This window comes from Ciconia boyciana, chromosome 10 (genome assembly GCF_034638445.1).
Source record: "Ciconia boyciana chromosome 10, ASM3463844v1, whole genome shotgun sequence".
Classification (NCBI taxonomy): Eukaryota; Metazoa; Chordata; class Aves; order Ciconiiformes; family Ciconiidae; genus Ciconia; species Ciconia boyciana.
Window position 1 is genome coordinate 7,894,247 of NC_132943.1, and position 144,179 is coordinate 8,038,425.

Sequence of the window (144,179 nt, forward strand, 5' to 3'; positions counted from 1 at the left end):
TATGACCTTTGGAAGAAGGGGCCCACAACTCAGGAGGACTACAAAGATGTCGTGAGGTTATGCAGGGAGAAATAGAAGGGCCAAAGCCCAACTAGAACTTAATCTGCCTACTGCCATAAAAGACAACACAAAATGTTTCTATAAATACATTAGCAACAAAAGGAGGGCTAAGGAGAATCTCCATCCTCTATTGGACGCGGGGGCAAACATAGTGACAAAGGATGAGGAAAAGGCTGAGGTACTTGATGCCTTCTTTGCCTCAGTCTTTAATAGTAAGACCAGTTGTTCTCTGCATACCCAGCCCCCTGAGCTGGAAGACAGGGATGGGGAGCAGAATGAAGCCCCATAATGCAAAAGGAAATGGTTAGCGACCTGCTACACCACTTAGACACGCACAGGCCTATGGGGTCGGATGGGATCCACCCGAGGGTATTGAGGGACCTGGTGGATGTGCTCACCAAGCCACTTTCAAGATTTTATCAGCAGTCCTGGCTAACTGGGGAGGTTCCAGTTGACTGGAGGTTAGCAAATGTGACACCCATCTACAAGAAGGGCCAGAAGGAGGATCCGGGGAACTACAGGGCCTGTCAGCCTGACCTCGGTACCAGGGAAGGTTATGGAGCAGATCATCTGAGTGCCATCACGCAGCACGTACAGGACAACCAGGCGATGAAGCCCAGTCAGCATGGGTTTATGAAAGGCAGGACCTGCTCGTCTAACCTGATCTCCTTCTATGACAAGGTGACCTGCGTAGTGGATGAGGGAGAGGCTGTGGATGTTGTTTACCTAGACTTTAGTAAAGCCTTTGACACCATTTCCTACAGCATTCTCCTGGAGAAGCTGGCTGCTCATGGCTTGGATGGGCGTACGCTTCACTGGGTAAAAAACTGGCTGGATGTCTGGGCCCAAAGAGTTGTAGTGAACGGAGTTAAATCCAGTTGGCAGCCGGTCACAAGTGGTGTTCCACAGGGCTCTGTGTTGGGGCCTGTTCTGTTTAATATCTTTATCAATGATCGGAGGATCGAGTGCACCCTCAGTAAGTTTGGAGATGACACCAAACTGGGCGGGAGTGTTGATCTGCTTGAGGGTGGGAAGGGTCTGCAGAGGGATCTGGACAGGCTGGATTGATGGGCTGAGGCCAACTGTATGAGGTTCAACAAGGCTAAGAGCCAGGTCCTGCAGTTGGGTCACAACAACCCCATGCAACGCTACAGGCTTGGGGAAGAGTGGCTGGAAAGCTGCCTGGCAGAGAAGGACCTGGGGATGTTGGCCAACAGCTGGCTGAATATGAGCCAGCAGTGGCCAAGGCAGTCAATGGCATCCTGGCTTGTATCAGGAATATTGTGGCCAGCAGGACTAGGGAAGTGATGGTCCCCCCGTACTCGGCACTGATGAGGCCGCACCTCGAATACTGTGTTCAGTTTTGGGCCCCTCACTACAAGAAAGACATTGAGGTGCTGGAGCGTGTCCAGAGAAAGGCAACGAAGCTGGTGAACGGTCTGGAGCACAAGTCTTATGAGGAGCGGCTGAGGGAACTGGGGTTGTTTAACCTGGAGAAAAGGAGGCTGAGGGGAGACCTTATCGCTCTCTACAACTGCCTGAAAGGAGGTTGTAGAGAGGTGGGTGTCGATCTCTTCTCCCAAGGAACAAGCGATAGGACAAGAGGAAATGGCCTCAAGTTGTGCCAGGGAAGGTTTAGATTGGATATTAGGAAAAATTTCTTCATGGAAAGGGTTGTCAAGCATTGGAAGTGGTTGAGTCCCCATCCCCGGAGGTATTTAAAAGATGTGTAGATGTGGTGCTTAGGGACATGGTTTAGCGGTGGACTTGGAAGTGCTAGGTTAACAGCTGGACTTGATGATCTTAAAGGTCGTTTCCAACCTAAATGATTCTATGATTCTAAATTTCTGCCAGCATAGCTACGTCAACACAAACTGTGAAAAACATATAACCTCCAGCTTACAACTGCCGTACCAGTAAATGCCTGGTTCAGCTTTATTTATGGCATCAGGGCAGCACATTTGTCAGCTTAGTTTGTGCCTTCAGAAATGTGCTGTAATTAGACAGGCAAAAACCATAGTGGCATGGAAAAACATGGAAATCGCAGATGCCATGTAACAGATAAGACCAGGGCCAGTATCTGTGGACACATTACAAGAAAGACTCTGTGAGACACAGAGATCCAATAGCTCTGTAAAAGAAAGGTCCCAGCCCAAATGTTCCCATTCTTCCCAACAGCACAGTACTTACGACATTGCAGCCACTTTTCGTTCCAGTATACTTTATTTGTATAGCGCTGTGGATAAGACTCTGCCTATCTTTTTCTTATCTTTTATCTCCTACACAGAGGATCAGAACTGTTCAGCTGTGTGTGGTAGCCATAGTTCTGCAATACTAAATGCAAATGGAGTGGTGAAGTCTCATCCTTTTGGAGCAAAAGGATATTTCAGTCCCTGAGAGTTTCACATGCTAGGCAATCACCACATTATTTACAAAATGTTTTGAGACCTTCTGGAAAGAAAGCTGCTATATGCAGGCAGAACAATACTTACTACTTGCATGAGTCAGACATACACAACTTTCAGCATTATACAACTCCTCAAACATCCTTCCTCCCCAAACACACTCTGTGTAAGATGAAACATGTGGGACTTTTCCCCCGCAAAAACACAACTTAATAGCACTAAAGAAACAACAAAATGTCTTAACATTACCTTAAAAATTCACACTCCCATTTGAAGTCAATCTAAAAGGGAAAATAAGGCCCCAGAACCGCTTATGGCCATGGCAAAGCTAATGAAAAAAAATAATTAGGTGATCCCTTGCCAAACAGGTAAAGAACTGAAGCATAACAACACAAGCCAATTTGCCATACGGATACCAATTTCTTACTCACTGTCCAGAGGCAGTCTATGTGTTTCTCTATGTATTTTCAGACCTCGCATCAGTTCAAGATGATACTACAGTTTGGCCCACAGCCAGAAAGTGGCAAGTGAAATAATTTTACAGTACTTCCACTGTGAACACACAGCTGGCTTCAAAGGGAAATGGACTAATCCTACTTCATTTCCCTTCTTCAGTATGTGTTTAAAGAAAGAGCTTTGGTGCGCTGAAGGAAATCGACCAGAATTCATTAGTTCCCTTCTGATTCAGCTCATTGATGTTGGAAAGGGAAACAGGTCGGGATTGCAGGATCCTACTCAATTTCCTTTTGAAGCAGACTTTAAGCCAATTCTGCTCTCAGTTGTACACGCTCAGATCTTCACTAATGACGCATATATGTAAATGCAATACCTCTCCAAGCTGGCTAAAACATATAAAGACTATGAAGGGAAGAAGAAATATTAAATAATAACTTTTTTAAAAAGATAATCTATTTGACTTTGTACCATTGAGAACTTTTGCCTGAGAGCATTCCTGAGAAACAAACTCAGAAAATCAAGACAGAAACTTCTAGAAAGAGACACAGGAGAAAAGAGAGAGGGAAAAACCTAACTGAGACTAGGAAAAGATCACAATGAAGGACAAATAGGAATAATTTTATAAATATATCATATACATTTTTTGCTATTCGATGGAAAATTACAGCAAACTAAAACACTGATTGTAATAGCTAAAGCAAATCCTAGGGATCATTTTGATCTTGTTTGGAGGTGGTTTGGGAAATGGAGACATGAAGCTTAATCACTTGCTCTGGACAGAAAGTTTTTCTTCCCGTTCTTAATCAGATCTCTCCATTTCTCTCTTCAGAGCTCATATCATATTTTTATGAGCCTTCTCAAGGTGACTGGGAGCAATAGGATTTCAAATGATTCCAGGCTATATCCTGTTCAGTTTAAGGCCAATGCTTTTCAGACAATAAGCCAGAACCAACACTCTTCCAAAGCAAACCTACAATTAACCACAATTAAGCAGAAAGTGGCTGGTGACAAACAAAGCAGAACAGAAGAAAGCTACAGGGTTCATGATGGGACCATGGCTTCACCTGAATCAAATAAGCACAACATGTAAAAATCACTTTTTGTAACTGTAGTGAAGACGAAGTATTATTGCTGCAATGAACTGTCCCTTAAGCTTGAACTGTGACACTTTAAATAGTGAACAGCCTTATGAATTTGTTTTCCCTACTAATTACAAATGCATGAGCTTGAAGCAGTATATTGCACAGAAAACATGTCCTGGAGTTGGAATCAACCAAAAAGCCTTTAAAATAGCAACACTGTATCTGAGAAGAGATGGGTGATTCCAAAAACGTTAAGTTTTAGAAGGTTTTGTTGTCTGAAGTTGTAGAGGTGTCTGAGGAGCTCTATGCAACAATTTAAAAATTTGATTCCTTACCAGTTAGCTGCAGAAATATAGCCCAGACACAATTTATATCCTGCACTAATAGCTTCTCAGCACAGGAAAATGAAGGACAATTAGAGAGCAAGTAATGGCTCAGTGATTTTGTAGAACACTGTACCACCTACAGAGTGAGATAAAACAAGATTATTTTCCTTTGCTATTCTACATCAACCTCCGTTTACAGCTTTAACTTTTATCTCTAGACCATAATTGAAAATGTTATTCAACCTACTAGAAAAAGTTACATGACATTTATAACATAAAGGCTGAGAGCTTCATATAGAAGTGCTGGGGTAGACACAGCAATAACATAGATAATCTGTTCTCTTTGCATGTACAACTTATTTTCTCACTCCCAAGACAAAGGTTGAATGTCCCATCCCTCTTTAGTTGTAGTGAATGGATATTGTACAGGAAGAAATCAGTCGCCACTTGTAGATAACATCACAAACAAATAAATACATGAAACAAAGGCATTTCACAGCTCAAACACTCAAAGTCAAAAGTAGTTTATGAGGCATTTTTCTCATTTTTGTTGTTTAAAGTGCTTCAGTTTCAAAGTACAAGACAGTAGATGATACAAAGGCAATCTAGCTCAATCAGCTCAGTGAGTATAACTAACTACATTTTTTTAATCCTTTCTTGTTTGCTGCATTTATGCCTCTGTTATTATTATTCTTGTTTGCTACACTGATTACACAAAAGGGTTTTTTTTGTATTCACTTTGCAAAATCTGCATTCTCCTTCTTCCTACCTGCTCAGTTTTGCTGTCTCTCATAAAGAACCATTTCCTTTTGTTCATGCTGTGCATACATATGACTTAAACTTCATTTGATGTCACCTCAGAATTCAAATTCCCCTCCAACTTGAGATAAATTATTCTGGATAAAACTATATTCTAAATGTATCCAAGCCCTTAACAGAGATGAGAATTTTGTTTTTACTGTCAGAAACATTTCAGCTTGCAAAACATATTCCAGCAAAACCTTCCCTTGATTCCTAATGTAAAGAGCCATAGGTTGCTTTTCTGAAAATAAAAATGAAGTGCAGAATGAGAAATGTAGTTCAATAACCTAACCAACCATGGAGATAGAGTTACTATTCACAAATAGGAGTTAGTGTATGCAAGAAGAACTGGGGTCTTGAAGACATAACAGGAAAAGAAAACATCATTTGATTTACATCAGAGATGTCTCTCAGACTTCAAATGGGAGGCAGTGAAATACTGAGAGAGAGAGATTAAATACTGTGGCAAGAGGCAGAACATAGTGACAGAGGAACACCTGCCCCTACTGCTGTTCTTTGACAGGTACCAAATGACCATGTTTGTCTGCAAGCAAGATTTAATACTCTGTGGAGACTGACAGCCTGCTCAGCAGAGGAACAAAAGGGAAAGGAAAGTGATCAGGGAGCCAGGAAATACCAAGTCCTCCCACTATACACTGCACGTAGTGCAAACACTTGTGCAGACCACCCTGGACAACAAAGGCACTGCATGTTGTTTGAGCAACTCATCATTCTACTTATGCACAATTAGGAAAGGAGGGACAGGGATTGTGGATGCCACATAACCTTACAGTGACTTTGGTAATAGGAACTCTTAAAATACATTATGGTTACTTCAAATTACAGACACAGATATACCACCTGCATTCATCAACCGTACCTCCTAGTCCCAACACCTTTTTTAGACATCACAAACTAGGAAGAGTTAGATTTGATATCTACAAACTTACTCTCACTAAGAGGTTTAACCTATGACCTGTCAATATTATCCCATCTCCTTGATTCTTCAAATATAAAATATCACAAACCACTAGCAATTCAACATTCCCTCTAAACAGTACAGCCTCCTAAGCATGAGGTTCAGAATTTTGACATTATGTAAAAAACCCATGTATTTCTCAATTAATTGACAAATGTGCTTGCTCTAGTAATTGTGCCCAAACCAAGAAAAATTAGAGGGTCTCTTCTAGCAGAAAGCCCAGTAGCTAAACTCTAAGTGAAAAAAGGATGTATTAAAACCTTCCTCTTCTGTTCAACCTTGGATTAAGCAGCTGTCTATTTACCAGGGATTTAGGAAGACTACAAATAGAACCCAACCTATTATTATGCATTAAAAAGTGAGCTTTCTGTATGAGAATGCCCTCACTTGCTTCACTGTACTGGTTCAAAATATGTGATGTGCAGCTACTGAGAAAAGTGGAGAAAATCCACTAGAACTATTAGAAAATGTTGTGTTTAACACTAACCGCTCCAGCTGGCTTCTTTGCTTTCTCAACAGCCTTCGTACCTTCCTTGAGTTGTTTTCTAAGGTCTTCCTTTGGGTAGTCATGTTTACAGCACTATGAGAGGAAGAAACAAAGCAATTGTAAAGCCTGTTAAGAACTAGTTCATGAGCTATTAAAGGTGACCTTCCCACTTCCAGTTCTGTTTGTTCTTCTTCCTCCCCAAAGTGGGTCAAATCTTTCAATTTAATATCTGAGCACTCTTCAACAGTCAGGTCTCTGAGAAAAGCATTCAAAGCTAAGTCCTGAGATGTCCTGTCCTTCTGAAAAGCTTAGAGCCACATTCTAAGAAAGTGACAAAGGATCACTCCATAGCAGGTTGAAATCTACCGATATATTAGAATATAACACAACTCTAAGCAGCCTTCATACTTCATAAAGAAACTTAGTCATAGCAGTGCAGTAAGCACGGTGGTAGCCTCCAAATGCAGAAAACCCAAGACGCACTTCTTCTCAGAATGATTCACACTATAAACAAACATGCCTTTGCAAACAGCTGTACCGTACAAGCCCACTGGCTCTTTCTCAGTTGTTCATCACACTACACTTCAGTGGAAATCGCTAACCCTTATCTATGCTGTCTGTTCATGAGAGCATTTCCCATTGTTTTTCAAGCAAGGTCAGCCAGGCTAGATTAAACAAACGGCAGAGCTTCACTAACCTGGACGACTTTGTCTGAAATGAACAGGGGTGCGTTTATAGGAGCAGTTCAGTCTGAGGGTGTGGCTTCACATTGAGCTTAATTTGGTGTAAATGCAGGTTGCCATAGAAGCTAACCTTTAAGAGAGTACTGTGGACAGCCAGCCTCTACTAGCTTACTGGTAGAAAAGACTGTTGTCCCTGGCTTGCTGTTAAGATATTCATTAGGGAAAATTTGCAGATCCTCAGATTCTTCATCCACATGGTCTTCTCTAATTTTTTTTTCTGTAGCTTGATCCTTCAAGTGATAAAACCTTGCACCCAGTTCTTGAACCTAATGCTCAGCTTTGCTAGCTCTTCCTCCTCAAGGAAGGCAGCTGAGGTTTTGGGTTTGTGCTACTGTCTGTCTTAAGTTGACAACCAAAAAAAAGGGCACCCCAATCTTTACTAGCTGAATAACTGCAACAAAGACAAAACCACTCCAAACCTAGATAACTGATACAGAGAATTGAAAGATGTGCACTTTAACTATGTTTCACCAGGTATAACTTAGTATCTTTCATATCTTATTTTCCAGTCAGACCAGTTCAAGTCTGCAGATCACAGAATCTGGAATGTAACTACAAAAATGGGAAAAACTAACAGACAGACCTTGACAGTCACATGGTTAAATCATATATAGCAGCCAAGCAAAATTAACAGGAATGTCCCCAACAATCAAAAAAAGGAGTAATCTATCAAGGTCTGAGAAGCAGAATCTTCAGCAAAAAACCCCCAACCCTGCTGTCAGGTAATGTATTTAGTCATTCTGAATGAAGGACAGTTAAAACAAAAACCTGTTATCACGTAGATTTGCATTTTCATTTGTAAAAAGGAGATGGGATATGCCAGGTTAATCATCCTGTTTATCTGTTTCTCTGGTACCACCTGTGAACCATATACTCATCATTTTATGTCTTAAAAAAACGGCAAAATGTAGAGGGGAAACCCCCACAGTAGGATAAAGAACTAAACTACCAGTTCTGTATGCACTCCCCACAATCTTGAACACCATAAAGTTTATAAATGCCTACAAGTTTTGATCAACAGACAAGAGGAAAGGAAGTAAAGCAGCGAGAAGTAGCTGCAGTTTGCATACTGTGCAGGTCATACTGGTGTCCCCAGAACGGTACTAGGATGTAGGTATGCATCTCATTTAATCACACCAGTTGCTGAGAGCTGAAAATTGGCATCATATTCTTCCTGCTCTCTCTAGAAGAAACTTAACAAAACACATTTCTAGAACTGAGGATTGCATCACATGAGAACATGATGCGTTAGGTTTGCAAAGTGAGGTGTTCAAAGTGAAGGCCCAGATCTTACAGAGATGTGATAAACTTGGCACTGTATCTAATCCCACTACCCGATAATTAGAGGAACTTGAATTTCTAGGTATTTAGACTGTTCCGAAAATCTCATTTCAATTCTGTAGAAACTAAGTAACTTAAACCCAAAATGCTACATTTATCCATCTGTTCTGATCAAATTTAAGATTTATACTATTTCTTACTGACATGTGGGAGCCATTCATAAAGGACCACCAGCACAGACATTTAAATGATAAAAGCATGTTTTCATTGTTTTCCCAACATGAAAATGACCATCCTTCTTTTGTCCAAAACTGAGGAAAAATGCCTATAAACTGAGAACAAATATAAGCAAAGAAGAAAATGTCCCCAAATGAAATGTTAACAATTAAAAGAAATTTAGAAAAAAGAGTACAACCTTTATAACAAAATTTGCTAAATATCTTCATTGAAATCCCCTATCAAAAAAATTTTATTTTTCTTACGATGGTGAAGGCAAAGGCTGAAGTCATACCTAATTCAAATTGCACCACCCTAGTGAGACAGAATTATCTCAGTTTACAGAAGAGAGGTTTGATCCTAACGGTGTTTGCCTGAAGCTCTCCGGTAGAGAAAAGCTTGAGGTATAATGACAGAGTGTGCAGAACGACCCATATTACCTTTTGGCTAAGTACTACTTTTAGCAAGCTTTAGTAGTTTATCATCACTGTATGGTAATGATGACTTTTCTCAGACACAAAGAATTATGGTTTTTATCAATGGTTCATGCCAAATCCAAGTCCTTAAAAGAAATCAGCCCAAAGCAGGTGCACAGAGCTGTCAGACCTTGAAATTTGTTTTGAAACCAACCACCTGTTAGTGTAATTGTGTAGCTGTTTTTCCTGGCTTATGGGATTTTAGTTCAGCTGTTGTTCTCATGCTAACGCTTATTTCCTCTAGGAATCAGTCTGTCCATTTACACTAACCTACAAATTTCTATGTGACTATCTTCACAGTCTGATTCAATGTATACATGCAGAACGTCTGGTGTAGCACCCTTAATCAATAACACACTTTGTTTACAAAATAGCTCATTATTGCTGTAGGAAAATGTCTGAAAAATAGTATTTAACATCATCTGTGTCACATTTAATCATTTAGATGACTCGTCTCTGTTTCTTGTTTGTTTCAGACAGCAACAAAGAACATTTACTTTTAATGGATGATCTCAAAGATCACTTATTGTTGGTGCCTGACTCACATTCTACTGATAACAGAGCACTGTTCCTGCTGCTGAAATAAAGTCTGAGTCAGGATTCCCACTAAAACCTTCTGTTTCTAAAAGTTTATAACTTCATCAGAAGTTGACTCTAGGTTAGAGGGTAGCAAAGATACTCTTAGTTCACTGGAACATTTACTTGAAAAAATCTGAAAGAAAAAATCTGCCTACGTGTGAGATAAAAGTAAAAAAAATTATAATCAGAAGGACAATGGCTTAAGATGCTTTTTGTAAATGAGAAATGGCATGTAAGAAACAGCAATGCGCTTGCACTTAAGGGGCCAGTCAGAACTGCAGTTCCTTTATTCTCCAGATTGCTGTTTTCAGCACTCTTTGGACATAAGCCACCCCAGAAAAAGAACTGGACACTTGGGTGAGAACAATAGTTGCGCTGTTCATGAAATGTCTCCTGCAACAGTCAGTCCCAATCATCCCGGAGCTCCACACTGCCCTCCAGGGAGGGCCGTCAACAAAGTTACGGCGTTTCCCTCAGTTTACCTCTGACAGGAGATAATTCCTTGGGAGTAAACACATAAAGCGAGTAAGAAAAATATAGCTGACATAAACATGAAAATATTCATAAGATATTTCATGACATAAACCCAGTAAAAGATAAATTATAAAGATTAAATATTCCATGTGTTCTTATTCATGCACAGATAACTGCTATCCAAACACCTTTTTCAAGCATCATATAAAGGAAACAATAAACAATTTATGGGTAATAGTTCATAAATATATGCAGTACTGTATGTCCAATGGGCATAGATATTTCATTGTGTAAGACATGATTACTAGGTTTATGCATGATATGAAATGTGAGTTGTTTGCAGCTATTTAAAATCATTTTGGGACACAATAAACTGTTGACAAGATATATCCTATTTAAATGTATTGCCCATCCCTGACTGTAGAGCATGTTGTCTTGTGTTTATCAGAAGGAACACTTTTAAAATGCATTGAGAAACTCAATTGTTATCATTGTCTTAACTTAAAAAGACTACACCTTTGTATAGAGTTCTGTTAAAAGAAATCCTGCTGCTTATCATAAGCACGTACTTCCTCAAAGTTCCTGTTTTTTTAGAAGTTTTATTAATTGCAAATGTTGTTTACTAGAGGAAAACCGTGATTGAAGCTCTAAAACAAAGAGAATAGCTGTAACTTTAATCCTTTCAATAAGCCTTTGTTTCCCATTGACTAAAAACTTCCTAAAGGAAGTAGAGCTGCGAAAATCCAGGAAGGAATTAGATTTGCCAAATTCTGTTCCTACTTGGATTTAGATGCAAAGGCTTTGTTACTCATTGTACAAATGTTTGAGTAAAAAAAGAATGATCAATTACAAAAATGCATTTTTGCCAAGGTTGAAAATTATTAATAGAAGAGCTTTCCCTATCACAGAATGCACACTATGAACTTATATAACTTAAAAATAAATAATATATTTATTTTTTAGCTGCTGCTGCATTTTTTTCAGTGGCCTTTTATTTTCTCTTTCTATTATCTAAGGGGAACTTGTATACCGGCCTGACAATCATAAAATAACTTAGATAAGTAAACAAATATGGAAAGGAAAAATCAAATGCAACCTCTTACTTAAATTAAGTATGCTTTGCAGCATCCAAAATAAGAGAAATCTTCAAAATCCCTTTCCGTGACAACGAGTAATTGCATACTGGAAAGTGTACTATTGTGGCAATAAAGCCGAATTCCCTGAAGACCTTTCAGAGACACTACCAATTTGTTTTGTATTTTTGTCTACATGCTCCTTTTAACTCTGTACCACTTCATGCTCTCCAGGTTTTAACTAGCCAAACATGTAGAGATTAGGTAAATATATTCTCACTTATCCCATAGGCCAGAGGTCCTTTTAATTTTTTATTGTAAAATAACTTAAAGGCAATTCCTATCTCCTTCCCACCAACACAGTGTATATTTCAACTGTTTATTTCTTGATCAATAGTACACTGGAAGATTAAAGAATATTTGAGCCACCATGTTTGTAAAGTGCTACATAAGGATAGATTATGGACGGTGCTGGCTACTTTCAGCTTCTCATGGTTTCAGTGGAAGTGTTGTTTAGCGTATTGCGGCACCGAGCTCTTAAGTAAGAGCAGCACTGTATTTTAACAAAATATGTCAAAGGCTTGGCCAAGCTTAGCTGGACCTCTGAGTCGGAAAGGCTACGCTGTGAGTTCCAGTAGCCAACAGCAGGCAACGAAATGCTGTGGTTAACATCATATCCAGCCTCTGTGTACTGCTGGCTCCAACCATCCAGAAGAGAGCCTGACTGGGCGTGATCTTCAGCCTAAGCAGAAGCAAATGCCTCTGGATTCCTAACGAGACATATTTATGACTCTGCTACGGAAACGCCTATATGACATTTGTAACATGAAGACACATATGACTAAATTTTGGAATAGCTTCAGCTTAGGAGACTGCAGGTGCTAATGCCTAAGTTTCAAGGATATATTGAATATCATTATTCACAGTGACTTAAAACTTGCTCTAAGATTTTCCTGCATGTTAACAGAGATATGTGGAGTACATCCACAAAATCACTAAGAAATGTTTTGATTAGATCAAATTATAACAGGAGAAAGAAGAGAAGAGAAGAGAAGAGAAGAGAAGAGAAGAGAAGAGAAGAGAAGAGAAGAGAAGAGAAGAGAAGAGAAGAGAAGAGAAGAGAAGAGAAGAGAAGAGAAGAGAAGAGGAGAAGAGAAGGAGAAAAGAGAAAAACCCCCAGATTTATGCAGTCCACTTTTGATCACAACAGTTGACAACCCCCTCCTTCCCTTTAAGATGGAAAAGCCAGTTTTAATTTAAACTACAAACTGTTGACCAGGCCTCAGCTTGGCTTTGCAATTCACTATATGCCTGAGGGATAAATTATTTAGCATTAGCACATGGTATGTCATGTCTTGTTACTTAAGTGGAATATGGCTTCCATCCAGCTGTACCCCCGGGGCCCCCCGATTGGCTGTGGGTGATGTCATTTCCATTTGGTAATCCTCGTGAAGGCCCAGGGGACAGCGCTGGCCGCCCGGCAGGTCCCCCAGCCCCTCCGCCTCTCACCCGGGCCCAGCACCGGCTTTGCTCCTACTTATCACTCTAAGGTTCACTGCAGGTACTGCCCCAATTACATGATTTTCAATAATAGTGCAATGAAACAGAAGGTGCAGCAGATGAGCTGCATCATCTGCACATAGTATTTTGTTTTCTTAAGAGAAGATTGGTAATAAATTTAGTGAGGTAGATATGGAAAAACAAATATTTGCTGCAGATCCAAATTAAATGGAGAATTTTGAGGGGTTTATTTAATCAAATATGAAATAATTAGTGTCGGTAATTTTTCCTAAAATAATTTATTTTTCTATTTTCAGTGTATTGTAGAATTTTGTTCAAAAGACCTGTTTCCACACTGCAAGACAAAGGGATTCTGGACAAATGACCTGAGAGCATGAACTCTGGAAAATGCTTGTTCTGAAAGTTTGGCAAAGGAATAATTAGCTACAGTACCCTTTAAATGGCCATATTTCATTTTCAGTTTACACCCTCGTTATATTAAGAGGGTTTTTCCTTCAGAACCACCTTCAGGTTATTTGTCTCAGAGGAAATACTCATTATGCTATTCGCTATTGGAAGGCTCCCAGCATAAAAATAAGGGTTACAGGGTTGGTTTGTTTTGATTGAATTTTGCAGCAAAGTCAGTGAAATGCCAAGAATTACAGAGCACTCTGTCGTACAGATGGTACTGTCTACTCCATGGTGAGGCACAAGATTTGCATCTGGCTGTTAGTCAACGTTCAGCAGTGGCTCTGCTCAGCCTTGTGTTCTAAGTGACAGGTAACAGAAAAGACACAACTAACAGGCTGCAAGAAAACCACGTGTTTTGTTACTGTTATATTAGCGTTTAACTACACTGCACGATACCCTACTATCAGAACTTTGTTTCTTGTGGTGAGGAGGTATGAAAACTGACTGTGATTTACCTTCTCTGTTACTGGATCTTAATGGTTTGCAACACTGTTTTGCATGAGAAGAAAGGATTCTGTGAAAGCTATGTGGTCTTATGAAGCTATTTCATCTTAAGTGCGGAATTCTCTGAGACAGAGGCAGAGGGGAATTTTGCAAGGGGATTCCCACGGTAAGAGATGCTGAACCAATGCAGTACAAAGTGCTGTAAAATAAACAACTGTAGGACGGGAAATGAAGAACTCTAATCGATACCGCAAGAAGGATTAGTTAGTCAAACGTGAAAATTCAGAACTGCAATTTAAATCAGGGCAGCTAACTCCTTCATTTCGTCCTGCACAAAATAAACAATCTACGGCCATAGGATTCAACAGCTGCAACCTTGATTTCTGTCATTTGAAAGTTGGCACCTGCAGAGAGCCCCAGCCTCAATACCGTAGCATTGATTTAAGCACCCAGCTGGAGGGAAACACCTGGATTTGCACTGATGTTCATTCTCCCCAAATTACCAGACCTACTTTTGGTTTTAGCTAACTAATAATAACAGCAGGATTAGCAGGGGGACAGGCGACTAAACTGCTATCAGGGTAAGCACTGGGAAGCCAAGTTTGCCAGCAAGACAGAAAAAAAGTGTGCTTTGGTTCAGGTACCAAGCTGAGCCGAGCACATTAGTTAGCCACCTCACGGTCCAACACATTCCCTCAGGCCATAACATGCCAGACTGCGAAGCAGGGCAAGCGAGGACCAAACCCACCCGCTGCCCAGCCTCAGAGCCGCGGCCCAGACCAGCACACCTCCGCTGCAGCGCGGCAGCTTTCGCCTCAGCATCAGGGCAGGGCCGGAGGCGCTGAGCCTCGTCAGGACGGCGGCAGTTTCGTGAAACTGACCGTTTCGGCTGCTGCTCGCCCTCTGAGGCGAGGAGGGGGCGGCAAGCAAGAGCCCCACCTGTTGCAGGGAGGGAACCGACACCTCCCTCAGCCCTGAGGCGGCTGCGGGGACGGCCCGCCCCGCGCTGAGGGCGGCTCGAGCCCCCCGCCCCGGCCGGCGGCGGCAGCGGCTCCCGCGCGCGCCCCGCCCGCCGTCGGGCGCAGCCCCGAGGCGGCGGCGCAGGTCTCGCGATAGGCTGACCGGCGCGGGGCAGGCGCGGCGCTCTCGCGCTGCCGCCGCCGCTCTCGCGAGAGGCAGGCGCGCGGAAGCGGCGTGGCGCGCGGGGCCGAGCCGAACCGAACCGAGCCGAGCCGAGCCGAGCCGTGCCGGGTCGTGAGGGGCCGCGCCGGCCGCAGCAGGATGCCGAGCGCCGCCGGCTGCGGCCAGGGCCAGGACCGCCGCCCGGAGAGCGAAGAGTCGGCGGCGGCCGATGTGGGTTTCCGCAGGGAGGGGGCGGGCGCGGCGTCGAGGCTGCCTGTCCCGGGAGGGGGAAGGGGCAGGGTCCGGCCTAGCGAGGGGTTGGAGCCTTCCGAGGGGCTGGCGCTGAGGGGGCTGGCGGCAGCGTCCCCTGCGGGGTGGGGAGGCCGGGCATGAGGGGGGGTTCGGCCGGGCCCGAGGGCAGAGCTGCCTTTTGCTTTTGCCCTGCCTGCCCACCTTCCCCTTCGCCGGGCCCGGTCAGTTCGTGCTTCGCTGAAGGGCTCTGCCCCTCTCCGGTCACACAGCGTCTCCTGAGCCCCGCTGGAGTCCTGTCTCCGCGTAGGCGGGTGGAGGAGGCCGCCCTCATGCTTGGGCGATGAGAAACAGCACAGCCCTGCCCTGTCCCCGTGCCCTTTCCCCGTTGCAGTCCCCTGCAGAAACACCTGGGCTGTTGCTCCATAGCAGGCCACTTCTGCAGGGGCACCGGTGGCTCCTGCTGGCCTGGCAGGTGTTTCTGTCTTGTCTGTGAAAATCACAGATCAGTACTGAAAAATTGGTGGCTACTATTTCTTAAAGAAGAAGGAAAAAAGTATTAATAATGAGCATCAGTTCATTTTGCTATAAAATCAATTTTGCTTGCTGTTGAAAAGCCAAAAATGCATCAGCAGTATGGAATTCTGAGTATTGGTGGCTTCCGTAAAATTATACGTGGGCCACGATTCATCAAAAGCAGAGAAACGGGGACCCCCCAAGTAAAGTATTTAGAATGAACTTAGGGTCATATATTGAATAGAATAAAATAAATAAACTAAGGCTTTTTTTATTTGGAAATGAGTGGGCTTAGTTGAGAAACTAGAATTGTGATCTTTTTGATTAAAAGGCCCCATGCCCCTGTGTCTTACCTAACAGACTTGGTAGTAGTCAGTCAAGCTTACTTTGGCTGTCACAATGACATGTGATCTGCTGGATTTCTTAGTGTGCCTGAATACTGGAAGAAATACTTAGCCATGGATTGACTTCTGTAGGACTCATATGTTCTCAGGAGTAGGCTCTTTACAGAGGTATTCATACTAACTTCTGTGTAGCAAATAATGGTCCTAATATGTGTTTGCTGTTGGATTTTTTTTTTTCTTACAGGGCCCTTGTGTATCTTTAAGAGTCTGAAACACAATTTCTTGACTTTAATATTATAGCTAATTGTTTTGTATTACCTCAGTTAAATCTATAATGATTTTGTTCATCTTTTTGTGTATGCTTTGATGTATGTTTCTCACCTCCATTTTAGGATTATGCTAAGGAAAGATATGGAGTGTCATCAATGATACAATCCCAAGAGAAACCAGGTCAGTTAAAAAATGAAAAAAGTTTTTTAAAAAGAGCGGGGAAAAAAAGAAGTTATATACTGCATGTCTACAGTACTTGTTGAGAAATCATTTACCAAACTTCTTCATTCAAATCCTGCTGCCATTCTTTCCCTTTATTTGAATGCATTTGGCACTTGTGAGGCTGCATTTGGAGTGCTGTGTCCAGTTTTGGGCTCCCCAGTGCAAGGAATACACTAACATTTTGGAGCCAGTCTAATGGAGAGCTATCAAATTGCTCAGGGGACTGCAGCACAGGATCTCTGAGGAGAGGCTGAGGGAGCTGGGCTTGTTCAGCCTGGAGAAGAGGAAGCTGTGGGGTGATCTTATTACTGTTTAAAGCTATTTAATGGGAGGGTGTAGAGAAGATAAAGCCAGGGTTTTGAAGGTGTGTGGTAATTGGACAGGAGGTCATGGACGCAAGTTGGAACACAGAAAATTCTGATCAGATAGCAGTAAAAAAAAAAATCACGAGTGTGGTTGGATATTGGAGCTGGGTCCAGAGAGGTTATGGAATCTTAGTCTTTGCCCTTGCCTGGACCACGCCCTACACAGCTTGTCAGTTTTTGTCTCTGTCCATCACTGCAGGCTTTTTTTTTTTTTTTAAATTAAATTATTATTATTTATAATGTACTGAGTCCTGAGATGTCAGTTTTTTTCTTTGTTTGGAGTAAGTTCTGCTATGGCTTGCTGCAGCAGCACTCTCTCTGAGTAGGATATCTATCTGCTTATGCAGCCTTCATTACTCCTGCATACGAGCATCAAATCCATTAATATTATATATTAATATTTATGGGTTATGTCATTATTCACACCACTGTGAATTCAGGAAATGCTCATTTTATACTGTTGGGGAATTGGGATTCAGAAAGACTTGTCAGCTAGAGAACAATCTCCCAGACCAACATCCCAAGAAATACTAATCTTCATATTATTTAGTGCATGAAACAGGAGCGAGGGAAGGTAATAGACTGGCTTCTTGTAACTTCTTTATAGTGAAATGTAAAAGAAGAACATCATCTGTGATTAGGTCATTTTTTTTCTCCTCTGAATGGTTGTTTTGGTTGACCTCCCTTAGGAAGGGAAATGTAGAATGTAGGGAAGAGGAGGAGCCACAAAAGCAATCATAGGTTAAAACCAGCCGAAGGGGAGCAATATGTCAAGAATGTAACAGGACAAGAAAATCACTAGAGACTGTATTAACAGTCATTATTGAATAAAATACATACTAGCTGTCAAATAAAGGGAACTGAAGTTGAAATCACATTGTAAGCCAGCCCAACTGCTGGCTGCTGTGGTCTCCCTCTTCCCGATGCTGGGTCTTCTGCTGATCCATTTCAACGTGGCAATAATAACAACTTGTTTAGCCAGCTTAGCGAAGTGAAAGAAGTTCGCTAGAGGTCTGATGACTGCTGGAAGGGGCAGGAACAGCCATCCATATTTACGTGTAACCATGTAACAATCCATAAATTGGTGTGCAGTCGCAACCCAAAAGGTATAATATTAAGAAAAAGTTAACTTCTCCAAGTTAGCGTCTGACTGGTTAACCTGCAATGCTGACTGTAGGCTGAAAGATTGCCCTGCTGGATCTCCTGTCCCTGCGCTCTTCTGTGATGCCATTTGGCTCACTAGAGTTTCTGCAAGCTGTGTTTCCTCTGCCAGTTTCACACCCCATAGCAAACAACTGTGTGGGAGACCCAAGCTGGCAGATTGAGGTGGTGGATCAAATCTACTCTCATGGAGAAAGTCTACTCTACCAACTGTCTCTCATTCAAAAGAAACACTCAAAAATACTGTGGAGAAAAAAAATACGTTGAGAAGGAACATGGGGTGAAAGCTACAGGAAATTATATGAAAAAGGCTGAGTGCTGTATTTAGATCTGTTGTCCCCTTGATCCTCATTTAAAAAAAAAAAAAAATCTCAGCGAGTGTGTGGACAAGATTGAGTAGGTTTTCCATTGGGCTTAAAATACAACCTACCACACTCCTGCTGTTCTGTTTTTCAGAAGATGGTTATCCAGAACACCAAAATTGGGTAACAATAAAAACCAAAATGCCTATAATAAAGAAGTTCAAGATCAGCCTAGTCCCTTCCTTGAGACTAATGACCTCTTATTTAAAGATCCAGTAGTTCCTGCCAGGGAGAGCTCTTATCAAAGGACTCACAGGAGGGTGAAGTCATCTTTTGGCATCAGTAGTGTATATATGCTTTTCCCCAAAGTATTCTGCTTGCATTGAGTGTCTTGGAGGAACTACTGCTTGGGGCAGGGGCTGGCGGGGCAGCACAAATGCGAGTGTTCCCATCTGTCTGTACTGTATTAATTCTGTTTGTTTCTGAAGTCTGTGTGGGTACATGCCATTTCTAAGTCGGAATAATGAATTGTGGTTATGACATGTGCAGATCCACCTACTGTCTGGTAACTGGAGCCAACAAACAATACAGACAGCACAGACGTGGGTCGGAGCTCAGTGGGACGTGTGCAGCACAGTTGCTTTTAGGCTTGCTGTAGTAGCTGCACTGTCCTGAGGACACTGGCTGTACAAGGGAAGTTAAAAAGCTTAGAGTGATCAGAGCAAATTATTCTCCCTTTCCAAGGGACAAGCTTATTGTTCTTTTGCCATACTCATAAATTCTTGTTCCTCTGCAGGCAAATTAAAACTCTTTTCACATGTTCACAAAGTTGTTGCATAGATGCTCCACCCTGCTCTACTGATCTCACACACACCTGTGCCTTCGTTCTTGGCCCACTTCAGTCTTTCTTCTGCTAATGTTGACTGCCCTGACTATCTGATGTTCTTACTTCCTGTTACATCATGTCTTTAAGTCCTTCCTGCCTGCTTGAGGCTGTGATTGCTAGTAAAACTCCATTTGCCTTTCCCTTTTTCTCCCTTCAGCCCCATTACTTTCATCTCCCCTCCCTTGAAGCTGCTTTCATCTTATACTGCTTTTGGCTTTCAGGTTTTTTTATTAAACTTATCTTCTTTTTTTAAAATTTATGCAACATTGTAAAGATGCTGGCACTTCACAGAGATAGCAGAAATATTGATCATACTGTTCAAAACTCCATGATGCAAGATAAACAAACTTAGTAAACAGGCTGATGTGACAGGCAGGGAATGGGGGTCTGGGGGTGGAAAAGTGATTTTGTCGTGTATAACCCATACAGCTTTTTGGGTTTTTATCCTCTCCTCCCGTGTTTAGAAGAGGTTAGCGTTCTGAGAGAAAGATAAGGATATTTGATATGTTGAAAAGAAGAGATTGTCCTATACATGAAGGAAACAAAAAAATATCGTTTCCCCTTAACCATGATTCAAAATGGCAATGAAGGTGAGATAGCATGAATATTGAATTGGGGCTTGAAGTGTAATTTGAGACTTATGGAGTGTTTTGTTTGAACTTCATTGACAATCTTTGTTCCCTTGTCTTCACTGCAACTGTAGCATGGTTTAAAACATCTTTTATTTTTTCATTGTTTACTTGTAAGTGTTTATGTGGCAAGAAGACAGAAAATGTAAGTACAGCTTGCATTTGTGAAAGAACAAGTAGGTGGTAGTCTGAAGAGTATGGTGGGAGGACCTTAAAGGTGAGAACAAGAAGCTTCATTTTTATCATGGAAGAGAGAAATGAACTGAAAGGAATTCCAGGTGAAATTATATGTGAGAGTACAGAGGGAAGATTTGAGCTACAGTATGTTGGTTGGGCAAGAGAAAATGAGTGACAAAGACAAACCATTGCTTACACTAACAAATGTAAACGTTCTAATGAACTACTGGCATTTTAGAAATGAGAGGAAAAGAAAACTAGATTTGGGAAGTGTTGAAGGAGGGAAACAAAGTGACGTAACAGTTGCTACATCTCACTCTTTTCAGTGGTGCATGCTGACAGGACCAGAGGCAATGGGCACAAACAGAAACACAGGAGGTTCCCTCTGAACATCAGGAAACATTTTTTACTGTGAGGGTGACCAAGCACTGGCACAGGTTGCCCAGAGAGGTTGTGGAGTCTCCCTCCGTGGAGTTATTAAAAAACTGTCAAAACATGATTTTGGACAACTGGCTCAAGGTGGCCCTGCTTGAGCAGGGGGTTGGATCAGATCCCCTCCAGAGGTCCCTTCCAACCTCAACCATGCTGTGATTCTGTGATCTACTGTTGGAAAATATGACTTTATGATGTCTCTTTCTGGATATTGTTTATTACCCTTTTTATGAAAGGTGAAATAGTTTTTAATAATTCATACCATATACAAATTTTTGTGTTGAAGGTGTCTTGTTTAGTCTTGATGAAACATGAACCTTTATGTATCCAAAAGATCTTTTAAAATATTTATCTAATGCAGATGGTTCCTGAAACACTAAGGATCTATAAAAATGGTAACACCTCATTCTGTCTTTATGCTTGTGCCTGGAAAATGTTTTAAGTTTCTAACAATACAGTTTTAAGTTGACTGAGGTAATTTTAACTGTCTGAATATCAAACTCTTAGAAATACTAAAGCTTATGGGTTGTGCTGGTTGCATGTTTCCTATAGTACTATACTGATAAAGTTCAAACATCGGAAGTTGCTGGCAAGTGATAACATCTTTATTCCCCTTTTTCCCTTCCCCAGTGCATGCAGACACACACACACACACACACACACACATATTATTAATATATTTGAGTCAATTTTCTATCACATTCTCTGTGCATTTTCATTCTGTTCTGGTTTTGATCTGTGTCTGTGAAGAAGAAACTAGATTGTCCTGAGCATAAGCTAATAAACATTTTCAACCCCCTAAAATTGCCAGTGCAGAATAATTGGCTTGCAGGGCAAGCTGTGATTGGTATTTGGAGACAGAGGGAAGGAGTCCAGAACAGCAGATGGTAACCTGGGGTAGGCAAACTTTGGAAAAGTTCTGGCGGGAAAAATCTGAAGTGGAAGTGTCTTAGTAAATTTAATGTTATTTTGAAACAAGGGAGAAGTCTGTGGTGGAAGGCAGAGGGAGTGAATTTGCTTGTGTTACATATCATCAAATCATAGAATATCTTGAATTGGAAGAGACCCATAAAGATCAGTATCTCCCTTGAAGATTTTTTTTTTTTCCTAATAAGCAGTGTTTTTAACCACATACAAACTGTAAATGAGTAAGTGTAGCTTTTAGCACTGTTGAGGTTCTATGCAATGCTATGTATATCCTCTAACTGATTTGTAGATACTGTAAGAAACAAAGTGTTTGAGACCATGCAAAAATACATTTGGCCAAAAATCTACAGAAAAATACAATTAAACAAGTACATTTCAATGAATAGTGGCATGCAGCCAGCATATTGGCAGTTCATAATGGTTGTATACAATTTTTAAAGTCCTGATTTATTTAAAAATATTTTCCTTGATAATTTTTTTTTCCTTTATTGTCCAAAATCTGTCCTTTCCAAACCATGCATTCCTATTGTCATTTAGCTTTCTTGGGTACATAGAATTTGAAGGGTTCTTTCTGATGAATTCTGGGTCCTACAATGATAGCAGTGCTTGATCAGGTTGTCAAAGAGATTCTCTCTTAAAATAAATTTTACTGATTTTACACAATAATACTCTTGTTGCTCCAAAATGCTATTGTTGTTATCAAAATAAATCTTCTTTTAATTTCTAATGCACATTTATTTGTGGTTTCTTTCTCTTCTTTATTTTAAATAATAATTATTTTATGGTGATATTCACCCTACGTACATAGATACAGAGAATGGTCATGTCACCTCTGAGCCTTTGTTTTGCTGTGTTCAACATACCAACTTTCACGTCGCACAGTGGAGCAGGGCAGACATCCCTGAGCTAACAGAAATTCAGACTAATAAGTGCAGGTAGTACCATGCAGCACAGTGAAGTCCGATCAAAAATAGTGTAATCATGCTGGGTTCTGCCATCCATGAACTACAGTAAGTCTTGCTTTTGTTTTAGTGCAGTTTAACCCTGCTATCTAAGTCAAACAGTAAGCTTGAACCAATTTAAAAATACTTGATCAAGTACTATTCACTTAGAAAGAAAATGGGATCTTGTTTGTTTTCAGTACATCTATTATGCTGTAGATACAAAAAATAATGTTTTGGATTTATTATAAATTTTAGCAATGATAGAAAATGTCTTTGGAGTTTAAAGTGAAAAATTTTTTGCTTCAAAAAAACCAAAACCATTTTAATGGTGTTTTTTCTGTAATTCAGATAGAGTTTTGATTCGAATAAAAGACTTGACAGTGGAGAAGGCTGATGAAGTGGTTTGGGTTCGTGGCAGAATTCATACAAGCAGAGCTAAAGGTGAGACGCCTCCAGCGTTTTTATTTTTATTTCCTTATATTGTTAGTATAACCTGAATGTTTATTTTGGCTTCCTGACCTGTTAGTTATGTCTTGCATACAAGAAAACTTTGCCATCTGATTACTCAGTGTTCACTCAGTGTTCACTTTGACTGGTTATTTTCTCTTTTTTCCACCTCCCTTTTCCCAAGAGGGGAAGAGGAAATTTTGTCTTCAGCTGCGTGGAAATCAGGTATTACTATTACATTGTAGTAAAAGTGAATTTGGGTTTTGTCATACTACTAAATAATGTGTGGACAATTGTAAATAATAGGAATTTAAAAATATTATAGTCATTCTCCTTTGGATGTTAACAGTTGTGAGATAAAACAGTTACAGGTTTCTACTGTAAAACATACTTTTATTATAAATATATCAGTTGTCAGGCCATATTCATTCTGCTGCGTATGAATATTTTCACTATACCTTTTCTTCAACAGGAAACAAAAATCTGTATTAAAATTTCAGAATTTTTACTTTCAGTTACCAGTATCTGATTATGTCAATTTGAACTTAAAATAGGAAACATTGTCTTTCTTTAACGAGACAAAGGGAAAATCCTTTTATAGGTTCTCAGTAGTGTGGGCTGTCATACTTGGCTGTCTGACAGCCATATTTCTTCCCTGGAATCAGAAGTTCTCTCTGGAGATCAGTTTGCCATATGCAAACTTAAGTAGGCTTTGGCCTTTTCAGTTGTCATCAGATGCTGACAACTGTTGTACTGGTTTCAGTTATGTTTGGCAACTCTGTAGTGAGATATAAATACCTTGTCTTCCCAAGAGTTGAAAGAAAAGAGCGTAAAGAAACTAACTTAACGAATGAAAGTTAACAGTAGTCTTAGAATTGGGAATAATGCAAATTAGGGGTGAGATCCCAGTACGGAATATTGTCGCAGATACCAGATTCATTTCTGGTTTTGAGGCTTCATTTTCTTAAAAAATGTCCCTCTTAATAATGAGTGTCTGTACTGCAGTCAGTTAAAATAAGGAACTGCATGTAAATCTATACATATAATGCACATTTTAATTTGGATTAGAATCTTTAAATTTAGAGAGTCCTCTGCAATTTCCTCAATAGTTCTGTAGTGTAGTCTTACTTGGAAGTCTCTCTTTGCTATGTATAGAAATTGTCAACCCCAAAAGCTGTGAAAGCCTTGGTTGTTACAACTTGAAGTTATTCAGACAGGACACACTATCTAATTTACATGTTACTGTCAGTATACAAATAAGGGTATCCTTATGGCTTTTTCTTTTGCAATTGCAAAAGGAGCAGACTATGAACAGAATTTAGTATATTAAAGACAGGTGTATATGCAGACCTTTAAAACAACCTAAAGTTCAATGGTTGTTTATTATTGTCTCTGTATTGCATTTATGTACGATACCTTACATGATATATGCATTTACTTCAGTCAGAGTAACATACGTAATATGGCAATATTAACTTACAAGAAGCTTTCACCTTTGTCATCCTTCACCTTTGACCTCAGGAAAGACTATTGTTTTTCATTAAATAACAGTGCTTATTTTCAAAACTCTGACACAACCTGAAGAATGAAAGCAAAAGGAGTTCATTATGGGCATGAAGTGTTCTCAATGTATTGATTGTGCTTCTTGTTGCCTCTTGGTCTGATAACACAGAGCAATTCTGACATTCAGGGAATGCTGCTAGGGAATGTCATATGCTTGTTTACTTAAGCTTCGGGGGAAAGAATCTTACAAGAAAAGCAAATGTTTAAGAGTAAAAAGTAATATTAGCCTTTCCCACACACATCGTGGTGCTATTCCTACCATTATGGAAAGGAAAGTCTTGCAGGAAACAGGAAAATCTTACACAAAAATAGCTTTAGTTTTTCTCAGAAGCTCGAATTTGACTCCTAAATAACCAACATATCCTTTATTTAACCCTGTCTAGTTCTGACCAATAAACAAAAAAAAAAAAAAAGTGAACAACTGCAGAATCCAGCTGTCTCATATAGCAAGCCACTCATGAAGTCTGATGGAAATTAACTGAAGGATGTGTGAAGAATGGGGTGTTGGGAATTTCTGTGGGTTGTACTAAAATTAAAGTGCTTGGTGCCCTGCGGTTTTTATCATAGATTGAATAAATGTTATTTCTGGCCTTATTTTAAAGCCAGCCTAAGCTACTGGTCATGTTTATCATTGAAAAGCAGCTGGGAAATCAGTCCAGGTTCTGCCAGGCAGCTGGGACTTGCACAGTATGTTAGACCTGAACTTGCTTTTGGTTTATGAATACAAAGGTTTATAAAACATCAAAATGGTATGTCTGAAAATAAGACTACCACCAAGAGCAATTTAAATACTGGACCAAATTTTATGATAAACCATATAAAGTTTTCTCTTTGCTGGCAAATGTCTGTAACTAGCAATGTATTAATTTATATGACCAAACATTTTTTACTCTTTATACAAATTCCTTCCTTACATCCTTTTCTCAAAGTCTTGTGTCATTTGGTACTTACATCCAAGAAAGGAGATGGATTCCTCTTTGGTTTTATGTGCTTACTTTTGACAAGATTCTCTGTGTGGTGTCTTCTCTTATTTGTTCAGTGACTGAAAGTTCCTTGCATTAGGCTTTGCGTCAGACCTTTTTAACCAAATTTCTTTTGAAACTTTTCGTCTTTTTAGGCATTCTTTTGGGACACAGTATTGGTTTGTTTTATGGAAACTTAGAGTAGTTTACTGTTGAATGTGAGTAAAGTTGGTCTTATACTTTTCACTTAAATACCATGTAAATATTTTGAAACACATGGAGAACATCCCGTAATCCCATTTTTTTTCTCACTCTGATGCTTCCTTTTTTCTGTCTCTTGATCTGGAAAGGCATCTAATAATGAACTAGGTTTGATTATGCCTTGTCTTTCTGATACTTTACTTTGCATGCCTTCAGCTCTTGGGAAAAATTCTGTTTCCTCCTACAATGTTTGTAACTGTGATATTTTAACTATTCCTGTCAGTGAGGTTTGTTTGATCACTTATCTTCTGTGTGATTAGAAATGGTTATATTTTACAAAACATCCTCTTTCCTCATGAAAACAACTACTGTTACTCATGACAAAAAGATTTGAGTCCTTTTATAATGCAGATATTGATCAGACTTCTAGTGTTTGGGATTAAACATAACTGACAAAACTTTTGCTTCTGATTAATATGATAGCAGGTTTATTTCACTATCTTCTCCTTAAATATTTACTAGTTGAGTGACATTGTAGCTGTCTTCAGCTGTGTATTTTTTGTTTGAACATCTAATACATCATTGCTGAAACGTCAGTCATATTTTGCTAAATTATTTGTGACTGAAATCGTGGAGACAAATACTATTTTCTAGGAAATACTGTATCAAACCACATTGTAAGTAAGAAATATTGAGATGTCAAAGATGTGAGATGCACCTAGCTTATCCAGAGAAACTTAGCATATTGTGTCCTATGGAAAAATTGTACTTCGTTTGTTCACTTGCTGGATCTGAAACACAGGCATGTATACCACTAAAGGCTCTATTTAATTTCTGAAGCCTGTACTTTTCAAATTTAAATCTGTGCCTTAATGTTTGCCTGCAAGAAATACGTACATCCATACCATATTAGCTTCTTTACTTAGATATTGCAGCCTTTGGAATACAGAAATAGTTGTACTCTGTTTTCTGAAAATATGGAATTAATTTTGTTGCATTTCTGAAATCACAATCATAGGACAAGGTTAGTTATTTCCAACAATGTTAATTTTTAATAATATTTTTTACTAGTTTTATATGTTTGCCTTTATTTCCATCAGATTGTGTCAAAGGTTCTGCATTTACCTTCTGATACTGTTTAAATTATCTGCAGCTATGTGTCAGGAATGGTAATCTACATAATTACAAATGAAAACTGCAACTGGCTTTTTTGTGTCAGTATTCAAGTTAGATATATGTTGATTTTAATGTTTTATAGTCTAAGGCAACAATAACTGGGAAATAGCTATCTATAACAAAGCTTCTGGCTTCTTCCTATTCTCACCATTTTAATGGAAATGTTATAATGTTATGAGTCAGAACTTGGAATTAAAATGGTATTGATGGATTATATCAGATACTGGTACAACAATGAAGTGTTTGTTGTTAATTTCTCTCTCTGAGGAAGAAGCATTTAAAATCACCATATTTCCTTAAATCTAAGTTAAGGAGTAAATGGTTATTAGAAATGTGAGGAGAAATATGAAATTATTGTAACTGTCAGCTAAACAGATTAGAAGGAGCTTTGTTGACTTGGAAATACCCATTTTAAAAGTCAACAAAGTGCATTATGTTCTTTGTAAATTATTATTAATTCCTATTAACTTCTTTTTCCCTAAGCCGTTCATGAATAAATTGCTCTTACAGGGATTTTTACTTGGGTCTTTTAGGTTCTTGTCATTCACTGGAATCAATACTCCTTTTGTTCCCCTTCATTCTGAATGTGTGGTGTATTATAGAATGAACATTGTTGGTTTAGTCCCTGTGGTGCAAAATCAAGCCTATTTCTCTCAGAGCAGCTTTGTAAAGTGAACTCTACAGCTTTAATTTGAGAAGATGAGGAAAAACTTCTTTTAAAGTAATGTAGACCTGAAGTAGTTGTGAGCAAAGCAACAAGGAAAAGTATGATTTACTTCTTGCAGTTGAAGAACAGTATTTTAGAAGTTATGATTTCTAGTTTTTGTTTTGTCTAGATATTCTTTATCTTGGAAGGCTTATTGTTATTTTTAGAAAATGTTCATTCACATGTTTATAGATGTAAGGCAGAATTATTTGATTTATCTCAGTGTTTGGTGTGTGTGTACACGTGCAGAGCGAACTAGTTTGATGTAGCTGTTGGGGGAGGGGAGGACATGGGATGGTGAGGGAGAGAGACACCCCCACCCTTAAGAGCTTAGCTTAATATTAAAGTAGTAAAATATTTTTTCTCATTCACAAAGACCTCGAGTAACTTGTCCTTAATACACCTGTGTTGTTTTTCTTTGTATTCAGGGAAGCAGTGTTTCTTAGTCCTGCGTCAGCAGCAGTTTAATATCCAGGCTCTTGTGGCTGTGGGACAGCATGCAAGCAAGCAGATGGTAAAGTTTGCTGCCAAGTAAGTAAGCAATTATATCCTGTTGTCAGAGTAAACAATGGTGGGAACCAGGACTCCCAGGGGTTGGGACCATTTTCACACATTAACATCAATGCTTCGTTTGTTTTAAAATGTAGTTATTTAAATTGTCAGCTCACTATTGCGTTGAATACATTACACTGACAAAAGATAAAATAGAGAACAGGCTTGAAATTCATTCTGAACTGCTGAAGCAGCATTCTCTCTCCATAGACAACCTACATTTACTTTCAAGCTGGCTAACAAAAAGTCTGGCAAGCTGAGCTTAGTGGGCCACTTCATTTTGTGTGTGGTATTTGTGTGTGTGTCTGCACATGTTCAGGGTTTTTATTCTACGAGATGTGCAGTGTAGTAATACGTTTTATAGCTAGAACTGATGTGAAGAAGTTCCATGTTACAAGTGGCTTGGTGAGTTGCGGAAATTAAGAGTAGCTTCTGTGCACTGACTTAATCTTATTTACACCTTATTTTTGGCACTAGAATGTTTAATGAGGGATTTAAGTTACTTTTAAAAATATTTCTGGGGGGTAGTAGTTAGACTTGCCAATTAAACAAATGTTTGTTGCAGCAATTTAAATTCAGTTATTTGGTTTGTTTTGTTCTTAAAGATAAAAAATTACCTTCCCCTGCTACTTACTTCAGGATTGTGCTTTCAGGTTGTCCAGTACTAAATATGTTTGCATGACAAAGGTGTTTTTATAGTAGAGCTTTTAATCATGTATATCTACTTGTTCACAAATAAAAATGTGGATCAATTCGGTGCAATAATACGTTTAACATGTGGCACTTGAGTTGCTTCTGTGTAGTTCTTGGCACTACTCTCATGCCTGGGAAGGGAGCCCCCACTAATTAGCTGCAAAAGTGCTACAGCCTTCAACCTTCAATATGTCAGGGAGAGGAGGGATTCATTATAGCATAGGCTTCCAGAAGCCAAGTTAAGAAGGTTAGGATAATGCTTCTGCTGATGAGGTTCAAGGCAACGGGAAAACAGAACCAGCAGTGTTTGTTGTTTGGCGGTGCTTAGTGTTGGCAGTGCCAGTGTGAAGCATGCTGTTTACAGGTGTTTATGAGCCAAAGTGAAGTGTTCTGTTTCTTCATGAAATAGTTTGTTCTCTCCAGCGCTTAGAATCTTTGAAAAGAAGTGTATAATCTACTTGTTCCCCAATTCATCTCCCTCTAACCTACCAACAGTCTGCCTGTACTCTCTTGACGAACTTGCGCTACAGAACAGTGAAACAACTCTTACAGTTGTGATGCTCACTCTCCTATTCTCCAGTTCTCTCCAACCTCTCTGTTTTTCAGTTTACTTCATGGTTCTTTCCTCCACAACTGAATTTCTTATGTTTCATGTGTGGCAGAGCTCAGTGGTTAGGAGGTCATGAGAGGGAAGCTGGTCCTTACTCTTTTCTTCCATGTGCTGACTCTGCCACTTGTAAGCCTTCCATGACTTTTTTTTTTTGATTCACTGGTCTTTTTTAGGTTAGTGATAGACCTAAACTAGGTCATGGAGGTCCAGAGATAACAAGGAGTGGTAAATGGTGGAAAAGGGTATCTGGAAAGAGTAGAGGGCAAAGCTTCTTTCTCTACTGGCAGCAGTGAGCTGATAAATCAAATGGAACCTCATCCTTAGGTTCTCTCCAACTCCCTGTCATCTCCCCACTTTTCTCGATGTGGCAGATCTACTCAGATTTCCTCTGAGTGGCCAGACTCACGATGTTTGTACTGTGTTTTGACTGTTCATTCTGCTCCTTTTTGTGGTAGCATTTGCTAGCTAAATCCTGATACTTCAGTCTCTCAAATCTACAGCATGCATGTTTTACTCATTATTTGTGCTTCTGAAATGCTTACATGCTTGTCATCATGTTCTTTGAATGATAGAACTTTGTCTGCTACAGCCTTCTGGGTTTTTTTTGGGGGGGTTGCTTTTGTTTTTTTAACACCATTAGTGCAATCATCTTCTCATGATCCCTTCCCACCAACAAACCTATTTTCTTAATATCCTGCCATGCTCTCATTTTTTCCAGTGTTTTATCTTCTACAATTTTGTCTGATATTGCCATTGCAGCTGCCTCTTGTCCTTCAGAGGCTGCTGCTGTTCCCTGACTTCTCAGTGCCGTTGTGGTCACTGTGTCAGTAACACCTGAAGCACAGCAACAGTACGTGCCTTGTCTTCAGTCACTTTCCTGCTAGTTTTCACCTGCTGTGGAATGATGCCATTATTACTAGCAGATGAGGCTGGTCTTAAGTGTCTAAAAATAACTATACTGTTTCTCTGCCTTTCTCAGTGTCTTTTTTCATCATCTCCTCTTGTTTCCTCCGCATTAAATGAGGAAATACACATTTATTGAAGAAAACATTTAACTTAAATACCTTACATTTCAATTAAATTTTTAAACTAAACTTTTTCACTGGTAGTACATAAGCTTCATTTTTCATGTGCTACTTTCTCATATTTTGATACTGGGTCCAAAACTTTCTTTAAAATAGTTTGTGAAATTCTGGATCTTGAATTTTTAATAAGAACTGATTAAATCATGAGCATTTTTTTTTACAACTTTTCATAAATAACAGACAAACCAGTTCCTCTTTTAGATATTGGCACATGGAAACCAAGAACTTTCATAACCTTCTGTGGTCTAGCAACATTCATATACTAATTATCTTCATTATCGTAAGAATGTGAGTTCTTTTTAGTGAAAGATACTTAATACTGGTTCAACTCAGTTTTACAAAGAAATTTCTGTGCGTTTAACTGTGAAAAGTTTCTAGTTGAACTTTCAAAACACACATAGCCAACAACATAGAGCCAGTCGAGATACTGGATTGGCAGCTGTGGAGTTCTTATGTCTTTCATCAGAAAAAAAAAATTCAGCGTAATCCTGCAAGGGATGCTGTATAAGAGAAAGACTTAATTGTCTCTTTCAGCCAGCAGAGGTGCCAAGTGGTGTAATTAGTAATTTATCAACCTACTTTTTTTCCATAAAGTATTGGGTGTGGTCAGTTTTGGTTTTCTTTCTCTTTTTTTTATATCAGCATTGAGCCTTCCCCCAGCCCGCTACCATAGCGACGTGATACGATATAGCAGTTGGGAGAGGTGGTTAACAGATTCTAATTTAGCTGCCCAAACAATGTGCCCTCGCTCAGGTAGTAACTTGATGGCTGTTGTAGTTTAACCCCAGTTTGCAACTAAGCACCACCCAGCTGCTCGCTCACCCCCTCCGCCCAGTGGGATGGGGGAGAGAACTAGAAGGGTAAAAGTGAGAAAACTCATGGGTTGAGATAAAGACAGTTTAATAGGGAAAGCAAAAGCTGTGCACACAAGCAAAGCAAAACCAGGAATTCATTCACTCCTTCCCATCGGCAGGCAGATGCTCAGCCATCTCCAGGAAAGCAGGGCTCCATCACACATAATGGTGACATGGGAAGACAAACGCCATCACTCTGAACGTCCCCCCCTTCCTTCTTCTTCCCCCAGCTTTATATACTGAGCATGACTCCATATGGTATGAAATAGCCCTTTGCCCAGTTCGGATCAACTATCTTGGCTGTGTCCCCTCCCAGTTTCTTGTGCACCTGGCAGAGCATGGGAAGCTGAAAAGTCCTTGACTAGTGTAAGCATTACTTAGCAACAACTAAAACATCAGTGTGTCATCAACATTATTCTCATGCTAAATCCAAAACACAGCACTATACCAGCTACTAGGAAGAAAATTAACTCTATCCCAGCCAAAACCAGGACAATGTCTCTTTATAGTAGGCTAGAGAATGAAAATCCAGAAAAGAGATAAAAAGTTAAAAAAACCAAAACCATGGGTAAACCTGTATGAAAATACTTCACAGTGTAGAAAAATAGACATAAGTTCATCAGCTAGATAAATTGGTAATACCAGGAAAACTGATGGATATTGCAAAAACATTTTATTTATCCATTTCTGTTTAATTTTTATATCAGTGATCTGGAAGAAAATGTCAAATCACAGCTGTTAAGTTTGCTGGTGACACAGAAATTGGAGTGGTAAACTAGGGGCTAGGAGTATATAGTAACCAGGATTCATTTAGAATAATCACTTTGATGCTCTTCAGTGTGAATTTGTACCTTTGTGATCATTAGTTCAGATTTTGTGTATGTTCAGGATTAATATGTAGGAAAGGAAGTGATGAGAAATGTGAAATCATGATAGATAACTGACTTAACAGGAGTCCATGTGGTTTTCTTACCTACTATGCTAGGAGATCTCTTGAGTTTTGAAAAAAAGGAATAAAATGCCATTAATGTAATGCATGCCAGTCATTAGACCATTTCTGGAATATTTTGTCCACTTCTGTTGTCTTTGTGTCTGAATATATGTCAAATTGGAAAAGGTTGATGGTGAAGCTGCAAGATGAAATGATATGCAGTCGGGCAAATTTGCCTTCCTGTGAGACTAAAGAAAACTGTTTATTCTACCCAAGAGAAATTAGTAAGTAATTTAAATCCCAGTCTGATGGTACCTATGCAAGAAGATTTTCTGCCAATGGAAGATTCTTTACTTTGCAGATACAAAGGTATGACAAAATGCAATGAACAGATGCTGAAGCTAGGTATATTCGGAAGGGAGACAAAGTGGAATTTTTTTCAGCGATAATGATGAAAAATGTGTAGTGGATTTAAAATCTTTAAAAGAAGATAGGCTTTTTTTTTCCCCAGAAGATATCCAGGTTCATCCAGGTGTTAGAATGTTAATATAGGAAACAGATTATTATATTTTTAGAATGAAGAGAATAAGAATAGATGTTTACCTGGTCTTCAGGTGTACAATGTCAGTTAACTCCCCTTTCAGAGAGCTTAATGGATGCTTACTGTATTTGTGCAGACAGTATTACAGTTGCTCTTATTGAGTTGAGTATAAAATGTTTATACTTTCAACTGTTTACAAAGTGAACTCATTTTTTCAAAGTAAACTCTATTGCCTTCAGCTTTCACTGACATTCAGATAAAGGATCATTGATTATTATGTTTTATGACAATTATTTAATATTTTTAGATTTAATAATGTATTAATGTAATAATTTGTGCAGTCTGCTTACAGCAAACAGCGTTGAAGAAAAAACAAAGAAGTGTCTGAACAAGTATAGATGCTTCCATTAAGTAAAACATTTTCTGTTTAAAGTCTATAAATAACCAAGTTTCTTCCAATCCTTCAGACTTTTGATCAAGAAAATGTTGATTGTAATTCACTTACGGAGGCCCACATGGGGTTCAGCTTGCAACATGAAGCTGTTGATGAAAGATGTTGTCATACAGACTGCAATAATGCAATCCTGTGGTTAAAAGAGAAAGTCTTGGCTAATAGACATGCAGATTATTAAGAGGGACATAAGGCATCTAGTAGACATTTTAGTAATTACAGTCTTGATTTTTTGGAAGGAACATTACATATAAAGAAGCAGCTTGCTATACAGAGGAATTTTTTAGCATTGGACTTTATGAATCTATTACTAAAATAGCTTCTTTGAGTATTAAACAATACAAAGATGTCATCTGTCTTTTCTTAATGCATCATGCATCCTAATTTAGTTTCTAGTCCTTTGTAATATTAATTACAGTTAGAAATATTGTTGTTTTTAATGGAAATGGTGATAGCTTTGGCATGCTTTTCTGATACTTGTTCACTTTTTTTGGTTTGTTTGGGTTTTTTTTATTACCCAGGGGAATTTTACCAAAAAATCACCTAGATGACTTAGTGCTGCTGTGGAGGTAACTTTGGTGTAGTTACCAGCATTTAATTAAAGCATCTTGTTTCTTGTTGTAACTTGAACTGAAATTACCATTTCAGTAACATTCTTGGAATTACCTGTTGGGATCAAAGCAGCACCTTCTAGGTTTCTGTAATTTACATTTGATGCATTATGTTAGGGACTTCAGATTTTTCCAGCAGTAGATCTTGCTGAGCATGGTTCAAACAGAACTCAAAACATGATTTTTTACTTTCATACCAGAGTAGATATGTAGTCTGAATGAACAAATGCATATTTTCTAATTATCAAATTAAATTTTAGAGTAGATGATGAACGTTTGTAAATACAAAGATGGTCATATGCAGTAGAAAACTTGGTAGTACTTTTGTGTGCCCAGGCATTTATATACATATTTGGATACAGGGATCTACATAGGTAGGAACTGAAATCTTAGGAAATAAATCTTAGGAAGTAAATCTTAAAATTATGGCAAATTTAATGGCTAAGGGATGTTACAGTTTTAAAGTGTGTTCCAGACCAAGAAACATGCTGTTTTAATTGAAACTCCAGTTTAGAGAGAGAGAAAAAAAACCCCACATTTAATCACAAGTGCCAAGTTTTAAAGTTCTGTTATGCAAGTTTGCAAAGCAATATTACAGTTACAATTATGTAAAAGTCAGTGTCTTCCTGGATTTTAAACTGATAGCATTTTGCATGTCTTGAATTCCATGCATGTTCTGATCAAAGCTCTGTAATGACTTCACTAACACCAGTTCTCAGCCATGGGATTAGTAATCAGATTATGAATCCGTCATACAACACATTTACATTTAACTATTATTTTCTTTTTCACTGTGCAGAGAATTTGCTTCAATAAGTTTAAAACATTATTTTTATTTGCAATTATTAGTGAGAGGGCTTTTATTCAGCAGATTAGAAACTTATATTTTCGATTAAGACACTGCTGTTGGTGTCATTAGTAGTGTTTTCTGGTCATTAGTAGTGTTTTCTGGTCATTTGCCAGAATGTTGACATGAAAAAGGAAGGGGGGAAAAATAGAGGAGAACTGTTTAGGGGAAAAAAAGTTAGCACAAGACTAAAACTGTTATTCTTTTAAACATTCATTTATTTAAAAAGCAAAGGGAATTCATAGTTACGCCTAATACTATTTTAGCATGATATATTCTCTGTGTGTTTCTAATCATCATGTTCTCTTGCATCCAAAGCATTGTATTGCTGCCTCAGTCTTTTTAGGGAGTTTTAAACAGAATAATTTTGTAATAGGGTGTACTTCTAAGCACTTAGTGTCATTTCTCCTTGTCTGTCTTGAATTTGTTGCCTCTGCTTAAATAATGGAGATGAATGGAGGCTCACCCTTAACTAAATGAATTCTGATTTAAAGCCTACTGTCAACCTCTGCTTTGTACAAATTTAGTCATTTGTTCATTATACTGATTTGAGCAACTGCAGCTCTTTTAAAGTGTAAATGTACCAGAAAAACATACTATTCACAAATTTTATGCAGTATGTGGAATTGCCTAATGGTTAAGCAAATCAAGCATATGAAGCACCATGGTCTGTGTAACTTTTAGAGCAGCTGCCAATGAGTTCTATCACCTGAAAGTATTACCATCAAAGAAATAGTGTAATCCACTAAAATGCTCAAATTTGGCTTTTTTCAGTTACTTGTAATTTACTTACAGTGATGCTGTTAGGTTTTGAGAATTTTGATGCTTGAATTTTCCACTGTTACTTGTAATACCATCAGATTTTTCAAAACTTAGATAATTTTTATTCAAAAATTCTGTTGGATAACTTAAATTTAAACTCAGCTTTGTAACATTAAAAAGTTTGTCCCAGGTTAGACCAAAGATCCATCTAGCTTTTCTTAGGGCTGATATGGATGCTTCAGGAATAGTAGAAAGCAGGGCAAGCAAGCAGTCATAGTTGGCAACACTTGGTAACACTTGGTAACACTTGGCAACGCTTCTATCTCAGCTGCTTCTGGGTCACGCCACTCAGGCTTTATCAGAGAATAGAGCTAAGTTTCCCTCATCAGCTAAAAAGATAAACTTAATTGTTCAGCTGGGTAAATCCTACTTTAAAAATGTGAGAGAATGACTAATTCCAAACATAGATAATTCTAAAGAGAAACTTCTCAATCCTGATAAGTTTCTGTGGTTTTACTGTAGCTGTACAAAAAGACTGTAGGGCTAGAATGCCTAGATTTTGTTCACAGCTCTTAGACTGATTTACTCCGGGCGGTGCTAGGTAAACTGATGCGGATGGAAGTGATTAGGACTATAGTTACCATCAGCAGTAGCTTGTATCTGCTTGTATTCTGTCCTTACCTCCTTTAACTGGGGGTTACTGACCCTCAGTAACGTCTCCTGTGCATATAAATACTTATCTCACCACCTTCCAACTTAGCCATATGGGTTTTGTGGGTTGGGTCTTTTGGGGCATGGAGAGGGGTCTTACTGAAAAAAAAAAAAAGCCAACCTTGTAAACTTGAAGACTGTTAATTGCTCTTTGCTTTACCGAGATCAGTAATGGCCAGCTTGTCTGATGACATCCTTACTCACCTCTTATTATTTGCAGTTAAATTGTGGGCCTGCTATTTTCCTGCTTTCTAAGGGCTTATGTGGTCAAGTGATATACATAAAGTGCTTTCCAGTCTTCTCAAGAAGGCCTGAGAAGTGAAAGATAAAATTAATTGTAACAGTTATTTTTCATAAAAAAGAAAGAAATATTTTCTGATATTTGGCCTTTTGTAAGCAGGCTAGCAAAGAGACAGAGTGAAAATATATTTCCAGTGGGGGTGAGATTATCTGTAGAAAATTACTTGTTTAAAGTCCAGTACCTTAAATACCCAAATAAAAACTGCTCATACAAATTATTTTCTCACCTATGACTCTTGAGGCTTTTGTTATTGTTTGCTTATAGCACACATACTTCATATCATATTTTTGGAAGACTTTCAAGATGTTATATGGTATTTTAATGTACTATTAGTGACTGTTAGTGGAGAGCAATTAAGATGTCCCATCATAGACAAATGATGTACAAGCATCTTGCATCTTTCAGTAACAAGTCATGTAGTTTAAGCAAGCTCAACCAGTTTTCATTTTCCCCTCCAGATCTAGGACTTCCTCTCAGTTTGTTGTTCTGCTGGTTAAGACACATCTTTCAGATAGTTGCATCCGCTGACACATACAAGAGTTTATGTGGCCTAGAAAAAGAACTATGCAACTTGTCAGTTTATGTATACACACTCAAAGAATGAGTGAGCACTAAGCTTAATCATAATTCTTGCCCTCCCAAGTCTTCCATCCCAGTTTGAATTTATTGTGGCTGGGAATATTTTAGCAAAGTCCTTCATTACTCAGTTATTATATATGTAATAAGTAACTTTACCTAAATCCTTAACTCTGTTTTGTTGTTCCAGCAGTTCATACAGTACATGAACGTCCTAGTGCTCAGTACTGAGTCTGGTGCAGTATGCAATGAAATTTAGTAAGCCTCCTATCCTATCTTTATTGACAGCATCAACAAAGAGAGCATTGTGGATGTAGAAGGCGTTGTGAGGAAAGCACATCAGAAAATCGGAGGTTGTACTCAGCAAGATGTTGAGCTTCATGTTCAAAGGGTAAATTTTTGAGCAAATGGAGCACTGGTTAGTTGTTTGAGAGATTATCTGTCTAGGCTGTCTGTTTTTCTACATATATAAACTTTGTCAGTAAGCAGTTCCATACCAGAGATATGAACTGCTTTAAACTACAAATTTCAGTGTATCATATGTAAACATGAAACATTTCTGGTTTTAAGAGATTTGATTTTTAGAATTTCCTATTTTTATCTGCCATTTGAATTACAGTACCAAGTAAAATGAAGTATGTCACTAGAATAATTTGGCTAGGAATACTTGTAATTTTAGTTTTTGATTCTTAACTGCAGCAGATACTGTAATAAAAAGTCTGCTTCTTTTTAAATGCAAGTCAGAAGTTTCTTCTTTATCAGAAAGTTACAATCTTCCCCTAAGTACAATGGAATGGAATAAGTAACTCTCAGCAAAAGTAAAGCACTGGCTTAACAGTATGGAAGCTCTTGAAATCTAAAATTCCTGTAGCTTGTGCTGTAGGGCTGGAGGAAGTGCAACTTTGTAATTTGTTTAAATAGAAAGCGTATTTAAACCTTTATGTAATATCCTTTCCTTTTAAAGGTTTTCAACCAAACTGTGTGCCTACAATACAGCTGAAACACAGTCACCTCAAGAGTAGAGTACAGTATAGTTATAGCAGTAAGGTAAATTTTACCTAACAGCATTGGGGAAAATCTGCAGATTTTGAAGAAACATGTTTTAATATATGTGCAGATTATCATATGCTTGATTTTTGTGAAAGAATATAAAATGCACTCACCTCTGACTAGACTGTAAGGCAAGGCAAGGTGTTTTTCATTCTCTGATTGTATTTTAGGTATCTCATAAATCTTCAATCTGAAATGGCTCTTTCAGATATAATCAGATGATAAGTAAAATAATACATTAACAATGAGAAGAACAGGATGATCTTGCTGGAATCAGAACCTAAAACTCTGTGAAATCTAGTAGTTTCAGACCTGGCATTCATGCCAATAGGCTTGTCCCTCAGGCAGTGTGTACTTCCTCAACTCAATGCTTCCCGGAAGAAAAAAAAGATATATTTAATCTTTCAAAAGGAAAATAAGAACTAAACACTTCCAGTATTGTCATGAGAATGCACCCATATATCTCAAGTATTTGAATAAAATCACAGTCTTACAGCTAACAGCCTATGCAAACACTGTTTCAAGTCTATGCCAGAAATAACCTTTTGTAAATCACACCTCCTTTTGAGCTGAGTCTCATGCTATTTCTGTTCCTGTCTCAATTTCAGATCTATGTGATCAGTTTAGCTGAACCCCGACTGCCCTTACAGCTGGATGATGCTGTTCGGCCAGAAGTGGAAGGAGAAGAGGTGAAAACTTTGCATCCTCAAATACTTATTATTGTCTTTGTAATTGAACAAAAGCATGGAAGCCAGGCAACTTCCTTAATGCAGTGATTTTGGGGGTTTGTTAGGCTTGCATTTTACTTACTTCCTTTATGTTATCCAGAACTGTGTTAGAAATCTCTATAGCTTTGATGTCTGCTGAACAGCAGTAGAAGGTCAAAAACAGAGGGTTTGCAGTTTTGCTTGCATGTCTTCTGGATCCTCATAGTTGAGTTCTGCTTGTGATCTATGGGAGAAGTTACACCTTAAGCTTTGCTATGCTGCCTATTTGCTGTATGTTCTTTCTAGAATGATCTAGAAATTCTACTGAACTTAGAAGTAGCCCTTGGCTCTCATCCAAAGGATGTTTTTGTTGATTTTGTTTTGTCGGGGGGGGGGGGGGGGGTTTGGAGGTATATGTATTCATTATGTATTTTTGCACAACTGTTTAGGATGGAAGAGCTACTGTAAACCAAGATACAAGACTGGACAACAGAGTCATTGATCTGAGGGTAAGGAACGTGCTGTGTTGCATGCTTGCCTGCAAGTGTTTGTTCTTCACATTTCTAATCCATGAAGCAATAAAAGTCATGGATTTGATGGAAGTATATTGTTGGCCAGAAGAAAACTAAGCAACATGTTTTTCTATTCGTGAGTGGCGTTGTGAAAACACAGGATTTTTTCATCCTAAATGTTCACTTTTCCTGACATTAATCAAAAAACATCTATTAGTAGTTTAAAGGTGAACATTTAGGATTTGGCATGTGGCCGTGTACATCTGGGTTTTTTTATTCACAAAGTCAAAGGTGACTGAATAGGGACAATTTAGAGACAACACTTCTTCTCAAATATAGTCTTTGATACCCAAAAACTGTAGTAAGAGCTCAGTTTTGAAGTATAAGATGGAAGTTTTGAATTTAACGTGTAATTGAGGTGCTCTAATGCACATCTCGTAAGTGAAGTTGTACCAGGCCATGATACCAATCTCATTCTCTTTGTTTCTTCCACAGCATTAATATCTTTTTATCTTTTCCTTCCCCCCCCCAACACCTTTCTTCATCCAGGTCATAGAGACACAGCCTTCTATGAATTCATATACCTCCCAAATATTTATTCTTTCTGATCAGCAGCAAAAAACTATCCACTAAATCACTTACAGCACTTTTCTTCTTTTTTTAATGAAACAGCAGCTAATGCTAAGCGTGTAAGTAACTAACTTCATATTGACATGAGGCTTTCGGGCCTTTTCCCATATTGGGCTCTCCACAATAAAATTTTAATTAACTTTTCATTGAATGAAGAGCGTGCTTAGCTCATTTTTAGGGTGTATCTAGTACTGCCTTCAAAGTTCTGATAATGGCAGTTTCTCAGTAAATCAATCTATGGACCTGGGAAATAAAACAAAAAAGTCATTTATTGAAAAATATGGAAAAGTTCTGGCACTGAGATGCTGAAAGCATTTGAACATCTGATTCCTTATTTCAGCAACTAAAACTACTTGTGCAAATTGTTTTACTTGGACCAAGGTTAATTGCTTTTTACTAGATCTTATGTATAATACTGAGCAACTTCAATTTGTGATTACTTTTCAGGATACTCAGTAACTCATTATATTGGTTTCTTTATCTGTGTCTTAAATTAAGCCTTTGAAAAGAATTCTATACTAATGGTTGAAAGTGAAAATCATTTAAAGGATCGACGGCTTATGGTAGTGGTAAGGCAGTGTACTAAATTGAAGGGAGAACTCTGGGATGCTCAAAGTGCAAGTTTTACTTGAACTTCTGGCAATGAAGAAAAATACTCAACATCACTCCAGAGAAACTTAAGAAAATCCACTGAATTAATGAAATACCTGTATAATAAACTGAATAGAGCCATGAACCCCAAACAGAACAGAGAAGCAATACAAAACAAAATAACACTTAAAAATACTAGCTGAAAATAATGGCATGAAAGTATCCTTGGCTGTAATTCGGTTGAGGGCATCTGCAGAGTAAAACCTAAGAAGGTATATAGTAGTGGAAAAAGAAGGAAGACTGTAATGCCAGAAGAAACACCAGAGATGGAACAGAAAGGGGTGGGCTAAAATTATTGTGTCCCTGTATGCATTCAGTAGTCCAGCAGGACTCCCAATACTTCTTGTATATCTCCTCCAGTATAGTAATGGAACATTAGTTGTCAGTATTCTGCCTGGAGGGTACAGCTGGTGAGCTAAGTGGGTGCTGCTATAACCTTTTCGAACTTATATGTCCCAACCATTGTCGGTACACCATTTATTCAGCAATGTTTGGCACCTTGTTTTGAGGTCTGAACCTTAACTCCGCCTTCTACAGAAGCTATTCTTCTCCTTAGCTCCAACAGCTGCCGCAGTGTGCTGCTAAACAGCTATTCCATGCTAAGAGGAAAAGCATGGAAAATTCCATGCTAAAGAGGAATTCAGGCTAACTTTTTATGAAATTCATGGAAGGATGAAGTGTCAAATCTCAGTACTTCAGTGCCTTAATGTCTCGTCCTCTGCATGCACCCATGGCTGGATGTAACCTGGCCACATCTTTCCCTTGATTAGGCTTAGGTATCTATCTTGCCTTCCTCCTATGTACGGGAAAAGTTTGTGTCTCTTCTGTTGTACATTTCATTATTTGTTTCAGATTATTAAAAGCAGATTATTTTGGAACAGTAGGCTCATGCCTATTCATAAGTTTGCTTTGTTTGTTCTTCAGGAGCTCTGCTTGTGCAAAAGAAGATTTTAAATAATTATGTGTTACTTTGACCTGTTTTTTTAAAAGGAGAACTGAATAAGCAGAAAAGGTATTTAATGGAGAAAGGGGAAATCCCAGTGGGAATATATGCACTTACGTATATGTGCACATCCTAAGCACTGTATGCAGTGGAATCACAAGAGCAGGGACAGTTTGTCCTTCAAAATAACTAAAAAAAAAAAAAAGAAAAACCCAAAAAGTAGTAATGAATTTTCAGCGATTTGGTTACATATACTGTAGCTGTAGTACAAATGGGACTTCAGAGAGCCCGTAGTGTTTCAAATGCACTGCGTAAGTAGGCACGTTCTAAGGAGGATTAGAAGACATGATGTGTTGAAAGCTCAGAGAGGTATCTGAAACCATTGTTAGGCACTGCTCTCCCATATCTCTTCTTTCTAGGAAAATGAAATTGTGGGCAGCAGGGAAGAAATGTTAACAGAATAGAATTAACAGAATTCTAATAGAGATGCTGTGATGATCTGTCCCTGCTACAAGTGTGGGAGGAAGTCCAACCACAGATATATGTACCATCTAGTTCTGGTTTCCTCAGTGCCCCAGTTTTTTAAGGAACGAGGAGGTCATCAAACATCAAAAAGAGAGATACTATTTTTTGGAGAAAGAGTTAACAAACTAAATGCATCGATCTTGACTAGACTCAGACTAAAAAAAGTCCTTAGTATGGAATTAAAATTATTTTTGTCCATTTAAATACAGTCTTTAAAGTAGTTAAGTAGTTTAACTAATTTTAAGCAGTGATTAACCAATAAGTTCACTGGGTAGGGCCAAATCGTGATAAAGTGGAGCTGAGTGAAACTCAGTTATTGCATGAATGAAAGGGACTGGATTTCCAAAAATAGCATCACTCCATCCAGCTATGATGTATACCAAGGAGAGTTTGATTATGATGCAATAGAAGGAGTGTGATTAATAATAAGGAAATTACATTAGTGGAGATGCCATATGCAAAGTATTCTGCAAAGATTGCAAGGCTTCCATTCTTGTGTACATGTGAAAATAGGCTGAATAGTGCACTGTATTTTTAACAGTCTTGCATTCTGGTTGCTGACAAAGATCTTCCAGAGGTGTCTGGTAGTTTTTCTGAGGTTAGGGATGGGAAGTACTTAAATGCCAGCTATTGCTGTAGTTGTTATTCTGATGTTTGGAGGGAAAATGGTGATTATTTAGGGTGGAGGCGTTTTAAAAATCCTTTCCAAGGAGTGATGACTGAGGAAGAATGAATCTGTTCCTCATGGGTTAACTTGTAAAATACAGATCACGTACTTGAGGAGTAGAAAAATTGGGGTATAGAGACAAGAGAGCTGGTAAGAAGAAGGAAGAGTCCTTGTATAGACCAGATTTTCTTTCACATAACCACAGGTAACTGTGAGGAAACCGCTGTTGACCTAAGTATCTATTTTTCATGATAGCTTAATGAAAGTCAAAACAGTTGATTCTAGAGATGTTTGATTTGCTGTTCCTTTATTGGAACAATTAAAAAAGGCAAATTGGTGCACTGATCGTGTTTTTAAATCTTTACTTTTCTGCTGTTCTGAAGTTTAACTGAAGTATTCAGTGATTTGTAGACTTTCCATGTCTCTAAAAACACCTACAGAAACCATGTTTCATGAAGATCTGTGGTAGATGAAAAACAATGAAGAAAAGACAACAAGTGAAACACTGATTTTTGGGTTTTGCTTCTTAGTATGTCTTCCTCTGAAGAAAAGATCAATTCAGGTTCATCAAGTTTTAACAATGGACCTGACTGATGTCCTTGTTCTGGCTTATTTTTGATGTCCAGCAGGGTTTTTATCTTAACAGTATCTGTCCAAATTTGACTTGCATTATATGCATTTTGCAGTCCTGATGCTATAATTGTGTCTGCTAATGCACAGCTCATTGAGACCAAAGCATAGTCTTTTTAGGGTCAATATTATCCTGTTTAAACTGCTCAGGGTAGAGCATAAACATTAAACTGTAGCTCTAGTAGTTTATGGATGTCAGACTATGTTATATGATAATCCAACTGTATGCTGATCTTAATGCAGTTTTTTTCAAAATACTTGATTACTTCAAGCTTGATTTCATTGTGTTGAATTCAATTTACTCATTGCAAAAGCTGTGTTTTTCCTGACTGAATTCAAGCTGTAATGAACAAGCAGATGTACAGTTTATTTTATTGTGGTAGTGATTTGGTGGTGAAGACATAACACAGTCCCAGTCATTTAGACAACAAACCTCATGTTCGTATCTTCTTCTTGTACTATAAGTAATATTGAAATTTGAATAAAAGCTGACTTCAGTCACTTTGGGGTTAAAAAACTGTTATTTAACGTAAATCCTACTTCCTAGCAAGAACTTCATTGCTCATATATATAGTAGAGGAATTGCAAAATTATTTACATTATTTAAAATAACGTATATTACTTAAAATAATATAGATTGCATTATTTTCCCTTTGTATTTAGCCTACTTTATGTATTTAGTTATTGTTCATGGTGGAAGATAGGTAGTTACAGCAGGTGAACAGAAAAGCAAAACTGAGGTGAGAATGGAACAAATTCTACAGCTGATTTGAGAGTAAAAAGAAAACTTCACAACTCTGCATGTCTGTGCCTCAGTCGCACATCTTTGAGATATGATCACGAAAGGTGTTAACTGCCCTCAATTCTATTGAAACACATTTGTTGGTCTCTGGCAACTTCCGTGGCTATGATTATTCTAATACTGCAGCTTATGCTGAATAAAACATGATAATTGTTTTTATAATCTTGCTTTATAGTGTTAAAATACACTCTGTTCTATTATTAATATTTTCCTTTGTGGCCTTTAAATAATAAACACACAGGTGAAATTAGAGTGAGGTTATGAGCGAAACTCATATTTCAGCATTGTTAGCTAAACATTTTTTCTGCTGTCTGTAACAAAGGTGATTATTAAAAATAATGAGTTTTCCTGTAACATCAACTCTGCAGACCAAGTTAAAACATTAACACTGTTAACTGCAACAGTATTTAAGTGGCATCAGTTTGTTTCTGATTCTGCTTAACTCTTGAAGGAGTATTTACTGTCTTTGCCATAGTCTCAGATAAGATAGTTTGCCAATATATATGTGGAAGAGTTCATATTAGAGTAAACACTACAGGAAAAGAATGCCATGGCAAAGTCTTTTTTAAGGCAAAGGTAAAAATCAATGCATTTTGACAGCTGTCTCTGTCTTTAGTTTGCTGTGTTGTACCTAAGTGTGGTAGTTCAGATGGTAACTGTGTTACCTACCATTGTACCAAACATGGTAAAATACATACCAGCATCTCAGTTAAAGACAGGACAACAGCTTGAATTATTTTCTTCAGATAAATTCACTCTCTTTTTGTCCTAAACATTATACCAGTGCAAAGGATGTAATTAAATCTGAAAAGTTTTGCTCCATGTGTAGACACAGAATAATCTTTAAAATCTTTGGAAAGTTGTAGTGGCACATGAAACTTTTGAGGTCATCCATTTGACTCCACTGCATGTTGACAGTTGCAGTTCTTTAGGTGCTTATCTCAAATGTCTTGTTGGCCTGTTTAATTCTTACAAGGAGACTGCAATATCACAAATTCTCAACAGTTATCCTTGTTGGTAGTCTCTGAATGAATGGGCACTGAAACTCAGCCACCTTTGGTAGAAAGAAGAGTGGTCTTGTCAGATCTAATTTGAGGTATGGAGAATTGCTGCTTGTTCTTTTCTTGGTCTGTAGTTAAATAAAAGCTTCAGCATCCAGATCTGTGAATTTGGCTGTTTTCATAAATACTGTTAAATTTTAAGTATAATTTATCATTATAGATGGGATTAGGAAGACAGTCTTTGCTCTGCATCCTCACTAAAGCCTGGAGGAGTTACTATCTGATGAACTATTGTTAGTAGAGATCTGTGTTAGTTATTGACTGGCTGTGTTTCTGTGCACACTTTCAGGCGTCAGACCAAGTAATTGATTTCAGATTGGGTTTAGCAGCCATTTTTCTTTTTCGTAGGACTGTATGACTTAGGACTGCATTCTTACCTGGTCTGGCACAAACTGTTGGTTCATCAGAAGGGTACAGGAGGCATTGTTACTATCCCACTTCAAATACATGTTACACATTTTGTCTCTCAGCATTTTTAGAAATTTGTCTAGTTTATCAAAAACTGTATTGGTAAAGCCAAATGTGACTGTTTAAGTTGTCATCTCTTGGAAAATGTCTTTCAGCTTCTAAGTAGGAGATCGCTAAGAAAAAAGAAAAGAAAATATCCCTTTGAATCATCCCGGTGCTTTGATGTAACACTGTCAAATTATGCCCAGAACTCAGGCTAAGTCTTAGCATATGTCTGATTCTGGGAGACCCATGTAAAAAAGGTGAAAAAGTTTGAGGGTACTTTTGTGACTCTTGCTCAAAACCTCATTTCCTTCATTTTGAAAGTAGCGGGAGTAGCGGCTGTGGTTAATGCTATCAGGCAGTGAGAGCTGCTAGCTATTATTTACTAGTCTCAACCACTTACACTCCTGAGGTATTTTATTGGTCAGCTAAAATTGCAAATAACTCCAGATTACTACAGATCTGCAGTATTATTAAAGTTTTCTCTCTTGGTTTTTCAGTGAAGTGGTATCTTTATCTTGCAGAGATGATGGATGTAGCTTTATTTCAATGTATCTACTGACTGACTGTCTAAATTTGGGTGCTTGTATAATTTGTTTTGGTTGGGGGTTTTTTGTTTTGTGGTTTGGTAGGAGTCATGTGAAAAAGCCCACAAGGCTGCTCTTACCCTAACTGAAAAGTTGGGTACCTTTCAGAAAGGAGAAGTAAACAGTGCTATGACGCAGATTGTCGTAAAGAACCGTTCTCTTAGTTGTTTGCAAGAATTCGTTAGGTTTTATATACGCTTCTAGGTTGCTAACTGTCAGGTCTTAAACACTGCAAGCCCAAAATCAGATATGGGTTCAGTGTTGACGTAGTGCAGTGTTTTCAGCATTCAGTAGGGGTTTTTTTTTTTCTTCGTGCTAAAGCCCAAGAGTGTTACAAGAACACTTAGTGTAGGTATTTGCTAACCAGATAAGTAGCTTAACTGTGTCACGTACATAAACAAAAAGATGATCATCAATTCAGCTAAATCTACTTTTGTTTTCAGCTAAATGTACTTTCAGAGTAAATTTTGAAAAGACAGAAGAATGGCAGTTCATATGATCACCTGTTATGTGGACTGTTTTAAATGCTGGGAGTTTAGACCGTGGTTTTGGGATGTTTTTGTGGCAGTGTTGTACCTGGTTACATGTGGCTGTGTTTTTACGTGAAAAACATTGGTTTTGGTAGCCTTTAATAGACACAAACATTTCTACCTTATGTAAGTTATTGAGGGCTTTGCTTTTATCATGCACTGTATATTACTGCAGCTGTTCTAGTTCAGTGTGCTGAAAGCTTTTTAATAGGTTGAATGTTTTTATTCAATTTCTTACTATAAAACCTTTATTTCCAGAAGCACATCTCATAAATCAGTGATTCTTTAAATGTTGAATTGACCATAGTGCCTCCTTTATAACTGAATATGTCATATATTGAAATGAGGAATTTTGTTTCCTTTGCTGTTTCTTTTTGTGTAATAAACAATGACCGATTTGCACTTTTCTCTGTTTAGGCAAATACAATAATCAAGTGTTCCTAAGAGAAGAGAATTGTCCTTCCAGCTGTGCAGAAAAAGTAACAGAATCAGGAAAAACTAACTTAGGATTCTTTATTTTATCTTCTTCTTATAGACCTCCACTAGTCAGGCAATCTTCTGCCTTCAGTCTGGTATTTGTCAGCTTTTCCGAGAAACTCTTATTCACAAGGGATTTGTGGAAATTCAGACTCCCAAAATAATTTCAGGTATTGTATATGTGATCCAGCAGCTGCAGGTCTGCTTCTTTTACAGTTGCTCAGCGAGTAACTTTTTATTTAAAAAGGATAAAATTCTATTTTTAATTTAGGTGCAACATAGCAAACTTCTTCTAGCAGGTATCAAAGTTGTTCTTTACTTTTCTCCTAACTTTGGATGTTAAAAGAATGACAAGACAAATATTATATATACCTCTTTTATGTACTCTGCAGTGCATTTAAAGTTTTAATTTGGTTAAATACAGATGTCTGATCATACGCATTGTTCTTCAAATCAGTCTTCTCAATTATGAGCACTGTCAGTTCCATTGCCAGTATCAAAAAAACCACCACTCTAATTTAGATTAAAAGCAGCTTCCATCATAAAGAAGTTACAACAAACATATCATGGTATAAAAGATGATGTATATACCAAAAAAATCGTATATACAAGATGTCACTTCTTTAGGAAGGAGCATATGGCTGAATAGAAGGTGGTAGATCATTTTTCTAAGTGTGGCATAACAGCTTCAGCCCAACTAAAAGTCTGGAAATGCAGATTCTGCTTCTGGTTCTGTTGTTGATCTGCTGTATTGTTTTCAAAAGTCAAATTACTTGATTTACTGATGGATGTTTTTCTCCATCTTATTGGTGTTCTTTGAGGTTTTGTTGATGTCGCTAAGACATATGGCATGGAAAATGCTACTGTAGGGCAGAATATTTGTATTATTCTCATTGTATGTGCATTCATTATATGCATACATTTTGCCTACTGAATTTTATACTTCCATATTTATATTTTTGAAGACAGCTCTTGAATGAGATTTAAAAAGGGCTTTTTAACAAAATACATGTAAGCAACTACTCTTTCAGCATGGAAAGTATCATTGAACTATAAGATTAGATAACTTTTTTCCCTACAGAGACAGTTGAAACAGCATGAGTACTAAAGACTCCCAAGTAGTTTATTTACGTAGGACCTCTGAGGAAGTGTGCTGTTCTTACTGTGCAGTGTACCATTGAAAGCAAGCAAGCAAGCATCCTATTGTTTGAATGAGATCATATTTTGTAAAAATAACTAAGTTAAGTCAATGCAATCCTTACTAAACTTCAAATTTAAATATCATAGCTGTTTTAAGATTTGAGATTTTAAAAGTTACCTGTATTCAAAAATGACTGTAAATATTCACTGAAACCATTTCAGTGGGAGTAGTGATAATGAAAGAAAAGAAACATTAATCTTAGTGGAATGGTTAGTAATAATAATAATTAGTACTTTACCTAGAGTTATCTTAACATTAGAACTTTCAAAGATTATTAACTAATCTTTCACTCTGGCATGCTTTTTTTAGCAAGTTAGGCACCTATAATTCTCATATTGCACACTGGGAAATGGAAAGGTAATGTGACTCAGCTGATAGTTTTGGTAGGCAGTTTGCAGTAAGGGATTCAAATGTATGTGTTCTTGGTTCCTATTCTCTCAAGGTAACCTTCTACGAAAACTGCCTCAAACTGAGAAAAAGCTTTATACTTTTGCAGATGTCCTCTGGTAAATCTAGTTTTGGCTCTGAGAGATATTTATACCTTCAGTTAGAGAGGATGGTCCTGGCAAAACAGGATATGCACTTTCATCTCTGCCTCTGCAGTTAACCCCTGGAAGCCTACGTCACTGCTAAAGATTGGTTTCCACAGAAATGTTGGGCTGCAAGTAGGTGCGGTGGTACAAGCATGCATTCTCTGCTGTTCTCACTCTAAGGTGAAGGACAGCTGGGAATGGTAACATTTTAAACTACCCCAACTAAATTTGCAGATTTGCAAGACAATGTGTGGCAGTCCTGAGATGCAAAACTTCCCTTAGCATTAATGGATGCAAATATATCTTTTTCCTCTAATATGCTGTGAAGAAAAATCTCCTTCTGATCTCTAAATGTAAGATCAATAGGCTATCGTTCTACCTCTGATTTACTTATTACATTTTTATTTTAATAATTACTACAAGCATTTGCTTTTCAGCTGCCAGTGAAGGAGGAGCCAATGTGTTTACTGTATCATACTTCAAAAGCAGTGCCTACCTGGCTCAGTCCCCACAGCTGTACAAGCAGATGTGTATATGTGCTGACTTTGAAAAGGTTTTTTGCATTGGGCCAGGTAAGAAAAGCATTCGTTTATCCAAAGTCTGAAGGGTGCAGTGATGGCTTTTAGCAGTTGTGGTACAAATAGGATAACACGCACACTGAAAGCTTTGGATGGTTTCACTTACCAAACACAAATTTCAGTTGGGGTGACTAATGGGAGTAAAGTTGACAGAGAAGTTGCTGGGACAAAACTAAAATGCTGAAGTAAGGGTGGAGTACTCTTCTCCAGTCCCTGCTGTTCTGCGAGGAGAAAGAATAGGGTTGTATTGGAAATTGATAATATGATGAAGATAGTGAAACACAGAACACCACCGTGATTACTGAAGCCATAGTTTCCTATTAACCATGCCTAGTAGTTGCCTTTAGTTGCCCAGTAGTAAGCAGTTAAAATAGGCAAGCTAGGTTTTATGTACTTCACATTGCATATTAACATGTACTTATCCCTTGCTCTTGTATATGTGCCAAACAACTTTATTTAGAAAATGCATACTTTTAACTGGGCTGTCAGTAAATAATAAAAAATTAATCATTTCCAGTCTCATGCTCTCTCTTTCTCAAAAGCTGATAGGATATGGCCTCTTCAAGTGGTAATACAGCATCTTTTTCTAAGACCTTAAAGACAGGCTTAAAGATACATAAGCTGGAAATGCTGGAAAACAAATCAGTAACAGCTTATAAAATAAAAAAAAGATGCAAGTAATTCAGAAGATCTTAAATTTCTTGTTTATTACTAAGAAATAAGTCATGGTTTATAGGAAGACATATTTGTATTAGACTCATGTATCTACGGGAAAAAAAACCCAGAACACACACACGTGCACAAGTCCATTTCCTCTGAAAAAGGCAGTTTTCAAGTCTGAAAGTTCTTGTGTGCCTGAAAGCTTATCTGTTTTTTCCACTTCTGTCTGTTGGTCTAACAAGAGATACTGCCTCTCTACAACTCTTGTCTGTCTTGTATCCTTTGAGCACCACAGCTACAATAATGCTGTCACTGTTGGTATAAATGATGCTCTGAGACAGATAGTTTTCTTTTTGTTTTTCAGTCAGAATTGTCATGTCTAAAGACAGCATTGTCTGCCTGATCCAAATGCTGATGTGATTGATTGTCAGTGTTATTTTTCAAAATGGAATGATAATTTCAGGTCAGTTAGAATTTCTGTTGTTTATTTTTACAGTATTTAGAGCTGAGGACTCCAATACGCACAGACACCTGACTGAGTTTGTTGGTCTGGATATTGAAATGGCTTTTAACTATCACTATCATGAAGTGGTAGATGAGATTGCAGATACCTTGGTGCAGATATTCAAGGGACTTCAGGAAAGGTAATGAGAGCATTTTCCATTTCATAAGCAACTTCGTTTGTTTGAGATCTCTTGCACTGTGGTATGAAATGGGTGAGCATTTTATCCTCAGCTTGTCAGATACTAATTATTAATCTGATTTACAGCAGAAGTTCAAAACAAACATTTTTGCTTTGTTCTTAACTATTTCTTTGTGCCTGACTTTTAAAGTTCACTCAAGCCATAGGCCAGTAAACTGTCTATTTTTAGCCCAAGTTGCATCTCCTAGAGTATGCTAGCTTGCACTAAGAAAACTTGTTTACTGTTGAATGGACTTCCTAACAGAAATGATCCATCATTAATTTAAAACCTTTTTTTTGTGCCACTATAGGTAGACTGATTGTTCTATTTTGAAATTAAACAATATTTACTGTCTCAGAAAGTTTTTCTGAATCAAATTTATTGTAACAGCCTGCATCTCTGCCATGAAAGCAGCAAAGATTATTTTCCATTATTCACAGTCTAACTCATTAAAAAGCCAGGCCAGAAGTTTAGGAAGTGGTTTTCATTTTCTTACAAATTAGACTATCTTGCCAGCAGAAATGCAAATCTTTTCATCTGTCTAGAAGGAAATTTCTCTTTTATATTTGAAATAGGATATTACTCAAGTCAAAGAAGAACCCAGGTAAATATTACAAATCAAAGGCATGATTTCTCAATGTCTTTACTGTGAAAATTTGACCTAGTCAATTATTTCTTACAAAACGAATAAAACAGAAGTAATAGTAAAATATTAACATGTATATCATTGAAGTAGATGCATTAACTTACATGAAACATTTCATTAGGATTGTACAGAATTTCTCCAGAAGTGGCTTTAAAACAGTTTTTTATGTTGCAAGAGGGACCTCTTGTGGCAAAATTGTATTGCCATTGCAAAATCATTATTAGATGCAAGAAGAGTACATTTCTTGATTGTTTTGTATTTTGCTTCTGTTCTTGTTTCCTCGTATATAGATTCCAAACTGAAATTCAGACAGTGAACAAACAGTTCCCATGTGAGCCATTTAAGTTTTTGGAGCCAACTCTGAGGCTGGAATACCGTGAAGCTGTGGCCATGCTTAGAGAGGCTGGTGTTGAGATGGGTGATGAAGAAGATCTGAGGTACTTTGGCAGTACACAAATGTGTCAGTGTCTTGTGAAAGTGGTAGTAAAGTGTCAGTTTTGTACTGTGCAACTGACAGCCCTCAAGAAGGAACCACAAGCTTTTAGAGGAATAAACAGTACTCATATCCAGATCTCTTGACAAATAAATGAATGGATATGAAAATAGTCCTTTTTTTTACCATAGACTATACATACAAACTCTGAAATCCAAAAGAAAATAACTTAAAACATAAAGTGAGAGTAACTTGAACCTTCTAAGGATAAAAGATGCATTTGTTTTTCTGACAATTGCAGTCCTTCATGTGAATTGTCACATGTCTTTGAACAGGATTAAACAAAAAGATTCTTCAGTCTTAAGTTCTTTCTTTTCAGTAACACCATCCCATTTCTTCTTTCCACCTCTCAGGAAAATGGTTAAGTGATTGTGATTGCATTCCCATTGATTGACTGAAAGATGTGTTTAATTAACTGATTATATATAAACTTTTCTAAAGACACTTAATAAATTAAAACATTTCTGTTCTTTCCCATAATATATCCAGTACCATTAGGATAATGTGGGATTTTACAGTTAAACGATCTGTGCATCAAAAAAGTTTCAATCATAAGAGTTTGATAGAGCATAATAATTTCCTCAGCAACTGCTTTACGGTGTTTCTTACTCACTGTGCCTAAGAAGAAATGGCTGCACAAGGTATATGCCAATAGGAAATAGAGCACACACTTCTTCAGTAATCAGAATATGGTGATTAGGAAGTAGTTATATTAAGAGCAAGAATATCTTTAGATATCAGTTAATTTAAGGGATTTCTAGGACCAATACAAAATATTTAGGAACAGAAATAAATATACTTTATTCTTGAAATTTCTCTCTGCGCAATCCAAAACATTCAGAAACAAGTACTAGATTTTCTAAAGAGCGGGGTGCAGCAGATCTGTAGCTTGAAGTCTTTTTAGCTTTATGAAGTATATAATCAGTACAAGCTTGAATCACTTAATTTTAATGGTGATAATCTTTTTCAGCACACCTAATGAAAAGCTCCTGGGACGTCTGGTAAAGGAAAAGGTAATAATTATTTTAGAATAAATAAATTTGTCATTGAATCTGAAACCTGATGTCATGGTGTCATTGGGTTAAGTATAAATGCCTACTTCATGTAAAACAACTTTTTACACGCTGATTGAGAATACAGTATCTCAGAACATGCAGAAATTGTGAAGAGTTTGTGATTAGCATAAGCATTTTTTGATTGTCTGACTGCATTCCCATTTTGCTGCTGCTTATTTAGTCTACTGACAGTTTTGTCTTTATCATTAATAAGCTGTTTCAAACCATTTTCAATCTTTTATATTTATTTCTATCACCTGTTATACTGAGTACACCAAACAGGATAGTATGTTCCAAAACCAGTTCTTACAATAATTAAAAAAAACAAACAAACAAACCAGATTATAACTAAATCTGTAGGAGAAGATGAGATCTTTGGCAAAAAAATAAACACTTATTACTACAGCAAGACATGTTACTGCTAAACATTTGTAATTTTACACTAGAAGTAGTATTGGAAGACTGAAAAATAATACACCACTTTTATTGATAACTATTATTTTTAAGATAATACTGTCAAATTTGTGGAAAGTTATTGGGAGATCTTTTTTTATTTTATTTCAAAGATTCACTGGTTGTGTCTTCCTCTTGTAATTTGTTCTTTACATAATTTTCTCTTGTACTAACTGTTTTAAATTATCTTCTTTCAGTATGACACGGACTTCTATATTCTTGACAAATATCCCCTTGCTGTGAGGCCTTTTTATACAATGCCAGACCCAGTAAACCCTGTAAGTAAAATTCTTTGTTGTTGTCAGTGGGGTTTTTTTGTAGTTTAAATTATTCCGTGTAGGGATAACTTGACAAAATAGATAAAGTATATTTATATGATCTGCTGTTATAATTAAAATTCCGATAACAAGATTAGGTCAGTGTTTCATTACTTGTAAAATGTTTACAGTTACTCTTCGCTAGTGAAAACATACCAGAAAGAATTTAGCTAAAATTGGGAGAGCTGTATGAAGAGATCTCCATGGTCAGAGCACTGCTGCCATGACTGAAAAGAGGCAAAAACATTCTTCCCAGGCAACAGATACTTTAACAGAAAATACAGTTTTTTACATTGTTAGAAATTCCCCAGTTTATTCCTAAATCCAGGGTAAATATCTTTAGAGCTTATTTTGCTGGGATAACTACATGCAAGTGTAATGGTTTTTCAAAGGGCGTGCAGATGAACTTCAGTTTTTAAAATCAACTCCAGTCTAATGAGAGGAGCCAAAGGCAAATTCCTAGGCAAATTCCTAGGTGTTTCCTAGGCAAATTCCAAATACATTGCACTCTTACTGCACAACTTTGGATATCATAAGTGAAGTTATTGAGGTGTGTATTTGCCACCTAAGGATGGAGCAACTGTAAGTAGGAAATAAACTCATCTTTGTCTTTCCAGAAAAACTCTAACTCTTATGATATGTTCATGAGAGGGGAAGAGATCTTGTCTGGAGCTCAGAGAATTCACGATCCTCAGCTGCTGACAGAAAGAGCCCAGCATCACGGCATCGGTAACAAGTCAAACAACATGAAGCTGAATTTAAAAGAATATAAATCATGATTGGATTTGTCTCCTTTAGAGAAAGAACTTGGGGCAGAATTTGTTATATGGCAGTGTTGCTAAAATCACAGTGCTGTTTCATGCTTAATGTTAATCCATCTAATTCTGTTTAACCATTTTAATCTAGAGTGGTGGTATTAAGAAACTAGTTTCCCAGCAACACCTTGATGAAAAGGAATTGTTTCCGAGGACTTTAGAGAGAATGTAATGCAGGAAATACCTTCAACGAAATACCTACCCCCAAGAATGAGGGTAGACAAACAAATCTCATTCAGTCATGCGTCTCTGTAATCTCACAAACTTTTTACAGATTACTCTAGCACAGTCTTGGTTGGCTGTCCTTTTTAAATGTTGAACTGACAGCAAATAAGCAAGAAGTGTTATTTGGTGAAATTTAAAACAAAAAAGACTCAGCAGGGACAAGGCCAGCTGATAGTAGAAGGGTAAAAGAGTAAATTAGGTGGAGATCACGAGAGTAAAATGTACATTAAAATTATGCTTTCGGTGAATGGCAAAGTGAAGCAGCAGGGAGGCAGTAGCAAAAAAGGAGTAGCTCCCACTGTAGCAAGATGGAAAAATAGTTGCTAAATCTTCACTTTCTCACTGCTGTTTATTCAAGAAGTCACCATTTTCCATAAGTTACAATGAACAGTTGGGCCTAGTTCTTACTCAGTTCTAGAATTTCTTCCCTGATTAAGTTATTAACAAAATTATAAAACAAAACTGTTACAGTCATAATATCTAGATAGTGCTGGATAATTAATATGTTTAATGAGTAAAACCCCACTGTTAGTTTGTAAGTTAAATTGGTACATTTTTTGTTGTGTTTGCAGTCCTCTAGTCACTTGTATGTTTGGCTTGGGGTTCATTAAGCAGATGAGAAACACATCTTTTTCCTCTCTAGATTTGGAGAAAATAAAGGCTTATATCGATTCCTTTCGTTTTGGTGCACCTCCACACGCAGGTGGTGGAATAGGTAAGTATCTGTATTTTATTTTATTTATTTATTTGTTATTTATTTATTTATTTATTATTTATTTATTCTGTGTTAGCCTGAGCTTAATTTAAACTGCTCAGTCTCAAGCGGGGTTCAATATAAAATTCAGAATAGTAGCCTTGTTAGGTAAATGTGTAGGGCTGTTTATCCTGGAGAATTTAGGGAGAGAAGCTAAAACGTAAGGATCATCATGAAATAAATAGGAAAAATATTAATGGCACAGTCTGGCAAGTTTAAAAAGTAGGTGATCACAAGAAAAAATGCCGATTTATTAGCCAGGCACATCACTTTCAAATTTGACCAATGAGGAAAATTTAAGGAAGCAAGAAAAAACTATATTATGTATGGATTTATCATAGCCTACTAATACCAGAAGCCACCGGTCCCTTAGTGCATTTGATGAAGCTGTTCTGCAGTGAGGAGAAACAAGTGATTGCTTCTGTCTTACTTAGTGATTTGACTGAATGCCGCTCATCAGTTTGGCTGATGTTAATTGTTTCAGCAAAGGTATTGAGGCTTCATGTCTGGGGTGTGAGTATTTTACATATTAAAATGAAAAAAAAATAGGTTTTAGGCATCTTAATGATAACAATTTACAGTTATGCATATTGTTTTCATTAGCAGGATGAAATCTGTTCATGCATATGGAAATAGGACACTTTGTAGGTCCTGATCAATAAACACAGTGATTTCTTTGATTCAGTCTTTCTGCATTTGCCTTACTTTTGTAAAGTATATTTAGTACATTCTTAGCATGTTCTCAGAACAACTTCCTAAGTATGCCTTCAGTAAATGCATTAGATCTGCGATATGCTGTTGAGACAGCTGTTCTGAAATACCTACAAGATGTAAGCATCAGTGGTCATGCAGCACTCGTGAGCAGAGGAGATGCAGCATTTGCAGATGATCCAAAATCATTTAGACCAGTCAGAACTGGCATCAAGGAAGCCAAAGCTACATCTCTTCTGCAGAGTAAATGCTCCTCGTGGCACATCCTAGAGGTCAGGCCAAGTATCAGCCAAACAGGACATGCTGTGAGAATGAACACTGGTTTCTGGCTTTCAGATGGAAATCCCTAATTTCTGGATCTAGCTCCTTTCTGTAGTCAGACGTGCTAATGTACATCTCAGTCTTTGGTCACACTACTATGGGAGGCTGGCTGTAGGTATAAAGTACCTTTAGCTTCTTAAGAGTTTCAAACAAAAGACTGACAATACTGATGGGTTTTTCTCATTTGTTGTAGGGCTGGAAAGAGTAACCATGCTGTACCTAGGGCTGCATAATGTTCGTCAGACCTCCATGTTCCCACGGGATCCCAAACGACTGACGCCCTAACATGAGTGGCTTTTGAAAGTTTGAGATGATTTGCCCTGCAAATATGATACGATTGCAAGCATATCCCCTGCTACTGATGAACCTGTATTGATTTGAGCATTATAATGTGCAATAAAAAAAAAAATAATCTAATTTACTAAAGTGCCACAATAATTTTTTTTATCCTTAGCTGTTTATTTAAAAGAAAATATTTTAACAGATCAAGACTCTTTGTATTGGCAACTGTGCACATTTTTAATGAAAATGTGATACTTTGAGTTAGTATTCTAGTGTCACATTAAATTGTATCATGTTTCTAAACATTTTAATAAATTATGCAATAAAAATTCTGCATTTTTAACTTACATCAGCAAGATTGAATATTCTGAAGTACAGAATTGGCTCAAAGCTAAAATAACTGGATGCTTGCAATTTAAAAATCAGGAGGAAACCAGCCAATTGTTAATTTACATGAGTGTCAGGCAGAGAAGCAGGTGAGAAGAACAACATTCTTAACAAAAAGTCTTCATATGAAATTGTGAAAATAGATTGCAATAAATCTCTCAAAGTAAATTAGATGTAGTATCTGTCTTTCTGGTTTTTGCTTTGTATCCTCACAAGATAATAATGAATCAATAAGGGTTGGTTTTGTTTTTTTTTAATGATGCAGGAACTGCCTAAAGTTTAAATTTCTTTTCTTTCTATCTTCCCCCTTTTTTTTTTTGAAAGTTGTATGCAAGCCATAGGCCTGTTCTTTATTTTATGTTACTATTTGAGAATGCACAGAAGTTTATATACACTCATGGAAAACACAAGTGGTATATAATATTCTCAGAAAATAAATGGACAGTGAGTTTGAGAGTAGGTCATGTGTTTTTCTGCCTGACCCAGCCTCTAGGATAACAAACAAAACAAATTAGCAAGGATTTCATGTATTCCCAATGAATTCCCAATGAATTTCATCTATTCCCAATGAAAGAAAACCAAGTAATGTAAGCCAACCTATTTCAGGTTTTTTTTCATTTATAAATGCTGTGAACAGCCCAACTGTTGTACATTTAGAGAAATTGGGTGTTTCTGTAAGTCAGAGTACTTCTAAAATTCTTTCTAGACATCCTTTTTCTCAAATGACTCACCTACTTGAACCTCCTCAATTTGCAGTCATGTGCAAAGCTGCTTCTCTTCCTCCTCCTCCCAGCCCAAAGGATGTGCCCTGCATTTGGAGAGGAACCAGTGTATTTGAAACTTCCTTTTATGGACTGCATCTGATAGTTGTTTTTCAAATTTAAAACATTTTAAGTGTGGATGCCAAAGAGCAAAGGATTAAGTTCCTTACTTGGGCACTGCAGTAGAGTTACTCTAATATTCATACACATTTGTAATTCCTGACTTAATTTTTGCTTAACATTTTACATGATAAAGAGCTTTCAGTAGGAGGTATGGTTTAGACAGTCCGTGTTATTGTTGCTACCTTGATTTTTAAATGTCAGAGAAGTCACATATTGGTTATGCTACAAAAAGGTCAGTGAGGCTGTGTATAAATTGTGTAGAATTTCACAAAAGGGCAAATCATCTTTTGCAGCTGCCATTGAACAAGACTTAATTTTAATGTTTTGTGACAAGAGTTCTCCATTAGAAAACAATCATACTAAAGGTCAGTTAGGTAAAGTACTGGAAATATAAAAGTTAAACTTTGTTTAGAAGTCACACAATTCAAGCAATAACACACTTTGCAGCTTTGAGTCTGTTGCAATTAATTTACCATGGAATATTCCCCAAATTACCAACTTTAAAAATCTTACAATGTACCCAGTTATACTTTACAAAGCTAAGTGGATTATAAACGCAGCTCATCATCACAGACTTATTACTGATGAATCCAAGTTTCAAAACAGTTGTTCATTCAGCTAAGCCAACTGGAATTAATTTAATTGCTTTTGTTCCTGTGGAACTGGTAATGTATTCTACATCAGAAGCGCATCCTTCTAATAAGGAGCAAAATTTTACTGACGTACATTTCATGCCAACAAAAAAAATATTCAGAGAACTATGTTTCTTGCTCTAGATTTGGCAGCAAGTTTTGTGCATACATTCCTGTAACAACTGTGCTTATCCCAATTCTGTTAAGAGTTGTTCGAGCTCATGCTGCAGTTTGATTTATTCACAGTAGCTGCACAAGGACGAGAATTTGGATGGAGACCCTGATTCCTTTGTATGAAGAATCCTTTCATGCAGTTTTTCTTAGCTAACTGAAAATAATTATGATCATAAATCAAAATGCAAAATGTGTTTGTCCTGAATGTCATCTTAACAGGATACTTTAGTGGGAGCTGCACATTGTTAGAACTTAGTTTGAAACCCTGCAAATAGTAATTTCAGAACTTTATGTTGCTTTGATAGGTAGCAACTTTGGTTTGGTAGTTCTGGAAAAGTCAAACTTGTATAGTCCTTTATTTCCAGTAACTTGCAGGAAGTTTAGCATTTTACATGGAGTCCACCTTGCTGCTGCTTCTCCACCAGTTAAAGTGTTTTACTTTTTTTTTCTTTCATGATATACAGATGGTAATCACAATCAAGCAATTTTTTAAACTAGGGAACTAAAAAGGATATTGGTAAGGAACAGCCAGGGAGTCATCGGCTCAAAACAAACACAAAGCCTCAGTTTGCTTCTGCAGTTTAACTACATTTTCCTGTGAAAACCCATCTGTGTTCACTGAGCTCTCTGAATCTGCCCAGCAGGAAAGAGGACTCAGGCTGTTCTTTTGGAAGCAAAGTGCAGGACTGGTTCCCCATGGCAGCACACACCTGTTGGGGGCTAACCCCAGTGGGCAGCTAAGCACCACACAGCTGCTTGCTCCCTGCCCAGTGGGCCAGGGGAAGAGGAAAGGAAGAGTAAAAGCAGAAAAACTTTGTGTTTCCACCCTGGGGCGGTCAATTCCAGGTGTATTGGACAACCCTCCATGTGAAAGCAAACTGTTGCCTGCACTCTGCTGCCAAGGTGATAGAGAACACAATATCCATTGTGGCACTCTGCTTGGCTGCCTTGGACTCCAGTTCATACTGGGGTTTCAGCACGTCCTGTACGGCAGCACTCAGCAGTGGCATGATTTCATTCAAGCAACAGGAGTCCACTGTTAACCTCCATGACTCCTCCCATACACCCTGCAGCCAGCGATGGGTCCCCTTAGAGCATCTTCCTGTGTGCCAAAAAGAAAGCCTGGAAAAAGAGCATGTTTTCTTGACAGCCATATCTAGAGTACACAATCTGCCCAAACAGATTTTATTTACTATTCCTTGTTTGGGTATTGTCATTATCCACATGCAGGGTGGGGGTAGGTTTGTGGGGGTTTTTGGTAGAGAGAATTACGAAAAACCAGCAGAAGTGATCTAGGGTGAATTATTATTTCTTCTAAAATAAACAAGCCTCACAACCAACTCGTGCCTGTGCACATTTTTGCTAGTATGATCTCACAAAATACAGAATTTATTCACTGCAAGTTTTTTAAAAGTTATCAAGTTCTACTATTTTCTTATTTTCTTTGGGTTTAAAAGAGCATGTAAGCCCAGGATAAATTGTAAACAGTTGGGCAGTTTTTCTTCTACTTTGTAACCTCTTTAGCCCTTAGCCATCTTCAAAAAGAAAAAACAACGAAAAAACCCCAACCCTCTAAAAGCTGTAATTAGGTACCAAAGCACAACAATTGCATTAAAATAATACCAGCTTTCAAAAAAGGCTAACCCGGCCAGAACCTCTACTCTGACCCCTGCAGTGAAAAGTGAGCGAACCGTGCGGAGTTGAATCTTTTTACACCCAAAAAACCAAATTGCCAGGCAGCCTTTACCATTCTGCAATTAAGACAAGTCTCTGTTCACTATATGGCAAGTGCACCATAACATGAAATAACACTACTGCAGGAAGCTTGTGCGGCCAGCACTTTTTAAAGGGTTTCAGAACTGAAAAGAGTCAGCCCTTAGCTGCTTTAATTACAGGAAAATTCCAGTTTAGGCAGAGATTAATGACTTTGCAGGTGGCAGAGCAATTCCAAGCCATTTTTCATAGATATTGAAACAGTTCCTGCTGGCAGGCATCGTGTGCCACCAGCTGCCATTCAGTAATGGCTGCCGGCCATGGCATCACTTGGCAAACGTTATCTTATACCATCATACCTGTAAACACAACATTACAGACAAGGAGCCAAGTGTCCAAACTAAAGCCTGACCCTCACCTGGCTTAAGTTACACCCTTTTCACCTCAGGCTAGTCCTTCAGAAGCCGGAGGTGTAGCCTACCTAGTGGGTCCTGTCAGTGAGAAGCTGCCCGAGATGCCTCCTGCAAACGGTATAGGGGCTTCCACGGCTCCACGCTTCCTCAGCAGTGCCTTGGGTCTCCCAGGGGAGTTTTAACTCCAGTTACTGTAGCTGGTCTGCTCCTCCGGGAAACCAGTGACCTGCAGAAGTTCACTGCAGCTAAAGACTCTGCTGAAGCCACCCACAGCAGACGCCTACGTGCTTCTGGGATGCATTCCTCTATCACAGGTTGAAGCCCTCCACAGCATTTACAGGTTTACTGACACAAGCAAACCCCACAGCAGTTAGAGAAACCCAAGCACAAGGCTGGGGAGTGGGGTGCTCACGGCAGCGGCCGGTGCCCAGGGCACCCGATGGTTCACGCCTGCCCGCAGGGCAGCCCGCCCCGCTACCCCTCAGAATTTGCCCTCTCTACACCTTCCCCTCCCCGGGGCAGGAACCCGCCTCCTGCCGCCGCCCCGGGCCCGGCCAACGGCCCCTCAACGGCCGCCCCGCGCGACAGCCACGGCACGAGCCCCACCCTCAGCTCGGGCGCGCCCCTCGCCTTTGGCGCGAAAACGTCCGTGAGGAAGGGGGGAGGAGGGGCGTCGGGGCGGGGCTCTGCGGGCCGGCTGCCGCCGATTGGCCGGCGCGGCGGAGCGGCGGCGCACGTGGGGTGCGTTGTGGCGCGTTGTGGCGCGAACGGCGGTGGGGCCGGGTTGGGGGCTGCGCGGCGGCAGCGGCCGGCATGGACCTGGCGGTGGCGGCGGGGGACGCTGGCGCGGCGCAGCAGCACCAGCAGCTCCGCGATGAGGTGGCCGAGAAGTGCCAGAAGTTGTTCCAGGACTTCTTAGAGGAGTGAGTGAGAAGGGCCGGGCCGGGCCTGGCGGCGGGCGGGCAGGGCCGTCGGGAGGCGGCGGGCCGCAAGCGCCTCACAGAGGGGGCCGCCATTTGGCGAGGGTGAGATCCTGGCAGGGCCTGTCGCCCCGATCCCTCGTGTTTCAGTCAGAAAAGCTCTCCTATCGTCTGGGTCCGCGCTGAGGCACTGTCTGCCTCACGAGGGGCGTAGGAAGGGAGCGTGGTGCTCCCTTGGTTGGCAAAATCCTTCCCAAGCAGTTGTCGATGGGACTTTGTTGGGTGCATTTGGCCCCTTTTACAAAGTTTTGTGACAGCCGCGTTGAAAATCCCTTTTGCAGCTCGATTGTTACACTTTAATATGTCTGACTCCCTACATTTTGTCTCCCGAGGGGCCCTGCGGCAGCAAACAAGGAAAACTCTTAGCATCGCCCTGAGGAACACAAAACAAAACCCGTTTTGCTGGTGCAGGGTCATTGTTAAACCATAAGTAAAATTCTGTGTGGCAAACCAGCTGTATGAAATGCGGATCCAGTGTGCCTGTGCCGGGGTGTTCATAGAACGGATGTGGCAAGGGGGGCGGAAGGAGTATTGTTGGAAAAGGCCTTTGCAAGGGACTGTGGGATGGCGTCGTTCTCTTGCACACTCCTTGACGTGCGTGATCCTTTTCTTCTCTTTCTCTCCTGCATTCAGAAATATTCAGTTGCAGCCTGATATGTAACTGAAACATTTTCCTGAATCACTTCCAGGTTCCAGAACAGCGATGGGGAGGTCAAATACTTGCATGATGCTGAAGAACTGATTCGGCCAGAGCGGAACACATTGATCGTAAGCTTTGCGGATTTGGAGCAGTTCAATCAGCAGCTCTCTACCACTATTCAGGAGGAATTTTACAGGTAAAGAGTAGAGATTACCTGAAAGCTGAGCAATGCTGCAGTCTCAGGCCCATAACATCTCACGTGTTATGTAAAAAATGAGAGGTTTATCTGCTTTCTGTATCCTGAAAGCACTTACATTTAAGAAATTTATTTTTTTTTTACTGGATCAAAACTTATTTCTTAATGGATTCCTCTTTGGAAAACATTAGTTAACTGGGCAATTGCATTTATTCAGGTAAAGAAGTAGATGGTCAGTACGGGAATGCAAAATAAACCTTAGTACTTCTTGCTCTGAAAATACTTTATTGAACCAGTGGCTTATTTTGAGGATCTACCTCTTAATATAAGGATAAAAGTGTCATAAAATGAGACTTTAAAAAGTCTGTTTTCAGACAATAAAGCAAATGGCATTATTATACAGTAATCTCATATTTAGCATATTTAGATTAGCTTTTGTGTGTTCTTACATAATCTGGCAGTAAAAGCCAGAACCTGGAAATGTATGATACAAGCCTTTGATGTAGTCTAAAGCAAAGAAGGCGTTTTGATAGCTTCTCTAAAATTTGAACTTATTTTCCGTATTTCAGGGTTTACCCTTACCTCTGCCGAGCAGTGAAGACTTTTGCCAGAGATCATGGAAATGTTCCTTCAAACAAGGACTTTTATGTTGCATTCCAAGATCTACCTACCAGACACAAGTAAGATGATTATTAATTCCAGAAACTTGTGCATTTTTACTACTGGAAAAAAAGTGTCAAAGCATACTGAAAATGTTTTGGTTATATAGTGTGAAATGTACAGTTAACCAACATAATTGTGAAGAAGTTTCCTGATCTTGTGCAGGATATTTTTTGAAACAGTTTTTAATTTGTGAATCATACTCAGGTACTTACATTCATGATATTCCACAAAAAAATGTAACTTCTCTAATTTAAAAAAAATATTTGGAGTATGTTGCTTTTGAAGTACCAGTGAAGTAACTTTTGCATTGGTTTGGCCTTTAGCATTAATCTAAAAGTTTATGTAAAATCATAAAACGAGAATATATTCTAGTAACTTTGTTTCTTTTGTGTGTTACAACTGTTCTTTAGACACAGACTGAATGAAACTATGTTGCATCTTAGTACTTGGGTAGTACTTGGGGCCTAAACACATCAGTTCAACTTAAGAATTTAATCCTTATGAATTTCTGTTTTAAACAGAATTCGAGAACTGACATCAGCAAAAATTGGCTCACTGATGCGTATCAGTGGACAAGTGGTACGCACCCACCCAGTCCATCCTGAGCTTGTAAGTGGAACCTTCCTCTGCCTTGACTGCCAGACAGTGATTAAAGATGTGGAACAGCAATTTAAATACACGCAGCCAAACATCTGCAGAAACCCAGTCTGTGCCAATAGAAGGAGATTCCTGCTGGACACAAACAAATCAAGATTTGTTGATTTCCAAAAGGTACAGTAGTGAGACTGAGGTACAACGGCAAACAATGATGTTCCTGTGGTAGTTGAAAGGTGTTGTTTGTACTGCTACACATTGAAGACAGTTAATTTTGATTCTGTCAACATGAAGAAAAGACCTCAAGAAAAGGCACTGGAATTTCTGCAAATAGTTTCTTTCTGTCTATGGAAGGCTTATGTTTAAGCATGGGAAATTATGAATAGTATCAAAGCAGTTTTGTTGCATGACGTTTAATGTCTAAGTAAGCCACTGAAAACCCACATATTCGAGCCATTGTTAGTCATGTCTTGCAGGTACATCATGTGTAGTTGTTTTATACGAGTATGAAAAGAGGTAACTGCAGTGTTTTGCTCTTCCTGATTGATTTACCCTGCCAAATCCTCAGCACTTCTCATCCTGCAATAATATTTTGTGTCAGTCACATTAACTGGACTCTTCAAGTTGCTTTTCCTAGCCCTCAGAATTGTCGTTGTAGCCCCTGTGTATCCTCTTAAGTTTCTTCAAGACTCCTTAGATACTGATTAGTGAAGGGATTTTTGGTCGTTCGTCTTATTATAAGAGGAATTTCATGATTGACATGGATGGCAGCAATCAAATGCTACTTACTATATTTATTAGCAGCTTAGCTTTTGAAGCAGTTTCAAATTTGGTGACATCCGCTAGGTGCTTAATATTCTCTCCCTCCCCAGGTTCGCATTCAGGAGACGCAGGCTGAGCTGCCGCGTGGTAGCATTCCTCGCAGTGTGGAAGTCATCTTGCGTGCAGAAGCAGTGGAGTCTGCTCAGGCAGGTGACAAATGTGACTTCACAGGGTCACTGATTGTCGTGCCTGATGTGTCCCAGCTCTCAACACCAGGTTTGTCGCTACCACTCATGACCTCTATGACACATCCCTCCTGCTTGTTCTGTGAACTGCTGTTCTGACTCCCACTCTAATGGCAGGGGTGCGTGCGGAAACCGGCTCCCGGGTGAGCGGGACAGAGGGCTATGAAACCGAAGGCATCCGAGGACTTCGTGCCCTTGGAGTCAGAGAGCTGTCATATAAGCTAGTTTTTCTAGCTTGTTATGTTGCACCAACAAATCCACGGGTGAGTCTGGAAAGAAAATAGATTTAAAGGTATTGATGATTTCCGCTCTGTATGGTTTTACCTCAAATAGGGGAGCGGGAATGGGTAAAGCTCTAAATAGGTATGTGTACCACCTTCCTGTGCATTTGACTGTCTTTATATTCTGATTGGATTTATGTAGCAATTTTTTTTTCTTGCCTTTATTGTTCACAGCAGTTTTCACAGAGGTGTTTATTTGCCAATGTTATCAATTTATTCTAAAGAGCTAACTGGTCCATTATTTCCATTCAGCTTTCATCCATTTCTGCAGCATTTCTTTTTCCTCCAGGAAATCCTATTGCTTCATTTTGTCCCAGGGAAAACAGCAGTCCCTCTTGTTCCCTCTGGTTTATCACATAACATCTTGGGATGTTACTACAACATAATAAGTAATACTGACTATGGCTGGGTTTTAGCATGGTATGATATTTTAATCTATAATTCTGCTAGCAGCTTCACCGTCACATAGGATAAAAATAGCATCTGTTATTTTCTGGGTGTAGAAGTTTCCTGCCTCATTCCGGAGTAATGAAAGACCTTGTAAATTGCAGTTAATGAAGAATGCTTACAAAGGCAAATTTTAGCCAAAGGAAGCCATACTGGTTTACTCTCTTTTTAATCTCTGGACAAGCATCTCCCCTGGGTTTTTCTCACTAACTGAAGTTACACTCCATTGATTTTGCCGCCTAGGAAATTGTCTATTGGTTTTTAAAGGTGTAAGGTGATGAGCTTCCTTAGCCAAGGTCAGCTTTTCTGAGTGTGTTCCTCCCATTCAGCTTACAGAGCAAGTTTTTGTAACCTCCTGTCTGCAGTACTCACATTCAATAGTGACCATGTATTACTTTTATTACTTTTTTTTTTTTTTATTTCCTGTGTTTAGTTTGGTGGAAAAGAGCTCCGAGATGAAGAACAGACTGCAGAAAGCATTAAAAACCAAATGTCTGTGAAAGAGTGGGAAAAGGTTTTTGAAATGAGCCAAGATAAGAACCTTTACCATAATCTGTGCACCAGCCTCTTCCCCACTATCCATGGTAAGAGTCCAGTTGTTGCCTCAGAGAGGGAAGATTTCACTTGTGAAAATATTAATTCTTTTTGCTGTCTGGGTAGTGCCATTTTGGGAAAGCTTAAAAGCCCTATGCCAACTACCACAACCTCTCCCCTCCAGCACTGGTTATGCTAGAAAAGGAGAATCTATTTCCTGAATACTTGCTGTGTTTAATCATTAAGGCCTGCAAAACTAGTCAAAATGGTTGGTTTTGCTGTTGAGTGATCTACTACTAAACCCTACAGCTGACAGTTGGATATAAGCTCTATTTTATACAGGCTTCCTTCAAAAGATTTAAGGGTTCCAAATATTAGTATGCTGTTGTGCATGCATGTGTGTGTATATCTTTGCAGTTGTTTCTGGCTCAGAGCTAGTTTGAGGACTCATGTTGGTTATGTCTGAAAAGTTTGATCAGCTGAATTTGGTCCATATTCTGAGCCACTGTAGCATAAAGGAATTCAGCTGCTTCCCGAGTCATTCTTCCCTGAAACCGTATCAAGCACATAAATGCAGTTTTAGTGGATGTTTAGCAAATAGGTAAATTCTGAGTGTATGTGCCCAAATGCTCTAAAATTCTAGTGAGTTGAAGTTTTTTTTAAATAGGAAAAATGTTGTGTTTTCTTTGGATTTTTAGTCGAGTGTCTCTTCTGCGGCAGGTAATGATGAAGTGAAACGTGGGGTCCTGCTGATGCTTTTTGGAGGAGTTCCTAAGACCACTTCAGAAGGTACTTCATTGCGTGGGGACATCAATGTTTGTGTTGTTGGTGATCCAAGTACAGCCAAGAGTCAATTTCTAAAGTAAGCATCTCATTAAAACTCAGTATTTAAATATTGTCCAGTGTGACTAGAGCTATAAACGTGTACTGTGCCTTTTCCATGTTAAACAGAGGAAAGGGAAGTAAAATATTTAAGAATATTTTCCAGGAACTGTTTGGATGTGGTTGAAGTATTTGAACAGGGCTGAAGAAAACTCAACAAGCCCCTGTGGTAATAACGAAGAATGAATTAAGACTTTTTTTTGTTCCTTAGGTAGTTATGAAAGTATGAATTTCCAAATATTTTCAAAAGACATTGAATATTAAAACAACAAAATTTATTGCACATCTTAAAATATCAGAGACAGATGAAATAATGACACACACACACACACCCCTTTTTAGCTTAGTCTAAATTGGTAGGTACCAACACTTGACAAATAGACAACTTTTAGCCCTGAAAAATAATTATGAAATAATTATGTTTTATGCTACATCTTATATTACAATGCTTTTTTATTGGAAATTCTATTTAATATGGTTTTATTTTATCATGCTGTTCATTTACCTCTGCATCGTTCTCCATGAAGCTGATGTCCTTGCAGCATGCGCTGCAACTCAGAAATGTAGGCGCACCACAAAAGCTGCCTTAGGCTGCCTGTGGTCAGTCTCGGTGCTTCCTGCTATGAAGCCATTTGTTCCCTTGTGCTGACGTTTACCTGACCTGTAAGGAGCTGTGTTAGCTTGTGAAGCCAGGAGAAAACTTGTGGGAGGAGGTCTGGATTATTTTTTCTGCTGATGTAACCATGGGTGAATAACAGATTTGTGATAGACTGCAGTTAGATAAGGATTCGTTTCCAAGGCTTGCTCAAACATCCATTAGAGGTGGGATGGCCTACCTAAATATTAATTGCTTCCCAAAGGTAGGAACAAGTCCTGGCCTGAGAGGTTGAAAGCAGCACTGCATTACAGTTATCTTGTTTCTGTAGGTTTTAATCTGGCTTTTTAAGTTTCTTCCTCACTGTTATTTCTCTCCATAGGCATGTGGATGAGTTCAGTCCTCGTGCTGTATACACCAGTGGAAAAGCCTCCAGTGCTGCTGGTCTAACAGCAGCTGTTGTAAAAGATGAAGAGTCTCATGAATTTGTCATTGAAGCTGGAGCACTGATGCTGGCGGATAATGTGAGTCCAGGAACTAGAGAGGTTCCTGCATCCCTGGAATGGTTTTGATTAATGACAAAGAGGCCCAAATTGTCTTAATGGTGCTTTTTTTCCAAAAGCGATTGAATTTGGGTGACTTATTTTTTATTCTTCCACTTCAGGGGGTTTGTTGCATTGATGAATTTGACAAAATGGATGTGCGGGATCAAGTAGCCATTCATGAAGCAATGGAGCAGCAGACTATATCCATTACTAAAGCAGGAGTAAAGGTAGCTTGCGCTATTCCTCTGGTTGTGTAGTCTGTACGATCACCTGACTGTTACATGTGTCAGATTTTCGTGTCAGCTCTGCAGCTGCCTCACTGTGGCAGGACAGAGATCACTTGCCTGCTAAGTTTTTGTGCCGCATAGCCAAAAAAGGTCAGAAATGTTACTGAAAGGAAAAAAGAGATAGTAGTGGAGAGGAAACAGAAAATAGGAAAATCCTAAACTTGAAGTAACCCCAAAAGAGGATATAGATTCGTGCATGTTGGTAGAAGTGTGTAGAAGTAAAGTGTGTATTTGCACTGTTAAAAACAGGGTGTTGTGAAAAGCAGTTTTAAGGGCTTGTTTCAGTATTGTTGGCAAGAGTGTGACAATGTTAAAATAATGATTCATCAAACTGTGTCTTGGGGCAGAGATCTGGTTAGAAAGGGCTGGTTAGAGGAGCTCTTTTGAGGAGTGGTTGTTATAATACCTCAATTGAAATTCCATCTAAAAGATGTTATGCTGACCTATTTGAATTGCAATGAGTTGGTTTAGCAAGTGGTCACAGGTATCATTCTTCTTTTTTAAAAAAAATTTTTTTTTTTCATTGTCAGGCTACCCTGAATGCCAGGACCTCCATTTTGGCTGCAGCAAACCCAGTTGGCGGGCGTTATGACAGATCCAAGTCACTGAAACAGAATATAAACCTGTCAGCTCCCATCATGTCTCGCTTTGATCTCTTCTTCATCCTTGTGGATGAATGTAATGAGGTAATTTTAAGGAATTGTAGAATAATTTATGTCAGAAGAGACCTCTGGAGGTCTCTAGTCTAACCTCACACTCAAAGCAGGTCATTGAGAACAGGTTGCCAAGACCTTGACCTGGTGAGTTTTGAGTATCTCCAAGGATGGAGATTCTGCAGCCTCTCTAGGCCCCTACTGCAATGTTTGACAACTCTCATGTGTTTAAAAAAACAATAATAACTTTTATATCTAATGAGAATTTATCATGGTTCAGTTTGTGTCGGTTGCCTCTTGTCAATCTGTACTTCTAAGAACAATCTGGCTCCATCACATCTATACATGCCAATGAGGCAGTTGCTTTCTTTTCAAGCTGAACAGACCCAGCTCTTTCAGCCTCTCCTCATACATCATGTGCTCCTGCCCTCTGACCATCTTGGTGGCCCTCTGCAATTTTAGGTGAAGCTGATCTCATCAAAGTGTCTTGCTTCTGCTTTTCTTCTGTGTCTGCGAAGTGAAAAGCTGGCAGTGCAAATTTGAACATGCTCTGCTGAATACAAGAATACTGCCTTTTCATCTTGTAGTGATCTGACCTGCAAACTTAACTCCATTAGTCATTTTTACAAATTGCTGGTCACTAAGGCTAAGACTGCTACCACCTGTCTATGTGGCATTTGCCTTGGGAACGCATGAGATACAGAGATTAATGTTGGTTCAGCACTGTTCTCTCCACTGTTTTGCTCGGAGTGATTATCTAATTGAGAAGGGACTGATGAAAGAGACAGAGTAGGCTGAAAAGGAAGAAAGCAGTTCCCACGCTGCAAAGTGCTGCTTTCTGCCTTTTCTATAGCTAACTTGTAACCTAGAAGAGTTCCAAGAGGTTATAAATCCTAAAACTGCCTTTTATCCCTTCTCTGCTATGTTTCCTTGTATTAAAAACCTCCAGGGCATTCTCCTGGATCTTCTGGCAGAGAGTCTGTCTTCTGGAAAGACTAGCTCTGCCATGAGGAGTGCAAGCAAGGGAGGGGAATGGGAAGGAAGAATATAGCTGTTGTTTTGATATTTGGCTGGTGTTGTGAAGTGATCTGACAAAGCAATATTATCCCAGGTTACAGATTATGCCATTGCCAGACGCATAGTGGATCTGCATTCCAGAGTAGAAGAATCTGTTGATCGTGTCTATTCATTAGATGATATCAGAAGGTATCTGCTGTTTGCAAGACAGTTTAAACCAAAGGTAATTCTACTTTCCTGTGTAAGTTGTTCTGTATGAGGAGGGCCAAAGGAGCAGTCACTCTGTAGCATGCTTTTTTCCGGCAAATGCAGACACTCAGTGTAGTGTTCTCTCAAGAAAGGAGCCATAAACTCAGTTATTATCTAGAAACATAGCGTATTTTGGAGCCATGTACTCTTTTTTTTTGAACTCCAGAAACCCAGCCAGCCCAGTTGAGACTGTTGTAATCAGTAGTCTTAACTGCTTTGGTGGTAGTTCTTAACCTCTGTCTAGAACAATTGAGGGGTCATATCATAGCTTTCCCATACCTCAAGGACATGGGTTATTCAACACGGCTGCTGCAGAGATTTTTGTATTTTATTGACTTATTGCTTAACCAAACTGTTTGTTTGTCTTTATTTTAAAAGGGTATTGTTCCTCGGTATTTCTTTGCTTGCTTTGTGGTAAAATAGAGAACATGGGAAACTGCTCTAAGGACAAATTTTTGTGGTCTATCCAAATAGCAGCTTGGATGGGCTGTGTGTTAGATTTTTCAGAAGTTCTTCTAATGTAGTTCTTCTCAAATGGAAGGAGAGGACACCCTCCCGTACAGAGTTTTGAAAACTCCCATTTCATTTCCATGCGGTGGGGAGTTTGTTTTCCGGCTGGATCTCTGTATGTGCAGATAGACTCAGGCTAAAAAGCATGTACACAAAGCTGTAATCAGTGTTAGTATATGGAGTGTATGCTTGTATGTGTGTTTACAAGCAGAATGAAAGGTAAACAAACATAGAACAATCTAGTAGAGACAGACATGAATTATGCCCGGGAGCAAGTCGGTGGAACAGAAAAATAGATATTATCAAAAATGTGCTGTAAAATAATTAATGTGTCAATGTACTTATTGTAATATCATTGTTACTGTAATCATTATTATAATATAATTTTAACATAATATGATTTTCATTACATTTATGTATAGTATGTGTATAGCATAGAATATTTCAGAGAAAAGCAGTAGCTAGTACAGAGAAGTCTGGGAACTGCCAATCTAATGCAAGAAAAATAAACTTTAATACTTTTAACATGGCAAACTGTCATACTGTCTTATCTCACAAAGATATCTAAGGAGTCTGAGGACTTTATAGTGGAGCAGTATAAACGACTACGGCAGCGTGATGGCTCTGGAGTGACCAAGTCGTCCTGGAGAATCACAGTGCGACAGTTGGAAAGCATGATTCGGCTGTCTGAAGCTATGGCCCGTATGCACTGCTGTGATGAGGTATCAGGTTTTTGATGAAAGTTTGTCTAAATGTTTATATAAATGTTGTGGGAGTTCTGGCTTTGCTATTTGACTATGGTATTGTCGATATTTAAATCCTGTGAGTGAGGAGGAGAGCTTGGATCATGTTTTCACTTGTGATGTGGTCATACCCGGTCTGAATTTGTATGCCAGAAAACTGTTCTTAAGGTATGTCTTGTAAAACTGAGATCAGCTGGTCCAAACTGAGAACACGCATGTTTTTGCATTACAGTTGTACCAGCACTCAGCCTGTTACCTGTCAAATCATGACAAATAGGAAGAACAATAATCTATTAGTATCAGCCAGGGCTGTTGGTAGTATCTCTCCTAATCTTGCATAGTTTGTAATCTCTCACAGCTCTCTTCCGTCTGCAATCTAAAAAGCCAAAGTTCATCAAAGTATCTGAACCTCCCTAAGAGTACCTGTATTTGTGATGTGAGCTCCTCCTCACATCAGTCAATGTTGAAATGTATAGTGTGTTATGGCTATTAACTGTAGTATGACTACTGTCCATCTAGTCCCTGCTTTAAAACTCAGCAGGCCTTTTGAAATGTTGATTAGGGGTTATGTGACACATGCAGTGATAGAAACTTGCTCACTGCTTGTGTAAGAAGGACACGCACTGGGTTCTTTTTAATTAAATTCAGCGTATAAAGAAACAGAGAGCTTTTAGCCTATGGCTCAGCTAGAGATGATTTTTCCAGTTTTTACTTTTCAATTCCGGAGGAGAGTCTCATTAATTACATGGGGTTTTTTTCATATTGTTTCTGTTCAGACCCATTTGTTTCATGTTTCTTGCTCCACTGATCTTTCTTCAAAATGTTCTTGTATTAAGTAACAATTTTATCAACTCCACATGATCGCTAAAGCCTGAAAGATTCATCAGGCTGCTTATTCCCTCCATAACCTTGTGTGAACTCAGAGTACTTGTAGTGGGAAATAATTTGACTTGTAGAGTCTTTACTGCTTAGGATTAATCAGGTGAGATGGGTAGAAAGACCCTTCGTCAGAGTCAGAGGTGAGTTTCTGGAGCTATTGGGGGAAAAAAAGCTTTTAACACTAGAAGAGCCACCATGCCTATTTAATACATGTTTTTTCAAATCTTCCCCAGGTTCACCCGAAACATGTGAAGGAAGCTTTCAGGCTTTTAAATAAGTCCATCATTAGAGTTGAGACTCCTGACATCAATTTAGACCAAGATGATGAACAGCAAATGGAGGATCAAGAGGACCAAGATGGAGTCAATGGTAAATTACTTGCAGATAATTTTTTCAAAGGGGAAAGTACTTCTAGCCTTTACAGCTTACCTTGTGTGAGTATATGCTTCTCTTCAGTTTCTCACCTATTTCTCATCTAAGAAGGTCTAGGAGTCTTGACTCCTGTTCTTAACTCTCTTACTTCTTCAGCCTCCTTGTGGTTCCACTCAGCTGATTGGTCAGTGCAACACTTTTCAGTGCCTTAGAGTATTAAACAGTTAAAAGATGTTACAGATTTAAACCTGGGCATGTGTCTAAACAGGTGAGGCAGAAGCTCCAGCAGGGGTCAACGGTCTTGTGAATGGGATCAATGGCCATTCTGAGGACGTAAACAAGGATGCCGCACCCAAAGCTTCTCTTAGACTGGGCTTCTCTGAGTATCGACGAATTTCTAATCTCCTGGTGCTGCACCTCAGGAAAGCAGAGGAAGGTAAGAATTTGTTTATTAAAAAGGCGGCAGACCCTGAGTTCAGGGAGCAACTGTTACTACATCTCATGCTGTTGCACTTGGGATTTTCACTCCTGCTGAGACACCAAACTTGTTAGGTCAGGTGTGAACCTGTACACATGTGGCTATACTACATCTGATGATACAAATATGACTTCTTGGACTTTCTAGCTCCCGTACCTTAGTCATTTGTCAAAACCGGGTAAGTTGAGGAGCGTGTTAACAGAGCAGATCCAGAAAAGGATTTGTTAGCATATGCTGGTTTAACCTAGCTAGAAGAGTCAGCAGCAATGAAAACTGTAGCAAGAGCTTTAATGTATGCCAGCAGCCACAGCCTAAAGTATATACTTAACCAGTATGTGCCAAATGGCTGCATCATTTCTTGGGGAGATGAAATATTTCAGTTGCAATGAGGCTAGTCCTGTAATGAAATGTAGCAGTTGTCTCATAGCATATACCCATGCAATGAAGTTTTTGGAAGGGTGTGGAGACTACAATATCTGTTCAAAATGCTGAGTACATGTAGAAGGATGACTTCTTTGGCTTTGTGGGACAGTGATTTTCTTTTGCCCTTACTTAGAGGAAAGTTGTACGAGTCCTTATGACTGCTTTTTCTTGAAGCTGAAGGCTGATGTGATTGCTAGGCTGCTCATTTCATTTGTAAGCCAGTTGGATGCATAGAACTGAAAGCTTCAATTCTCGATCTATATATCTCCAATTAAACCATGATACAACAGCCTCCTGTACAAAACATGATGATTTTCATTCAAACAGAAGAAAGTCTGATGTTTCTTAAACATCTTAAAAAGCATGTTTCTCTCGTCAGCATTGTAAATGTTAACATATAAATCCTTTTCTCTTATGGTTTGAATGGTATCTTACTGCTGCTGTGTTTATGCAAATTATTTTCTTTGCAGAAGAGGACGATTCATCATTAAAGAAGAGTGAACTTATTAATTGGTATCTAAAGGAAATTGAATCTGAAATAGAATCTGAAGAAGAACTAATAAATAAAAAGAAGATCATAGAGAGAGTCATTCACCGACTTACACATTATGTATGTATAGAGATGTGTAGATAGTGAAAAAGGGTTTTAACTTATAGTGCAATGATTCACTTAATAGAATACATTCCTAATTTGAGAAATGTGTTTTGTGCTTCCATGTTATTGACTAATGCAGTATGAATGCTGCCTTTGTTTAATATCTGTTACAAATAATTATAGAGAAAACACTGAAATAAATTAGAGATGTGTATAAGTAAAAGTTCAAAGCACCATATTATGTTCCTACAGAAGTGTAAGTGATATTTTTTGTATTTCTATAGTGTTAGTTATACATTAGGATACAGAAATACAAACAGCACTTTATTCAATGGATAGCTTTAAGTCACGGGGGCACTATGGCAGTTTGGAGGGAAAAGTATGAAAATATAAAATACTTCTCACTTTTAAAGGTACAGAACCACTAGATTGAAGTGTTCCCAGAAAGCATACCACATATAAGAGATTTCCACTGAACATAATTGTTAAGATTAGGAACCTGTTGAAGAGGCAGTTCACAATTAAAAGGGTTAAATAATTCATCAATAAGAGGCGCTAGCAGTATAAAAAGGAGATGCATTTCAAAAAGTACAAACAAACCTTTCTGTTCTTGTTTGAATATAAATTTTTGTCTGTTGCAGGACCACATTCTGATAGAACTGTCCCAGTCAGGACTGAGAGGATCCAGAGAAGAGGAGACTTTTGATGAAGATCCATACCTGGTTGTCAACCCAAACTATCTGCTGGAAGACTAAGGGCTGAGAACTGGATTGTAGAGCTGACTAGCTACGTGTTGGACAATGCATTCTTTTCTTGCAAGGGTTGCTGTATAGCTAACATCCTAAATTCCTATGAATGCTTTACTGTGGAATGCACCAATGTGCGGTTAGTAATATATGATTGCTCATTTACACTGAGCATACTTGGAAAGTTTTTAAAGAAATGACCCACTTATATATTAGTTTCGTTATTAATTCTGGGTTTCAATGCCGTCATCCAGATGCAAAGGAGAATCATTCAATAGCTCTTTTCAGCATCAAGCTATGTAGATGCTTCTGTTTTAAATGAGAGGAATTTTTGCATTGTTCTTCTGTTGTATTTAGTAGACTTTTTATGCTATAGGTTTTTACTGTTTTTCTTATTAAGATAAATAAAAGATCATTAAATGTCTGGAGATGTCTGGGGGTGGATTTCTTGTCACTCGTATGTGGGATTGCTATTTTCTATGCAATGTGTGCCTATGCTTTGAGGCTGAAAAAATAGTGATCTAAATGTTTAATGTCTTAAGAAAGATTAAATTTCCTGGATGACAGATGCTGGTTTTTAAGAAGTTTTTTTAACTTCCAGTTATGGATAATGAGAAACTGATTGCTTCTCTTTCTTTTTAGATGGACTAAAGATGTGTATGCTCCTGTTGCATATGTAAAATAGAAAATTGAAAGTAGCAAAGCCCAAAGCAAGGCTTTAAGTCAGGAGGTCAGAAACCCCCATCTTGATGAATGTCTTGACTTGTAAGTGAATTGAAAACTGCCATCATTCGTGAGGCATTTTAAAGACTATATTTGTGAACTTGTTTGTAGATTTTTCTGTAAGAAAATTTTACTTAAATTTCTGTTGTTCTCAATTATTTGCTGTATGATATGGGATTATTAACTAATCTATTAAGAATTAAAAATACCTGAATATTTGTCTTGTCAGTCTGATACCAGCACCTAAGAAATATTTGTAATAGCATGAAAGATATATTTTTAAGTATAGTGTGAAATTACTGTTTCTGAAGCAGGTCCAGAAGTGGAGCTGATTTGTAAGACACATCATTAACTAACTAAGCACATCATTAAAGATAACAGTTATATTTAAGGAATGGAAGGAATCATAAATATTTGTCACCAACAACACTACCACATCACTGGGCACTAACTCACTAACTCTAACTGCAGTAACTTCCCTCCACTAATTTCTTTCCTAAACTCCATCTTGGCAAATTCTACATTTCATTAAAAATTGCCACCCACCTCCAGCAACAGTTTCATGTTATCCTGTATTCTTCATTTACTTTCAAAATAAGGACAGGAAGATGTTTGTACTTCATTATGTGTTTCCCCCTCCCCTCCCCCCAATCTTTGTTTGATAATAAATATTCTTCAAATGGGAGAAAGTATTTTTTCTGGTTCTCTTTCCCTAGTTCTTTGTGCTTCATAGGCTAGGGGGCATGCTCCCTCTCTGAGTTAACACTGCTCTACTGAAAAATAAACAGCAGGTGGTGCTGTAAAGTTCCTATTCAAACTTGTTATTCAAACATGGGCGTTGAAGAAGAGTATGTAGTTGTTCAGAACAGTAAGCACAATGTTTCAGAAAGCTTTTCAAGGCTTCCTAAAAAAAATAGTCACCTGGGAATCAAACAGGATCAAAACAATCCCTGTAAAAGCTATAAGATTGGCTGTTTGAGTAACAGCAAATGTTGAGAGACGTTATCTACTGTAACTTAAAGATAACATTGCTTGACAGAGCAGTAAGTTGCCCAGATGATTCTAGGTATGCTTTAGACAAAAAGCTGGTTATTAAAGGAAATAAACTTGGAGGTGGAACTGACTTTTCTATATAGTTATGTAGAATTTTGTGTTTAGTTGATTTAAACATGTTCTGTATTTAGGCAGCAAATGTTCTCAGCTCTTCAGTTTTGCTGTAGTTGAATGTAGAAAAGTCGAGTTATCTCTTCCCTGCAGCAGTTCAGATTATAGGTGATCTGTTATGTGTCCACCCTGCTGAGAGAGCATGTGTTTTCAAGGCTGAAGGAAGGAGAACTTTGGAAAGCAATAAAATGATGTTCAAGTTCCTTGATGTTATCAGGCATGAGGACTCACATTGTTGCTGCTGTCTGAATTCATGTAATAGCCACTTTTCCAAGTGGGCAAGATGCCACATCTCAGATTTCCTTTATGCACCCAAGAATTAGAGCGCAAACATGCGTCTTGCTGTCCTGCGCACCCTGAGCTGTGGTGGTACCCAGCCCCAGAAATGCAGATAACTCTGCTCTTGTTATTTTCTGCATCCAGAGCTGTGCCAGGATTTCTCTTAAGCCAAAAAAGGCCAAGGGGAGATGAAAAGCATTGTCTACTTATTTTATCTTCCTCTGAAATGGAGGCAGTATCAGCAAATGTCAATTGATGTTCAAGCACAAAGGGGAACATAAGCATCACAGAAAATGTTTCCACATGACCTTTCTCCAACTAATTGTTTGACTATTTTTTGTATTCATCAATTTATTCGTTTATCTATTGACTGAAAGTCCTGATTTGTTATCATTCTAGTGTCAGCTAGTTCTGGGAACATTTATCTGTTTAATAGATAATTTCAGTTACATATTACTTCTACTGTAATATAAGTAGCGTGGAATAACTTTCTGAAGAAGGTTCCAGAAATGGAGGTGATTTGTAAGACAGTCGTCGTCTTTCTGTTAGTCTGTCCCAGCCTTGGGATAGACAGGGAACTTGCTCAGAATTTTATTGCCATTGCTGGACCTTTACCTAGCAAGTTAGTAAGTAGATTGCATCTGCAGAACCAAGTCCTACCCGAGGAAGATCAGGGCCCTGCCGTGGCTGAAGCCCATGATTACCTGTGCCAAGATCTTGTGCCTCCTGAGCTGCCCCAGTACTTCTCCCACCTTTATGAGATGGGGGTGACGCATTACAAAGTCTTCCTGCCATGGGCACACATTCTTCCGAAGGGGGATGCCAGGAAGCCAGATGACGCTCAAGTGCAGTGCTACCGGGAGCTGCTCGAGACCCTGGTTGCTGCAGACCTCAGGCCAGTAGTAGTTCTGCATCACCAGCGTGTCCCTGGAACTGTGGCCGCACAGGCTATAGGTAGGAAAGCCAACGCTTTTGCTGACCTTTTTGTGGAATACGCAGAGTTCAGCTTCCATGTTTTTGGGGACCTGGTCGATGTGTGGCTCACCTTCAGCAACCTGCCTGAGGTCCTTAAAAGCCTGCCTTACGATGACCCCCAGGACCAAGCCCAGGCCCTAGCTGACGCTCATGAACGAGCTTACACCATCTACCACGAGAAATACTCACCAACAGGTAAGGAGAATGGGGAGAGGGATTTTTTTAATATGACTTTTTCACAAATATTTCGTGATTGGATTAAATGGCAACTGCTACATGCAATCTCTGTGTGAATATGCTATCAGTGCTTTCAGAATTGCATAGAAATCCTTGAGTAACAGGATCCTTCAAATCCCTTATTTTGATAATTGTTTTATAATTTACTGGCAATTGCATTTTACTTGAAATGATAGCCAAAATAGTTGGGGATAATATATATGTGTAGGTATGCATATTTATATTCAATGTTTTAAGCATCAGGGAAGTATTAATGAGCCTCCAGTTAATTTGAGCAGCAGAAACTAGTACTTCAAAACCAAACATAATACTACATTTATATGCTTTTTCTCTAAGGGCTGTTGTCCATGTGCTCTTAATTTAAAGACCAGCAGATGCGCCCGATGAACTGTAGTCTCATACTGTTCATATACCAAACCTTAAATGTGTTGTGTAATAAAAGTGGGACTGAGACTTAGGCAGAATCTTTGATTCCTGCCCAGTCATCTCATTTTTAAAGCCTTATTACTTATATCAATGTCATTGAAAACTGGAATGTAATTGCTACCTTTTCAGCTAAGAGAGGAAGCTCATGCCATCAGTCAGTGGCTGAGCTATAATCTCTTATGTATGATGAGTGCAGGCTTTAAAAAGTTAAATAAAGCAACATGAAACAAAATACTTACTTTTTAGTGTAAAATTAAAATTAATTATCTTTATCAGTTACAAATTACTTTAAAATTACTCAAATCCAGTTGCCTTCTATTTTTTTCTTTGTACAATGACAAGGTCGTAATAATCAAGCTATTTTGTACGTAATGTATTTTTGTGTACCTCTTCCTGACCCACAGAGGAAAGACTAAAAAATTCCTGAAATGTACCTCAAACCATGAAGAAACAAAGCACAAGAAGTCTCCTGTGAGATAATAATAGTGTGAGGAAGTCTGCAATGATGTCCTTCGTTTTTTCCAACATCCCATTGCAGACACTGGGGTTTTAAAGTAATTACGTCTTAACTCTACCTCTGTTACACAGAGCAAGAGAATTTCACCACTGTAGAACCACCACAAAGGCATGAAAATTAAAGGTATTACTTACAATTATTCATGGAGTGGAAGGGCACCCACTGGACAGCTGTATTCAGATCCACCTTCCTGCAAGCAACAGTGCTAAGAAGTTTATGAGCAGTCGTGATAAGACAAGATTTATTGACAAAGACTCCTTGAAGTCTGCCTTTGAATTTCTACCTTCTTCACTCTCTGTTGAAATCATAGTGGGTATTCTGAAATGAGCTACCTAGGCCACTGTCTGACCCACATCTTCAAAAATTTCCAACTGATTTTAAAATAACTGCAGTGAACTGAAATTTTTTATTTGTCCTTAACATGCTACTAATAGACTGCCTCTGTTTTTTTTCAAGGTGGAAAGCTGTCCATTGCTTTAGGAATGGGTCATGTCTTGGATAGCGCTTCATCAGAATTGCTTTTGGTTTCTCTTCAGGTAACACCTTAATGGAAATTATTTCCAAACTTATATAAATTTGAATTTATTTAACTTGATTTTTATGTACGGGATCAAGTGACTTGTTGCAAATTAAATAAAATTTTAGGAAGTTGACCAACTGACCAATTTGGTAAATTTTACTTATTTGATTAATCTGATCATGTGAAGCTCACTGATTTTAAAAATTACTTCAGCATCCTTTCTTGGCTAGCAAGCACTGATTAAGATATATCGAGAAATATTTGCTCTCATAATTGGCAATTTTAGCAATATACATGCTTAAATGACAAGGCGTCTGCAAAAAGCATATACATTGTTATTTTCTTTGCAAGTCTACTTAATGCACCACTAAATAAAAAAGATACTTTATTTTAAATAACCACTATTTAAAAAAACCCTGCTTATTATGTGAAAACACAGATGGAGCTGAGCTAAAAGTCATCTAGCTGCACAGGGATGACACAACATGGGGAGAACATAATCTCTACAAAGATGATGACATCCTTTCTGTAAAGACCAAACCCTCTGTTAGTAGCTGTCTTCACCGAGAGGATGTTGATGTAGGATGTAGTGAACAGATGACAGTGAAGGTTTTTGGCTTGTATTCACAATCCTTCAAAATTTAGTAATAGGGTAAGCAATATTGTAGGCATGGCATTTCAAAGATATAAGCAAGGTGTGGTTTGTAGGGAGAGGAAAGATGTTGTATTAGATAAGCTGACTAAACTAGAAGAAAACCTTGGACTGAAAAACAAGCTGAAAGCTTATCAGTTTTTTCCCAACTTCATCAGCTGGTTTAATAAAAGAATACTATCTATTCCCTTGAACTTGATGACTTCAAGTGGGATAATGCTTGTAGTTTGGAATGGTTAAAGATTTCTGAAGTGGACTTTCCCCAAAGGATTATTGATAAGGCCTACCTGAACCACATAGTTGCAAAGGTTTCTCTGTCTGATTAATCACAGACTTCTTCAGTCTCACTAATTAAAGAATCAACTGTAAATCATTAATATTAAATTCATAAGATACTCCTAGAATTTCCTTTAGCTGTTTAGTTTTTACTTTGTTTAGAAGGAGAGACACAAAACGCATTTTCCAATACAAGTAGCCAGTTCGTACTCATTATATTATCCAGAGGTCCCATATAGCTGTATGGCTTCTTATTCCAGCAATGTATCTTTATCAAATATTTTACAATTTTATATATTTTTAACATAATACCTGCAAAAAATGCATTTTACTCCACAGTTATTCTTTTCCTTTTCTTGTTTCCAGGATTCAGTAGACTTTCTGTCTCTCAGCCTTCAGTACTGTTGTGGAAATGAAACAGATTTCTACAAGAAATTGAGTGAATTCCAGGTAACATTATGCACAGTGTTCAAAGTATAGCAGCAGACAACAGACCATAAATAGAAGGGGAATTTCATGTTTCTTCATGCGTGTCTAAACAGTTCTGATTTGCTCTGACAGCTCAGAAAACAGCTACGCTAGGAAACAGCTGCATACTGCTCACTTACTTCTCTGTTGTTATTCTGACTTTAAAACAGGTGTTCGAAAGTGCTGGAAAGGATCATCTGGGTCAGTGCTCATTATTGATGCATTAACGACTGGAATGGCAGAATTCTTTTGTGCAGGACTGAAAAACATTTTCTCTCCTAAGTGTTTGATAAGCTCTTAGGCTAATACCTATACACTAAAAGACACTATTTTATTCTAGCACGTGTTCTGCAATTGTACTACCAAACTTTGCAACTCCTCATCAGTAGAGGCAGTGCTAGAAACGTCAATAAGGATGAGTTTCTGAAAGGATTAGATCACATGGCAGCAACAATGTCAGTGATGCTATAGGCTAGTACCTGATATTAAACCTCTGGTAGTGAATTGCATTCTTAAAATCCATAAGACGAGAGTCATCCAGCAACTGTGTAGCAGAATAAGGAGCTACCCATGTGACTCATTCTCTTTAGGGTTCCAGCATGCTGCAGTTCTCTCAAAATCTGGCATGGGCCATTTATGGCATCAGATTCTTACCAAGTAAGCTTTCAAAAAAGGACATAGTTCCTTGTGCCTTTTCAATGACAGGTCAAACACTGAAGGTGTCTGGGGTTTATGCTTTGATTTGCATTGGGCTTTTTTTGGATCAGAGAAAAGTGGTCGGTGGTATTTAATGCTTACTCTGTTGATTTATGAATTTAACTTTGAAGAACTTTATCACCGATTCTCAGTCTCAGTCTTCTAGGTATTTCCTATGCTGTGCTAAAATCAACAAATGCAAGAGCATGGTTCTACTAGCTGGCTGATGCTTCTTTTCATACAAGTCTCTGACTTCTGGTTTTGCAGAATGTCTGGAAGGACATAGAGATCTTGGTTTTTAGTCTAAAGTTCCTTGATTGTGGTTCCATGGAAGAGAATCCTTTCATACCAGTAGCTGCCATTGTCACAGGTGAGTGACATATTTCAAGAAGGACGGAGAGTTTTTCAGCTAAGCTCTGCATGGCAAATTATAGAGGAAATTCAAAATTGTCCCATCCAGACTGCTGCTATTAGATAAAAGAACTTTATGGTTTCTTTCATAGCCTTCTTGGAAAATTAAGGGTGGATGGTGAGTGTTGAGGGACGGGAAGCAGGAAATCTTTACCAAAGCTGTTCATCATTTTCATCAGCCTCAAGTTGCACCAGGGGAGGTTTAGATTGGATATTGGGAAAAATGTCTTCACCGAAGGGGTTGTGAAGCATTGGAAGGGGCTGCCCAGGGAAGTGGTTGAGTCCCCATTCCTGGAGGTATTTAAAAGATGTGTAGATGTGGCACTCAGGGACACGGTTTAATGGTGCACTTGGCAGTGTTAGGTTTCCAGTTGGACTCGATGATCTTAAAGGTCTTTTCCAACCTAAATGATTCTATGATTCTATGATCATTTTTTTAACATGAAATTGTAAAAATCTAATAAAAACCCAACATATTTGATCTGAGAAAAATAGCTATTAGTTATGGAAATGCACCATGTTTCTAAAGGTATAATTGTGTGTACAAGTATTGTCATGCAGTCCATGGCATCTAAGCTGTGACTAAGTCCATCACTTACCATTTGTTTGCTTTCAGCTATTAATAAAGAAGAGACCCGTACGATTGGGTATGATGTTAATGAGTTCTTGGACTTCTCATCATCTCATGTTTTAAGGTAAGGTTTTTGCCCCTTAAGTCAGATACTGTAATAAAATGGTGTCCTCTAGAAACCTATGTGCAGGCAGACAGAAGACAGTTTTAGTGGTAAAGTCTTGCTGTTATTTGCTGGAGGGACTGGAAAGGAATGCCCTTCCGCTGAGCCCAGTCTCTTGCTATTACAGGCAATCTTCTATCCTACTATTACAGGCAATGATGTAATCCTCTTCCACTCTCTCATCCTTGGTTACCCAGATTGCAGGTTCAAGCCAGTAGTAACAGGCACATTTTCAAAGAAAGAAAAGAAAGAAAGAAAGAAAGAAAAGAAAGAAAAGACAGAGAAAGAAAGCAAGCAGAGGCTTTCATAGGAGAGAAGCCAATTGGGCCTACAGAAGTGTAGGAGATGTCATTGTGCAGGGAGAAGCTAAGGATTACAGAAGCAGGATTGATTAGTTTTAGCTATCCCATGGACACTCATAAGAGCAGTTGTAGCATGTGAAATCGCTACACACTGCAAGGATTTTGTTTGCACCTTTGACCTAGCTGTAACGAATTATGAGAATCCACCTGCAAAGAAATGCATTAGATATACAGCTCTTGAGCAGCTCTGCAGTTAGCTCATTGCACTCGACCTTCATCTGCTAGACAGTAGGTTGGATTGATCAGATGGCAAAGGAACTATACCCTAAATGGCTTATGTCAGCTGAATGGGAAGCAAATGATTCTTTTATCCCCCGTGTTTGCAAGTTCTGGGGCACTGGCATCCACCTTGGAGATCGTAACTTCTTTTTATTCTATTTCCAGCAAAACAAATACTCTACAGGAGAATCCAGATGCTGTTCTTGCCCCTCGCTCCTCCTATCAAACAGTTTGGGAAACGTTTGCTAAACAATCTGAATTGGAGAGGGATTCTTTTCTGCAGGATGTTTTTCCAAGTGGTTTCCTTTGGGGCACATCCACAGGTGCCTTTAACATTGAAGGAGCTTGGGCAGAGGATGGGAAAGGAGAGAGCATCTGGGATCAGTTTGGGCATGCAGGTCATGTCTACATGAACCAAACAGCAGACGTGGCATGTGACAGCTACTATAAAACCAGCTATGACGTTTACCTACTTAGGGGTCTTCATCCCCAACTGCACAAATTCTCTGTATCCTGGCCCAGAATTTTCCCTGCTGGCACCAATGAGACCATCAACTCCAAGGGTGTTGATTATTACAACCAATTAATTAACCGGTTGCTAGACTCTAACATTGAGCCCATGGTGACTCTGTTCCACTGGGACCTCCCACAAGCTCTTCAGGTTCTCGGTGGCTGGCAGAATGACAGTATCATAGATGCTTTTGTAAACTATGCAGACTTCTGCTTTGCCACTTTTGGGGATCGGGTCAAGTTCTGGATTACTTTCCACGAGCCTTGGGTTATCAGCTACGCTGGCTATGGCACCGGAGAGCATCCTCCAGGAATCACTGACCCAGGAGTAGCATCTTACAAGGTAGGGACAGAGGAGTAACTAGGATCCTGCAGCTGCCGTTGTTGTGTTGTTTTCCTCTGATGGTTCTGTACTTTAACTATGTTCAAGCCTAATGTGGCCTCTGAGACAACTATTTGCTTGTTGGATTTATGATACTTGCAAAAAAATGGGGTAGTTAATGGGTGCTAAATGTCTTTATTTTATTTTTCTGTTCTGAAAGTTGCTGTTGATGGATAGCCAGATTCTTCTGCTTAATCCAAAACCTGCTGCACTCTCTGGCTATTATTATTTGTCTTGTCAAGGTTTCTTCTTCTGGATGGAGATGACATTCTCACATGGCAAAAATCTCAATGCTTAAGAGTTCTTGTGCAAAGCAGTGTGTCACATATTCCTCTGCTTTCTGCCCCCAGGTGGCTCACACAATTGTCAAGGCTCATGCCAAGGTCTGGCACCTGTATAACGACAAATACCGCTCTCAGCAACTGGGAAAGGTGGGGCTGGTACTGAACTCGGATTGGGCTGAACCCAAGACTTCCACCAACTCTGAGGATGTGAGGGCATCTGAGAGGTACCTGCAGTTCATGCTTGGCTGGTTCGCTCACCCTATATTTGTTAATGGTGATTACCCAGACATCCTGAAGGCTCAGATCCAGGAAGTAAACCAGCAGTGCTCCACAACAGTTGCACAGCTGCCTCTGTTTACAGAAAAGGAGAAGTCCTGGGTGAAAGGGACTGCAGATTTTTTTGGTCTTTCCCATTACACTTCCCGCCTGGTCAGTGCTGTGACTAATGGGACCTGCACACCAAGCTACGAGAGCATTGGGAACTTCTCCTTGCATGTAGATCCTTCTTGGCCACAGACTGCCTCTTCTTGGATCCATGTGGTCCCTTGGGGATTAAGAAGGCTGCTGAAGTTTGTGTCCCAGGAATATACAGGGACAAAGATCCCAATTTACCTAGCAGGAAATGGTATGCCGACAGAAGACGTAGGGGATCTTATTAATGACACTCTGCGAGTGGATTATTTCCGCCGGTACATCAATGAGGCTCTAAAAGGTATGGAGAAATTTAAATATTTTTTTTTTTAATAATGACAACTAGTTATTCTATCACTTCCATGGTGGTTAGCTTTAAAACATCACCACTTGTGTAGCGATACGAGGTCAGCTGCCTATTGTGTATGTAGTGGCACTTCATATACTTCAGCCTATCTGGTGTCCAGATATGGAACTCTCCTTTCTGTTTAGTTATGGGAACAGGTTTTTCATATGTACAGATTAATGTAGCCTGGACCCTAGTGTCAGTCCCTCTGTGAGAACAGTGTTTATATACTTCAGCTCCCCTGAAGATGATTTGCCTGCAGGCAGGCTCCTGCCTACAGAGATCTCACAGATCAGGACTGAATGATGTCTTTACTGATTAAGCAGATCTAACTGGCAGCATCCTGTACCATTTCAGGTTAGAATTTTTAGGGAGATATTTATATCTCAATCATTTTGAGCAAGGTTCAAGGTATGCCTGTATCTTTGCAAACTGCTTATCAATTGATGTAAAAATGATATTAGTCACTGAAGTTCTGGACAGAGATTTGAGATTAGGGATTTCAAAGATATAGAGATTTGAGATATAGAGATTTGAGATTTCAAATAGAGATTTGACTGGTACTCTCTTGAGACACACAAAGCAATACTGTCAGGAAAACTTTATTAAATATGCGGTATTAAATATGTTGGTCATCAGTATACAGCATTTGACCTTCTTGGCCTAGTTCTCAACATACTGATAGAAGTGTTAGAAGAGCTATGGAAAACACAGTTTAGCATTGCTGTTATGCCTCAGCAGAAGTAAAGAAGGTGGACTGCATATGGGAAGTGAACTTTTCTGGAAGGAGAGAGATTTAGTGCTTTTTTGTAGGCAATGTGAGGAAGGATGCTGGACTTGCCTCTGCTAGTATTGGATATGCTGTTCTGCTAAAAGAAACTCTCTTGTGCTCAGGGAAGATAGGCAAGCACTAAATACACCTAATGTTTCAGTTTAACTATAGTGTTAAATCTAAAAGAGCACCGTATACCTAAGTTGATGAATTGTGCTTGAAAACAAGAACACAGGGAAAGGGATACCAGTGGCACAAGTGTCCTATACTCAAATATCTCTTGACTAATATTTATTTTCTCACGCATTTTTATCACTCAGCATTTGACAGCTCCTATTACAGTGCTGACTGCTTTTCTTGCCAGATACTCTAATTGTTTGGGGTTTTTTTGCCTAAAAGACCATTCATAGATGTTTGGCTTATCACACTGTTACCCTCAGTTGTGGTGCTTAAGTTGTGCTGTTCTGTATTCAGAAAATGTTCAAATTAATAACAGTATCTTGTACTATTTCTGTGACAGCGGTAAAACTAGACACAGTTGATGTTCGGTCATATATTGCTCGATCCCTGGTTGATGGCTTTGAAGGCCCAGTGGGGTACAGCCTAAAATTTGGGCTACATCATGTGAATTTTGAAGATAGCAACAGACCAAGGACTCCCAAGGCATCTGCTTATTTCTATTCTAGTGTTATTGAAAAAAATGGTTTCCCATCCAAAGTCTTGGACAGATTTTCTACACCAGTGGTGTTTGACCTACCCATGCCACCAAAGCTGCCAAATTTACCAGCATCAGAAGTTCCCTCCAAGGCCAAGGTTGTCTGGCAGAAGTTTTCATCTCAAACAGACTTTGAAAGGGATATGTACTTTTATGGGACATTCCCAGAGGACTTTACATGGGGTGTGTCTTCTTCTGCCTACCAGGTAGAGGGAGGTTGGGATGCTGATGGCAAAGGACCCAGCATTTGGGATAACTTCACCCATATCCCAGGGAATATAAAGAATAATGATACTGGAGATATAGCTTGTGATAGCTACAACAAGGTGGAGGAAGATATTTACCTGCTGAGAGCTTTAGGAGTAAAGAACTATCGTTTCTCCCTGTCCTGGTCTCGAATCTTCCCCAGTGGAAGGAACAACTCAATAAACAGCCATGGAGTTGACTACTATAACCGTCTCATTGATGGACTGGTTGCAAACAACATCACTCCAATCGTCACTCTCTACCACTGGGACCTGCCACAAGCTCTCCAGGACATTGGTGGCTGGGAGAGCAGTGCGCTGATTGACCTGTTTGATAGTTTTGCGGACTTCTGTTTCCAGACCTTTGGGGACAGGGTGAAGTTCTGGATTACGTTCAATGAACCCCAAGTCATTGCCTGGGTTGGCTATGGTGTTGGGGCATTTCCACCCAATGTCAATGACCCTGGCAGTGCTCCCTACAGGGTTGCTCACATCTTACTGAAAGCTCACGCCAAGGTCTACCACACATATGATGACAAATACAGAGCGAGCCAAGGAGGAGTCATCTCTCTGTGTCCCAACATTGACTGGGTTGAGCCGAAGACACCAAGCAATCCCAGGGACATAGAAGCTGCAGACCGGTACCTGCAGTTTTTGGTGGGGTGGTTTACACACCCGATTTTCAAAAATGGGGACTACCCTGAGGTCATGAAGTGGAAAGTTGGGAACAGGAGTGAGCTCCAGAACCTGCCATCATCTCGCCTACCGATTTTCACAGCAGAGGAGCGTGAATACATCAGGGGCACGGCAGATGTTTTCTGCTTCAACACCTACACCTCCAAAATCGTAACCCATGCAACGACCCGGTTGAGGCCTTTCTCTTATGAGTATGACCAAGAAGTTTTAACAGTGGTTGACAGCTCCTGGCCTTCCTCAGCTATTACTGACCATCGTGCTGTGGCCTGGGGGCTGAGGAGGCTACTGAACTGGATCAAAGAAGAATATGGAAATCCCCCAATATACATAATGGAGAATGGGGTGGGGATAAAGACCAAATGGGATGTTGATGACAACACCAGGATATTTTACTACAAAACATACATTGATGAAGCTTTAAAAGGTACCAGTGTTTGCTTTTGTTCTGTTGGTGTTGTGTGTCTCTTCTCTAGATTTCTGGTTACTTTATTCCTCTGAAGAGTAGTTATTAAAAGTGATTGATATCAGTCTTTAAATATTCTGAACACAATATAAACATAGTGTTTCTTTCTATGATCTCCTTTGCATGGCTGTTTGTACTCAGTATCCTCCAACTATGAAGAGTCTCTTAATGATCTTAGTTGACCAGTGGCAGCTTTAAGAAGCTAGAAGTGTGTATGGGCTTGCATGTGTATTCCTTGTGGTTCATTTACTGCGTGATTATACCACTGATGCTCTTCCATTTGTTTCTGGTCTTTCAGCTTACAAGTTGGATGGTGTTAATCTGAGAGGATACAACGCTTGGTCTTTTATGGATAACTTTGAATGGTTGAATGGTTATGATCCAAGATTTGGATTGCACCAGGTTGATTTTGACAATCCCAACAGGCCAAGAACCCCAAAGCGCTCTGCTGTGTACTATGCAGAAATCATCCACAATAATGGTATCCCATTGCCAAAAGAAGATGAATTTTTATATGGAGAGTTTCCAAAGAACTTTTGGTGGAGTGTAGCAACTTCAGCATATCAGGTTAGGAAACCAAGACAGACTCTTAAACTATCTGTGGGCAGTTAATTCATTTTGGATGAGACACCTACAGCTTTTGTAACATTACGTTTTACCATAATTGAGGGTTAGTGTAACAACTGCAGTAAAAGGGAGGAACTTGGAGATTTTTAAGGGCACGGTTATACCTCAGGAATTGAGACAGCAGCATGGGCTTCACAAGAGCCAGCCAACATGGAGCAGCAGATGAACTGAAACAATGCCTGTTCTGTGACATTGTACTTTGCTAATAAGTCTTGCCTTGAGGCCCAAGAGGTCTTACTAGTTTGGTACAGCAAAAGCATTGCTATTTCTAGCCTTAAGCTGATAAGTCAAACTATTGTGTGGCGCCACAAAGACTAACAGGCTGAATTCTTTGCTAGGCCAAGACCTAAATTTGGGGTTTACTAACAATCCCTCCCCCCCCATCTTCAATTACAGATTGAGGGAGGATGGAGAGCAGATGGGAAAGGACTTAGCATTTGGGACCAATTTTCTCACACTCCCTTAAAAATCAGCAATGATGACACCGGAGATGTAGCTTGTGACAGCTACCACAAGATTGAGGAGGATGTGGAAATGCTGAAAAGCCTCAAGGTGTCTCACTATCGCTTTTCAATCTCCTGGTCCCGCATTCTCCCAGATGGGACCACCAGATACATCAATGAAATGGGACTGAACTACTATGAAAGGCTTGTTGATGCTCTTCTGGCAGCTAACATTATGCCTCAGGTAACTAAAAACGGTAACTTCCAGCTAACTAAAAAATAGCAGAACCCAAGTCTGATGCTCAGAGGACATGTGTGTGTTTCCATCCACGCCCTCCTTCACAGAGAAATTGTTTTTCATTGTGTTGTGCAAGGAAACATGTTTTTTGCATAAGCAAATGAACTGGGAATATAGTTATATGTTAGAAATTACTACCAGAAAGATCACAGTAACCTTATTGTTGGCTGTTTCCAATTACCTTCTCATCCCTCATGTGCTTGGAAGAGGATTCCACAAGGACCTACGCAGTGATGTTTCCAGAGACTGAAGTGAGGCCAACCGACCTGTAGTTCCCAGGATCCTCCTTCTTGCCTTTCTTGGAGACGGGTGTAACATTATTCTTTTCCCAGGAGTCAGGAAGCTCCACTGATCAGCATGGTTTGTCATGCATAATGGACAGTGACCTCACCGCTGCATCAGTCAGCTCTTTCAGCACTGTTGAGTCAATCTGACCTGTCCCCATAGACTTGGGCACATGCAGCATTTTTCTGCTTCTGCCTGTTGCTTCCCCACTGCCGGCTGTCCCGGTCCTCCCCAAACCATGCTGGTACACGGAGGGAGCGCACATGGCTGCACCAAACACTGCATACGTGTGTATGCACACCATACAGGGGGCAATCCAGGAATATCTACACAAGCATCAGGTCATGCCTGAGCAAACCTGTGCCTTCATGGCACTGCTCTAGACTGGTCCAACGGATGTACCAGCCCAAACACATGTCTATTGGACTGTATTTCATCTGAGAGTCAGTGCAGGCACACCAGTTCTTCACTGACAAGTTCTTGCTATCACAAGGTTGTGGTGGTTTTTGGTAAAAGCTTCATCTTCACCATCAGGCAGTCCCTGGAGTTCAAGTCATTTCCCCATTTTAGGGGAAACACTGGCAAAAAGGTATTTTATTTGAGTGCATGAGTGCAAACTCAAACACCCTTAGAAACAGCTAGCTGCAGATCAAAGCACAGTTTATTTATGAAAATGAGGGTGGGTTACTGCCCTTATTTCTGAAAGTGAGTGACTGGTTGAGTCCTTCTTCTTGCTGTCTTTCCCCACAGGTAACTCTCTACCATTGGGACCTCCCACAGGCACTACAGAACCTCGGTGGGTGGGAGAATGATACTATAGTTCAGAGGTTTAAGGAATATGCTGAGCTCCTTTTCCAGAGACTAGGAGATAAAGTGAAATTTTGGATAACCCTCAATGAACCCTATAACACTGCATATCTTGGCTATGGCGTTGGCACAGCTGCTCCAGGTAAGACTGCTGGGCATAACCTCAGAGCCTTTGCAGCACTGTAGGCACAACTCTCTTTTATGCTGCAGCAGAGTAGATGCTAGGGGCTTGCAAAGGTAGAGCAAGGAAGACGGTGTGGTGGGGATAAATGGGGTTTGGACTGCTGCGGTGTGGTGAACAGGTCCTTCTTTCACTTTGCCTGTCCGCTCCAAGACCCATCCTCCTTCTTCCACTCCTCTAATCCACCCCTCCTCTGCAACCTCCGGACTACACTTGCTGTCTGGAGCAGACCCCATTTCCAGACCAGCTCCAGGACTGTGGAGAAGGGTTAGGGCTGAGGAGAGCCAAGCTCAGCTGTAGGGTAGAAGCAAGGGAAGGGAAGGAATGGGAGCTGGCCTGAACACACAGCTTTCTGCTCTCCACACTGGCAGCAGCCGCCTGTTGCCAGGGCTGGCAGCCCTACGTGGGCAGAGAGCTGAGCCAGCCCGTGTCCTGCCACGGGGGGAGGAAGGGGCGATGCGGGGTCCCACACAGCCTGCCCACTGCAGCTGTGCCTCCAGCTGCCTCTGCCAAAGCAGGGATCTCAGCCCAGGGCTGGGCCCAAGGGCACCAGGTGCTGCATGTTTATTCATTTTCTAGGGGCTGTTCTGGGTGTCCCGGGTGTTGTGTTAACCTGGGAAGCAGCCGATGTGAATGCTGGGAACTGCTGCTCCACTGCCTGTGTTGTCATTGTCTCTGCAGGCATCTCCGTTCGGCCAGGGAGAGCCCCCTACGTGGTGGGGCACAACTTAATAAAGGCCCATGCGGAAGCCTGGCACCTCTACAATGAGACCTACCGGGCAAAACAAGGAGGATTAATCTCCATCACCATCAACTCTGACTGGGCAGAACCAAGGAACCCATACAACCAGGAGGACATTGATGCTGCCAGACGATACTTGCAGGTACAGAGAGACAGCTTTCCCTACTGCTCCCGGGTTTGCTCATGGTGGCACCCCCATCCTGGGTGCTGGAGATGCCCAAAACCCAGGTCAGCATCTCACTGTGCCAGCATGAAAGAAAAGGATGAGCCAGAGGCATCACTGCACGGAAATGTATCACCATCTTCTGGTGGCTGATCAAGTATGCAATAGAAATGAGACAAAATACAATTGCAGTGCCAAAAGCTTATTAAATTTGCTGCTGTTAAATGGGCATCCCTGCATATCTCCATGTGCCTGTTCATTGAAATGGCTAAATGGAGAAATGGTTAAATCCCTTGGTTTTTTTGATACATAATTTGATACATAAATTATTATACATAATTTTGATACATAATTTATCCTTCTCCATTATTTCCTGGCTTAGTTTTTTCTAGGTTGGTTTGCTCATCCCATTTTCAAAAATGGTGATTATAACGAAGTGATGAAAACGAGGATTCGGGAACGCAGTCTGGCTCAGGGTCTGAGCCAGTCCCGGTAGGAGCCCAGGCACATATTTGCTTTTGTTTTACTTGCTGTGCTGGAACCTGCTTTTCTGAAAGAAGTGCTAAATTTCAATGATTCTATTGCAATGTTACTGTAAAAATCTTACTATATCCTCACAGAAAAACTCTAGCATACATTTTGCATGTTCCCTGTCTTTAGCTGCCTTGCAAACTAAATTTACTAATATAACATATCTTTGGGTTAATAAGTTGGCAGCTCAGAGTGATACAGTAAATGCTCTGCATTAGACACAGTGTTTTACCTGACCATGGTAAATCTGTTTTAACTGTTCTTAAAATGATGTCCTGAACTTGAGCACTGAGAACTCCTTGGTGCCTCTGAATTATGTTTCCTGTTTTCCATTCCCATTAATTATTCTCAACCCTATTGCGCTAGCAGTGCTCCAGCATGAATGTTTTTCCTTTTCTCTCCCTTTTTAGACACATATAAGGAAAGCACTTTTTTTCCCCTCTTCACTTGAATAGCAATTTGGTGGGGTGTATTAGATCTGGGGCTATTCCTGATCATTCCTCTCTGAAAATGTGAAAGACCAGTTGTTTTGAAATTGGGGAGATGGTGGAAGAGTCAGTGTGCGCTCTGCAGCAAAGGCAGGTCTATTTATGCTTTTATATGTGCCTAAAACTCTTGCATTCTTGAGCACTTTTTTTGACACGTTATTTCTTCTCTGCCGGTTGCTGCCATTAATAAGACAGCAAAGTCGCTGTGTGTTGCTTTATGAGATAACGCGCCCAAGCATCTCAATCTGGGGAAGAAGTCCTGTCCTCAGTCTAAGACTGCAAACTCTCAAGCATCACCAAATTGCCAGGAGCACCGGCTGCATTTTCAGCAGGGAAATTTCAGCCTAGGGACCCAATTCCCAGGAGAATTTTCTCCTTCTTCTGTCTAAAAGAAAACCCTCGCCCCTTCCTCCAGGGTACCCTGGATGTCCCTGACTCCATTTCTTACTCTGTGCAGAGCTGCAGATCCCAAAGGGGGATGTTCTTCGCTGAGGAGGCCTCCCTCTTGAAGGGAACCAAGCGCTTTGGGATTAAATGGTAGAGTCCAGACAGAGCCTAGTTCCCAGTTTCTCCCGGGTTTTCCCATGTTCCTCCAGAAGGATCATGGTACCTCCCCTTGTGCTTGTGGCGCTGGTACCAGGGATACCAGCATTACATATGGAGTGTGTTCAAAGTGTGGATCTTGGGGAGAAAGCTCAGAAGTTTTTATGGTTTCCGCGTAGAAGCCAGAGTTTATGAGACAACCCTGTATTAGCCTTTGCCATGACCTACCAAGTACTACTACTGCCACAGAGAAGAGCTCCTCTGGCAGCAGATGCCTGCTCCCCTGCTGCCACAAAGCACATCTTAGCACAGATGGCTGGCCGCACCTTCCGTGCGTGCAAGCAGGAGTGCAGTGTTTTGAGGGGGCTCGTGACAGCTCCCCTGCGTGGGGACAGGACCCCTGCACGTCGCTGGCTGCTAGGAGGCTCCATTTCATGCTTCCCTCTGTCAGAGCTAGTCACGCTCTTGCAGGAGGGTGGGCTGAGACAGGTCACTCACGGGCACTGCAGCTCTGGATCTCCACAGGGTTGTGGTAAGCACCTGACAACCAAAATGGTTGTCCCCAGTTCCTCCCAACACATTCCTGACTGGGCAAACACTGTTTCCTGTCTTATAAAGCAGGAGGATGGTCAAGCTTCTTGTTTGACCATGAGCAGGACCTCTAGCCATCAGGTGTCTCTTTTCTGGTCAGTGCAAGGTCTTGGAGAACGTTAGAGCAGGCAGCAAGACTTGCATATTCTAGCAAAAGCTTAGTTTAGTTTATACAATCAGATTAGGGAGGGGTAGAAGCAAAAGAAGGGGCAATCCTGAGAAGACTTACATTTTGAGGGGTTTATGCTTTTCTCTGTTTTCTATTGCAGACTTCCAGAATTTACTGAAAGTGAAAAGCAAAGAATTAAAGGCACATATGACTACTTTGGTCTAAATCATTATACTACAGTTTTAACATACAACGTAAACTATCCTGCTGGCGTTCTGTCATACGACTCTGATAGGTAAGAGACGAATGTAAATTGCTGGTCAAGTAAGATATGTGCACCTGGAGCCTGGGCCAACTGAGCAATATAAACTGATAGTAAATAAAGCTGTGAGACAAATATTTTAAGCTGTTATAACCAGTAATAGGGAAAATATCCCCAAACAGTATCTGTGATACTGTTATTTTCACAGAAGACCAGCAACAGCCCTTTCTTTGCAGACCTGATGATAAACACGGATGTTTAAAAAACAGAACAAAGAAAATTAGAGGATCTATTAAAGGAAGGAATCTGCACTTGTGAGTCTCCCAATGGTTTGGGATCAGCTGTAAACAGTATTTATCGTATTTCCTGCCCCCAGTCTGCAGCTTGAACTGCTAGATTATCCTGGTTTACGGATACTGCTCCATTTGCTGTTAAACTGTTGTTAGTTCCCTCACCACATCACGTAAATGTAAGTTCAAAGCCTAAATAGCTAAATGACTTCATGGTTAAGTATACATAAGTCAATATTTTTTAGACACCAATTTCTTTCCCCGGCTTCAAAAGGTAAACAGTATGAGCTTACTAGTTTTTCTGATGAGAATTAAGGTAATGGAGGGACCACACACAGGGGTGAACATAGGCTCTTTTCCAAAATGTTTCCACACAGAATATATGAAATTATTATAACTTCCCTTTGCTGCTGCATCCCAGCCCCTGTGGTTTAGCCACATAGAAGGACGCTGGGCTTAGTCTTGCATTCCTGGACATAAGTGTAAATGGCAATTTCGTGTGCTCAAGCACTGCGTTATATGTTGAACAGTAGAAATGGTGTCAAAGGACAAAGATTTGGAGCTAACATCACATCCTCAGCCATAGTTGATTTAAGCAGAATATGATTGTGAAGCAAAGTATAGGAAGTGTTTTCTAGAGGCTTGTGAGCACCAGCACTGCCTCAGCCCGCTGTGCTTTCGCCAGCTTGCCACGATGTCACCTCTGGTTCAGTTTTCCACAGGGCTCAGCACTGCCTTTCTCAGCCCTGCAGCAATGAGGTGCCAGGCACAGTGGCTGGCACCCGGGACTGGTCCCTTGATCAGCGTGTCCTCCTCTGCAGGGGTGTAGCTTCAGTAACCGACCGCAGCTGGCTGAACTCTGGTTCCTTCTGGCTAAAGGTGACACCCTTTGGTTTCCGAAAGCTCCTGAGATGGATAAAGAAAGAGTACAACAACCCTCCGATTTACGTGACTGAAAATGGGATCTCAGAAAGGGGAGCCTTAGACTTCAATGACACTTGGCGAACGCATTACTATCGCAGCTACGTTAACGAAGCACTGAAAGGTAAGAGTGATTCTTTAAATCTGCTCATCCAAATCTCTAAAGAGCAGCAGTGTCTCACCACAAGACTGATGCCTATAAAGCAAGGTGTGAAGAGCTGAAAGACTGCTGCCATCACACTTGCAAGATGCACACCCGCATGGGTTTACTCCGTATCCACTTCGGAGAGCCTTTGGGTTTAGCAGAAACTGGCCATGAATAGCCACGACTTTGCAGGAAAAGGTGAGCTAAAGGAAGAGCAAACCCTGGGCGTAGCAGGGTAGCTGCAGCTTCCTTGTATAGCTGCATCTGGCAGGAGAAGGTTCCACTACTTGACGGGTAACTGTTGTGAATACCTATTTTGACTTCTAGTTTGACAACTGCTGTGTCTAAAAACTGCATTTAAAAAAAAACAAAATAACAACAAAAAACCCCAACCCAAACTGGTTTCAATTACAGCAGTGGTCAAGCAACATCAGGGAAGGGCTTTTTCAGTTTGCTTTTCTGATGTACTGGGAGCTGCCAGCCAGCTGTTCAGAAAGTGCTTGTTTACTGCCTTTTAGCAGCAAGGCCCCACAGGCATTTGCTTAACCACCGGTTGCGTGTTGATGGCTTTTCTTCTCTATTCCTAAACCTTCGCTTATTGGACAAAAACTTTTTGGAGCAGAGAAAAGCAGTCTCCAACGCTGGCAGGCTGACTGAGCTACCCTGGTGGCTTGTCAACTGTAATTTGGCAGCTGAACTACCTCAGAGCAACCGAACTAAGGCAACATGCGGGAGCGGTGGGGAGACGGCAGAACCAGTGAGGCCAATGTGGCAGTAACCTCACTGCGCGCGGTGCCCTGCTGCTGCAGTGTCCTGGAGCATCGTTGTGCCACTGCTGGCCTACTGGTGATGCCTCCTGTCACCCGGCTGCACAACTAACCTGTTCTGTCTGCTCCTGGTAACAGCTGTTCTGCTTGACGGGGTTGACTTACGAGGCTACACCGCGTGGACGCTGATGGACAACTTCGAGTGGGCTGTGGGCTTTGACGAAAGGTTTGGGTTCTATCACGTGAATTTCACAGACCCCAACTTGCCACGGCACCCCAAGGCCTCTGCCAGGTATTACTCACAGATCATAAACTGCAACGGGTTTCCAGACCCAGCAACAGGCCCACATCCCTGTCTGGCACTGGAGCCCGAAGGTAAGTGATGCAGCAGAAATCGTGCTTGTGTGTGTGCATGCACACATCTGATTCTAATTCCAAAAGCTTCCCATCATCTGTAGTCTTTAAAGACACCACCATTTTCTGCAATATTCTTTCTAAGGGCTCCAGTAGTGCACTGACTAGTCATCAGTCTTTGTTATGACTGAAGGCATTCACATGGAATTATGTCACTTCTGTAGGCACAACCAGAACAACGACTACATTTTGTGTGACAGCACCTCAATATGTGCCTGTCTCTAAAATGCAGCAAAAAAGTTATTCCATTCTACTTTTCTCTGATTAACAGAACTGCCTAAGATGTTTTCCAAACCACATACAGAGAGTATTCCCACACCATTTTTTCTAAACAATTCTGAATACTTTAAATGAATCAGTGTTTTTGGGGCAGCTTTTGGAAATATTCTTTTGTCACTTACATTTTCTGAACTAGAGGAGTACATTGAACAGCAACCACTGTTAGCGTGGGGTTTTTAAATAATTGGTTTTATCAGCTTTTTTGGATGACCATGGCTGCCAGAGAATACTTGCCTCTCCTGGAGTCTCAAGAGTTACACCACGAGCCTCAGTTGTGCCTGTACTCTGAGCTAGAATTGTGTCAATCACTGATCCCAAAGAATGATGGCTACTGCCAGAGTACGGAAGAGCGATGCTGAAAGCCTTGTAGAGGCAGGAAGCAGCAATGCGCACACGCATGAAAGAGTTCACCCCAGGCTGTCTACTAATACTTTCTTATTGTTTTCCCACGGACAGTGACACCAACAGACACCACACCAGGAGCGGCTGACAGCGTGCGCTTTTTGGGATTAGATTTAACATCACAAAGTGCAGAAATAGCACTGTATGTGCTTTTTGTTCTTTCTGCAGTTGGTGCATTGGGCTTGGCTCTTTTTGCATATATGTACGGGAAATTATCCAAAAGATCCCATAAACGATCACCTATGGAACTTAGTAAACTATAAAGTTTCCACTTGCTAAGTGTTTGTTTGATTTGTTTTTTATAAAAAAACCCTACAGCACCAGGAACAGAAACCTAGTGCTTGTACTACTGCAGCTTTGTGTCTTGCCTTCAAGATAGCTCCCTATCATTTTGTTGTTTGCTTACCAACTTTAAAATACAAAGGAAAATTTTCTTCTATGTTAAGTGTCTCTCTTCTCCCCAGGCATTATTGTCTTGATTTCTTAAAGACAAAAGTAAAATTGCTTGTTCCTATCTGCATAAGGATTCTGAACTTGACCTTTCATCTGTTCTTGCTTCATCATCTCTTCACAAGGGACCTGAGAGCATCCCCTAGAAACCCTACTGCTTCTCAGTGTTTTTAAGACAAGTTACTGTCTATACTGGTGAAAACTGGGCTAGGAGAACATATTGTTCTATTGCACCTACTGTATTGGTTTCTTTCCCCCTTTCCTTTACTTCATATACAGTATTTTTTTAATTATGTATCATAAATTATTAAAAATAATGGAAGTGGCCCCTAGTACTATGCCTTCACACTTGAACAGAATGTGATACTTAATTAAATCTCCTTCAAGCAGGAATCCAAAGCAGCACAGGTCACCTGTAATATTTAGGTGTCTAACAATGAGACATGCAGTATTTGGGGTGGGGGAAGGAAGGTTGGTGTCCTTCCACACAGGAAGGACATGACCCCTCCTCCAAAATCAAAGCTTCCAGGCTCTTGCATTGTAGCCCCCTGCTACCAACACTTCCATTTTATGTGATGCAGACCCATCTTTTTTCTTCCTGAATCCAAAACGCTATTTCAGATGTGTTTTACCATATTTTAATATGAACAACTCTTGCATAAGGTTATTTAAACTGGAACAAAAAGTTTGTCTGCTATATTTTAAATTTCAGTGTATGATCCTAACTGCTTGCTTCCTTGTGACACCAGTACTTCAGAGGAACTTCACAAGAGAAGACAGTTATGTTTTCTGGAAAATAGTTTATTGAGTGCTTGGGGAATTAAAAACTACAAAGGTTTTGCTTGCAGTTGCAGAAGCAAGAAAAAAGTTAAACATAAATTAATTACCTGATTTGCTACTTGTAGTGCTTCTGAAACCCTCATTTTAATCAGTCATTGCCTACCATAACCTTTATATTAATATCTGGCCCTTTAAATTTATGTAGCAGAATATTTATAGATTAAAAAGTGCCTTTCTATGGCAGTAGGGTAATGATTATGAAAGCTGATGGAGTTTTTCAGTCTTTTTAACTCTCTGCTTCTAGGCCTCAGCTACACCCACTCGATTGTTCTGACTTAGGTGACTTTATTCCATACTCCACTACAGGAATAAGAATTAAGTAATTCAGTCAGTATAAAATAAGCCCCACTTGTCCAGAAGCTTTAGTTGACTTAGATCAAATAAGAAGAAGGAAAAAAAAAAAAAGCCAGACAGTGATTACTGCAGTTACTCAAAACTACATTTGTTGTGTAGAGTTTCCATTCCAAGTATTGTTTTCATCTTCTCCATCGTCTTGAGTCCTCAGTCTATATATTTTGCCTTCTTTTTTGAAGTCTTCCCCCCGTTTTTCCACTACTCGTTTCCTGACTGTTTGCCTAGGGTACAAATGACAGTGAGGTTTGACAGTTTCCCCTGGTAATAATTGCATTTACTGCATTCACTCCTTGTGTAAATCATGCACCCTTCCTTCTCTTATCCCCAATAACAGTTTTCTTCAGCCCTTTGTTTCCCTGGGAAGCAATACCCAGCTGAAAGTTTGTCATTTCACAGTCAAACTGACAGAATCTCGTTTCCCCTGGAAAGCACCTGTCACTGAAGCAATATGTGGCTGCTTCAGGTGAAATGGCCTCACAGCTCTCCTGGTACAGGGATCTCTCATTCTCTAGGCAACACAAAACCCTACCTGTCAAAATCAGACTTCAGTTGCTTGAGTTTCTGGTACAACCATACCATAACAATGTGACATCTAATTTTCAAAATGTTTATCTTCCGAACAGTATCAGCTCAAGTGAAGCCATTTGTAGTTACAGCTGAATTCCCTATTTATGAATGACTGCAAGACAATGCTTTTTCTACTCTGTAACTGGAAATTGAAGCAAACAATAAGGATCTTGCTTTATCACACATGTAAAAACCAGTAAATCCTAGTCAGAGCTGCCATGCAGTTCACCAGCCGCCAGGTTATCCCTTTTAACCAGATGGAAGGGTGGTGGCCAGAAACTACAAGGAGAGGGGAGCAGTTAAGAGACAGATACAGTTCAGTTCCCCACTACACGATGAAGACAATGCCAGCAAGCAGCTTGAGAAATAGCTGCCTCGAACAGTTTTGATTACCTGCTTTGCTCGATGCTGCTAGATGTTGAAGGATTTGAATGGTCTTGCTGATGAGCTGATCTCACAGTAGACTGTGAGGGGGGTGGACTGGTAAACAGGAAGTTGCTAATGAACCTCCAAACTGCTAAGAGGGGATAAAGGATTGTGCCCAAGAACTTCCACAGATCACCGCCTGAAGCCTGAACAACAGAAGTAGCAGGTCTTCCCGCCTGGTCATGAACACATAAAGCAAACCTGTCAGATACTAAAGTCGTGCTCTCGTAGACAGAGTATTTCAGACATAATTTAGAAGCAGCTCTGTAGACACAAGAGAACTCCTTTGGTTACATATTAGACAAATATCTATACCACCATTTATCTGCTCCAGAAAAAAAAATCCTTCCCCAAATCAGTCCTGGCAAAAATTAAAGGAATTTCGCAATCTGTCTTAGACACAGAAAAGACCAGAATTCAAGTCAAATATTATCATGGCCAACTAAAAGCAGCTATACAGCTGGAGTATTGCTGTTTGCAAGGAAATGACAAGCAAACCAACCAAAACCCAGCACCTACCGGCAGCAACACTACTGAAGCACTGGGTGCTAACTCTAGCTCCAGTAATTTCTTTCCATAATCTTCTTTGGTAAACTCCCTTCTGGGAAACATTGTCGCTAGTGAAAAGTTGCCGTAAGCATTACCAACCATCTGTGAAAATATAAAGAAAACATTTTATTTATAACTGTTCACTTTCAAACAACTGCAGACTTGCCAGTTGAGTATACCTTGCCATATTGACCCAAGAGTTCTGTATCAGACTATCAATCATCTTCATATAGACCAATGAAGGATTTTTCATATCTTACTACCTCTTACTAATGAAATGCTGCAGTAACACAAAGGCAGTTGGTGGTGCTGGAAAAGGCTGCTACCAAAACCCCCTTCAAATAAACAAAAGGGAAAGCAGTTGATGACAATTCCACCATGATCAACTACTGGTTGATGCTACACCAAGTTGTAATCAGCATGTAGCTGAGAAAACAAAACACCAATTTACCTGTGCAGCAAACTGCCTTGCTTCTTCCAGCCGTGCTTCAGATGGGAACTGGTTAGTAAAGGAAGATCCATCTGGGAGGCGGAACTGAATCCTGGCTATCGCACTGCAGGACATGTATCAGGGTCAGTCAGTATACAAACAGTTACAGACAAACGCTCCTGGGCCTTCAGCTTGGTAGTATTGAAATGTGGAAGAGAGGGACAGTCCTCCTACTTATGGCAGTGCAGATGGTTGTACGTTTGGATCCACACCTGATAACCACCTGCTTATATATCACAATGCATCTCCTCTGGTTTTTTATCAGAGTCCAAGACCCATCACCACTCAAACAAGGTATTTACATTAATCAAGCAAATAATTAACAAATGAATGAAATACAAACCATATTTCTTTCATGTAGCCTGTACTACTTTTGTTCATTTTTCAATAAGTTGTACTATGAGGGCATAGACATTTAAGCTGGCTTGGCAAGTAATTCTGTATTCAACTAGCTATGGCCCAGCATTACTGTTTGAGTTAACACCAACACAGGCTGTTAGTCCCGTGCTTGCCCTCTGTTCAGGGGCAGTACTAGACTCATAACTGAGTCCATAACTCCACGCAAGGTCTCTACAGGTTAGAACACTTCTTCGAACAGTAGTGTGGGCAAAGCGGGAGACAGCTCTGACCCAGACAGCTGATGAGCCCAATCAAGTCTTGCTGAATCCAAGCCAACTGCGCACACAGCAAACAGTTGTGTTGGCACCGTGCTCCCCAGCGCAGTACTAACGTTATCTAGTCATCCTGTCTAGTCATTATCTATCACATGCTCACTTTATCTAGTTCCCCACCTAGCCCCATTATACATGGTATTTAAATCAAAGATCAGACAGAAAAAGCTCTTATCTAACTAAAATAACACACAAGGAAAGGGGGTTAGTGTTTCATAATCAGGAATGTCAAAAGGATGAAAGTTATCAGAGAACATAGCTATGTAGATAGCTATGAATAAATAATATAAAAGAAAGCCAACTTTTTATGTCACTATTTAAACAGTTCAACATGGCACCAATGAATAGATTAGGATGTATATTAAATCTCTTAAAAGTTTATGTGAAGTTTCTTTACCTCTCTCCCCAAAAATATACACTTCTTTCTCTACAGGAACCCACCTTCGCTCTTTTTGAGATGCCTCTTTTCTGGCCTCTATTTCAGCCTGTTTGGCCTGAAGAGCTGCAGCTTTTGCAGCTTCTGCTTCTTCCTTCGACTTTGCAAAGCGAGCTGCTCTCTCAGCACGATCCTGTGAAAGGACCAAACAGAAACCTTACTTTTTACCATAAATTGTAGCTTAATATTAATTAAAACAGAGAGCTACTATCTGTACTCAGTACCCAACTAGGAGAAAAGACAGCAGTGCTGCGAAGAATTATTCACTGCCGAACTGCACAGCCTCGTGTCATTAGCCAAGATGACATGGTTTGCAATGAGTCACTTCATGCAATTAGTTGTTAATAGATGATCTTCCCATGCAAGTTTAACACTCCAGTGAAGATAAAGGGAAAAATCTTATGACAAGTTACATGACTACAGTTCTAAGTGTTCTAGGCCAAAAGCTAATAACAAGGAGGGATTTTAATTGTTACAAATTGTTTATATCCATATATGTACACACATATATACAAACTTAGAAAATAATCCTCGCCACCATTTCGAGATCAGTGTTTTTCTGCATGTCCTACAATTAAATATCCCCTTGCTTCTGTTACAGAACTATGCTTAAATTGCAATTATTTTTATGTTTAAATGATCGTTCTCCACTGGACTCAAGCAATGACACAAAAGTTGGTATGTTCATTCAGATAGAAAAGCTAATCACGAATATGAAAGCAGGAGCTTCATTTTATAGACAGGAAATGCTACATAAACCATAAACACAAGTTGTTACGATACAAGGCCACAGGATTCCAAACAGAAAAACAGACAATCTTTCAAAGTTTCACCGAATGAGAAAGTTTATCCTTTCAGTACACCAGTGGCCCTTGTGGGAGAGAACAGCAGCAGGCCATCTTCTAAAATGAAAAATTTACCATTGCAATCTGTTGTCTTATACGCTCTCTAGCAGCCTTCTCTTCTGCCTTTTCTCTGTTCCTTTCCTCTAACATACGTTTTGTCAATTCTTCTTCCTGTCGTCTTTTGTACTCCAACATTTCTTTGCCAGTTTTTCTCCGCTCAATTTCTTTCTTAATTTCTTTCTGAATAAACAACAGACATAAAAATTCGACCACAAAATTGCCTCGGACAAGAGTAAGACAAGACTGAAGTACATTTGTTTAAAAAGGAATTAAGCATTTATTCAAATAAGGGTACAAAAAAAACCAGTTGCAAGCGGTTTTACATTTTTTTGTTACCTGTTCTTCTTCTTTCCTTTTCTCTTCTCGTCTTTCTTCAAGCTTTTTTGTTATTCTACATTTAAGAATAAAGTGAAAAGTCTTAAAATTGCAGTATCTGTTATTAACACCCTAACATTTTAATTAAGCATTTGCAAACACTTACAGAAGAACAGAACACATGAAAATGAACAGGAACTGTAACACAGTGCTAATACCTAGTGTAACAGTCACGATTCATTCACATGCGGGTGTGCCATCCATAAAAAGACGAGGTGGTGATTCATCACCTAGTTTCCAACTTTTAATGGAGTTCTAACATATTCCTTCTGTCCTTTCCCACTCAGTCAATGAAGAATCTTACAAGTTGGTTCAACAGTAAGAATACTTAAGACATACAATAAGAAAATACTATTTATGATCTGTGGTAACAGAAACACTAAACCTCAATCTCTTCTTAGCTATTTAAGCCACCTGGTTTCTTCTGCCCATCACTTCCTAAAATGGAAAGCAAATAATATATAGCACTGACACAGATGCATATGCATCTGTCTCATCTGTCCAGAAAGGTGCCTTACAATAAGGGTTGACTTAAAAAAAACTAGTAATTTACAACGTATTTTAAATCTGGGGAAAGGGCAGGCATAACCAAACAACATGAGAAGTCAGATAATCAGAAAAATTTTGTTTATATGGTAGCTGTTTTGCTCTTTTAAAAAGAAAATAGTAATTACCACAGAGCTTTGCCTCTTTTTTCCCCTGAAAGAAATGCTGTAGACATATGCAAATACAGCATAATTTAAGATAAATGCACATTTTAGAAAGGAACTTTGGTATTTACATTGAAATATTGACTGCATTTTCTTACCAGTGTAAAAATTACACTTATTGTCCAACAACTTTGGAAGAAAACTGAAATTAAACATGGAAAATGTTTTAAAATATATTTTAGCAGTATAAATAATCCTATTTACTACTTATGTGTTACTGGTTTTAGGTAGGGTATTACAAATAGTATCAGTCTTACAGATGCTAAAAAAGTTTATACACAAAATCTTGTATTTAAAAACAATCAATTTAATGAATGAACCACATATTGAACCAGATGTTTCTGGTCACCATACTTTAAAATAGTAGAACTAGCATTGCTCATCAGACCTCATTACTGTTCACTGATCAAAACAAAAGAAGAGTCTCAGAATAGGATTCCTCTGGCTTTTTCAATATGCCTAGACTACAAACCGTTATCAAATAGACAAGAACAAAAAGAAATAAGATGGCATCTCTGTACAAAATCTAGGGTAGCACTTTATTACCCCAGTTTCAAGTGCTTTCAGTTCAATGTTTTAACTCCTTCAAAATTTTTGCAGCAAATGTCTGTATCCAAGTTATATCACAGTAAGGAGAACATCTTTAGTTTTCCAGATCACCCTTTTCTTTCAGAGTACATGAGAAATTAGATTAATTTAAAAGCTGTTTTTGTATCAATCCTAGTATTGTCACAGACTTCTAAACAAAAATAAGACCACGTGTTTGCCAAATGATAACAGAATAAGCACCAAAAATCCTGTAATTAAGCCTGCTTCTTAAAAAAAAACAACAAAAAACAAAACCGCCTCCTGAGAAACAAACACAACACATTAGGGAAGTCTGTAAAAGAAGACTTACCTTTCTACTTTGAGTGTAAGATCATTCACAGGCTGAGCATTGCTCACTTGCTCATCTGAAGAATTAGCTGCTTCCTGGCTTACTTGACCTGAATTTGCTCCATCTTCAAGTGATTTACAAGAAAGTAATGCATAAGAGAAAAATAAAAGGTATATTTCTTACCATAAAAAAACTATTATGCTCATTGTTAGCAACTAGGATATCTCAGGGAGATACGAGGTTCTGCTATTTAGACTCCCCCCCCCCCCCCCCCCCAGTTTGGTTTCAGGTTACTAGCCCAAATAAACTTTTTAAATTGAATCCTTTTTCAAGAAAGCATACACAATTTTTATTGTATTATAAACCATAGATTTCTCACTCATTAAAACTGAGCAGGAATGACAAGCTATTCTTCTGTCTAGACTTGCAAGAAGCATTCTGGGATACCCAAGTTTTTCCTCAACAAGTCCACTCAATATATTGCCTTTTATATACCATCATATTAACAACTTAAGAAAAGGAAAACTCTTTCAAAAGCAAATTATGTAGCATTTGTGTAAAAATACTAACCATTACCAGCAGAAGGTCTTACTGTCTCAGTCATAACAGACTCAGGAGAGTCACAAAACTCTACTGCTCTGGATTGCATATTTTCTGGAGCACCATCAGACTGAGAGGAGGGACAGGGAGCAGATGACTGACTTCCATCTTCCAAAGGCTGCCCTTTTACTGTGTGCATCTAAAAAATTGGGGAAAAACCCCAAGACTATGAAACTTTGAATATTTTCCACAGGTTCAAAGGTCAAGACTAAACTGTTTTTGGAGAATCAGTTCTATTTAAAATATAAAACTAAAATTATCACATATTGTTGAGTATGATGCAATCACACATTTCATATTTTTTGCTAATTGTAGTCTTACACTTGAAATCAAAGTGATAAAGCTATCTACATTTATATTATGTTCCATAGCATAATTTTACAAATCCACATTACAAAACAATAGTACAAAATCACGAATGAACTGAAAGAGTAATCAGTATGTCATTCCAGTTTAGAGTTCTTGACATATTTCTTCAACACTGTAGGTGTTGCACAGATGATCCAAAAATCTGTGAAACAAAAAAATAACGTAGCACTTCTGCACAGTGCTTTCCAACCTGTTCAATTTGCATACCGAATTTAAGTTTGCAGATTTTGTTGTTGGAAGGATATAGAACCAGTAATTCATGCTTCCCCAAGGCACATGCTAAGGGCCTGGGACATCTGTCTTGAGCATGTGAGCACACCCAACTCAATCCAAAAGACCCAGTCTCTTAGCAAGGGTTACCTGTTTAACTTTATGGATTCTGGTAACAAGCTCTTCAACAGAAACGCTGCCAGCAATTACTTCCAAAGGGATTCCATTGTCTCCTATAAAAAAACTCGATGGAACACACACTACAGGATCTGCATAGCAACAGTTAAGGGCAACAAGCGACAAAAGTTTATAAAGTAACTCTAAAAGGAAAAGGAGAAGTCCTTCCTACAGAACCTTCTAGCACAATACTCTATCTCCACCTGGTTCCCAGTAGTCAGTGCCAAGGGAGGAAGAAAAAAAGACGCTAACGAAAAATACTGGAAAACATTACATACAACTGATTAGTATTTCTTCTTTTCTTTGAAATGGTTTAAGCCAAAATATTTTTCTCCAATACACACATATCCGACAGCCAATTACGCTTTGACTTGAAAGATTTTGTTTTAGTGTGGGACAACATCTTATGTAGACAATAATGAATTCTTTACAGCATTAAGAAAATCCAGGTTAAGGTACTGAATTCCCTTTCTCAGCATCACACAGAATTCCTGAGCTATATACAGCGACCTACTTAAGGTAGGCAGACGTTTATCTAACTTCATACCTGTGTATGAAGAACCCCGTCCACTACTTGTTCTTCCTCCTCTGTAACTCTGAACTCCAGCTAATAATTTAAAGCATTGCTTGTTTGTTTTCTAATGCTGATTAGTAATACCAGTGGGTTATTTTGTTTACATAAAGCTTTGGATAATTTTCTCTTTGGAGAATTACACAGTATTAACATTTAAAGAAACCAACTTGTTCACTTTCTCTAAGAACTGTCAGTAAGTTGAATACATAGATGGTATCTTTTAACTACACAGTTTATTGCATATTTTTGTGCCATAAGAAGTATTTTTAAAAACGTTGCTTGTAAATGTTTGTCTTAAGAACAGTATGAACTTGTCTGTAATCATCATGTAGCATCTAAACTGATCTCAAAGGATACAAATTTGAGAAAACTGCAGGCATGCTTCACTGTTTAAAAGAAAAGATTCATTTAGGAGGAGCAATCACTTTGCAACAACTTCAGATTAAGTCTTTCATCATAAAAATAACTGTCCTAATACCACACACAAAACTATTTAAATACTTGAGAGAACACTAAAAGGAAATTTGCACTGCATCTTCTCATTAACGTTTTGCATAAGTGTTGACATGCTGACAATCCCTGGTTATCACAGTTGACTACGTAAGATTTAGGGAAACAGTGCTAAGAAGCAATTCAGGAAAAAGAGATCTAGTCTATTGACTGCAGATAATACAGTAAGTCTAATAAAATGTCTATAGAGCACTTCAAAGTAATACCATTTTGGGAAATGTCAATGCACTTTCTGCACATGGACTGGAACACTTAAACATAACAAAAATAACTGAGTAATTTACCCAGGAACTTCAATGCTTCTCTATTCTATGTGTTACAATAGACACAAACACATTTTCTCCGGGGCTTTACAGATTTTTATCTTTCTGAATTCATTAAAGTTTTAAAATTCATTGTATAACTTGGCAAATCACGAACTGCCTCAAGAGTACTTGCATTTTGATTCCAGCTTTTTACCTAACTTTTGTGTCTCTTCCTTTTGAAAAAGGACAACCTCAAGCATTCTTTTACTAGTACTGAAATACAGTCCGAAATACGCAATGAATATTCTGCAGAACACAACAGTAAATTTGGAAATTTTGAATTTTCTCAGGCTCTAGTGGCTTCAGGAGTACTGAATTCACTTATACTCTGGAACCTTGTATTTAGACTACCTCCAAATCAGGCGAGGACTCCAAAAGCCTCTTACTCTCATCATCATCAATGAAAGATTGTATAAGAGACAGAATTAGAATAGGATCAAACCTTTTGGTGTCAATTTTAATAGCAACAAAACCATCTGAGGCAGCTTCAGTCACCTTCTTATCTTCCCACCTTGCAGCCATCTCAGTAGATTGTTCATCCTCACCTGCAAGATACAGCACACACGTGAAGCTAAACCGACCACAAATTACTGCTTCTGGTCTGATTTTAGCTTTGCTTCAATTGCTTGAAATCACCTTTGAAAGACACTCTCATGATTATTTTCAAAACAGTTTATGATTTTTTTTTTTTAATAATCTGGAGACAACTCACTCCAGCTGATTCGCCTTGCTAACATGTCAAAAACCTAACGTACCAAAAATCGTTCCAAGCCAGCAAGCATGTAGCTTTCAGGGTCATTCAATTGCACGGTGAGCTGGTCCAAGGGAGCAGAAGGGACTGGACCACACAGATGGAACAGAGACACCGGAACTGGAGGTGATGGCGAGTCCGAAGATTGGCTTGATCGCATCATCTAATTGCACAACCACTGAAGGGCCTCATTTTCGTGTTACAAGGAGTATGCTTATGCTTTGATATGGTGCTTATACTCTCACAATACGCAAGCAGAGCCCGCAGCACAGAGCAAACCATTGTTTCTTCCTGACAATAAGCTTGACCTGCTAACATGCTAAAACTATCCACTGCTTACCCCTCATTATAAATTTAATTGCATATTGGTACACCAGCTGCTCATGGGTAAAACTATACTTTCCACTCCTTGTAAATACGTAATTCAGCAGACAAGGTTTCAGTCTGATGTTGTTAAAAAAACAAAACCACAAACCAAGCAATATTTATTTGCAGGATTATTTGTAACTTAGTTTTGTATTCCAGTTCCTGACACGAACAGTAACAGCAGGAGTGGAGGAAAAGGAGTGAGGAGCACAGAGGAAGAATAACAGTAGAAGAGGAGCTACTTAAGTAAGGGAAACTGAAAAGGTGCTCTGGGGCCACAGATTCAAAAGTGTGATTTTAATCAGATGAAACACATCAATCATACATTTATCTTGCAAAGCACTGGTTTAGTAAGGATGTGGGTTAATAAATAGATTCCGATTAATATTAACCATCTTTCAACAAGTAAACTGGCCTGCAACCATTTGTTTATCTTCAATCTGTATTACTTCCTAGCAGCTTGGAATCGACTGTACTCTTGAGGAAGAATTTGAGTCACAAGTATGGAAGTATAGTAGTCTATTATGCAATGACAACAACAAACCATTTGTTTGTTTCATCCTAGTTGCCATTTCATACAGTGTTTTTTACTTGTTAAAGATCAGGAGTTATATGTGGAATCCCCTGGTGAAGCATTGCTGCCTTAAGGCCATGACTGGCCACAATGCTTCTCAGAGACACAAGTATCAAAAATATACCGATTTTGGAAAAGTGTTTTCCAACCATATGTATTGATTCTTCCCTAGAAGTACTGGAACAAGTAAGAAAGTATTCATCTCTATTACTATTATTCTACATAAGCAAGTAAATATTTAGGATATTTTATGTAGGAACCTTTCCTCTTCCTTTAAGTGCAGTGCTTCCAACTGTGGTCAATGGATGCAGCTGTTCTGTCAAGAGTGGTTCGGCCTCCTCCCCTATTTCCAAATGCTCAGACAGCTGCTTCACCACACACACTTTTTCAAAAGGACATGTGCTCATCCCATTAGGCTACTAAAAATATCTAAATACTTGCCTAACACTAACTTTTCCATACAAACAACTGCTGTAGAAAAAGAATGCTGAAAGACACAAACAGGTCAGACTGTTCACAGTACAGTCTCTGGGAGATGTGACCCATGAATGAAAGTGCTGATAACTCACATTTTATAAAGCCCTATGCCATGAAGCACAGTTTAATATTGTGACTACCCACAGAATAGATTCTTATTCTCATCCATCTTTTTGTTTTGATAACCCTTTCTCATTTGGGGGTTAAGGTTCATTTATTACAGTTTTGCAGTAGTAATTACATCCTGAAATGAAAACTTCCAGGTCACAGGAAAAGCATCAGAAGAGTCAAGAGGTCACGCTGAACAGAACTTGACATAATTCATAACACTGCTAAACACTGAGCTATCACAACCACCTCAGAATTCTAATTCCCAAGACTCTCAGATTTCTTATGTTTCTCAAAAAAAAGCATCCCTTTATTTCACTTAGTGGCAAACACACACCTGTACACAATTCTCAGTCGCACTTGCGAATCTTACATTTGGTCAGGTAAATTTAGATATCCACATCGGAAAAATGTATCCATCATTTCTCAAGTGATTCAGCTAATTGGAACAGACTCTTTTTCTGCAACGATTTAGTTCCTGTATGAGGAACTTATTCAAAACCATCACAGGTTGTCAAATGTCTTGAATTCCCCTATTCCTCAGCACGCTGTCATCAGGGAAAGGTGGTTTCCGTTCAAGAAGAAGAGAGACAAGCCCAGCTGACTGCTCTATGTCCAACATTTCGTAACTACTCAGTAAGAGTAAGGATTGCCCATTCTGGAAATGACAGAAAGCCAGGACATGAAGCAGTTCACCTCCTCCTCCCTTGCATTATTTCACATATTTAACTTGAAGAGTGCTTTGATACAGCTTGGATATAAAGCACTAACAAATGGCTTGTTGATTTCAAAACAGTGTTTTGTAAAAAAAAAAAAAAAATCTAAAAATAAAGTTATGAACAAAGGAAGGAGTGTTTCTACAAACATCTCTAAAGAGACACACAAACATTTTAGCTTGAAGGTTTTTTTCTTCTCCTCTCCCCCGCCCCCCTTCATTTTTCTCTTCTGAAAAGCACTTCTTATGAGTGGCCTAGCACTTCCATGATCAGAACATGTCTAACTTTTAGAAAGAATAATCTTAAACACCTCAATAACTTTTGGAAAGAATAATCTTAAATGCCTCAGAACAGAGGCTGCCTCTGAGGAGGTTTCATATCAAATGAACAATAAACTTTATATTAATAACTCAAAATGTGAAAGGAGCTTTCTAACTCTGCAGGCTACAAAGCCATCTACAGAACAGCTACCAGCAAGATACCAGAGACATTCACCAGACCTGTTTCAGTATCAGGAACACTTTTTCCCTGTGCAGCAGCAGAACCTACTAGAAATTATTTGATGCCACAGAGTAACTCTTCTGCTCCTCAAACACAATTCCTTGCTTTGTGTGTGTGTGCAGAAGCCTCTAATCTAATACCTCACCTTAATATTTTAAAATGAGTTTTGTAAGGCAGACATGCTTCACCTCATGCTCCCTGAAGAGTACGGAGCAACCCCTTTTATTGCAGCTTCTTATGAATTCAAGAGGATCTTTAATACACTTACAGAACTGCATCACCAGAATATGCCGTGAAGGTTTTAAAAACGGAACTAAAAAATGTCAGAATGATAGCTGCAAACAAGAACATTAAAGAAAAAAACTGGTTGAACAACATGCAATTGCAGTCACAAACACCACCTCATTGTTAAGATAAATAGCCACATTATTCCTTGCTTGACTGGAAAATATTCTAGAAACAGAAAGAATAATCCAGTTCTTCATTTTGCAGTGCTTGTTCAGAGAAGTGCAGTGAAGAGGGAGAGAGGGACAGACAGATGGTAGGAGAAACCAAACGGAGTTGGACCTACCAGAATTCACTAATTTTTGCCAAGGGTCTATCTAATAGCTATCCTCCACATTGGCCACCCTAAAATTACAGTTAATTTATATTTTCTGTTTCTCTAATTTTTTTCCATTACTAATTTTTTGTCCCCATATACATTATTGAATGAAGTGTACAAAAGAAAAAAGAAACACTGAACACTTCTGAAAGCATGTTTTCCTGCTCAGAAAGCTGCTTTCAAATGCTTGTCTCCGGTGTCTATGGGCAAGCGTGTAGTGTGAAGACTCAAAGCTACCATCACCACCAACTGTGCAGTTTTAAACATGGATCTACCCAAACAACAAACCCAATCACTGCCAGCATAAAAACAGACCATTCTTTTAGCACTCTGCATCCTTCAAACACACCTGCTTCCACACACGGTGAGAAAGTACGTTCTTGGGCTTCCCAATTCCCATTCCTGGCAGGCATAACAGAACTGCTCCGCGACCAGCTCCGTCGCAGGTCAGCTGCCCTGATCCCACTGTTCCTAGGGTAGATCAGAACCAGGCAGAACTCTCCAACTCTTTCACTTTGGAGATATGCCTGCCCAAAGTAACATTCCCCCTTTTTCAGGGCTCACAAGAACAAGCAAAACAAAACAAATCAAATCCTTACAGCGTACTACAATGTCAAAGCTCAGTTACATCCTTGCAATCATATATTTATCTCCAGTCGGTATATCTACATATTCCTACATCCAACTAGTTCACATTCACATCTGAAAGAAACAGCCAGTTTTGTGTACAATTTTAGTTTCATGAAATATACAGATGTATCAAGTTCAAAATACTCATAGGTACTGAATTACTATTAAAAAAAAAAAATCTTTGTGGCGGGTTAACTTTGGCTGGATGCCAGGTGCCCACCAAGCCACTCTATCACTCCCCTCCTCAGCTGGACAGGGGAGAGAAAATATAATGAAAGGCTCATGGGTCAAGATAAGGACAGGGAGACTTCACTCAGCACTTACTGTCACAGGCAAAACAGACTTGACTTGGGGAAATTAATTTAAGATATTGCCAATCAAAAGTCAGAGTAGGATCATGAGAAATAAAAACAAATCTTAAAACACCTTTCCCCCACCCCTCCCTTCTTCCCAGGTTCAACTTCACTCCCAATTTCTCCACCTCCTCCCCCCGAGGGACGCAGGGGGACGGGGAATGGGGGTTGTGGTCAGTTCATCACACGTTGTCTCTGCCGCTCCTTCCTCCTCACGGGGAGGACTCCTCATGCTCTTCCCCTGCTCCAGTGTGGGGTCCCTCCCACGAGAGACAGTCCTCCATGAACTTCTCCAACATGAGTCCTTCCCACGGGCTACAGTTCTTCACAAACTGCTCCAGCGCGGGTCCCTTCCACGGGGTGCAGTCCTTCAGGAACAGACTGCTCCAGCGTGGGGCCCCCGTGGGGTCACAGGTCCTGCCAGCAAACCTGCTCCAGTGTGGGCTCCTCTCGCCACAGGTCCTGCCAGGAGCCTGCTCCAGCACAGGCCTCCCACGGGGGGCTCATGGCCTCCTTCGGGCACCCACCTGCTCCGGCGTGGGGTCCTCCATGGGCTGCAGTGGGTATCTGCTCCACCGTGGACCTCCATGGGCTGCAGGGGACAGCCTGCCTCACCATGGTCTGCACCACAGCTGCAGGGGAATCTCTGCTCTGGCCCCTGGAGCACCTCCTCCCCCTCCTTCTTCACTGACCCTGGTGTCTGCAGGGTTGTTCCTCTCGCACATTCTCACTCCTCTCTCCAGCTGCAACTGCTGTTGTGCAGCAACTTTTCCCCCTTCTTAAATACGTTATCCCAGAGGTGCTACCACCATCGCTGATGGGCTTGGCCTTGGCCAGCGGCGGGTCTGTCTTGGAGCCGGCTGGCATTGGCTCTGTCAGACACGGGGGAAGCTTCTAGCAGCTTCTGACAGAAGCCACCCCTGTAGCCCCCCGGTACCAAAACCTTGCCACGCAAACCCAATACGGAGCACTTGAAACATCCAAGAAATTTAGGAGAAAACTTTTAACCCTGAGTAGTAGCTGAGGGGAAGATCAGCCTTTAACCAAGTTACAGCACATTATGTTTCACAGATGAAGATATCAAGTGCTGCAAAACACCTGTGTCAGGAAGTTTCTTATTGTTTACCACCTGGCTTTCCATTTAGTTTTATATAGCTACGATCATCTCATTATTGACTATGAAGGCAGAGAGCTATCAGGTAGGCGCTGTAGGTAAACACACTGAAGTATGTTTACAAAAAAATACATTTTAAAAAATTCAATGGTAAAAGGCTTTCACGTCACAGCACCCACCTGCCATCATGATTCGTTGGCTTTAAAATGCTGCCTTAAAGCCTGCATACGCTACCCAACCCTTCCTCCAACACCAACACAGCATGTTGTGAGCTGAAATGATCTAGATTTCTAACAGTATGTTTACTACCCAGTAGAAAATGCTGTTCTCCAAGTATAAGGAGAGTTGTGTCAACAAAGGAACTTAACTACACTTTACTTTTCTGTTCACATCCCCTTTGGGAGTGAACTTGAACTCCTTGAAGTTAAGTGAATCCCATGGTTCAATAATTCTTCAGGGAACAACACTAGTCACATGTTTAGCATGGTTGTTTTTTCATGAGGCATCTGAAAAACTTCAAGCCACAAGCACTTAAGGCAATAGGAAAAAAAAACAACATACACACAGACATAAAAACACAAGAAGAAAGCTGAAGAGCCTGCCTAGTGTCCTCCTTTCCCTTTACCCATTCTTATTTTTCCAGACAGAAAGGCAACGTACACAAAACAATGTGAGTTTCTATAGGTTTCAGTTGCCATTCAGTTACAGAACAAACACTATAGGTAACTCGAAAGAAAAAGGACACTATACACAAACAGCTAAGAAAGTTACAAGAGTAAGAACTGAATGCAGGCTTATGCAAGAACATAACGAAGGGAAAAGCGGAACATTGAAACAACTAATTTCACCGCCTCGAGCCGTGCGTAAAGCCACAATACACCATAACAAGGGCAAGGCCAGGGGGCTGGGACACCTCTACAGCAGGCCACGCACCGCCGGGCCGGGCAGCAGGGACTGGTACTGACACAGCAGAAATCACGGCACGGCGGGAGGGGGAGGCGGGGAAGCAACAGCTGGCGAAGGCGCTGCGGAGCCTCCGGCAAGCTCCGCCCGCGGGCGAGCGGACGAGCAGCGCCGGCTGACAGGGCCGCGGGCAGGCTGGGCCCGCTCGCAGGGGGGAGGCTGCGGGCAGCGGCACCCCACAGGGCAGCGGGCAGGCCGGGAACTGCGGTCGGCTCGGGCGCCGCCGGAGCCTGGGGCCGTCCCGGCCGGCCTCAGGGACGACACAGCAGCCCAGAGGCCTGCCTGAGCGGCGGCTGCTCACGACCGCCTCCGGACACGGCGGCTACGCGGCCGCAGGCGCTGTGTCAGCGCGGGGGCGGGCAAGACCCGGCGCCCAGCACCGCCCTCCCACCCCGGCCGGGCCGTACCTGACACGAACACGACGAAGACCGAGCTCTGCTGCTTAGCGGCGGCGATGGCGGCCGGGATGGAGCCGCCGAACCACATCATGGTACCGCCGGCCCCGGGCGCTGCGAGCCGCCGCCAGGCGCATGCGCCGTCGCACCCGCACAGACGGCTAGTCGCGCGCGTGCGCCGGCGGCCGCGGCCCAACGTCGCCTTCTGATTGGCGTCTGCGCGCGGCGCGCGCCCGCCCTCGGCCACGCGCGGGGTGGCGGAAGATTCGCCTCGGCCGGGCGCCATCTTGGGGACTCGGTGCCTCGCGTGTTTCCACGGCAGTGCCTCGCCCCGCGCTGTGTCCCGCCGCAAAATGGCTGAGGCAGGTTCGGGACAGCAGCAGGGAGAAAGGGGCCCACGCACCCAGGGTGCGCCTTGTGCACCCCAGGGTCTGTGGTGAGGGGCTGTAAGGACAGGATGGCCACAGTTAACCCTGGCCTGAGCATCCACCGTGGGAAGGTCCAGGGGTGTGACGGAGGGGAAAAATGATGGAGATGGTAACTGTTTGACAGAAATCCATGCTCAATATGTCAAAAAGTAGAGAGCGTGGCATGCACAGATCCTCCATGAGTGGCAGGAGGTGAGGCCAGGACATCCTCCATGCTCCCCGGTGAGCCAGGCTGCATGAGGGACTGGGACGGCATGGCCGTCCCACAGTGGGGCATGCTGTTTCACAGCACAGCCTTGGTGGGGGTGCAGCCAGCAAAGGCAGTCAGTCTCTTTGATGGACATTTCACAGTAACAAGGACAGGACAATTTCTTTCAAGTGCCCTGATGATAACATTTTGGAAAAAATGCTGCACTTAAGTTTTTCTGAAACACAATTGGGACTGTGACTATGTATGCTGGGTAACTATTGCTGAGGCAGATATTGCCAAATATTTGAAGGCCAAAAAATACACAGTCTCTCAGCCTTTTCACTGTTGTACTTTGTGCAACCTGGAGTTTAATTAGAAAAGTCAGTGGATAATGACAACTAAAAAACCTACAAAGCTATAGTCAAAAGAGGCAAATCAATGTTAACAACAATATACAAAAATTGTTTTACCTCTCTCGAGATGCAGCATGTGGAAAACATGTCACACTAATCGTGCTCACTGGGTGAGCTTTGCATACACGTATTGTGCTTCTGCAAGTTTCTGAAGTAACTGTCAGAACACTATAGCTTTCCTGCTGAGATGGTATTTTTTAATATTTTCTTTCTTCATGGTACAAAACAGATTTAAGAACAATGCCAATGGTTGGATGGTATTAAATTAAACTATAAATTTTTTGGAGATGAACAAAAAGACATCTCTGTTATGCATGTGCGTATAGAGGAAGAGGTTAGGTTGTAACGTATATTAGTATCTTAAGCTCTATGAAGAATTTGGATGTGTTGCACTAATTCTCATAGCATTCCCAACAGCTGTAGTTTGCATTTATTGCACCTCATTTGAAACCCTAAGTTGGAAGCTGAATTGCATGAGAAGGGTGAGTGAAGTGTTGAACACTGTATTTTTTTGAAATTATTTTGCAAATACAATTTTCAAAAATTTCTATGCCACTTCAAGCAAGGAAGAAATTTTGTTTAAACATAAAAGTGGAAGGGCTTACTAATGACTGGATAGATAACTTTTGTGAGGGTGTACAATCTTTGCCATCATTAGGAACTATTTATATTACATTCTCAAATGATTACAATTTTAGAAGTATGATTCTTTAACTGTAGAGTCACTGAGTTGCTGCCGTTGCACGTGCCTCTGCTGCTAGAATTAATCTGAGAGCCCCTAGAGCAGGCGTCCATGGGAGACAGCGGAGGTCTTCAATTTGTAGGCCTAGGAAAAGGGAGGGGTAACTAGTAAGTAGAAAGTTCTATTGAGAAATAAGAAAAAATAATTTGAAGCTGAAGCATTACCCGGAATTCAGTTCCCTGGTGTGCTGACAAGTCCCTGGCTGACTTGGACAAATTGCTTTATACGTAGGGAACATTTGTAAGGCACAACAGAGAGATCAAGTTGGGGACGGGGTGGAGAGAGAGAGACTGTGTGTGTACACACACACGAACCACAGAGACAAGGAAAACTGTACATGGATCAGGATAACTTCCCAAGCCTTTCCTTTTACACCATTTTGAAAGGGTTCTCCCACATCCAGCCTGCTTCCCAAATTGCTTGTAATCACATTTTGTGAGGTCTGAGGAAGCCTCAATCCACCTCTAGAGAATTCACTATTGCAAGTCTAAGACTCTTCAGAACATACGGAGACAAATTTGACTGAAATTACATCTATTACTCTTGTAGAAATGTCAGCTAGTTTGTTAAAATGAACACACAAAACCAAATTCAGCAATCAGTATGGGAAACAACGCGAGACAGTCATTTACATTTTAAGAGATTAATTTCCCCCCCCAAAAACAGCACAGATCTACTTGGATTAAAAAGGAAAATATTTTTATTAGTCAATTACTTTTAAAAATTGCACTATTGCTTCACACTAATCAATGGTTCATTAACAAATCAAAGTATCAGTTTAAGCCAAGTAAAAAGGCAACAAATTTGAGTAAACATGGAGACAAGCTCTGGTGTATTTCCTAATGTGTATAAATCAATGTGATAGACTATCATAGCACACTTAATAATGCTGTTTCTTAGTGTAACTGATTTGGACACCATAAGGGTGGCAAGGCTGTGCTGCATACCAATCTCCCTAATTAACCCTACAACTAGTGCATAAGATAAGGTATTAGAAAGAAGCAGAGTGCCAGTGTCTCCCCTCTCAAGTTCAAACCGAGGTCATCTGTAATTCAAGTATGATGTGCAATATTGCTGCCTTTTTTTTTTTTTTTTTTAAAGTTAGCTGTCAAGTAATTTTGGGAAACCAAATGTAACTGATCACTTAGGGTTGAAGCTAGTCCATATTGCAGCCAGCTTCTAGCATGCCTTCCACCTCTGTTGCACCCATGTCTGAAAAATCTCACTTCTGTCAGCAAGGTGTATTATCATCAATCCTTAGTCTAACTCAGATTCTCAGTTAACTGGGGCATGGGAACTGAATTAAGAATAAACCTCACTGTTAAGCATTATCCACAGCAGCACAGTTTATTTTTATAATTTATACCATTTTAAAAGCATACAACTATCAGCAACATACAGATTTTCCTATATAGCTCTTTGGTTTACAGCACTAGTCTATCTGACATTCAAGTTTCTCTTCAGAGGTGCAGAAACAGTTAATTACAGTTGCATGCATCCCATATAATGACTAGGCTCGTGTGCTTTGCCAGTAAGACTGAAACATGAAAAAAAGCAGTAAACACTAAAGTGTTTGTGCCCTGGACCAGATTTTAATACTTCTTAATCATGTCTTAAGCAAGATCCACTTTCAACCTGACAAATTTTGACAAACAGCAAACATCGCAAAACGTCAAGTAGTTACAAGCAGGATTAAAAAATAAACCTTGCTAAGAAGGGGCTGCCAGACAGTCCAAACTCCAGCCCTACAAGCCTAAACACACAAGGCAGACACTGAACTAAAAGGAGGCTCATACGGGTTGTGATAAGAACATAGTTGCATACATTTTCAAGTCAGCCAGCAGGCAACTTCATTTACACTGGACCTTGCATCTGAAGTTTTCAGATGTGAATAGTGACTTTGCTCTCAGGTTCCAGAATAAGAGAACTTAAAGGGACTTAATTTTCAGAATGTTTTGGAAATTAGGCCCTTTTAAGGGTTCTGGTCTACACCCGAGAAATACAGCTTCCAAAATGAATTCACATTGACATTGTGCACTTTAAGTTTATACTTGTTGACATCAATAGCCAAAAATACCCAAACGCAAAACATTTTAAATGTGAATAGGAGCAGGACATCGAATAGAGGCAGCACATCAACCTTCATGAAGACTGAGCTGTAGAAACATTGAAGGGATTGAAATAAGTCCTTTCTCAGCTAGAAATACATAAAAATTCCAGCTACAATAATTTTTCATGACCTGTAACATAAAAGTGGTTTGATCAGTTTTCTCCAAAACTTCATATAACATTCTTTGCCTCAGGGCTAAATACAGAAAATTACAGCCCACACCAATTTTCTAGGGAAAAAAAATGTCATGGAGCTAAAATGGGTATTTATAAAATAAGTTAGTTGCAGTTTTAATTATGACTCCCTTTCAGACATCCAAACAAGTTAGTACAAGATTAACTCAAAACAACAAACATGTCAAATGTGAAGTTTTAAGGCACAAATGAGTGTCGTAGCATGAGAATATAACTATTTATTCCACCTTGAGAGGGAAGGGGCTTGCATTACTGGATAGGAAAAGGGCATAGAGCTGTTTGAGTAACGCAAGACAAAAAAATGGTCTTAACTGTGAAAGGCATGTTGCGTATTGAAGTACCTTATTTGAGTCATCAAGCTAAACAACTCTTCTCGTGCTTTGACAAAACTGAACTCCCTTCTACATACCACTGTCCTGTACCACCTGGATCTTGAAACATAATGTGTGTTCTGCAAAAGGCCAGTAGGATTAGGGATGGTTGCAGGTAGAAACACCCGAGCACTACAGTCTTCAGTACACCACAATGCTAGATTTCTTTGTAGATGTTCCACTACTTTTCTTTTTATGTCATCTTCTAAATGGTGTGTGAGGGAAAGAAAAGGATTTCAGATTATAATGGGTTAAATTTGCCCAGGGAGAAGTCTCAGGTAAGATGCAAGACGCCCATTACCAACATTTCCCTGTATACCAGTCCAGTCTTACTGAAACATGAGGCATGTGAGGGTGTAGTTTGGCAGCCATGTGGAGGCTCTGACTAGATTCTCAGGTGTGCTGTTATGATCTACCCAAATCCAACCTCATGGCCATGTGGTTTTGAGTGTTCCCAGAGTATGGGGCTTAAATTTGTTTTTGTGATTTTGAATTATCATTTTCACTGTAATATCAAAAATAATATTGAATCTGTTCACAGTTCAGGGATGCACTGTACACAGTAATATAACTGCATTAATTAAAAGTTAAAGTCAAGAAATAGTAGCATTTGGTGGAGTAGGTAATAGCCAGATTTGTTCAGCTTTTCTGGTTATTCTTCCAGTGCTTTTTCCTCAGCTTTAAAAGTTATAAGACATGTTCCAAACCAAACGGAATATATTAAATTACTGCAATATAATTTAAGTCCCCACTTAATTCCTTTTGCCACTATTTACTTTAAAAATGGCTTTAATGGTAAATGAGAGGAAGCTCAAATACACTATAGAGTACTAGAAGATTTGTTGAGAACACTTGAGAATGCTAGTTTCACATACAATGTCTCTATTTCATGCCATAAAGTGCATTTATCTGCTTTCCAGAATATGATCCAAATCTATGGAACAAATCTAGTGCCTGGGTTTTTGTAAATAGTCCCCAGGCTCATGTTCTAAGGAGCCAAAAGGGGCAGAAGTGTAAAAGCCAGGAAGGTACCAATGGTCTTGGTTATCTGAGTCTACACCCTGTTCACTTGCTAGAGACAGTATGAAATAGCACAAAATCAGGTACGAGCAAGACTGCTTTATAAAGCAGAAATATTTGAATTCTATGCCCACTGTAGACGTCAGAGGCCTTTCACACTTCCAAAGTCCTGTTAATTCTGTGAGGCTCGTATCAGCACACCCAGATCAAAAAAAAAATGTAACTGCCCTTGTTTAACACAAAGGAAAATACTCAGAAAGGGTGACCTGCTTGTATTAATTGTAGGTAAGTATCAGATTCAGGATTAGAATACAAATAGCTTATTAAATGTTCTAATTTTTTCTTCCAGGGCAATTTTCACTCAAGTTTACAACTTGCTTGATAAGAATTAAATATTTGCTCGGCCTTGTTCCTAATCAGCATATCCCTCTGCTCCTTTTGTTTGGGTTGCTTGTGTTCTCCATGCTTACCTCTCTCCTTATGTTTTCTTCTCTTTGGTTATTATGGGGAAAGCTTATTCCATGAAGCAAGTCATGCAGCATCCTTCGGAAATAGTTTGATTTGATGTTAGATTTAGTTCTTGGGTCGTTCAGGATAGATGAAGCTCTCTGCTATTGACTACTCTTCTACATCTATGAAAAATCTTGTCCTGGAATGTGTTAGCCACAGGAGGCAGCTGCCTCTCTGGGTTGTGACACCTGTCATTACAGACCTTTAATCTGTTAACTACTTTACCGGATTAAACCCATAACCTTAAAACTAGCACTAGAGATTGGCAAGAGGCAGTGACGGAACCTGTGTGTTAGTCATGTTATCTCTGTGCTATTCAGAGGAGGAGAATAGTATAATCTGCATAAATTGGGGTTCTTAGCATGTTTGGTTTTGGGTGCAGTAAACTACAGCAATCCAACCTGAGGAGGAAGAAATACATCCCCCCATTCAAGTAGTATATTCAGTCAAATAGTAGCATAAGAACTCGAATGCCAAGTACCAGCATCCTTTTTGAACAGCAGACAGGGATAAGTAGATTTGTCTTGGCTCGGGGCTTGAAGCTGAACATTTTCCCCACTGTTTTAGGGGAGCATCTGTGTGCAAGTTTACCTTTAGTCACATAAATACCTGTTGCTACAGCATTTTGCAGAATCAAGCCCCATACGCCTAACTTATTAGGCTACATTATTCCCAGACAGGTCAGTTTTCTTCCAGATACTTTGATTCATCACATGAAGGATTTAAGAATTGCACATGCATAGGACTGTTCTTGCTGCTTCACATATTTATGTGTGGTTGTTCAGGGATAGGATTTTTTGTATACAAGATGAAAATTAATGCTGGTTTAGGCACTTAAATTCTTTACTTTTCCTCTGTAAAATGTGTTTTTAAACATAATGTTTACCTTGAATTTCCACTTACAGAAGTTAAACACATCTTCTACAAAGCGATGGCCTTAAGAAGGGAACAAGAAGTTGCTTGTCTACACAGCAAATCAGTGCCTGTGCTAAAAATAAAAAACCAGGAGCAGTCCCTTATGGTCTCTGATCAATTTTTCTCTCTTTTTACTTACATAGGGAAACATTTAAAAATGATGAAGGGCAGAATAACATAAATAAATGCTTCAAGAAGAGGAACAGTGATAGTGGTTCTTTGAGAAGTTCTAGTATTTGTGTTATTCTTAAGTTCTTTTCTCATGTTTGAAGGGATCCAAACCATTAATAAGCATTCATCCAGGTTTCAGAGGACTCCTAGAAGGTTAAACAAGTGCACTGAAAAAGTTTGTGTTTGTAAACATTTATTTTCTTGAACTGAAAAAGGCTTGCATCAGCACACATTGTACAGCCTTGCAAATTACACAAATTGAAAAAAGTTTGTTTCAGTTATGTGCAATGAATCTTTAATGTCCAGTGAGCATCTGCAAATGATGAAAACTTAAACCATTAAAAAGGTTTCCAGCACGTATCAAACTCAATTATCTTAGCGTGAAAAGGAAGAGAAAGAGATCCATACTGGTGGGAACACAATTAAAGTGCAAACATCTTGTCACTTGTGAAGATACATTTTAGTTTCTTCACACTTTTGCTAAAAAGAAGAAATATTAAAATGTGATTCAGTGAACATTCTTTGTAACCTATTCAGATTCCCCTTTAAATAATTATTAAACTTGTTGAATCAGAAGCAAATCCTTCAAGGGTACAACCTACTTGTAATTTCTTTTGACATTGCTTGAATGAATCTCAGAATGACCACCTAAGGAGTTAGTTACTAAAATTTTTTTTTTTTCTTAAAAAAAGAAAAAGAAAAACACAAGGGACAAAGAACAGGTTAACTTGAAGATTTGGGGTAGTTTGCTAGAAAATGAGTGTAATTCCTTGAAAATGGTTCTCTTTTCCCCTCCACCAATCCTCAGGTTCCTGCCTTGGAATGGACAGCTGTGTGCTGGCTGTGAAAAGGGATTATAAAATACAAATCTGAATATGGATTTTTATGAACGTTTGCTGTACAATAGAACTTTGGATCTGATACAAGAATTCAAAAATATAAAACAAAACTACTATAAAAGTAGGGGGCATTTCAACAGCATTCCTTGTAGAAAGCTGCCTGTCTCAAAGATGATTCCTTGCTGTTGTCTGGGATTAACTCTGTTTTTTTTTTTCATCATCTTGCTGGATCACTGTGTTACTTATTCTTCAATGGCTAATGTCATATGACAAAACATCCCAGGAGTCTCTATGAAGAGAACAGAAACCCCATAACATCAAGCCAATCAAGGAGAGGAGGACATGGAAGTAGTAAAGGCTGAGTGTCCACTGATGTAACTGCTACTGAGAACTAGCCCTTTCCAGAACATGAAAGTCGTAGTGCTTCTTGCTTGTTCTCAGCCTGAACTTGTTCACTGAGGTACTACTTTGTTTCTTCAATGCATTCTGAGCAGCCGACATTGTAGGGAACGTAGCTAGAACTGTGTAAGTGGACGCCAAGTCACTAGGTTTAGATGGCTCAGTGTTCACACTACTGTCTCCGCTGCCACAGTAACGACGATGGTGCTGCTGCTGTGTTTGTAGACACTGCGAATCCCTTAGCCACCGAATCTTGGCACCAACTTTTAAAAGTTCTCCAAATAGTTTCTCTGCTTCCATACGAGTTATGCCTTCTGGCAGTTCAGTAATTTCTAGAACTTTTCCCACAACTGAAACAAGAAAAACATTGCATCTAAATTGGTCATTGTACTTAATGGTACAACAAACACAATGGAAAAGGAGTTATTTCATACTTGTATCTCCAGTTGGCTGATACCAACTACACAGGCATTCCGTTTCTGGTATTCTAGAGAGCCTTTTGCTTCCACATTTAGCACTGCTTACAGCTACAAGTGCACAAGTAAAAGCTGAGAATACAAAGAGAGCCCTCAAAAGAGAGGGAAAAATAATACAATAATCAACACCTAGTTCTGCAGCAGGTTTGAGAACTCACTATGGTATCTCACTGGCTTTGCCCGTTAACTCTTCAGACATCACCATGCTAAAAAACTAGTCTGTCTTCTCCCAAAAAATCCTCTCTGGTAAAAATTGTGAGAACAAGCTGATTTATCTGTAACTTTCTGCAAAGAGCTGATAGTAGGTAACACTTGCAACAAAAATTCCTTCCAGTAAAGATAGATGATGTCAGGTTTTCTTTGGATGACATCTTTACCAACTCCAAGGATCTAATCTGTAGATCTCCTAATATGTCCCTCAAATGCATGTGCTTATTTATATTAGAAGAAAAAAGAAAAACGAGAAAAAAAAGAAAAGCACAAACTAAGTTGCAGTTTATGTTTGATTTCACATTTCATGCAAATAAAAGGAAGCAGGGGTATGTATATGTAATATAACAGTATTTAATGTAACAATACAATAGAACTTACGTCCAGTACACTGACAAACTTGCTTTTCCTTTTAGTACTGTCCAATCTCGATCTTCTCTGGTCTTTTCTCCAGCCTTCAAAACTACACTTTTCTGATTTAACCTCCCTCTTCCCCTCCCTCCAAATCAAGTCTTCCTCTCCATCCTTATGTTTCCAGCATTTGCCATGTCCATTTCTGTCCAATTACTCTTCATTCTGGCCCTTTTCTCACCTGTGCTTTTCTTGTTACATTCCCAGCCCATCACCATAATTTATTTTTCTGGAGGACTGTGTCAATCAGCAATTCTATACCTGGTTCTCCTGCACCAAGATCTGCTGAAGCAGCCTTCTTTGCTGGTTTCTTTCCCCTGTTTCCATGTCTGTTTCCAGGCTGACACTGGAAAGATTGACATAAATGATGTACTTCAATATTAGACAATGCACCAGTATCTTAAAATTTCTAGGTTAGCTCAGTGAAAAACAGTGCAGAGGAATGTCTGGAAAATAGCCTGCACTACCATGGTACAGAAAAGATTTTCATGTCCAATTTTAGTCTTGGAGTTTACCAGTTCTGCAGTCAGGCACATTCAATCCTTGGCTTCAGAAGAAAGGGAGGAAATGATGAAAAAAAAAAATCACCTTAAATCTTCTTGGAAGACACCCCATCCCCCCTCCCCCCCAATCCATCACATCTTCTGGCTGATCTCAGGTAGAACTGAGCAAGATAGAGGTAGGGGGTCTGTGTGTCTGTCCCAAAAATTAAATAGATGGCAAAACTTTTTAGCTTTGCTAACACTAATCTTACAAGAAAAACAAACCCACTCTTTGTTTAGAAATACCTACATGTATTTTCTATTTTTTTTAAATTGTTATTCAAAGAAAAGAAAATCCTTTTAGCAAACATTCTCTCTGTGATTTTTTTAAACTACAGGCAAATTGCTTAAAAAAAAAAATCCATAATCTACACTGTGCCTAAAGCTAAATTTCAGGAAAATGTTTCTCACTTTTTTTTTTTTTTCCATACAAACAAGAACAATGGGAAGTATCAACACAGAATAAAACTGTTACTGGAAAGCAAGCACCTTCCACTCAATTACTTTTCTAATGCAATAACACATTCCCCTATTTATGGTGGTTATAATGGTTCCTAAATTGTTTTTTTCAGCATTGCCAGGAGATTGTTCTCTAATACCTGTTGGCTTGTTACTTGTCCACGTAACAAAGATGGTGGATTGTATTGCAGGGGTTGGCCAAGCAATGGGTATCTGGCATCTCCTTAAAGAGAAAGGTAATTAGAAGGGTTTTTCTGTTACATGAAATCTTCCTCCAAGTTCCTCTTACGACGTAGATCTTACACAGAAGAGAAAGCAGAATAACTATGCACAAAGTAGTGTATTTGGCTAGGCTAACAAAATAAGATTTGGCATCATTAAATAAATCTAAGTCAGTCGCATGCTGATCACAAGGTGAAAAGGTGCAAACTTTCTTGCATTTAAGGATTAGACTAGAAGTTTTTCTTAATTGCAGTCTTATCTAAATCCTCTCATTTCACAATAAGCTTAATAAGGCTAAAGCTGCTCTCAGTGTACTAATTCAATAATTTTAAAGGTTATATCCCTGATTAGAGCCAGGTACACCTTCACATTCCCATTTGCTCCAAGGATCCACAAAGACAATGGAACAGAAGTTTTTAGCAATCACAGAAGATTAAGGAAGTTGAGAGGTATAGTTTACAACAGGCAACCTGGAGTTTTTACAACAACATCGGAATACAAAGCAATGACATAAAGATTATGCAGAAGATAAGAAAAAGACAAATGAGAAAATAAGATTTTCTTTATCCATAAGGAAGACATACAGAATTTTCTGTCAGTTTTGCTTTAAAGTAAGTCTTTCTGTAAAACAGGCCCATTAATTTTGGGTTTGGGAACTATACCAGGATGTCTTTGCTCACTGACAAAGGGTTTTTTTCATAATTTGTTTTTTTAAACATTATCATCTATCACATCTCAGTGAAAACTCCCTATTTTCTCTTAACATGGCAGCAGAGGACTGAAATTCTTCTACAAGGAATTTTTTCTGTCTTTGGGTGAGTACTATCTGAAATACTAATTGAAGTAGCAAGAGTATTGGCTAGAGGCTCTAGTCCCATCACGCTAGTTTTTCTCCAAAGGAATGAAGATTTCTTGCTTCAGCAGTGGTTTGATTCAGTGCATCATCACCTAATATGCGGGTCTGGCAGAACATTCATCTCAACATTGCATTTCTATATCCTTTCCACCAAAAGATAATATGCCCACCTAATGTGTTAAGATCAGGTAGTCCCACATTATTTATTTTATCTTTGTAGCTCTAAAATGATATCCTTTGTGACTGTGTGTGTCAAGTTCCTGATTTGTGCTTAAAACTTGAAGCTAAGTTATATGAAACATTTTATTAATATTTTCAATGCTGAAATGGAGAATTTCACATATGAGAAAGCTAGTGGGTTATAGAAGCTCTCACAATAACAAGAAGATCAAAAGCTTTTGAGAATACAGGGGATGGTATCGGTGTAAAGAGATAAGGTGAAATTTTACGTGATGCTTAAGTGGATAATTTTGATGATTCTGCTTCAGTAGCATTACTACTAAAGTGCGCCACAGTTCATCAGAAAATCCTCATATAACTTGTATTTTAAAATGTTCAAGTAGAAAACATACACACATTTTAGTTAACTAAAAATATACCTTGTCCAGGGACAAAAGGTCTAGAAAATTGGGACACAATAGAAAGAGGTGTTAACGTGGGACGGATGTTCTTCATGTTTGATAGCTGAGCTGGTGCTGGTGATTGCGCCGGTGAGGTGACAGGACTACCTAGTTGAGGACTATGCTGCAACTGGAATAAACAACAAGTTAGTGTTTTAACAAGTACCTAGCTGAACAAGGTACACAACACCTACAGCATTCAAAGACTGAAGTACAGTTAAAATAGCTATATTAACTATTATCAGAGCAGATTTTTATTCCCCCAAAAGAACTTTTGAAACAACATGCACAGATGCAATTTATGCAAATTATAAGTAATCCTGGAAAGCAAAACAAAAACCTCATACCTGTGCAGCACTGTCTAAAGTGCTAAGTTCTGTGGACTTCTGCCCCCTTTGATGATCACAGTAATATTTATTCTGTTTCCATTGTGGAGGTGAATGGTTCCGAGGCTGAGGATTGTTCGGTATATTTAGCTGCATCATTACTACTCCTCCACCTGGTGGTGGTGCTACTGCTACGAGACAAGAAATCAGGAGGATACAGTTAGTTAATCATACATTTCAATTTTCATTTTAGCAGAACAGGCGTGAATTAAAACAAACAAACAAAACAGGGCAATAACATAATGAATGTTTTCGTAAACAAGCTACTGAATTCTAGAAAACTAGAGCAGTATCTTCTGTACAATTATATTCCCACTCTCAGATAAATCTGCGATAGTTAACTTTGAGAGGCCTTCCCAGAACTAGAAAAGGTAAGTGGAACCACTGAAACTCATTATTGAGAACATTTTTTAAAGAAATCATTCTATTTAATGGTAGTTGAAAGTATTCAACATTCACTGTAGTTACTGTCAGAGCAATGTGCTGAAGAACATGTGATACTAAGCAAAAATATGCTTTATTTTAAAACAGGAGTTACCTAGTTGGTTTTACATGATATACAGCAATACAGACTCAAAATGTTTTCTCTGATATGATGGCATACATCAGAAAGACCCGGAATCAATCTTTAGTCTGAGGCAAAATGATCCTCCTTTACAAGTTTTATATATGAACGTTTTTCTGGGCAGAGACTGGAAATGGATCCCCACATCCTGTACCACTTAGCTACTGTGGTGGCTACAGGAATGCCAAAGTCGGGGGGAACAGCTAAACAGCCAACACTGCTCCATAAGGTTTCACCTGAGGAGTTGTGACAAGAGGCTGCCTGAGAGAGAAGCTGTCTTCCCCCTTTGACCTGGCTCTGTCCCAGGTAATTTATATAATGTCCTGTTTACTTGTAAATGGTTGTTTGCAATTTCCTTCTCTGCTCTACCCACTGTTTACAGCATTTCTCAGAAACCACGATTAAAACACATGGTTTAAACATCACTTAATCATCCACCTTTAAAGAGGGAGTCTACAATCTTCTCAATTTACTACCTACGTCATAGCATCAGTTCAGAGCAGTCAGATACACATTATAAAATGCATTCATCTTGTATTTTTTAAAACAGGCTGTTGTTTTCACTACCCCTGGGATCCATAAAAAGAAGCAGACTCCTTCGAAAAGCAAACCAAACAATGTAGAATAATGAACTCATAATATTAAAACTACATTAGCTTTTGTAAACTGTATTCTGAATAATATATAGCACAAGAGTTTCCAAGTGGTAAATTCATAAACTTAGGTAATCCCTATATGTAAACCTGAGACGTACCAGACAAACATCTATATACACACGCTACATTTTACACAAGAAGATTGGTTTCATTTTAATATTTTATGCATGTATTTATAAATATTATAAATTATACTTATTTACACCTTACTGTTTTATAATATTATAGCATTTTATTCTGCAGCACTCAGCATACAACTCTCTTGACTTATCTCTGTTTTGTGAGAACTGAACACCCAACAAAAACACGCTTGTCTTTTGAAACCATCTACAGCACCATTTCTAAAAAATAGTGTCACAATCTGAAAATGCTATTGAAACTGCAAAATAAAACTTTGTACACACAGAAAAACTTGTTCTTTCTACTACTTCTAGTTCCACAGATTTCAGTAAATGAAAATAAATGGAATTCTTTTCCTAAAACAAGCATGCTGATGAAATGAAGTGTCATAGAACACATAAGTCAGTTTGCAGACACTTTATCACCTGTCAAAACCCATGAGAAGTGAAACCCAGAAGAAATCCTTGAGATGCTCCCTAGATTTGCAGTCTGGTCCTCAATAACTTTTTCAAATGAAAAGAAACACAACTGTGCTGCTTGTCTGTGTATGTCCTTGTTGTCCTTACCTCAGCTGCCTTGATTCATCATCTCAGTATCACTGGCTAAAATGCATGCTTTTCTTTATTCTCTCAAAATTTGTTCTCCCTATGTCATAGAGGGCTTCCCCCTTCCCCAAACATCTTTAAATTGCAGTTTAACAGGTTTGAACAGGCCTTCAAAACTGCATAAAGCCAGCAGTACCAGCACAGATTAGGAGGGTAGAAGAACTAGTGCTAGACATCCTGAAATGACAGTCCTCCAGAATTAAAGCCAAACAAACTTGAAGCAAAATGGAAACAAAACCAAATCTCTCCACAAACTAAAATACGCTGCTAATCCAGCTATCTTGCTGCTTAACTGCTTGTTATCTACTTACTAATAAACAGGCTCTAAAAATATCTTAAAAGATAAGCATTCATAAGAAAACACCATATCTATAGTGGAATCGAGGTCATTGACCTAGAGCTGTTTAATCTATTGCTTGCTTGCAAAATACTGAGATAGCAATATTTGAGATTACCCCTTTTTGGCCAATCAAACCTCTAACGTATCAAATTCCCTATTGGTAAAATAAAGACAGTACCGCTATGATCACAGGATTGTTCTATAGCCTCTTGTTTGGAGGCTAACCCTAGTGCTCTTAATTTCCTGACCAGTCTGTCAATTTTATGGTTGGAAATTCAGAATTTTTAGGTGTTTGGATTTTAACATTTATAAACATTCCATGGATATGTCAAGCTCTATGTCACTGCTGTTTTCACAAGCCTTTGAGGCTGCTATTTATACACCTTCTAAAAATTACCCAAATATTTTGTGGATCAAAACATTCTGAACCTGATTTAAGTGCTTCTGCTAAGGGACACTTATCTGCTGAAGGCTGCCTCCAGGCTGCCCCCATGAAGTTGGCTATTAAGTTCCAAGTTGTCATTTGTAAAGTTACAATAATAGCAATTCAGATGAAGAATTACAACGAAGTGTTTGCAGAAATGGCACTCAAGTTGCAGTTGTTCTAGTAGTTAGCCATGAAATCAATCTGATAATTTACAACAGATTTCTAGACAGAATGGCTTAGATGAAAATCCCAATAAAATATACCTTTTATTGGCTGCATGATGGAAAGACCAGTGGGCGAACTTTTACATGATGAGGGTGGAGACACTATGCTGTAGTGCACAATGGAAGCAGCCTGTTGTGGCTTTGACTTTGATGAAGGTGGCAATAATGTAGGAGGTGATGGCTTCTGACTTGAATGGTTGCTATAAACTATGAAAGTAAAAGCAGTAAATAAGGCTACCATAAAAACAAAAACAAGACACCCCACACAGATTAGGAGTATTTCATTTAGCTTTTCAGCAGGTCAAAAAGCTACATCTCCTCTCTATCCAAACCCAGAATGCTTACAGTTTTCATTCTCTTCTCAGGAACTCTGAAGAAAATCGCTATTCCTACTCCATTAAGTGAAATCTAGAATGCTTCTTGAGTAGAAGATCCAAGTATACTGCTTCCAAAAGGTACTTTGCTCTTGTTCTATCAAATGTAAACCCAAATCTCAAATTTCAGACTCATGTAGCTATTCAGGAAAAGATGAAAGTCATTCTGCTGAGAATATATAGTTCCCATGTCTGTCTCAACTCACAAGCAGACATGCAAGGCATTATGATGTACGTTATTGAATTCTAAGAAAGTAACTTGAAAGCTTTCAATGATAAACAAATTTAGATGTCAAGTCAATCTGCCTCCAATATAACTTCAAAATGGAACACAGAAGGAAATGTAATACAATAGTTAGTTCTAAATCAAACCCTTAATAGCAAATATCCAATCACTCAGCACAGTAATAGCTAGACATTTTTTAAGTCTTTCAATAAAAACTTGATTCTCCCAACCTGCACACTGCTGCCCTTGAAGCTGCTGTGAGTTGCATGGTGATGATGTTCTAGGAAACTGTATCTGCTCTGATCCAGGAGGCTGCAAATATCCTACTGATGAACTGTAATGATAATAATAAAAAAAGAACATGACTAACAGGCATTTATGCTACACTCAATTAATAATGACTGCTGCATCTGCTGTCTACATGTACTGCAAATCACTGAGATTTTGTTAATTTTAAAATCAGTAATATTCCCACCTACTCCCAAATCTACTCATTCTTCAGAAGACTGAAGTTTCACATCTCTTCCTTGGCAAAAACTTATGCCCTGCATACATTAAGAAGCTGTACTAATTCACCTATTTTGATATACTATTTTTGTGTCGATAGTGCTGTATTGGTATAAAGACATGTAGAGTAATAATAAAAGACAATTTGTTGTCTTGCCCAATTAACCAGAATTAGGTCTCAGTTAAATGATCACCACAGAACCTGCCACGAGGATTTCAGAGGCAGTCCCTCAGCTGGAGGCTGGTCCCATGCAGCTGAGCCAGCTTATTCAGCACACCAAATGAGCACACCTGTGCTTCAGTGTAAAGTAACACAGCTTAAAGAGATGATTGCCTTCCCATGGCTTTACCAAATAGGGTGCAGGAAAAGGAAAAATAACTAGTCATGGAAGACAACTCAAGGAGATAAACAACCTTTCATTTGTTTGTAATATATAGGAAAAGGATAAAAGTTTATTTATGCCAGGTATTTTTGAGGGCATTCAGGGGAAAACCAGGTAAGTAACAGACATAGGCAAATTCTATCATACCACTAACTGATTGTACTGCCAGAGCCAGAACACCAGGTTGGTGGACCATGATCAGAATGGTGCCTATAGAATCTTGTAGTTCATTTCTGTACTAACAGATAAAGTAAACATTCTGAGGGAGCGAGAAAAAAAAAAAATTACTTCAAACTGTGGAAAAAAGTACATGTAATCCTGTTGGACCTAACCATTTTTACCTATGTCATCACAAGAAGTTTGTTTCATCCTTTGTCCCACAGTTCAATTATATAATTTTAATTTAAATATTCCCTTCCATTAAAGCAGACAAAACTCAGTGAAAACTAAAACAGATGGTTTTATATCTGCATGGCATGTGTACTCTCACACAGCTTCTCATCTGTCTACCGATTATAGTTTTCAAAAGTGACCTCTAGGTTTGAGACTATTCAGTTCCTGCAGAACAGTGTTCTGCTTTCCATGTCAAAGAGCTGCAACATAACTATTTTGATCAAAGCAAGATGCTGTCATTAGTTGCTAGTCTGCTCTGAATTCCAAACAAATGTTTCCCTGTTCAAAAGAGAGGGACATTTCAAATGACACAAAAGAACAAGCAACAAAACTTACTTCAAAAAAAGTCTAGGATTATGTCTACCTATGACTTCATTGAACCTCAAATGTAACTACAGAAGAAAAGGATAAACAGAACCTTCAGATACAAAGAACAAGAATTCAAATTTAAGTAGATGAAGCCATGCAGCGATAACACAAATACTATTTAAGTCTGCACTCACAAAGGGATGAAGCACGCTTCATACTGTTGCTGCTTGTTTAAAAGCTGCAAGCAAGGTATTTTTAAATGCATACTTACAAGTTCAAAAAGCTCAACAAAGAAAAATTTGTAACAACCATTAATCCTAATGAATTATTTTAGGTATCTGCCCATCCCTTCTCTCACATGTACTCAAATTGTGTGGGGGCACAGATGTATACACAGGAAGGTCTGTACAGGTAGACCAATTTGCTGTTACCAAGGTAGGTAACAAAAACAAAACAAAGTTATTTATCAAACAAGCCGTAAGCATAGGAAAAAGTTCCTATACTTTTTTCATAGCCAGCTTTATGCCAGCAGGCCTCATTAGCTACACAAAGTAAGCTAGAGCTCCTTCCAGACAAAGCTCCAAAAAAGGAATAAAGTCAGTCTTTTTCTGGAATTCAAGTTCTCTTTTCTCTACACCTTGTTAAAGTAGTATCTTTGACAAAACCAGTGAATATGGATAGTCATCTGTCATGGACATCATCTTAAGTGTTACTGCAAAAAGGCATTGCTACTTAACACACTGGTGTTTCATGTATAAGAAAAAGAATGCATAAAACTTAAGACGTGGAACTGTAGTGCGGTATTGCTGAAAGTGATATGGAAACAATATTTTCCAGTCTAACAAGTATGTCCCAATTAAAGCAGTACTGGTTGTTCTAGTTAATTGCATAAGAGCAAAAATAAAAGAGATAAACTGTCTGTAAGTCTGCCTTTAAAATACATTTTAATATATGCAATACTATAGCAGACCCTGTCAGTTACTACAAGGCCATTAAGCCTAGTTGCTGAGAAATCAAATAACTGAGTTAAACTCACCTTAAATTATTCTGTTGACCTGATGGAATGACACTGTAGTAAACTGGCATTCCTGTTGTGGGCAATCCTTGATTTGACTGAGTGGGAATTATAACAGGCTGTTGATATGTCTGCTGGGGCACTGCTTGGGAACCTTGAGGCACCGAAACCTAAAATTGAGAACACATTAAGATTTTCTTCTGCAGACAATGTTTCTTTCTGGCTCTTGACCATCACCTAGTTTATACAAGAATTTTTTAAAAAAACATAAACTGAAAGATCTGGTGGAGTTCTCTAAATCCAGAAGACTAGTGATAACAGTAGTTGAAATAATAGTGCCTTATTAAAAAAAACTTATCTTCTTCCCCAAAAATGGAAGTGTTGGTTCCAAGGGACTCTATAAATTAACAAAAGATATTTTCTCTACAATAGAAAGCGGGGTGGTGGGGAGGGAAATCTGATGAGCTTTTTCTTCCCCATCCTCTGAATCACAGCACTTGGCATTCAACAGGACTAGAACTTGTATGCTTGTGATAGCTTCTCTTCTCACTTCAATTGTGGTTTTTTTTTTTTTTTTTTTTTTTTTTTTTATTTCTGTCCCTAAAGCCACTTTTGACACCTGCGTGCATTTCTACCATTTACAAAGCAATGCACAATAATAGTAATAATCATCATCACCACCACCACCACTGAAACACACAGAAAAGTGATTGGAAAGTTATGAATAAATTACCCACCTGATAAGATGGCACTGAAGGATATGGAACAATCACACCTTGAATTTGATTCCCAACGTTGTTGTGTTGGCCACTGACTAGACTTTGATTCTGAGACTGCTGAACTCCAACTAAACCCTGGTAGTTTTGCTGCTGGTTAGGCAAAACCTGGTAACCTGAAATTATACATTTAAATCTTATTTTGAAATAATGAACACATTTTATACACAGTTGCCTATGTGAAAATGTAGCATTTTCCAATGGCTTTCTAAATCTGGCAGCTTCATAAAAGTTGAACTTATCATGCGTATAGAAAGAAGCCAACATTAAAATTAACAGATTTGTTCATTTGGATCCAGCATGAAATACTATACATACTATTTGCAATGCTGCTCTCACATGCTTGCAGTATTTATTTACACTCTAGTGAGTTACATGCATTAACACCTTGATTTAATAGGTAAAAGCTGAAAGCATTTGAACAAAGCATGCTAGATAATATCAAAACCAATTAATTGTCTTATTATGAACAAGGCCATTCTAGGTGCTTTAGTTTTGAAATTCTAGTTATGCTAAATCCTACTACTACCTCAGGTGCCCTAGGGATGAGAGTATCTTGACTATGATTCAAAACTGAATCACACTTCAAGAAAATTTGTGTAAGGCATGTGTGCAAATCTTTTTAAAAAGGGCAATTTCTACTGAAATCCATAATGCTAAAAACAACTGGGAACTGAGAAAAATCTTCCAGGTAAAAGCCATGTTCATATACAGGGGAAGAGATTTTATATTCCAAGTTATCTTGGGGAAAAAAAGAAAGATGTTCATATTCACCCCTCTACAGTGCCTCTACAACAGTTTATTAGTGCTTAAACTGGTATCCTCTGCTATCTTTCAAAAATGGCCTAAAAAAACCCCCAAACAAAAAAAAAAGCCCCAACCATAAGTGCCAAACAGGAAATCTGTGCATTTATTAGGTCCAACCTTAACTCCCACTTTTTTTTTTTTTAAAGCATATAGTAGGTAACTGCTACCATGACCAAAACACATGCAGAACACAAGTAAAGTTCTTTTTGTCATATTCTATTATACAGGTATGTGCTACTTACCACATCAGCAAAAAAAGGTAACTATCAGTGTTTCTGAGACAAAGCCAGTTATCGCTCCAGAATAACAAAACTGGGCTTGTCAAGATGCACTGACGGCAAGAAGAGTCTGTATTTAACTTGGACACATTCACGTCTACTGACCTTGACATTCCCCATGCTCCCTACCTTGGTATGAAACCATAGTAAAGCAAATATAGCTGCAAAAACTCACTTAGATTTTTTTAAAACTGTGTTTAAAAGATTGCATGTTCTATTATGAAAATAATTATTCAGTTAACACAAAACACCTTTTTTGTAAACAAACCCCACCAATGTTCATTGATTACATACATACAGGGTACAATGAACATTGTGAATTAAGTATCAGCTGGCTGTCTCTATAGAAATTGCAACAATGGAGACTAAAAAAGACTGTTATTATAATCACATATTGCTTCAGAAAATTAAAGGGAAGAAGGTTCAGTTTGTTAAAACAAGAAAGCTATTCATTAGAAACACACAACACACTATAAATATTTTCAGAGTACTATACAAAACTTCAGAACAACACATGCTTGAATCAGGATTAGTAATTAGAATTTTAAATAACTTTTAAGTTTGAACTGTGCCCAAAAATCCATCTCATATCTGTAATAAACAAAATGCTTAAATGAATTTTGTTACAAAATGATCTATGGCACCTAAAAAGCAGCAGAATGTGAAGTTGCAGTATATGACAGATCCAATCAATACATCTGCAAGCTAAACCCCTCATTTCCCAGAAATTGCAATGTAGCTGTGAATATTTTTCAGCTTTTTCTGGCACTTCCAGAGACAGACATGATCGATTTTGCAAGTAGAGAGAACTGGAACAATGTAAATTGACTGCCAAGAAGGCTCCCCACAGCGTTCCAAAGATGCTCTATTTTTAGCTTCACAATTTCACCTCTGCATAGAGAGTGGTCTGACAGAAATGCAGCACTCAGCAGAAAACCCACACCTGCCATAGCAGATTGTCTCATTACACAGAAATACTCTGAAACAGTAGATAAAAACAGAAGCATGTTTCTTCATATTTACATAATGAAAAAGAAATCACTGTTAATATAAGAAAAGTTAACTTATCAACCTGTAGTTAGGTCTCATGGTAACTGGGTACTCATTATCATGGCAATCGGAAATGCCTTTTTCTTAAAGACAGTTTTCTTCTCCCAACATCTTTTGGACAACCAAAGCATTTTTAGTAAAAGTGAACCCCTGAAATATTTCACCTGAAACCCCTTTAAAAAGGAAGCTGGGAAGCAGCTGAAAAAGAGACCGGTTCACTGTGAGAAATGTAAACCTCTCAGACAGTGTTACGGCCCCGAATCCAACAGCTCATAAATAAAGTCAGGCCACTCCATAATATTAAACCAAAAGTGGCTTCAGTTGCCACGCTCTCAGAAGTTGTCATCCTGTATCTAAATTTGTATTTGGAAATTATGTCATAGTTAGTAACCACTTTATAAGATGAATAAACCCCACAGCTTTTATGTAATACAAGATTCGTTAATTCTCATTTTTGACCAGACACATTGCTATATTAGCCAAGTAACATGCTGCCTTTTGACTCAAAACCAGCTGTTGCTAATAAGCATCAACCATTTTGCATGTAGCTTTGTGTCAACTTAATACAAATATTTAAGGTTTAAAATAAATCTACAAGAGAGAGAATTTCAAAATACACCATCTCATGAGCAGTTTACAGAACAGAAAACATGACGTGGAACCTTCCATCTCTAGAATGTGGATTCAAATTTGCCTATAAAGCAGTAAATGAGAGCCAGCAATAGCTAGGTAGCAATTTGGAGATTTTGACTTAAACACTAGTTATGTAGTTGCTAGTAAAATACTTCTCTCTACCGTTAGTGCTACTAAACACCACGTAACCAAACAGGACTGAACAGAATTATTGGCCGGACCACCCCTTCACTACTTAAACATGATCCCTTGATGTCAGGGTTACAGGTACAAGGTACATTATCGAAGTAGTAAAGTAGCTGTCTGCACAGCTTGCTTATTTTATTTCTTCTAGGACACAGAGGGAGATATTAGCTCCTGATGCTTTTCACTCTGTCCACATTACAGGCAGTGAAATTCAGTTAAAACATAAAGAGCTAAAAACAGACAAGAAAGAAACTTACTTACCTAATAGCAACCGATTCCTCCCTTTGCATCTTGGTGCTGATGCACCGTCACCCCATGCTTTCAAATTCAGATCATTTTGTTTAGCTATATACATACACTGGGCTCTCTCTGATTTAGAGTTTGTGTGCTATTCACATAGGGTGTCCCCGTAAATGGGGAAGTAACCCCAGCTGAGCCTCAGACTTTTTGCTATTAAGGAGTCTAGGCATTAAAATTCTGAGGAAGGAAAGCAGGTTGTGTAATACAGTTGGATAACACATCTTTAACAACAATGGATAAAACAAATTGCAAAGCCAAGTAATTTGTTTTCCTTTGAAAAAATGTCAATATACTTTCACTTTTGAAGAGTGAAAACTGGTGATCTATTTTGCAGTAAGCAGGTATTAACAGTATTTTAAAATGATCTGACAACCCTACCATAAGTGGGCATCACATCTTAATGATTCTGCAATGAAATAATCCCACCTAAATTTGTGAACTGAACCCTGAATAACAACTTCAAGTGTTGCTGCTCTTGGAGCACTTCCTAGAAGAACTGCAGAAGAGGGAGCCATCCCTCTTACAGGCTACTTCATAGAACAGCTATAAAGAAATCCAGTTAGTATTAGTAAAAGCTGATCTTTCATCCTATTTCTGTAGAGCAACACATAGTTGGGGGCGGGGGGAGGAATTAAAAAAATCGTTCTTCCTGAAGGAAATTCAAGAGGACACTAAGTCTAAAGTATTCAGCTAAGACATAGTATAGAAGCCGCATTTTTAAGGATCTCTGCCTCCAAACTTCACTAGTTACTTCTGAAAGTTTTGATGGTGAGTCAAGATATTACTTAGAATTAAATTTGTTTCAGGAATCCAAATCTTACTGAAGTAGTCATAACAATATTTTTAAATACAGATTATTAGAATAATGGTAGCTACAGTTAAAATTTCTAAGGAAAAAAAGAGTAGGAAACGAGACAGAAATACACCTTGATAACATTCATAGACAGGTAACTCGGAAACAGTAGAAAAGTCTTTACTAGAAATAGGAGGAGCAGAAAACTAATTCTAACCACTTAAGTCTTATTATATATTCTATGCAATAGCCAGGTACCTTTAATCATAGGACAGAAAGACAAATTAAAACAGTATCACCAGTATCTTCTGCATAGCAGTCTTTTCATGCCACAACATCTACAATTAGTATCTTTTGTTTAGAACTTTCAGTTAAGGTACATCTCTGCAATGTTACATCATTTAAAGGTACTAATTCATCTTACTTTGCAAGTTACAAAAAAGTTAGTAACAAAGGAGTTTTCTAAGTTATTGTCCTGGTTTTGGCTGGGATAGAGTTAATTTTCTTCCTAGTAGCTAATACAGTGCTGTGTTTTGGATTTAGGATGAGAATAATGTTGATAACACACTGATGTTTTAGGTGTTGCTAAGTAATGTTTACAGTAGTCAAGGGCTTTTCAGCTTCCCATGCTCTGCCAGGTGCACAAGAAGCTGGGAGGGGGCACAGCCAAACTGGCCAAAGGGCTATTCCATACCATATGGCGTCATGCTCAGTATAGAAACTGGGGGGAGTTGGTCGGGGAGCAGCAATCGCTGCTTGGGGACTGGCTGGGCATCGGTCGGCAGATGGTGAGCAGTTGCATCACTTGTTTTTCCCTGCGTTTTGTTCCTCTCTCTCTCTCTCTCTCATTGTTTTCCTTTTCACTACAATTTATTATTCTTCTTATTTTATTTCAATTATTAAACTGTTCCTATCTCAGCCCACGAGTTTTCTTACTTTTGCTCTTCAGATTTTCTCCCCCATCACACTGGGGAGGAGGGTGAGCAAGCGGCTGGGTGGTGCTTGGCTGCCGACTGAAGCTAAACCACAACAATTATTCAGTTCTAAACTTAAAAAAAATGTATCCTATAATTAAAGTTACAGCATGAGCCACTCATAGCAATGGCTGAAGTCTCAAGCTTCATGAACAGCTGACTCAGATTTTTCCACCTCAGCATAGTTACACTTTGTATACCATATTTGAACTTTTACTTTATTTGAAATTATACAGCAAAATAAGTTTAAAGCGCAAAACCAGCAGAAAACACATACGAGGTGTTCTAACGAAATGCTGAAAGAGTTCAACAAACCTGTCTGCTGTCCAGGCTGTGCCAATGGTTGGTTTTGCTGTGTGTTGTAATGGACAGAAACAGGTCGGTATTGTTGACTGGAGTGCGGATATTGATTGGGGGTACAATAACAAGCTGGCATCTAAAACCAAAAAACAATTGAAGAGATTCACTACCTGCAATTTTATAGAAGGCAGACATGCAAAAATGAAATGCAAAAAGAATGCAAAAAGAATCACATGATAGGAGAAAGATGCAAAACTTATTAAAAGGTGCAACTAATGTTAAATGGTTTAGCAATTAAAAAAGACTTATACTACATAAATTCCCTCTTTAACAGCTGATTTCTTCTACTTTCACTGTAGAAGTAACAATTCCCACAAAGAAACATCTGAGACACTAGAAAACTATGCAGAACGTGAGTTTTACTAGCTACAGGTAATACCTGGGTGATTATTCCTCCCTCAGGTAAACTGAAGTCATTCATTTCAAAGCATGCAAGCCAGAAAAAACCCCAACCCCAGGATAAATGCAAGCAGCTGCAATTGAACAGGGAGCCCCACACCATATAAAAAGCTCATTAATAGAACAGGATGATCACTTTTTAAATATAGCTTTTGGGAGGCTGGAAACAGAGCCATTGTACCTGTGGCACAGGTTGCTGCATATATCCCTGCTGCTGGAGTACTTGCTGGTTGACAGGGTGGCTAGATGTCGAGTAGCCTGGAGCAGAAACTGGTTGGCCAGAGGGCGGTGGAGGTGGAGCAGTTGCAATGATATAACCAGACTGCTGTGGGGGCTGGAGGACTACAGTGGACTGGAACATAGCAGTATGAGGTTCAACTGGGTCAGCAGGTGGCTGGCGGGCAAGGCTCATATGGCTAAATTGTGATCCTAGGTTGTCTTGCTGTAATCGTTAAAAGAAGGGAAAGTTACATTCACAAATGTACATTCAAGACAGACAGAATAAAATAGCCAAATATCTCAGTAAGTTTCAGATATGCATGTCTCAAATTACTGTGCATTAGCAACATCAGCCAAAGAACAGGAAAGAACAAGATGGAACACAGTAGTAAATTATCTTCAGGGCTGACAGCAGGAAAGAACATCCACATTCAGAGACTTCACTCATTTCACTGCAAATATTCAATTTTGGATTATATCTGCCTCTCTCTACTTCTTGTACGAATTCAACTATCAAAAATAAAGTCAGAATTTGTGTCACTAACAATCTCTGATTGGAGTCCAAAGCTTGAGTGAAAACATCTAACCCCAGTTAAAACAGCAGAAGGCATTAGTATTGCTAAAGTAATTTTTGTTTTTAAGAGCTTAAGTTAATGAGGCTCTAGTCCTGAATAACAAGGTACATTCCTCTCACTTGGTATTACACTACATGCAAGGATTAAATTTTTTTAGCCTGAAATCAAGTAACAGCTGCAAGAAATGTGTTCTAGTGGTTACCTACTATCTGTATTTTATTAACATCTGAAACCATGATACTGATCGCACTGAGCACTGCAGAAGTCCTGCGAAATTTGAAACTTCCATTACTGTAACCCCAAGCTCCTTTTCTTTACAAGTAATTCAGCATCAAATTATCAACATCCTGGAAATCAGAAGTGATCACTAGTATTGTATTTTTTTGCTAAACAGGAAGATTTGGTTCATGCTTCAAAAGTGGACTCTCCAAACATGGAGGAACATTAAAAGTATTTTAAGACCACCGGATCATCTCTTAGATCGTCCTGAAGAAGATAGGAGTTAATCAAGAAAGAGTAAGTGCAAGCTCTGTCTTTTACTGATTAACTACGTTCATATTTGATGATGAAATGTTATAGTTCCCAGGCTAAAGGTATTCTTAATTACCACTGGAAATATTAATTTGCACCTAAACCTTTATTTAGAACACCTTTGCAGCTTAAAAAGCCCTATTTTCATTAGATCAACAATCTGACTTTGCTTTTGGCATTTCATTCTTTAATGATGCCTATTAACGCAACTATAATGCTTTTCTACATTGAATTTTACATTCTGCTTTTCATAATACCTAGTTTAGAGAGGAGATACTGATATTTAATTATGAGTTAATATTACCTCTAAAAATGTCCAAAGGATAAACCCAAGCAATACATATTTATTTGTTACACTACCAATATGAGTAAGTTCTGATCTGGTCAGTTTGTCCTACAGTGATATGTATAGTACAAGCATGATTAACCACTGAAACATGGTATTACCAATAAACGGATAAAGCAAACGTTCCTGGTACCAACTAGAGACGTGTTGCATTTAAGATTATGAACCAAGACCATCAATCCTTTACACTGTTACTTAAGTTACCATCAGCAGGACTAAATTTTTGAAACTGCCAGCACACTTAGTATCTGAACCCATTTCCTGGATGTGAAATGCTTTGAAGCTATTATAAACCTGGAAGGAGTTTCATTCTCTGCTTTAACAACCATATGCCTAACAATGATTGTGAATCATAGCATAGACACACCTGAACTAGCTGCTACTAACAGCAGTTTAGTCATATGCTAAACTCGCATAGGAAGCTCACATTGGTTAATTAACCATTCTCATTTCATTACTAAGGAGGTAAGTTATACTGACTGCAGTTTACATGTATTCAAACTCTAAAATAACATGAGAAACAACATTGCTAAAAAAACCAACACCCTCCAATGAAATGCAATTCCTTTTAGAACTGTATACCTAAAGTACAGATAACAGTTACAATATAGTTTTAATTATACGCAGGATATTGAATTCAGATAAATCTGTATCTATTATTAGAAGACATTTCTGATTAATGTTGAAATTAATAACAAAATAAAAACTCTGAATACATACTAAAATAGCTATTGTATAACATTGTGGTGGGTTAATCTTGGCTGGCTGCCAGGTGCCCACCAAGCTACTCTATCACTCTCCCATTCTTAGCAATACAGGGGGAGAAAATAAGATGAAAAGCTCATGGGTCGAGAAAAGGACAGGGAGATTGCTCACCAATTACCATCACAGACAAAACAGACCTGACTGGGGGAAGATTAATTTATAATTTATTGCCAATTAATAACAGAGTAGGGTAGTGAGAAATAAAAACAAAACTAAAATCAGCTTTCCCCAACCCCCCTGCTTCTTCCCAGGCTCAACTTCACTCCCAACTCCTCTACCTCCTCCCCCAAGTGTCACAGGGGGATGGGGAATGGGGGTTGTGACTGGCTCACAACACTTAGATTCTGCTGCTCCTTCCTCCTCACACTCCTCCCCTGCTCCAGCGTGGGGTCCC

General features: G+C 39.3%; 5 protein-coding genes and 1 long non-coding RNA gene across 11 annotated transcripts in view; 3 read left to right on the plus strand and 3 right to left on the minus strand.

Moving 5' to 3' along the window:
* Nucleotides 1–15,002: 15,002 nt before the first annotated feature.
* DARS1 (aspartyl-tRNA synthetase 1) lies at nt 15,003–57,488 on the plus strand. The gene is made up of 16 exons (XM_072874713.1): nt 15,003–15,206; nt 16,477–16,534; nt 22,748–22,840; nt 27,883–27,985; nt 37,268–37,370; nt 38,638–38,718; nt 39,186–39,245; nt 47,260–47,371; nt 49,373–49,507; nt 50,670–50,817; nt 51,793–51,939; nt 52,966–53,008; nt 53,701–53,781; nt 54,438–54,549; nt 55,504–55,575; nt 56,840–57,488. The coding sequence occupies exons 1-16, from the start codon at nt 15,135–15,137 to the stop codon at nt 56,929–56,931; spliced, it is 1,512 nt and encodes a 503-aa protein (XP_072730814.1). The 5' UTR covers nt 15,003–15,134; the 3' UTR covers nt 56,932–57,488.
* Nucleotides 57,489–61,894: 4,406 nt separating this feature from the next.
* MCM6 (minichromosome maintenance complex component 6) lies at nt 61,895–76,841 on the plus strand. Its single transcript, XM_072874798.1, has 17 exons — nt 61,895–62,054; nt 62,801–62,947; nt 63,517–63,627; nt 64,132–64,381; nt 65,077–65,242; nt 65,329–65,474; nt 66,373–66,523; nt 67,194–67,335; nt 68,333–68,474; nt 68,615–68,722; nt 69,313–69,468; nt 70,547–70,675; nt 71,772–71,933; nt 73,067–73,202; nt 73,474–73,641; nt 74,577–74,716; nt 75,343–76,841. Exons 1-17 carry the CDS (start codon nt 61,945–61,947, stop codon nt 75,454–75,456), a joined length of 2,478 nt encoding a protein of 825 aa, XP_072730899.1. The 5' UTR covers nt 61,895–61,944; the 3' UTR covers nt 75,457–76,841.
* A 1,281-nt stretch (nt 76,842–78,122) lies between these two features.
* Nucleotides 78,123–98,481, plus strand: LCT (lactase). The gene is made up of 17 exons (XM_072874271.1): nt 78,123–78,783; nt 80,225–80,304; nt 81,583–81,666; nt 82,648–82,750; nt 83,408–83,486; nt 84,272–84,959; nt 85,349–85,994; nt 87,332–88,891; nt 89,229–89,497; nt 89,954–90,244; nt 91,334–91,532; nt 92,253–92,455; nt 92,859–92,968; nt 94,899–95,033; nt 96,112–96,335; nt 97,262–97,498; nt 98,273–98,481. The coding sequence occupies exons 1-17, from the start codon at nt 78,123–78,125 to the stop codon at nt 98,479–98,481; spliced, it is 5,778 nt and encodes a 1,925-aa protein (XP_072730372.1).
* A 967-nt stretch (nt 98,482–99,448) lies between these two features.
* Nucleotides 99,449–116,309, minus strand: UBXN4 (UBX domain protein 4). The gene is made up of 13 exons (XM_072874395.1): nt 116,178–116,309; nt 109,056–109,158; nt 108,156–108,184; nt 107,198–107,316; nt 106,439–106,607; nt 105,890–105,992; nt 104,243–104,297; nt 103,922–104,086; nt 103,007–103,134; nt 101,856–101,958; nt 101,375–101,506; nt 100,823–101,031; nt 99,449–100,083 (listed from the first exon to the last, which is right to left on the minus strand). The coding sequence occupies exons 1-13, from the start codon at nt 116,257–116,259 to the stop codon at nt 99,945–99,947; spliced, it is 1,536 nt and encodes a 511-aa protein (XP_072730496.1). The 5' UTR covers nt 116,260–116,309; the 3' UTR covers nt 99,449–99,944.
* On the minus strand, nt 109,189–116,170 carry LOC140657422 (uncharacterized). Its single transcript, XR_012044314.1, has 3 exons — nt 113,060–116,170; nt 112,375–112,441; nt 109,189–111,547 (listed from the first exon to the last, which is right to left on the minus strand). It is a non-coding gene; the product is annotated as an uncharacterized lncRNA (long non-coding RNA).
* A 7,080-nt stretch (nt 116,310–123,389) lies between the features above and the next one.
* R3HDM1 (R3H domain containing 1) overlaps nt 123,390–144,179 on the minus strand; it is a 92,589-nt gene continuing 71,799 nt past the window's right edge. For 2 of the 6 annotated variants that reach the window (XM_072875366.1, XM_072875365.1), the window contains 11 exons: nt 141,531–141,791; nt 140,906–141,026; nt 135,531–135,685; nt 134,815–134,963; nt 132,417–132,520; nt 131,626–131,793; nt 128,611–128,780; nt 128,243–128,393; nt 126,706–126,788; nt 125,826–125,910; nt 123,392–124,817 (listed from right to left, as the gene is read on the minus strand). In XM_072875366.1, coding sequence (XP_072731467.1) covers nt 124,450–124,817; nt 125,826–125,910; nt 126,706–126,788; nt 128,243–128,393; nt 128,611–128,780; nt 131,626–131,793; nt 132,417–132,520; nt 134,815–134,963; nt 135,531–135,685; nt 140,906–141,026; nt 141,531–141,791 — 1,815 coding nt within the window. In that variant the 3' untranslated portion in view covers nt 123,392–124,449. Of the gene's footprint in view, nt 124,818–125,825; nt 125,911–126,705; nt 126,789–128,242; nt 128,394–128,610; nt 128,781–131,625; nt 131,794–132,416; nt 132,521–134,814; nt 134,964–135,530; nt 135,686–140,905; nt 141,027–141,530; nt 141,792–144,179 lie in introns of all 6 variants that reach the window. The other 4 variants (XM_072875363.1, XM_072875364.1, XM_072875367.1 and 1 more) reach the window with 4 other exon arrangements.

Coding starts and splice junctions, on each gene's coding strand:
- DARS1 (XM_072874713.1), top strand. CDS start 15,135: ATGCCGAGCGCCGCCGGCTGCGGCCAGGGCCAGGACCGCCGCCCGGAG. Junction 49,508..50,669: donor GGTTTTTTGCATTGGGCCAG/GTAAGAAAAGCA, acceptor TTATTTTTACAG/TATTTAGAGCTGAGGACTCC. Junction 51,940..52,965: donor GGTGATGAAGAAGATCTGAG/GTACTTTGGCAG, acceptor AATCTTTTTCAG/CACACCTAATGAAAAGCTCC.
- MCM6 (XM_072874798.1), top strand. CDS start 61,945: ATGGACCTGGCGGTGGCGGCGGGGGACGCTGGCGCGGCGCAGCAGCAC. Junction 68,475..68,614: donor CACTGATGCTGGCGGATAAT/GTGAGTCCAGGA, acceptor CTTCCACTTCAG/GGGGTTTGTTGCATTGATGA. Junction 68,723..69,312: donor TTACTAAAGCAGGAGTAAAG/GTAGCTTGCGCT, acceptor TTTCATTGTCAG/GCTACCCTGAATGCCAGGAC.
- LCT (XM_072874271.1), top strand. CDS start 78,123: ATGGAGGTGATTTGTAAGACAGTCGTCGTCTTTCTGTTAGTCTGTCCC. Junction 89,498..89,953: donor TAGCAACTTCAGCATATCAG/GTTAGGAAACCA, acceptor CTTCAATTACAG/ATTGAGGGAGGATGGAGAGC. Junction 96,336..97,261: donor CGTTAACGAAGCACTGAAAG/GTAAGAGTGATT, acceptor TCCTGGTAACAG/CTGTTCTGCTTGACGGGGTT.
- UBXN4 (XM_072874395.1), bottom strand. CDS start 116,259: ATGATGTGGTTCGGCGGCTCCATCCCGGCCGCCATCGCCGCCGCTAAG. Junction 104,298..105,889: donor CTTACACTCAAAGTAGAAAG/GTAAGTCTTCTT, acceptor TCTTAAATGTAG/AATAACAAAAAAGCTTGAAG. Junction 100,084..100,822: donor AGCAGCATCGAGCAAAGCAG/GTAATCAAAACT, acceptor TTTGTACCCTAG/GCAAACAGTCAGGAAACGAG.